Source organism: Erythrolamprus reginae, chromosome 4 (genome assembly GCF_031021105.1).
Source record: "Erythrolamprus reginae isolate rEryReg1 chromosome 4, rEryReg1.hap1, whole genome shotgun sequence".
Lineage (NCBI taxonomy): Eukaryota > Metazoa > Chordata > Lepidosauria > Squamata > Dipsadidae > Erythrolamprus > Erythrolamprus reginae.
Genome location: NC_091953.1, coordinates 123,865,693 through 124,009,871, shown reverse-complemented (window position 1 = coordinate 124,009,871; position 144,179 = coordinate 123,865,693).

Here is a 144,179-nt window from a genome sequence, read left to right as displayed (position 1 = left end):
AACCAGATGGGATCCTGATTGGAACATGTGACTGATTGGAGAAGGGAGAAAATCTTTACTTTTAATTAGTAGGTGAAAACCACAGCAACATTCAGAGTCAGTTTTCACCAGCCTGTGCCAATATGTCCAATGAAGGGCTGCAAAACATTTTTACTACCACAGTAATAATCAGTGACTTATTTTGTGGGTGTGGCATGCCAGCAATGTGACCACGTGGGAGTGACTTGATGGTCATGTGACTGGGGTGGCTTAAAAGTTTTGTGACTGGCTTAAAGGTGGCCAACTTGACATCACTCATGTCAAGGGTTTGGGTTAGGGTGTCTGGCCTCTTCTCGCCTCAAAGAGATACAATTTCCCTATCTACTTACTATTACTGAATATCCAAATATAGTATTTAATTCTATATATATATGTATATGTATATGTGTGTGTGTGTGTGTGTGTGTGTGTGTGTATATATATATATATATATATATATATATATATATATATATATATATATATGTAGATTGTTTTGAGTTCGGGTTTTGCCCTGTGTAATATTTTGCATGTCTATGCGATGTTTCGGCGAAATCACATTCACCATCATCAGGCTGAAGTTCCAATCTTTGTGTTGTTGTAAATGGATATATACATATATATATATGTACATATACCCGTGAAAATTTATGAAAACAAATATATATATATATATATATATATATATATATTTGTTTTCGTAAATTTTCACGGGTATATGTATGTAGATTGTTCTGAGTTCGGGTTTTGCCCTGTGTAATGTTTTGCATGTCTATGCGACGTTTCGGTGAAATCACATTCACCATCATCAGGCTGGAGTTCCAATCTTTGTGTTTTTGCAAATGAATATTAGCTAATATTGCTAATATTCATTTGCAAAAACACAAAGATTGGAACTCCAGCCTGATGATGGTGAATGTGATTTCACCGAAACGTCGCATAGACATGCAAAACATTACACAGGGCAAAACCCGAACTCAGAACAATCTACATATATATATATATATATATATATATATATATATATATATATATATATATATATATATATATATATATATATATTACACAAAGGCACACATAAATATACATTATTAGACTTTCAATCCTGGGCCTAGAAAGTTTAGAACTAAGACGCCTTTAAAAAAGATCTAAGTATTGCCCACAAGATCATATGCTGCAATGTCCTGCCTGTCGGCAACTACTTCAACTTCAACCACAACAACACAAGAGCACAGATTTAAACTTAATATTAACCGCTCCAAACTTGACTGTTAACACTTTACCCTTAGATTATCTACGGCTGACCTATCCAAATTCCTAAGAGGTCAGTAAGGGGCGAGTACAAGTGCACTAGAGTGCCTTCCGTCCCCTGTCCTATTGCTCTCCTATATCTCCTATACCTTTCTTCTATTCCTATATCTCTTCTTCCATTCTTTCAGTGATATGTTCTATTACTATATCTTCTTTTCTATTCTTTCTTAGATATATTTTACTATGAGTATCTCCTCTATAACCTTCATCATGTATTTTACTATGTGTATATAGATATATGCCCACTAAAACCCTCATTGTGTATTGGACAAAATAAATAGATAGATAGATAGATAGATAGATAGATAGATAGATAGATAGATAAATAAATAAATGTATTATATAAACTGTATGTGTATGTACATACACATATGGATGGACAGCTGTTCTAAAAGTATACACATTCAACCTCATTTACTGCGATAGGAAAAACATGCCCAGAGCCCAGAAGGGAAAAAAGGAAAAAAATTCAAAAATTTTATACCAGTTCTATGTACCTGACCATACCTGTAGGAGCCCCTCACTGGATATGAATAATAAATCTATTCTTTGCCTCGGAGTTCTGTTTGCTGTAGACATTACTCTGAGCTCTGACACTTTGACCACTGTCTTTGCTACAGAAACTGGTGCACCCAATGGGAATTGAACTTCAAAAATTATGGAGAATAGCACGGAATCTTATGATTCTTAGGCAGGAAACATTTTATAGGAAGTCAAAAGTTAAATTAGCAGATGGATTATACTTAGAATTAGGTACCCCAAATGACAGAATTAAGGTCTTTCTGGAAGAAGAAAACATAGGGTGATTTTTGTTTTATCAATTGGATTTCGTCATAGGACTGAGTTACAAGAAAGAAAGAAAGAAAGAAAGAAAGAAAGAAAGAAAGAAAGAAAGAAAGAAAGAAAGAAAGAAAGGAAAGAAGGAAGGAAGGAAGGAAGGATGGAAGGAAGGAAGGAAGGAAGCAGAAAGGCAGAAAGAAAGAAAGAAAGAAAGGAAAGAATGAAAGAAAGAATGAAAGAAAAGAGAAGGAAGGAAGGAAGACAGAAAGATGAAAGGAAGACAGAAGGATGAAAGAAAGAAAGAAAGAAAAGAAAGAATGAAAGAAACGAGAAGGAAGGAAGGAAGACAGAAAGATGAAAGGAAGACAGAAGGATGAAAGAAAGAAAGAGAGAGAGAGAGAGAGAGAGAGAGGGAGGGAGGGAGGAAAGGAGAGAGAGAGAGAGCCTTATGACCACAATTGAGCCCAAACTTTTGGCTGCTAAGCAAAAGTATTATTAAGTGACTTTCACCACATTTTACAAGTTGGCCATACCTACTCAGTCACCTGACCACCAAGCCATACCCACCTAAAGGCCGTAGGGGTGAGGGGTATTGAGAGTGAGTTTGTAGCACCAAGTGGGCAATGGACTGAAAAGGTTTGGGAACCACTGTAACTAAATGCAAATAAGTCTCTTTGAAGGATGGAGATGGAATATTTTTTATTGAATAGTCCAGCAAAACAGGCAGAATGTACAGCTTATTCCAGTAATAAGGTTTGTGGGAGTCACAACACTCAAATGATGTGTTTACTGTAACATTTGAAATGCCTTCCTTTTATGGCTGTATCAAAGGATCATTGCATAGGAAAACCTAGAATTTTTCTGCTTTCTACTTTTCAAAATTACTGATGTGTATTTAGTTTAGATTTACAAATTAATGCCTAAGTTGTGATAGCCAATAGCTAGGTGGCAGCAGAGGTCTAAATGAGACTAGGTCTGACTTAAACATACAGTATATGGCTGTAAATCGCAGATCCCCAGACACCAACTCCTATTCAACAAGCCACTTCCTTACCTGAAAGTTCACGGAAGCTAACTCATTACAGTATATCAATTTGTGTATTGCAGGCAAGAAGGAAACCACTGATACACAGAGCATTTGTCTACACAAAAAGGAGGGGGGGAACAGTATGTGTCTGTACTCCATGGCTAAATTCTAGGATCTTTCGTTTAGAAACATAGAAACATAGAAGATTGACGGCAGAAAAAGACCTCACGGTCCATCTAGTCTGCCCTTATACTATTCCCTGTATTTTATCTTAGGATGGATAGATGTTTATCCCCGGCATGTTTAAATTCAGTGACTGTGGATTTACCAACCATGTCTGCTGGGAGTTTGTTCCAAGCATCTACTACTCTTTCAGTAAAATAATATTTTCTCACGTTGCTTCTAGTTTTCCCTACAACTAACCTCAGATTGTGCCCCCTTGTTCTTGGGTTCACTTTCCTATTAAAAACACTTCCCTCCTGAACTTTATTTAACCCTTTGACATATTTAAATGTTTCGATCATGTCCCCCCTTTCCCTTCTGTCCTCCAGACTATACAGATTCAGTTCATTAAGTCTTTTCTGATAAGTTTTATGCTTAAGACCTTCCACCATTCTTGTAGCCTGTCTTTGGACCGGTTCAATTTTGTCAATGTCTTTTTGTAGGTGAGGTCTCCAGAACTGAACACAGTATTCCAAATGGGGTCTCACCAGCGCTCTATATAGCGGGATCACAATCTCCCTCTTCCTGCTTGTTATACCTCTAGCTATGCAGCCAAGCATCTTTCTTTCTTTCTTTCTTTCTTTCTTTCTTTGTTTGATTGATTGATTGATTGATTTATATGCCGCCCCTCTCCCAAAACTCGCTTTCCCTACCGCCCGACCACACTGTTCACCCATTTTGAGACTGTCAGAAATCACTACCCCTAAATCCTTCTCTTCTGAAGTTTTTGCTAACACAGAACTGCCAATACAATACTCAGATTGGGGATTCCTTTTCCCCAAGTGCATTATTTTACATTTGGAAACATTAAACTGCAGTTTCCATTGCTTTGACCATTTATCTAATAAAGCTAAATCATTTACCATATTACAGGTGCCCTCATGGTGTGCTGCAACTTTCAGGATTCCGAGCTTGCCTGTCAACAAGCTGCACCCCAAGCCCACTTGGAGTACCAAGTCATCAAAGCTGCATTAAATAGAATAATGTAATTAGGTTTCCTAACACAGTAACATTGTGTAATTAGAGGAATCAAATGATCAGCAGAAGCAAATCATTGTTGGTCATTTCTATACCAAGAAAGCTCTTTTGCTACATAGCAAGAAGATCACCCTATTGTGACTGCACGGAAAAAGTTTGCCTGGTGTAGCTGCCTGTTGTCTCTTCTCTCTTTGCATCCAACCCAGGACATCAGTGAAATGTCAGCTTGTGTGAGTGGCCTTTGCCACTCATCGTCTTCCATGTTCTGGGACAAAGATAGCACAGCAGCCCCACGTTTCTGCTCCATGGATCGATTTGCCTTCGTGTCTGATATTAACTTACATTGATGGGGCCAGGATAGATGTGAAAAGCATGAGTCTGAGTAATGTTTACTCACTGAACCTTGAGGTACAACTTAATGAATGGCTCGGTTGCTTTGAGTCAATGAAAAGAGTCAAAGACAGAAGTTTGGGCTTCCTTCCTTCCTTCTTTTCATTCTTCCTTCCTTTCTTTCTTTTTCTTTCCTTCCTTCCTTCTCTTCTTCCTTCCTTTTTCTTTTTTCTTTATTTTTACTTCCCTCCCTTCTTCCTTCCTCCTACACTCCTCCCCTCCCTTTTCTTTCTTTCTTCTTTTCTTCCTTCTTCCTTCCTTTTTCTTTTTTCTTTATTTTTACTTCCCTCCCTTCTTCCTTCCTCCCACACTCCTCCCCCCTTTTCTTTCTTTCTTTCTTTCTTTCTTCTTTCCTTCCTTCTTACTTCCTTTTTCCTTCTCTTCCTCTCTTTTTACCTCCCTCCTTCCTTTCTCCCATCTCCCCTCCAATTTCTTTCTTTCTCTTTCCATTCTTCCTTCCTTCCTTCTTCCTTCCTTCCTTCTTCCTTCCTTCCTTCCTTCCTTTTTCTTTTTCTTTCTTTATTTTTATCTCCTTCCTTCCTTCTACACTCCCTCCCCTTTCTTTCTTTCTTTCTTTCTTTTTTCTTTCTCCCTTCCTTTTTCTTTCTTTCCTTCTCTTCTGCCTTTCTTCTTCCTTCCTTCCTTTTTCTTTTTCTTTCTTTCTTTTTACCTCCCTCCCTCCCTCCTTCCTTCCTCCCACCTCCCCTCCAATTTCTTTCTTTCTTTCTTTCTTTTTTCCTTCCTTCCTTCCTTCCTTCCTTCCTTCTGAGTGATGAGAGCAGATCTCCCAGGACCTGACTGTCTGAGTGATCTAAACCCAGGGCAGCCAAGCTGAAGCAGATGTGTATTCTAAGCGTTTGTGCTGAATAGCCTCGATAAATAATTTACAGCAATGACTGCTAGCTATTATTACGAAAATATGGGATTGCATTTTGACACTTGCAACTCACTTGTAAGTCAATGGACACATTCTTCCCAACAGATGCAGACTACAGTCAAAGGCATCCAACCATGTGTGTTTTGTAGCAATGCAATCTATCATCCCAAAACAACATTTCTAGATTAGAGATGGATTGCAGTAAGTTATTTGATACTAGAAGACCTATTTCTTAGCTAGAAGAGGCTTAATTTTCCTCTTGTTAAACATTTGTATTTAAAGTGCTGCAATATTTTATTTAATAACCTCAGTTTGCTAGCACAAAGGTTTCTTTTGAATCATAAATTATTTGTGGGTACTCTTTATATCATTTGAAATAAATAGACTACTAATCAAAGGAAGGTGGAACATAGAATAACAGTGTTGGAAGGGACCTTGGAGGTCATCTAGTCCAACATACGTACTGTATTTTTTTGGAGCATAAGACACCTTAGTTTTGGGGGAGGAAAACAAGGAATAATGGCCCCTGCCTCCCAGCAATTTGCCAAACAACAAGCAGCAAAGATGATATACACTGTTTGCTGTGTATTTCTATATGTGTGTGCCTGACCCATAGAAACAGCAAAGAATTGGAGACATGTATATTAGGCAGTAGATTAATGCCATAAATGTAGTGACACTAACTCCTCCCAATTATTTAAATAGATCTGCTCCAAACATGACAAAGTCAAGGTTTAACTCAGCTGCCTTATCTTAATACTGAACAGGACACTGTTACATTTCAGATTATACTTTTACAGATCTTTAGATTTGATGTGGTTTTCTGGAAGTATATTTATTCTCTGCTATTTAAAAGAAGATACAATACCACTGGGCTTCTTCAGATCAAGCATTTATTTTACAAAGCTTATTCATTTTGTTGTCTAGAACCATAATAAAGCAATCTTTAAAACATAAGTCTAATAATGTGAACATTCTACAGACATTTATAGTTATCGACTTACATCCTTGCATTCAATTCATCAGAAAATAAAAATCTGCATCTCTCGCCCAGCAGTTTGCCTCCTTGCAACTAGTTTCACTTTCAGTTTAGCCTCAAATCAGCTGATGGTCCGGAAGATGATAATCAGTTGCTTGGCTTAAAAGGCTCTGTTCTGTTTACTGCAAGGAGGCAAATTGCTGGGAGGCAGAGGCCAAAGGGTGGAGGTGGCTGGATGGTGCTACATTCGGTGTATAAGACAAACCCAAGTTTTCACACTCTTTTTTGGGGGGGGGGGTAAAAAGGTGTGTCCTATACTCCAAAAAATACAGTAGATAAATAGATAAAACATGTGGCTTTTTTTAAAAAATTCAAGTTTATGTCAACCAATGACAGTTATTGTGATATGATGGTTGAAGGATCCAGGCCATTCTAAAATGAAGCTGTTGACTCTATGATTAAATGGAGAAGAGGACTATGCTAAATCCCCAGAAAAATGCAAGCTGATATCTATGCTTGGAAAGGTAAACTTTCACTTCCCTTCAATGAGCATAAAACTTCTGCACATAGACTCTTGTTCCAGCCTGTTCTCTATTGATTTCAAGCAAAGTTGTAGGGTACTCTTTGATTAGGCACATTTATAGGCGACCAGGGACTACATGTATATTTAATAAGAGTTTCCATTATCAGAACACATGCTGGGGGGAATACAATAACACTGTTTCCCACTTCTCAATACTCATACTAACAGTAATAATGTTGTAAGGCTTAAGTGATATCTTTATTGGAAGAATAAAGTAGGATTAAGGTTGCATGTACCGAAATAAAATAAACCAGATTTCCCCCCCAAAACTATGGTGTGTATTATTGGCAACTCAGGACTTTCTTGATATTAAAGATGGCTTTCCCTAGAGTAATGAATTATTATTAGCATCGTAAGTGATCCGAGGACATTATGTGTCAGGGGTTTCAGAAAACTCAGGTTAAAACTAAAGATCTGATTAAAGTCTGAAAGCCTAACTGTAGGTTGAAAAATATTTGCAGAAAGAAACCACTATAATAGATCACGTAGATCCAGATGCTTATTTATTTATTTTATTTATTTTATTAGATTTGTATGCCGCCCCTCTCCGTAGACTCGGGGCTGCTCACAATAGCAATAGAACAATTCATAACAAATCTAATAATTTTAAAACATTTTTAAAAACCCCATTATTAATCAAACATACATACAAACATACCATACCATACATAAATTGTATAGGCCCAGGGGAGATATCTCAATTCCCCCAGGCCTGGTGGCAAAGGTGGGTTTTAAGGAGTTTACAGAAGGCAAGGAGGGTGGGGACAGTTCTAATCTCTGGGGGGAGCTGGTTCCAGAGAGTTGGGGCCACCACAGAGAAGGCTCTTCCCCTGGGACCCGCCAAACGACATTGTTTAGTCGACAGGACCCGGAGAAGGCCAACTCTGCGGGACCTAACCGGTCGCTGGGATTCATGCGGCAGAAGGCGGTCCCGGAGGTATTCTGGTCCGATGCCATGAAGGGCTTTATAGGTCATAACCAACACTTTGAATTGTGATGGGAAATTGATTGGCAACCAATGCAGACTGCGGAGTGTTGGTGTGACATGGGCATACCTGGGGAAGCCCATGATTGCTCTCGCAGCTGCATTCTGCATGAACACTTTTCAAAGGTAGCCCCATGTAGAGAGTGTTACAGTAGTCGAGCCTCAAGGTGATGAGGGCATGAGTGACTGTGAGCAGTGAGTCCCGGTCCAGATAGGGCCGCAACTGGTGCACCAGGCGAACCTGGGCAAACGACCCCCTCGCCGCAGCTGAAAGATGGTTCTCTAATGTGAGCTATGGAGGATGCCCAAATTGTGGACACTCTCTGAGGGGGTCAATAATCCCCCCCCCAGGGTTATGGACGGACAGATGGGATTGTTCTTGGAAGGCAGATTGTTCATCAAATCATTGTGGTGTGATCGCAATCTACCAAAATATCGAGAAAATTGCTACAATGATCATGTAGGATTCAATAAAATCTTTCAATAATGATAATATAAATGAAGAGGAGTAGAACTTTCACAGTACTAGATCATGAACTCTTATAATAAAGCTGAATTACAGAAGATGTCAAATAAAATTTAAAACAAATCATGAAAGAATCTATGAGCCATGTTGGCTGCAATGGTTAGAATAGAACATTGCAGGCTAACTCTGTTGATCTCTAACAGTTTGATCATGATCCTAGCTCAAAATTCACTTAGTCCTCAACCTTCCGAGATGAATAAAATGAGGGCAATATGCTGACTCTGTGAACCACTTTGAACGGGCTGTAAAAGCACTGTGAAGAGGTTTATAAATCTAAGTGCTATTGTTATTTGGGATATTGACTATTGGCATTAAGGAGTCCTGAGATGCAACTCAGATACTAGTTGTGAAAGGAACATGATCGAAACATTTAAATATGTTAAAGGGTTAAATAAGTTTCAGGAGGGAAGTGTTTTTAATAGGAAAGTGAACACAAGAACAAGGGGACACAATCTGAAGTTAGTTGGGGGAAAGATCAAAAGCAACGTGAGAAAATATTATTTCACTGAAAGAGTAGTAGATCCTTGGAACAAACTTCCAGCAGACGTGGTTGGTAAATCCACAGTAACTGAATTTAAACATGCCTGGGATAAAAATATCCATTGTAAGATAAAATACAGGAAATGGTATAGGGGCAGACGAGATAGACCATGAGGTCCTTTTCTGCCGTCAGTCTTCTATGTTTCTATGTTTCTAACATCAGCTCATGTTTGACTTGTTGATTCTCTCATATAACAGATTAGTTGATGAACTACAGTGATACCTCTACTTACAAACTTAATTCGTTCCATGACCAGGTTCATAATTAGAAACGTTTGTAAGAAGAAGCAATTTTTCCCATAGGAAAATGTAAAATCAAATAATGTGAGCAATTGGGGAAACCACAGGGAGGGTGGAGGCCCTGTTTCCTCCCAGGAGATTCCTAGAGAGCCCCCACAGAGGCTTCTCCCCACCTTTTCCGGCCCTGTTTCCTCCCAGGAGATTCCAAGAGAGGCCCCATGGAGGTTTCTCCCCAGCTTTTCCAGCCCTCTTTCCTCCCAGGAGATTCCTAGAGAGGCCCCATGGAGGCTTCTCCCCGCCTTTTCCAGCCCTGTTTCCTTCCAGGAGATTCCTAGAGAGGCCCCAAGGAGGCTTCTCCCTACTTTTTCCAGTTACAGTTTCAGAGGCTTGGGTTTATAAGTGGAAAATGGTTCTTGAGAAGAGGCAAAAAAAATCTTGAACACCCGGTTCTTATCTAGAAAAGTTCATAAGTAGAGGTGTTCTTAGGTAGAGGTACCACTGTAGTTGGATGTTGGATAGGATTTTGCAGTGATATATAGAACATATTCATGTATGTTCTTCTGAATACCTTCCCCATCATAGGTTCTTCCAGTAATGTTTTCTTGTTTCATGGTCCTCTTTAGCAGAATTTGGTCTTTTTTTCTTCTTCTTTCTCAATGCATCCATGAAACACGTCATCTCTTACAGTGCTACACAGTTGAAAAAAGAGATGAAGGAAAGACGGTATTGATACATTTTTGAGGTATGCATCAAAAGGAATATACACATTGACCTTTATTTGTTCCTGCCTAAATCCAGTAGATTTTCGTAACCTACAAAAAGTAGGACTCTAAAAAGGAAATCATGTTATTGTGTTTGTTCTTTGGAAGTACCATTAAGTCAGCGTCTTTTATGAGTCCTGAATGAGAAAGGATCAGCCTTTCATTTCACGATAGATAACCAATGGCAGCATGTTCATTCATTATTGGCCTTTAAAGGAAAACAATTTCAATCACCGCCTAGAGCAGAGCTTACAGTGGCACGAAAGGAAGTGACAGCAAATAATCCAATCCGGTCCGTAATCTACTTTGTGAGCCTGCCAATTTCAACTAAGAAAATAAATAAATAGAGTGGTACCTCTACTTACGAACTTAATTCGTTCTGTGACCAGGTTCCTAAGTAGAAAAGTTTGTAAGAAGAAGAAAATTTCCCCATAGGAATCAGTGTAAAAGCAAATAATGTGTGCGATTGGGGAAACCAAAGGGAGGTGGAAGCCCTGTTTCCTCCCAGGAGATTCCTAGAGAGGCCCCACGGAGGCTTCTCCCTGCCTTTTCCGGCCATGTTTCCTCCCAGGAGATTCCTAGAGAGGCCCCACGGAGGCTTCTCCCTGCCTTTTCCGGCCATGTTTTCTCCCAGGAGATTCCTAGAGAGGCCTCACTGAGGCTTCTCCCTGCCTTTTCCGGTTACAGTTTTGGCGACTCAGGTTTGTAAGTGGAAAACAGTTCTTGAGAACACCTGGTTCTTATCTAGAAAAGTTCATAAGTAGAGGCGTTTGTAGGTAGAGGTACGATGGTAGCTCAAAAGGTGAACTTTTAGCAAAATATCACCAACATAAAAAGGAGAGGGGAAGAGGGGAGGGGAGAGGAGATATGAGAAGGGAAGGGAAGGGAAGGGAAGAGAAGAGAAGAAATTGAAAGGATCCTCAGAGATCTTCTATCCCGGCCCCCTGCTCAAGCAGAAGAACCTAAACCAGTGATGGCTAACTTTTTTGTCATTGCATGCTGAAAGCACGCACATGAGCCCAGTGAAGGGCTACCCAAATCTTTACTACTGCACTGTGGGCCTGGCTTATGCAGGACGCCCTGCATTTTCTTTTGACATCTTTCAGTGCAAATTGGGTGGTCTGGGGTGGAGCTCCATTTTCGCTACCCCACTGCGTTCCCCCCGTCCAGGCAGCAGCCCACCCCTGCATGCGCCCAGACCCATCATACAATGTGCATGCGATCCCCTGTGTGCCCTGCCTCCCATGCATGTGCGTCTGACATCCCCGTACTACCCTTCACTCCTCATGCATGCATGCGTGAACCCCCATGCTCCCTCAACCCACCCCACTGTGCATGCATGCACAACCCCCTGCAACTGCCATGCATGCACGCATGACCCACACACTCTCCCCTATGCATTCACAGGCAAAACCCAGTGGTTAATATACAATTTATCTAGTCCTGAAGATTTAAATTCATTCATATCCCATAGACCAGTGATGGTGAACCTTTTTTTCCTCAGGTGTCGAAAGAGCGTGCGTGCACGCTATCACACATGCGTGAACAGCCACAACCATAATTCAATGCCTCAGGAGGGCGAAAACACCTTCGCCCAATCCCCGGAGGCCTTCTGAAGGCTAGAAACGGCCTGTTTCCCAACTTCTAGTGGGCCCAGTATTATTATTATTATTATTATTTATTATTTATTGGATTTGTATGCCGCCCCTCTCCACATGTTTCACCATCCTAAGGCTCCAAAGGCTTCCCTGGAGTTGAAGGAGGGTAGAAACACCCTCATCAACACCCCCAGAGGCTCTCTGGAAGCCAAAATTGCCCTTCCAGAGCCTCGGTGTGAGCTAAAAATCAGCTGGCCGACACACATGCACATTGGAGCTGAGCTAGGGCAACAGCTCATGTGCCAGCAGATATGGCTCCGCATTCCACCTGTGGCACCCATGCCATAGGTTCACCATTACTGCCATAGACCTTTTGTGACTATGTTTCTGTCAACCAGGCTTCAGTTCTGCATTGGCTACTGATCTGTTTCCGGTCACAATTCAAAATGTTGCTTATGACCTATAAAGCCCTACATGACACAGGACCAGACTATCTCCGAGACCGCCTTCTGCCGCATGAATCCCAGTGACCAGTGAGGTCCCACAGAGTTGGTCTCCTTAGGGTCCCGTCAACCAAACAATGTCAGATGGCGGGACCTAGGGGAAGAGTCTTCTTTGTGGGGGCCCCAGCCTTCTGGAATCAGCTCCCCCTGGAGATTCACACTGCCCCCACCCTCCCTGTCTTCCGAAAGAGTTTAAAAACTCATCTAAAAACTAAAATATTTTCAATACACTCGCCCACCTTCTTTTGTTGTTGTTGTTGTTTGTTATTTGTTCTGTTTGTTTGTTTGTTTGTTTTCTCATTTTTGTTTGTTTTGTTTTATTCTGTTTTGTCTTCTGTCTATGGTCAAATGCATATTGCCTAAAATTTGATACGCAATCTTTGTTTTTTCCAGTGACTTATTTTCCTTTTGTATCTCTACATGCTTATATTGTTGTTTGTACCTAAATGTATTCACTGTATATATCCTTGTAAATAAAACTTTATAAAAAATTATTTTTTAAAAAACCTCATCTTTGCTGCCAGGCCTGGGATTCCTTAGATCTTCCCCCTGACCAATGAATGCTTTAGTTTGACTGTTGAATGAATGATATTGATATTTTTTACATTAGAATTTTAAGATTGTTTTTTAATGTACTAATTGGATTGTTATTTTTGTTTCTTGTTTTTCTGTACATGCTGCGAGCCGCCCTGAGTCCTTGGAGAGGGGCGGCATACAAATCCAATTAAATCAGATCAAATCAAACCTTCTTTCTGCTCTTTAATTGCCATCAAATACATGACTTCCTGTTGGAGAAGGATGAGTCACAATGCAAATTGTGTAGTTTTACTTTTTCTTTGCTACTTAGAACTTGGTTGATCTTCTCTCCATAGTTGGCATACTGATTTTATCCTCTTCTTTTTACTTTGAATATTTCTTCTGCTGTTCTTTACCAAATTCAATTTCTTCTGAGTTTCAGACAATATTTATTATTCTATCTTCCGCAACAAGCATTTTACAGCTCCTTTCTATCTTTTCTTATTACTTTTCCTGCCAAGGTGTGTTACTTACCACTGCTGTAGGTTTATCTGAATTTTTGACGTGTGAGAGATATATTAAGGCAACACTCAGCTTAAATTTCCTTTAAAACCAGGAGTTCCAGCATTGCATAGTCCTGTAACTTCACTACATTATTTCCTCAGTTACGTGTTGGCAATTGTCTAATAATAGCTAGTCAAAAAACAGCTAATCTTCTTTTGTCTGTAGAGATTTTCAATCATCCAGGTCATGGTTATCCCAAATGTGCTTTTTTTTCCAAAAGGCAACTGGACTTTTGGGTTTTTCTTTGAAGATGTTAAGCTTCTTGTTGTGATTCAGTCTGAGGCTCCTCAGGGAACGGCTGGAAATCTGCCGGCTCCATGCTCAGAGGGGGAGGACGAGGAACAGGAGGAGGAGGCAGGAGGCAGGAACAGGAGGAGGAGGCAGACGGGGAAGAGGAATGTCAGGACGAGGAGGAGGGAGAACAGCCTGAGACCCCCGGGGGGGAGCTCTCCCCAGCGAGTAGCCTGGAATCCTTAGATGAGAACGCACAAGCCATCATCGATATGAGGCAGAGAAGGGCCTCCCAATGAAGGGGACAATTAGCCAGGTATTTCCATCCCTAATAGGCAACAGCTGGGTTTGGGTGTGGTTCTCCTCAGAAAGGTTGAAAAGGCAGGCCCGCCCTTCCTGTATTGTGGAGAGTTATCTTTTGGGAGTTCTGTGACCTTGCTTCGATCCTTGGCGTTTCTGATTCTGGTTTGTGGCCTCGAAGGCTGAAAACTTGGGGGAGGCGTGGGTTTTATTATCTACAGTGGTGTGTGTGCCAGCAAGAAGCCTGTTGTATTGTCTGGCCGTCATGACTGTTCTGTGAAGCCTCATAGCATTCCAGTTTGTAAGAACAGTTTTTGTTCTCTGTGTTTGTTTGCAAAGATATAAAGTGACTTTGCTTTTTACCAGCGTGTCTGGCTGCTTTTTTCAGTTGGTGTTGAAGTCTGGGGGCACCCAGACAGAACACTTCTCATCCAAGAAATGGATATAATTGTTGGATATGTTCACCACCTTGAGTTGTGGTGGCACCATGGTTAAAATGCTGGTTAGAATGCAACATTGCAGGCGGACTCTGCTCACTGCCAGAAGTTCGATCCTGACCAGCTCAAGGTTGACTCACCCTTCCATCCTTCCAAGGTTGGTAAAATTATTGGTGGAAGAGGCAATATGCTGTCATTGTAAACCACAAAGAGAGGGCTGTGAAGCAGCATATAAGTCTGTTATTGCTATTGAGTTATTTGTGAAAATAATAATAAAGGCAATATACAAATACATAAATCAAATATTGAAAGAAGATCTTTAAATGAATTCAAGTTGTTGAACTATCAAGTGATATGGAAGAAAACAAGAAAAGTGTAACAGAACATATCCATAGTAGACTTCAGCATTTTAATTTGGAAACTTGCATGGGGATCAAAAAAAATGACAAAGTCATGGAGGTCACATCTCAATGCAGGTATTTTGTATGTGCATCACATTAATATGCAACAGGTACAACGCAATCGTCATGATGCCACATCCATATCTTGACTTTTATACTCTCGCCCAAAGAATATGTTAGGATGTTATTGCTATGTTGCATGGGATGAACTGTCAGGATTAGCAATCCTGGGTGATATTTCATTGATTATCTTATAAGGTAAAAGGTAGATTGTAAGCATGTTAATGCTGAGTCATATGATGTGAAATGCAACCTGATTGAGCCACAGCATTATGAGCTGCAAATCAACTTCACCGGTTCATTCTATCTGATGTTGTTTGCTGTTGATGGTGGTCTTTGTTAATTGGCTGGCTGGAGCAGTTTGAGCGTGAGTTAAATAGTAGAGTTGAGTAGAGTAGTAATAGTGATACGAAGAAACCTGGATTGGTTTAGTATGTACTAGAAACCTGGATTGGTTTAGTGTGTACTACAAACCTGGATTGGTTTAATATCTTCTTGTAACCTGGATTGGTTGAGTATCTACTTGTAAGTAAACTGAATATAGCTAATGTAAAGCTAATATATAGAAGACTGAAGCAAAAGATATTTTGCACTGAAAAGTAAAACTATCCTGGGTCTAGAAAGCTTAGAACTACGACGCCTTAAACATGATCTAAGTATTGCCCACAAAATCATATGCTGCAACATCCTGCCTGTCAACAACTACTTCAGCTTCAACCGCAATAACACAAGAGCACGCAACAGGTTCAAACTTAATATCAACCGCTCCAAACTTGACTGTAAAAAATATGACTTTAGCAATCGAGTTGTTGAAGCATGGAACTCATTACCAGACTTCGTGGTGTCAACCCCCAACCCCCAACATTTTTCCCTTAGACTTTCCACGGTTGACTTCTCCAGATTCCTTAGAGGTCAGTAAGGGGCGAGCATAAGTGCAATAGTGTGCCTTCCGTCCCCTGTCCAATTGTCTCTCCTATATTTTATATATCTTTTCTCCCATTCCTATATCCTTCCTCTACTCTTCATTGATGTATTCTATTCTCATATCTCTTCTTCTATCCCTTCCCTGATATTTACTACTACACATTTTTATTCTCCTTAACTTTCAATTTGTATTGGATTAGATAGATAGATAGATAGATAGATAGATAGATAGATAGATAGATAGATAGATAGATAGATAGATAAAAATAAAAATATTGTTTTCTACAAACGTGTCTTCATCATTTATCGGGTTCCTTAATTGCCACAATATATTCTGGTATCTTTTCTAGTCCTCCTGCATTACTCTGCATATATCCAAGGTTTAATCTGACATTTAATTTCTGACCAGGATCCAAATATATCCAATTTTTATAACCCAATGTCTCCTTCATTGAGTTTTAAATGGAAATTCAATCATTCAGTATTGTCAAAAATAATATAGTGAGGAAATGCAAAAATTATCTTGCATTAACAGTGAAGGCAAAAAAAAATGACTTTTTAATCAATGTTCCTGACTCATCTTGCATGGTTTTGCAATAATAGTTCAGTTTGCTTTGATTTAGGTGGTAATCTTCCCTGCACGGTGACATTCCTCCAAAAATTATTTCTGGAGGCAGATTTTATATTTTATACTTCTTCTTCTTTTTAAAGTAAAAAGATCTACTTGGCAACATTTTTGTGGTGCCATTGTCTGGCTTCATTCACAGAATTTTAAACAGCATCCAGAACATATCTCACCTTTTACTGTTCCGTTTTAAAAAAATAATCTATTACTGGAGTTAGCTGCAGAAGTTGCACAACACCGACATCTTATAAATAATTTGTGGTTTGTTTAATGTATTCATCTCTGGTGTGACCTGCATTATCCATTTCTATGGGGGGTGGGTGGGTTTAATACAATAAATGCTAGCTAATTCAAAATATCATTAGGTGTGTCATTCAAAATTGTCCATTATTTCTAGAGGTCAAGGACGTAATATAATCCAGCAGATGGAAATCTTTGCACAACGCTTAGCATGTACATACATACATACAATAGTCACATAAAGCCCTATATGGCATCGGACCAGAATACCTTTGGGACCACCTTCTGCTGCACAAATCCCAGTGACTGATTAAGTCCCACAGAGTTGGCCTTCTCCGGGTTCCGTCCACAAAACAATGTCATCTGGCGGGACCCAGGGGAAGAGCCTTCTCTGTGGCAGCCCCAGCCCTCTGGAATCAACTTCTCCCGGAGATTAGGACTGCCCCCACCCTCCTTGCCTTTTGTAAACTCCTGAAAACCCACCTATGCCACTAGGCATGGGGAAATTGATACACCCCTTGGCTGTTTCGTTTTATGTATGGTTTGTTTGGGGTCGCATGATTGTTTTTAATGAGGGTTTTAAAACTGTTTTTAATATTGGATTTGTATTTTGTATTGCTTGTTGTGAGCTCCTTGGAGTCCTCGGAGAGGGGCAGCATACAAATCTAATAAATTATTACTATTATTATTATTATTATACATACATACATACATACATACATACATACATACATACATACATACATGGGGGTTTTTTCTGCCCGGGTTCAAATCCTAGTAAGGGTATGGCTAGCTGATGAGAGATAAATAGCTTGAAATAGATCTATACTATCTCCTTTCATTTTCATTAACAGCAAAAATACGTTACGTACACACATACATACCATAGATACATACAATCATTAAGTGTTGTACCTTATGATTCTTGATGAATGTATCTATTCTTTTGTGGACTTTGAGAGCATAAGCACCAAGACAAATTCCTTGTGTGTCCAATCACGCTTGGTTAATAAATTCTGTTCTGATCTATTCTATTCTGTTTTAGAATCCCTCCTTAAGGTTATTATCAAGAAAGCTCCTATTCCAAATACACCAATTAAGACCAAACTCCCTGATATACCATTAGGTGTAAGTTGAGTCTGTCAACTTTTGAAAACATTTCTTAACATTGCTGTGAAATTCTCCCAGAAAGAGCTCATTTTAATCATCAGTCAGCATTTTTATTATGGGAACATCGTTAATTGATTGACGTTTAATCACAGCCTTTGTATTTTACTATCCCGTGTCTCATAAGAGACAATTTTCTCTTTACCGTAGTTTAACAGCTGATGAAAAAGATTTAAGGAAACCTATAAACTTAAGATTGGTTAATGGTCCCTTATAAAAGAATATTACACTTCTAGGATCCATTGCACAGATGCGGTGCTCAATTGCAGAGATGTGCATGGGGTTTATTAAATTACCGCACAAATCTTCAGCCTCCTGAATTATTGTTCATGTTGGTATTGTTAGGCAAATGGGGAGAAACATTATCGCTTCCAGTTGTTCGCATTACAGTGGTATAATATAGGCAGAGACAGCTGGCTGGGTTGCTTGCAGGCAAATGTGGAGTTACAGCAGCTGCAGAATTCTGGGCCCCTTGTGAAAGTCCATCACTGCTGACTCAGGACCGGGCAGTTCATCAAAAGAAGTCCAGAAATTAAACATAATTAGTGCATTGCAAGTGAAGTGCCAGTAGTTTGTTTAGCTCCTCGATCCAACCTGTCTCGTTGTGGGAAGGATCAATGCATAAAAGAAGAAATTGTACATGTCAGAATGCAAAAGGCAGGGAACCAGTGGCTGATGTATGATTTGCTGTTTCATTACCCGAGCCGTGATAAACTTAGCACAAATAAAGACTGACTTCCATTTAAAAATCCGTCACACAAGAACTGTGCGCCAAGACAGAGCACAGAGTAATATATTAGCTGGAAAGTGTGTTTTGAATCCCCAAAAAATAAATAAATAAACCAAAACATTGATTTCTTGCTTTCTTTTTTCCATATGGAATATTTCCCAATTGAGCACTGGTGGTAATCATATAAGATACAGGATGTCCCCAGGCTCCTGAAAAGCTTATATTGCTTCAGTAGATGCAGATTTTTCATTTTATTTAATTAAAATGTTGCACCCTGGTTTTTTTTTAACTATAAAAACTCAAGCAGCAATCACTGTAATCAAAAGCAGAAATAAAACAACAGCTCAGATTTTTTTTTTTAACCAAAGAAAAAACAGTTTATACATTGGAAATACAATAGTCACATTGGGGCAGGTTGGGGAAAAATATTTATTTGATCGGTTGGTTGGTTGGTTGGTTGGTTGTCTTTCTTTAGGAGCTTAAAACGTGTGTCTCCTAGTGTCTTTGTCTTGTTTTTCTCCATAAAAATCTATTTTGTGTAGAAGGTTGGGCCGTGAAATAAAAATTTCTCTATATTCACCCAATAAACTCTCACATCAGAGCATAGACTTCAATCTTCCTGTGTAGTTGAACACCTTAAACACACACTACAGTGGTACCTCTACTTATGAATGCCTTTACTTATGAACTTTCCTAGATAAGAACCGGGTGTTCAAGATTTTTTTGCCTCTTCTCAAGAACCATTTTCCACTTACAAACCCAAGCCTCCGAAACTGTAACCAGAAAAGGTAGGGAGAAGCCTCCGTGGGGCCTCTCTAGGAATCTCCTGGGAGGAAACAGGGCCTCCACCCTCCCTGTGGTTTACCCAATCGCACACATTATTTGCTTTTACACTGATTCCTATGGGAAAAATTGCTTCTTCTTACAAATGTTTCTACTTATGAACCTGGTCATGGTGAGATGGATGGCAAACAGATTTCAATGAATGAATGAATGAATGAATGAATGAATGAATGAATGAATGAATGAACGAACGAATGAATGAAAAAGAATTCACTATCATGGGCCAGTAACTTGGTCCTTTAACTGAACCAGACAAAACATTGTTTTTAGTTACTTAATAGTTTTTTTATTGTCCTTCCTTCTCTAATCCCTTAGTATGATCCTTAATTACTTTTAAAATATAAATAATTAAATAGTATGTTTTTACCCATAAATGCTTTAATTCTTTCAATAATTATCTATTATTATTATTATTATTATTATTATTATTATTATTATGTATTAGATTTGTATCTAGAACTGAACTTTTATAGCAATTAAAGAAAATTGAGCTACTTGCCTAATCTGTTATCATACTGAACCTTGTGGGTTCAGTACAAAACCTTAAAATGTTTTTGTGCTCCTCAACAAACAATGCTGTCTATTATTTGTCCTTTTTGTGGCTATTCAAATAATGTGACTTAATCAACTGAAAAAGAGTCCAAGCACCTATCTGAAAACTTACCTTGGTCGGTAAGTCACTCCCACTCAGTCACATGACCTTTAACCCCCCTCTGGTCACATGATTGTCAAGCCACCTATCTCATGGTCGGTAAACTACTCCTACCCAGTCACATGACCATCAAACTACACCCACAAAATAAGCCACGCCCACTGTTTTGCGGGACCTGACTTATGGCTAGGCCAGTCCTTTCTTCAGGAATGGAAAAACAGTTATGCATGGATTGTTTCCACTTAATGCCAAAGAAAAGTAAAACACATATGAATTTTTTTCCACCTCAGCTCCCAAATACTTTGGATATTTGCATCTACTGCTCTTTCATAGTACTCAGAATCAGCTGACAAGGTGCCACTTCACCTCAACTTATAGGGCTGGTTATGATTAAGGTGGGTGCTGGGAGACCAGAGGTGGGTTACTCCCAGTTCAGTCCAGTTTACCTGAACTAGTCGCAATCCGCTGGTGACATCACAATGATGTCACAGAAACGGTTCAGTCGGTAACAGTCCATTGATGCCACCATCTCTTTTTTTGAATTTTTTTGGAATTTTTAAAACAATTGTTTGAATTTTTTAAAACAATTGTTTGAATTTTTTAAAACAATTGTTTGAATTTTTTAAAACAATTGTTTGAAGTTTTTAAAACAATTGTTTGAATTTTTTTTTAAATGTTTGAATTATTTTAAAAAAATGTTTGAATTTTTTAAAAAAATTGACTGAATTTTTATTTTTTTTTTAATTTGGGGGGAGGGGTGTTAAATGTTTTTTTCCAGAAATTCTGGAGGCCAAATTTTCAGCACACACATGTCACCATTTTGTTTTTGGGGCTTTAAAAAAAAAATTCCACAGCTTTTTTTTTCTTGAGCATGCACAGAAGCTGACTTTTTTTTCCTTTAGCTTTTAAAAAAAGATTGGCAATGCGCATGCAAAGTGTGCCCATGCCCACAAAACATGGCCACATGGTGCGAGAGGAAGTGAACCGACAGGGAGGTAAGTTTTAGAACCCACCCCTGTGGGAGTCCATGAAAGTTCTATTACTCTGTCCTTGAAAAAGATTTCCTAAAATTAAAATGCATGAGTTGTATGAATAAATCATAACAGGAAAGAGGGGACGTAACAGACTGAGGATTGCTCCGTCCTTTCTGTTTTGCTTTCTCCTAAGGCTCCTTCTTGATATTTGCTCCTTTGTGTCTGAGACATCTATCTGCAAATATTGATCCACTGGGTTACCTTCTCCCCTCCCCCACCATTCCCATTTGGTATATTAGTCTTCTTGAATGCTAGAACTATTAAATATATTTCAGTTTGAAAAGATAGGGCATATTCTTCGGATCTGCGACTTTCCCTTCTAGTTAGTAATTCTGAGCAGTTTGCTTTTACTCAAACGGCTCGGAAGGAACCTGGCAGTTTAATAATAATAATAATAATAATAATAATAATAATAATAATAATAATAATAATAATAATCCAAAGTGCAGACTCTGTAAAGAAACAGATGAAACAATCAATCACATACTCATCTGCTGCAAAAAGATCGCACAGACTGACTACAAGCATAGACATGATGCTGTGGCACAGATGATCCACTGGAACTTGTGCTAGAACTACCATTTACCAGTGGCAAAGAACTGGTGGGATCATAAGCCTGAAAAAGTGGTCGAAAATGAGCAAGCAAAACTACTGTGGGACTTCTGACTTCAGACTGACCGAATTCTGAAGCATAACACACCAGACATTGTGATCGTGGAGAAAAAGAAAGTATGGATCATCGACATCGCAATCCCAGGAGACAGCAGAATTGAGGAGAAGCAGCTAGAGAAATTAGTGAAATACGGAGATCTAAAAATCGAGCTGCAACGACTCTGGCATAAGCCAGTGAAAGTGGTCCCAGTGGTACTTGGCACGCTGGACGCAGTGCCAAAGGATCTCAGCGGACATTTGAAAACCATCGGAATTGACAAAATCTCCATCTGTCAATTGCAAAAGGCCGCTTTAGTGGGATCGACAAACATAATTCGCCACTACATCACGCAGTCCTAGGTGCTTGGGAAGCGCCTGACTGGTGATGAAATACAAAATCCAGCATAGTGATCTCATTTGCTGTGTTGTACTGATATAATAATAATAATAATAATAATAATAATAATAATAATAATAATAATAATAATTATTATTATTATTATTATTATTATTATTATTATTATTATTATTAATTAGATTTGTATGCCGCCCCTCTCCGGAGAAATCAGTTGTTACTGATTTCAATCAGCATAAAGTTGGAAGAGGCCTTGGAGGTCTTCTAGTCCAATCCCCTGCTCAAGAAGGAGACCCTACACCAGTGAAGGTGAAACCTATGTCATGCGTGCCGCATGAGGACCCATATTGGAGGGCATGTGAGGCATTGCCCTATGTCAAGAGTAGGCAAAGTTGGCTCTTCTATGACTTGTGGACTTCAACTCCCAGAATTCCTGAGACAATCATGCTAGCCATATGTCATAGAAGAGCCAGCTTTGCCTATCCCTGCCCTATGTCATCTCCAGCTAATTTTTGGCCTTGGGGCTGACCGTTTCACTGTCTGGAGGCTTCAGGGAAGCTTCCGAAAGCCCCAGAGTGCAAAAAATGTTTTTCTGAATTTCCAGTTTGCCCATTTGGCCCCTTTTTTTCACCATCCCAGGCTTCAGTGATGTGCACATGAGCAAGGGGGCAGCATGGGGTGTGCATGTGTGGGGAGGGAATTGGTGTCGGTATGTGCGTGCTAGCATGCGTACATACAGTACCTCCTTTTGACATGTGAACCAAAAAAGGTTTGTTATCACTGCCTTATACCAGGGGTAGGCAAAGTTGACTCTTCTATGACTTGTGGACTTCAACTCCCAGAATTCCTGAGGCAATTATGCTAGCTCAGGAATTCTGGGAGTTGAAGTCCACATGTCATAGAAGAGCCAACTTTGCCTACCCCTGGCCTATACCCTTTCAGACAAGTGGCTGTCCAGTCTCTTCTTAAGATTACTTGTGGGACCGCCTCCTGGTTAGGTCTCACAGAATCGGCCTTCTCCAGGTCCCGTCAACTAGACAATGTTGTTTGGTGGAACCTAGGGGAAGACCATTCTCTGTGGGGGACCCAGCCCTCTGGAATAAGCTCCCCCCAAGAGATTCGTACTGCCTCCACCCTCCTTGCCTTTTGTAAGAGTCTGAAGACTCACTCATGCCGCCAGGCCAGGGGTCATTGGCTACTACACCCTATTCAACGAATGTACTGTGAGCTTGCTGGTTGAATGGGTATGAGAATATTTTAATTGGTTTTTCAGGTTTTTAGATTATTATCATTAATTAATTGGATTTGGATATATATTGTTCCTTATATTCAGAATATTTCCGGGACCGCCTTCTGCCGCACGAATCCCAGCGACCGGTTCGGTCCCACAGAGTTGGCCTTCTCCGGGTCCCGTCGACTAAACAATGCCGTCTGGCGGGACCCAGGGGAAAAGCCTTCTCTGTGGCGGCTCCGACCCTCTGGAACCAGCTCCTCCCTGAGATTAGGATTGCCCCCACCCTCCTTGCCTTTCGCAAACTCCTTAAAACCCACCTCTGCCGTCAGGCATGGGAGAACTGAAACATCTCCCCCTTGCCCAAGATTGTGTGCTTGTTTTTTAATATTCTGGGGTTGTTTTTTATGATTTTTTTAGCTTAAATTGTAATTGGATTGGTGGGTATTGGATTTGTTATTATGTATTGTTTTTACCTTGTTGTGAGCCACCCCGAGTTTGCGGAGAGGGGCGGCATATAAATCCAATAAATCAAATCAATCAATTAAATCAATATGTTGTAAGCCACCCCAAGTCCTTGGAGAGGAGTGGTACATTAATCTGATAAATAAATAAACAAACAAACAAACAAACAAACAAACAAATAAATAAACAAACAAATAAATCATAATATAAATCATAAATCATGTATTTTTTTCTTTTATGTACGCTGAGAGTAAATACACCAAGACAAATTCCTTGTGTGTCCAATCACATTTGATCTATTCTATTCTATTCCATTCCATTCATAAAAACATCCAGTGATTGAGTACTCACAACTGCTAAAGGCAAACTGTTCCACTGGTTAATTTTTCTGACTGTTAGGAACTTCATGGTCTTGTCTATCCTGAACGAAAATGTTTGTGGTGGCCAAGGAGTTTGTTTATACTTTATACATGGTCCCATTCCAGGAAGTACGTATTAAATTGCCTTTCCTTAACACCAGGAGTGAGATAGCTAATTGTATGCAAATATATGGAACTTGTCACTTGAAACTTGAATGGCATTGCTTTCCATCCCTTTGGGGAATGTATCTCTTCCTTCCTATCCAAAAGCAACGGTTCTACCACTTGAACTTGAAGACTGTTTTGTTCAGCTAACATACGAAGTACTTAGCAAATATCCCGTTTCCACTAGAGGAGAAAAGCATTATAGTCCCTTAGTGATTTAGAAGCAGCATAATTATTGGGTTCTTCATTTTCCCCTTTTCATTTATTTTTAATTTTATGTGTCTCGGTTTCAATAAAATACGGAAATTTTTTTTGCATTGTTTCTCTTCTTTTCTATAACTTCCTCAAAATAAAGACTCGAGAAAGTGAGAAGAATGTTCTTTAGAAACATTTGGGGTTTTTAAATATAATTTTATTATTAGATTTGTTCCATTGTTTTACTGTTTTTATTGTTGTTGTGAGCCGCCCCGATTCTTCGGAGAGGGGCGGCATACAAATCTAATAAATTGAATTGAATTGAATTTGAGGGAGATTGATCCTGTCAAATTTAAATTCAACATAATGAAAGCCCAAGCAATAGAACAAAGTCAAATTAGTGTTTTAGACTTTAAGGGTTAGACGTGGTAGATAAATCCACAGTAACTGAATTTAAACATGCCTGGTATAAACATATATCCATCCTAAGATAAAATACAGAAAATAGTATAAGGGCAGACTAGATGGACCATGAAGTCTTTTTCTGCCGTCAGACTTCTATGTTTCTATGTTTCTAAGCTTGGAAAAGTCTGAAAAGGGATATTATAAAATCTAGCACAATACCACTGAAAAAGGAAAACAATCCCGGAAGAAAACCAGCATGGTTGCATAAAGAACTCTTTGATCAATTGAAAGACAAAAAGGACAAAGTAAAAAAGGGGAAAGAGGAACAGGTAACTAAGGTAGAATATCAGCACAAAACCCAAATCTGCAAGGATAAAGTCAAGAAAGCTAAGGCTCAGAATGAACTAAGACATGCAACAAACGTCAAAAATATTTTTTTAAAGTTTCTTTCAGCGTCGAAAAAACAATTTAAAAAAGTCCAGGAAACAATTGGTCCACTGATGGGAGAAGATGGCAAAGAGGTGATGGGCAGCAGGGAGAAAGCAGAACTACTAAATTCATTCTTTGCATCAGTCTTTATACGAAAGGAAAAAAAACAGTCCAATATATCTATCATTTATCATGTCTCTCTCTCTGTCTAATTGTCTATTTACAATCTCTCTCTCTTCCTCTCTCTCTCTATCTATCATCTACCTTTCTATCATCTCTCTAGATCTACAATATATACAGTATATCTGTCTGTCTATCATCTATCAACCATCTATCAGGTATCTTTCTATTTCTATCTACAATCTCTCTATATCTATCTATCTATCTATCTATCTATCTATCTATCTATCATCTATCTATCTATCTATCTATCTATCTATCTATCTATCTATCTATCATCTATCTATAATCTATCTATCTATCATCTATCTATCTATCTATCTATCTATCTATCTATCTATCTATCTATCATCTATCTATCTACTATCTATCTATCTATCTATCTATCTATCATCTATCTATCTATCTATCTATCTATCATTTATCTATCTATCTATCTATCTATCTATCATCTATCTATCTATCGATCTATCTATCTATCTATCTATCTATCATCTATCTATCTATCTATCTATCATCTATCTATCTATCTATCATCTATCTATCTATCTATCTATCTATCATTTATCTATCTATCATCTATCTATCTATCTATCATCTATCTATCATCTATCTATCTATCTATCTATCTATCTATCTATCTATCTATCTATCTATCTATATCTAAATGTCTCTATTTAGCCAAAATTGTATCCCCTGATATGATAAAGAGGATACATACAGGTAGTGACAAACATGAATGGATATTAAGAATATTGCTAAAATGATGGCACATATAATTTACCCAATTGCCTCTGAAATTTGTGGTTACGTTTTAATTGATATACATAAGGAAGATATTGATCTTACTTGGGGGGCAACTCTTTTTTCACAGCTGCAGTATGAGTAAAGCATGATACACCATCTATTCATAGCCATGGGCAAAATTAATTAGGCCAGTGGGATATTCATCAAACTTCAGAGTTATACAAAACTGACTTTCAGAAGCCTTTAAAATGATTGAATAATTAGGTAAAGCAGCACAATTAATCTATCATTGATTGATTGATTATGTGTCACCACGTCGATGTTGACTTTTAGCGACCACATAGGTAGGCCTTCTCCAGGATTATCTGTCCCCAACCTGCAAGGGGAAATTAATTGTGAATGGCTGAATATAGACACCGACTGGGTTTGTATGTTAATTTATTTATTTATTCGATTTTTATGCCACCCAACTCCCTAGGGACTCTGGGCAGCTTGAGAATTGAGAAACAAATCCAGAAATGCAGAATTAGACCATAGATCCACTGAGTCCAGCAACCTACTAGCTACAATAGCCAACTCGATAAGCATATGTAAAAATGAAATATGTATAAATAAATAAACAAGCAAACAGAAGGTCTGTGCCTTGCCCTTAAGCTATGGTAACATCTACCGCTCAAGTTCCAGCATTTTTTATACTGGTTTTATTCCGCAATTCTGATGTTTCAGCATGTTAATTTACATCCATTATTATTCCAGCTAGAAAGTTCCCATAATGTTATTCTATTTATTTCTGGTATTTCAAAACCACTAAGGAAAGATTACATATAGAAGTACAGGGGGTGAACAAAACAATGGAAACACCTTGCAGCTCTTCCGTGGAATTCAGATTTGTGAAGCTCCCTTTGAACAGTTTTTGTGGAAACTGGGATCTGTACGTGTCTATTGAGCTCTGCAGTGATTTTAGGAGCTGCGGTCTTGCAATCCCTTCTAACACTTCGCTTTAGAGTCCAATGGTCTCTCTCAGACAACTTCGACTTTCAACCAGAGCTGTGCTTGGCTGAGGATGTTTTCCCTTCTCTTTCAAAAGCAGTCATTACTTTTGAGACATTACCTCTTGAAACGCCAAACATTCGGGCACTTCCTGTTACACTAACGCCTGCCATTCGAGCACCAACAATTTGGCCTCTTTGAAAGTCTGAGAGGTCTGCCATTTCTAGAAGGTTATAACCAATTCCCTTAAATTTCTGTCGTACTTTAAAAAACCATGTCAAATAACAAAATTAAAATATGTCAAGTTTTGATTGATTTGAACATGTGCAAACATTATGATACCAAAAAGTCAAGTGTTTCCATTTTTTGTCCACCCCCTGTAAATCCCTGTGATCACAGTAGAATTTGCATCTGAGTAAGTATGAACAGACTTTCACTGAGCTATGAATATACTATAAGTCAATGCAATTTGGCTAATGATATAATTGACTCCTAATTAAAACTCCTACCTACTTGAACCCCTATCCCATGCTAGGATTCATTGTCAGAAATGAAGAAATGCAAAGGTGAGTTGCTGCTGTTTAAGACCAATTCTTTAGAACTGGTAGTGGAAATTTGGTGCCGCTCACCAAATCACCAATCCACACTCCTGAACTGGTCTTCCAATCGCCTGCTGATTGAAAAAAAAACCACTTTGCACATGTGCAAAGGCTTCTGGGCATGTACAGAGGGTTATTTCTGGGAAGTGATACACATGCATCACTTCCCGGAAATGTAAAGTGTAAGTCGAATCCACCCCTGATCTAATTGCCAATAAATCACCTGACTGTCATAACGTATTGACGAGTCTACGGAGAGGGGTGGCATACAAATCTAATAAATAATAATAGTAATAGTAATGGTAATGGTAATGGTAATGGAAATAATAATAATAATAATAATAATGTGTATGGACCAATAATAATAATAATAATAATAATAATAATAATAATAATAATAATAATAATAACAACAACAACAACAATGCAGAATGCAGCTGCGAGAGCAATCATGGGCTTTCCCAAATATGCCCATGTTACACCAACACTCCGCAATCTGCATTGGTTGCCGATCAGTTTCCGGTCACAATTCAAAGTGTTGGTTATGACCTATAAAGCCCTTCATGGCACCGGACCAGATTATCTCAGGGACCGCCTTCTGCTGCACGAATCCCAGCGACCAGTTAGGTCCCACAGAGTGGGTCTTCTCCGGGTCCCGTCAACTAAACAATGCCGCTTGGTGGGACCCAGGGGAAGAGCCCTCTCTGTGGCGGCCCCGGCCCTCTGGAACCAACTCCCCCCAGAAATTAGAATTGCCCCCACCCTCCTTGCCTTTCGTAAGCTACTTAAAACCAACCTCTGCCGCCAGGCATGGGGGAATTGAGATACTCTTTCCCCCTAGGCCTTTACAATTTTATGCATGATATGTCTGCATGTATGTTTGGTTTTTATATTAATGGGGTTTTAATCGTTTTTATTATTGGATTATTATTGTACGCTGTCTTATTTTTGCTGTTAGCCACCCCGAGTCTCCGGAGAGGGGCGGCATACAAATCCAATAAATAGAATAGAATAGAATAGAATAGAATAATAATAATAATAATAATAATAATAATAATAATAATAATAATAATAATAATAATTGTCCCAATCGTTCCAAAGGTGCTTTTTCAAGAGGCCACTTCTGGCTTTCTGGTTGTTCTTTGAAGACAATTTCACTTCTCATCCAAGAAACTTCTTCAGCTCTGAATGGATGGTGGGGAATGGAAAGATTTATACTCCTTGTAGACAGCTGGATATTTGCATTATTTTAGCCAGTTGTTAATGTTCATCTGTGCTATTTGCCCCTGAGTGGTGCAAATGGATGTGCAGAACATAGAACAGGGAAGACAAGTAGAACCCATCCCTGCTTCATAGGTTTCTTTTATGATTCTTGCTTTCTTTTTTTTGAGAGTAAAAGCTACTCTTAAAGCTACTTTTACAATGCAATGCTGTACTTAGATGTAAGATATATGCACATATACACATACATAGAGTATATGCAGTTATATTTAGATATATGTCTTCAAGTTGGATTTACTGCTACTAAGAGGATAGAAGAGAGTGGCTTTAAAGTTGTCAGGAATGTAATGAGATCCTTCAAGGAAATGAAGATTTAAATCACAGATAAATGCTAGTTTTCTTCCTTTGGGCTGACAGGCTTCAATCAGTGCAGAAGTTATGCCACCTTCTGGACAGATAGAGGTAATCCCTGCTTCTTAGGTTTCTTTTAACCAAATATTGTAAAAACCTGTATATATGTTGTTACTAAATCATTGAAACAAAGATGTTTTAATTGATAGCAGTTTGAGAATTATATAGAATTATATAGAATCCTAAAGCCTGCAGGAATGCATTTTTTAAAATAAGACTTTAGGAAAACCTGCTGCAATGGGGAAAAAGTAGGAAAACATTTTTTTATGAGACTCAATCCTCATTTATTCAATTTTGGGGACTCTGTGAATTCAAATATAGGGTTTAAAAATCTAACCCTCTGTGGGTTTTTAAAATCACTTCAATCTAAATAGGAATACGGTGCATTTATTGGACCCTAGTTGATTTTGAACGATTTTCTCAAAGGTTACTTAAATATTAACTTCCAAAAGTCATATAATGTATGCAAAAATTTAAGTAGATCTCAGTAATTTAATGTTCTTTTCCTAAGGGGCTTTTAATAGGCAGTATTCCATGAATATGTTTTAATGGCTCCTTGTAATGCTTATTTTTGCTTCAAGGGAGACTGATTGACTAACAGACAGACAGACAGACTGAGTGAGCAAGCAAGCAAGCAAATGAGTGAGTGAGTACTGACAAGCTCCAAGGTCAGTAAAATGAGGGCTCAGATTGTTGGGGGCAAGATGATGATTCTGTAAACTAGATGTTGGTTCTTTACAGCTTAGAGAAGGCTGTAAACACTACGAAGCAGTATATAAGTCTAAAGTGCTATTGCTATGTTAGCTAAACTTTTAAGAGACAATATTTTATTTATTTTATTTTATTTGTTTATTTTGTCAAGTACGTATTGGCGGTATACAAAGATATAATAATATTCATATACATGATACTAATATAAAAGAAACATTAGGACAGGGGACGGAAGGCACGCTGGTGCACTTATTACTGACCTCTTATGAATCGGGAGAGGTCAACAGTGGAGAATCTAAGGGTAAAGCTTTGGGGGTTGGTGATGATACTACAGAGTCTGATAATGAGTTCCATGCATCAACTACTCGGTTACTAAAGTCTTATTTCCTGCAGTCGAGTTTAGAGCGGTTTACAGATAAGTTTGTATCTGTTGTGGGCTCATGTGTTGTTGTTGTTGAAGCTGAAGTAGTCGTTGACAGGAAGGACATCGTAGCAGATTATTTTATGGGCTATGCTTAGATCATGTTTAAGGCAACGTAGTTCTAAGCTTTCTAAACCTAGGATTGTAAGGATATGTTTTCACGGCTCCTTTAAACCTCATTTTGTTTCAAGGAATTTTCTAAATCTTACTCTGTTTCAAAGCATAAATACACATACACAAAGAGAGAGTGCTACACAAATAATCTAAGCTTTCAAAAGGCTGATGTCCCTGAGCTCATGAATCTATGGGGTAAAGATCCTTGTCTTTTGACATATAACAAGGCTACCGGTGCTCGATGAGAGAGAGGGAAAGAGTCAGAGAGGGAGAGAGATGGAGAGATGAGAGAGAGAGAGTCAGAGAGTGAAAAAGAAAACAGAGGGAGGAGAGAGATAACACACCGAGAGAGAGAGAGAGAGAGAGAATGTTTCCAAGAAATGAAAATACCGACAGCCACAGAACCTGGGTATGTATGGCTGGGAGGGTCATATAACTGGGTGGGAGTGAGTGATGTCGAGTTGGCCATGTCCACCCAGGTTTTGTGGTTCCCGGTGTTTTCTTTTCTTTGGGAAATGGGTCCAAATGGCTGTTTGAGTATTTCAGGTTGCAGACCCCTGGTCATCAGAACTATTGTTTTCCTATAGCTGCTAATCTGTAAAGGTTACCCTTGGCTTTGGATGATTTTGAAAACACAGAATTGCTCCTGTAAATGCTTTACTATATGACAAACATTTGGCAAACCTATTGAAAACCAGGATGAACCTTTTAGAAGTCCTAATGAATCAGAAGTTAGCATAGTTTCCTTCAAATAAGGTTTGAGATGGAAATTTATTGGCCACTTATATAGATAAGTGGTTAGTTATTATCTGCTTCTAGGATTTTTTTTTTTCAATTTCCAATCAAAATAATGCACTACCAATCCTTTAATATGACCCATGGAAATATACATACATAATCCTTCCTTCCTTCCTTCTTTTTTTCCTTCCTTCCTTCCTTGCTTCCTTCCTTCTCACACTCACAAATACACAAACACTCAAACTCCATGTTCAGTAAAAAAAGTATCCTAATTTAGACTTGCTGCAAATTTAGTATTTCAAGTATTGAAATAGAACTTGTTTTAAAAAAAACTTTAATCAAAACTGCTTTGCTAAACACACTGGATTTTTTACACTTGTATTCTGCAATACATAATCATATGTCTACAATTATTAAATCTTTCAAGAGAGCATTACTGGTTACCGGTTAATATATGTGTATACACTTTTTAAAAAAAGTTGGGAGGGGGAATAAAATAAAAGTTTCAGAGGTTCTTTGTCCAGTTAATTAAAGTAATTCAAACAGCACCTTTATAAAGAGTATCACTTCTAGATAAATCTTACAGAAGCTCTTTAAAGATTACTTCAGTAAACTTCAAAATCAATGATTTTACTATAAGAGTAGATGTGTTGATTTAAGGCATTTCTTTGTGCTGATCTATCATTTTTCCCTCCTTAATATAAGCTTTTCTCTTTTTTTCAGAGAGAAACTAATTAGTAATTATGCCCTGGAGAAAACTATCTATTGATTACTTCTTTTTGCAATAAGGGTGTTGTGGGGAATAAATAGCTTGCACTTTTTAATAGGAACTCTCAAACCATTTATTCTTGAGGAATTGGACTCTTTGAGATGATGCTAGATTAGCAACGGTGGTAACAACTTTTTAATTGTGCGAAGGCAAGTTTTTTAAAAATACACAAGGTCATATCTGATCTCTTTGAAACATGCTGGCATCTGTTTGAATCATGTGCTAAAGAACATGAATTGCATCAATTTAATCAGTGTGCTGCTACACTTGAGAAGATAGTGTGGTTTGGAATACCTTTTGTATGGCAGCAAAAGTCCTCTTCTGACTTTAGGAATGGCTGGGTGACTATGGGCCAATCACCAGGAGATTGTGAATTCTGATCCCGCCTTAGACATGAAAGACAGTTGGATGACTTTGGACCAATCACAAAGAGACTGAATTCTAATCCTGCCTTAGACATGAAAGCCAGTTGGGTGACTTTGGGCCAATCACCAGGAGTCTTTGAGTTCTAGCCCCACCTAGATATCAGTTGACTGGTGATTTTGGGCCAAAGACCAGGAGACCACTGAAGGGCTACAAAAAATTTTACTACCAAACTGTGGGCATTGCTTTTTTTGTGGGTGTGGTGGCTTGCCAGTCTTCTGATCAGGTGGGAGTGGCTTGACGATCATGTGACCAGGAGGGTGGCTTAAAGGTCATGTGACTGGCTTAAAGGTGACCAACTTGACATCACTCACATCAAGGGTTAGGGTTAGGGCGTCTGGCCTCTTCTTGCCTCAAAGAGATACAATTTCCCTATCTATTTACTATTACTGAACATGCAAAATATACTATTTAATTCTATGTATATATGCCATAGGTGTACAAACATATTACTCACAGGCACACAAAAATATACATTATCTACTACCGTGTTTCCCCGATAGTAAGACACCCCCGATTGTAAGACGTATCGGGGGTTTCAGGGGGGTCGGCTAATATAAGCCGTACCCCGAAAGTAAGACATATGTCTTACTTTCGGGGAAACATGGGGGTATTGTGGGGGGGGAGCCCGATGACGTCGGGAAGACCCAGGGAAGGTTTCTTCGGCCTCCCAGCAGCTGATCTGCTCGGCAGCGCGGCAGCAGCCCTGGCGGCGGTTCCCTCGGCAGTGTGGTGGCAGGGAGAGGCTTGCGGCCGCCGAGCAAGTGGGAGAGCTCGGCGGCAAGACACAAAGGATTTCCCTCGGTGTGGGTCGGTTGCTGGGACGAGCGCCTTCGCTGCAAGCCGCCGCCCGCTCGGCTCGCTTCAGACCAGCGCCGTCCTTTGCCTCACCGCGGTGCCACCACCTCTTCCCCGGCTTGGCAAAGCAAAGGACGGCGCTGGTCCGAAGCGAGCCGAGCGGGTGGCCGGAGCTGCGCCCTCCTTCGCCCGCCTCCTTTCCGGCAGGCAGGTGGGGCTGCCCAACTGGGCAGAGCGGCTCCTCCCCTCCAGACGCGTGTCGGGGAAGCGGGTCGGTTGCTGGGACGAGCGCCTTCGCTGCAAGCCGCCGCCCGCACGGCTCGCTTCGGACCAGCGCCGTCCTTCGCTTTGCCAAGCTGGAGAAGAGGCAGTGGCGCCGCGGCGAGGCGAAGGACGGCGCTGGTCCGAAGCGAGCCGAGCGGAGGGGAGTGCCGTCCTCCGCCTCGCCGCCACTGCCTCTTCCCCGGCTTGGCAAAGTGAAGGATGGCGCTGGTCCGAAACGCCACAACCCCTTCAGCGGAAGATGGAGAATTCTCGCTTGTAGGAAAAACAATACAGGCTCGCCAACCCGGAAATGCGAGGCGAAGGACGGCGCTGGTCCGAAGTTGTAGAACTTCAGTTTTTCCGAGTGACCCCGCATTTCCGGGTTGGCGAGCCAGCTGGCACCAGGCTGCGTAAGGGAGATTCTCCTGGGCGCGCAGCTCCCTCGCCAGCGCCGCGAACTGCTCCGCCGTTTTGACCAGGGCCGCCGCCTCGCCCGCCGGGTGGCCCAAGCTGGCGGTGGCGCGCTGCGCCCAGAGCTTGGGCCACCCGGCGGGCAAGGTGGCAGCCCTCGCCGAAGCGGCGGAGCAGTTCGCGGCGCTGGCGAGGGAGCTGCGCACCCAGGAGAGTCTCCCTTATGCAGTGCGCCACCGCCAGCTGGCACCAGGCTGCGTAAGGGAGATTCTCCTGGGCGCGCAGCTTCCTCGCCAGTGCTGCGAACTGCTCCGCCGCTTCGACCAGGGCCGCCGCCTCGCCCGCCGGGTGGCCCAAGCTGGCGGTGGCGTGCTGCGCCCAGAGCTTGGGCCACCCGGCGGGCAAGGTGGCAGCCCTCGCCGAAGCGGCGGAGCAGTTCGCGGCGCTGGCGAGGGAGCTGCGCACCCAGGAGAGTCTCCCTTATGCAGTGCGCCACCGCCAGCTGGCACCAGGCTGCGTAAGGGAGATTCTCCTGGGCGCGCAGCTTCCTCGCCAGTGCCGCGAACTGCTCCGCCGCTTCGGCCAGGGCCGCCGCCTCGCCTGCCGGGTAGCCCAAGCTGGCGGTGGCGCGCTGCGCCCAGAGCTTGGGCCACCCGGCGTGCGAGGCGGCGGCCCTGGCCGAAGCGGCGGAGCAGTTCGCGGCACTGGCAAGGGAGCTTCGCGCCCAGGAGAGTCTCCCTTACGCAGCGCGCCACCGCCAGCTGGCACCAGGCTGCGTAAGGGAGACTCTCCTGGGCGCGCAGCTCCCTCGCCAGCGCCGCGAACTGCTCCGCCGCTTCAGCCAGGGCCGCCGCCTCGCCCGCCGGGTGGCCCAAGCTCTGGGCGCAGTGCGCCACCGCCAGCTGGCACCAGGCTGTGTAAGGGAGACTCTCCTGGGCGCGCAGCTCCCTTGCCAGCGCCACGAACTGCTCCAACGCTTCGGCCAGGGCCGCCGCCTTGCCTGCCGGGTGGCCCAAGCTCTGGGCGCAGCGGAGCTTAGACAACACCAGCCGGTAGCGCGTCAGGAAGTCGCCACTGGCTCCGGCGCCCGAAGAGGCCTCGCCCGGGCCGAAGCCCGAAGACGAGCCGGCCCAGGTGCCCAGGACAATATAAGACATACCCCGAAAGTAAGACATAGTGGGGCTTTTGGGGATAAAAAGAAAGTAAGACACTGTCTTATTTTCGGGGAAACACGGTATATAAACTGTATGTGTATGTAAACACAAACACACAGCTCTTCTAAAATTATACACATTCAACCTCATTTACTGTGATAGGAAAAACATAACCAGAGCCCAGAAGGGGGAAAAATGAAAAAAAATCATTTTTTTTCTACCGCTTTTGCGTACCTGACCGTACCTGTAGAAGCCCATCACTGCAGGAGACATTAAGTTCTAGCTCCATCTTTGACATGAAAGCTGGCTGGTTGACTTTGGGCCAATCCCTCTCTCTCAACAAAACTCACCTTAGAAGTTGTTGTTATGGGGAAAATTGGATGTGAAAAGAATGTTGGTATTTTTTCTGCCTTGGGTTCTGTATGAAAAAAAAAGGCAGGATATAAATATAAAAAAAATTGGCAATGAATTTTATGGGTAACATTAGTGAACTTAATTGCACATATTTGATCTCCCTGTAGATCTAAATAGTAACAACCTGGAAGGATAAAGGTAACACACATAAGCTGCAAATGTACTTATATTTGAGCTGTATAGTCATTTTTAATTTAAGAGTGTTATATATTTTTATGTTTTAGATTTCCCCACAGAATTATAGAGGCAAAATTTCACTATTTAGTGGCATTAATACGGCAAGCTCAACATCTAAATGGTCAGACAACTTTCAAGGTTAAATGTTAGAAGGACTGTGCCTTGTCCTCAGTCATTTACTAACAATGGGTTAGTAGTTACTTGAAGATTACAGAATGATAGAGTTGGAAGGGACCTTCACAATCTTCTGGTACAACTCCCTGCTCAAGCAGGAGACCATTCCAGACATGTTCTTCTGTCCAGTCTCTTCTTAAAAGCCTCTAGTGATAGAACACGCACAACTTCTGGAAGCAAGCTGTTCCACTGGTTAATTTTTCTCACTATTAAGAAATGGAATACCACTATCATGTCACCCCTAATCCTCCTTTTCAATGCACTAGAAAAACTAGCTTAACAAAATACATTACATTCTCTAGTGGTTCTCAACCTGGGGGTCGGGACCCCTTTGGGGGTTGAATGACTCTTTCACAGAAGTCACCTAAGACCATGGGAAAAGACAAATTTCCCATGGTGTTAGGAACTAAAGCTTCTATTCTGGCACCTTGGAACATATTTTTACAATCCGACCAATCGGGCGTTTACAGTGGGGGTGTCCCTCTGACCTTCCTTCCAATCAGCTTAAAGCTCTGTTGGAAGAATTGGCACTAGACTTATGGTTGGGGGTCACCACAACATGAGGAACTGTATTAAGGGGTCGTGGCATTAGAAAGGTTGAGAACCACTGCCTTAGATAGATACAATTTCTCTTACTATTACTGAACATCCGAAATATACTATTTAATTCTATGTATATATGCAATATGTGTACATACATATTACACCCAGGCACACAAAAATATACATAGAAACATAGAAACATAGAAGACTGACGGCAGAAAAAGACCTCATGGTCCATCTAGTCTGCCCTTTTACTATTTCCTGTATTTTATCTTGCAATGGATATATGTTTATTCCAGGCATGTTTAAATTCAGTTACTGTGGATTTCCCAACCACGTCTGCTGGAAGTTTGTTCCAAGGATCTACTACTCTTTCAGTAAAATAATATTTTCTCAAGTTGCCTTTGATCTTTCCCCCAACTAACTTCAGATTGTGTCCCCTTGTTCTTGTGTTCACTTTCCTGTTAAAAACACTTCCCTCCTGAACCCTATTTAACCCTTTAACATATTTAAATGTTTCGATTATGTCCCCCCTTTTCCTTCTGTCTTCCAGACTATACAGATTGAGTTCATGAAGTCTTTCCTGATACGTTTTATGCTTAAGACCTTCCACCATTCTTGTAGCCCGTCTTTGGACCCGTTCAATTTTGTCAATATCTTTTTGTAGGTGAGGTCTCCAGAACTGAACACAGTATTCCAAATGTGGTCTCACCAGCGCTCTATATAAGGGGATCACAATCTCCCTCTTCCTGCTTGTTATACCTCTAGCTATGCAGCCAAGCATCCTACTTGCCTTTCCTACCGCCCGACCACACTGCTCACCCATTTTGAGACTGTCAGAAATCACTACCCCTAAATCCTTCTCTTCTGAAGTTTTTGCTAACACAGAACAAATCTACTATATAAAGTGTATGTACACACACACACACACACACACACATACACACACACACAGGCACAGCTCAAATTCTAAAATTATACACATTTAACCTCATTTACTGCGATAGGAAAAACATACCCAGAGCCCAGAAGGGGGGGGGAAGAGGGGGGGGAATCTTTTTTCCCCCCTACCGGTTCTACGTACCTGACCAAAATTTTTCTACCGGTTCTACGTACCCGACCGTACCTTCCAACCTAAAACTATTACCGCTTGGGCGCTTTCTATAGCTGCCTCTTTAATTTCTCTAGACTCGCCCATGTCCCTCCTCTTTATTAGTAGTGCCATCTCCTTTGTAATCACCCATTTGATATTCAGCATCCTATTAATCTCATCTTGAATCTCTTTCCAAAATTTCTGTACTACCGGACACTCCCAAAATATATGCAGCAGTGTTTCCAACCTTGACAAGTTGAAGTTCACACATCTTTTATGTATGGTTTTTATGTATGGTTTGTTTGGGTTGTATGAATGTTTTTAAATCAAGGGTTTTAACTGTTTTCTTGTTTTATTCATTGGGTTTGTATTTTGTATTCTTGTTGTTGTTCTCTCTGGGTCACTCCGGAAGCTATAACCAACCCAAAAAGATAAGCCAGACACACCGGAAAAATTCAAATACAGTTTTATAATGTTCAAGGAAAACGAAGCTAACAGAAAATGTCCTTACAAAGCAGGAAAACACTGGAACTCCAAATATATACACGAAGGTAATTGTCCATGCATCAATATAGGATGCTTGCTGCCAAGACGAGGCTGTAGATAACAGACATTCACCTCCCACGGTTCTTCAAGACTGCAGGGCCACAAGCCAGGAACAGAGACGCCGAGAAACAATGCAGGTTACAGGAACTCCAAACTGATAACACTCCACATGGCTTCAATAGCTTGCCTACCTTATAAACCCTTCCCTGCTAATGAGGACCACACCCAAGCCCTGGTGTTCCTCATTCAATGCTGATAATATTTCCTCAATTGCTCCTTTCTTTGATCTAAACGTCTCTTTCGCATGTCAATGACAGCTTGTGCCTCGTCAGATAATGACTCCAAGCTACTGGCAGGGGAGAGCCCCTCCCCGGGGCTCCCATGCTGTTCTTCCTCGTCACATTCCTGACTGGACCCTCCCCGTCCAACTGCTCAGCCCCCTCCTCTTCGCTGTCAGCCTCCTCCGGGCATGGAGCCAGGAGACGCAGCTGGCCTTTGATCTGCCTCAGGCTGAACCACAACAGTTGTGAGCCTCTCCGAGTCCTCAGAGAGGGGCGGCATACAAATCTGATAAATAATCATAATCATAATAATAATCTTCAAGTTGCCAAGGTTGTGGAACACCAGTTGAAGACATCTAAAGTTCTGTGAAGAGAAGAGCTTGACAAAGTTCTTCTTATGCTATGTTCCTAAAAAGTTGTCTTTTGTGATCTTTCTGAAAGTCTACCCCTGACCAACATGGTTAGAATGAGAAGGTAGTAGAGATAGAGGTTAACTCTTGCAAGCATCCACTTTCCGTCCTTTCCTTCCCATCTGTCAGGACCTGGACTATCTTCTTTCAGTTCTCTTATACCAGCCATGTCCAACTGCCCCGTTCTGTTATTGGCAGTGGTGTCGCCCTCACTGACAGTCTTTAAACAACAACAACAACAAAATCCATCTGGCTCCTTAAATACCATCGTGTCTCCTTTGTTTCTTTCCAAGTCTCCAGCGAGAAGATGTTTCTCATTTAATTGCTGCCGTGGATCACAGATGATGGTTTATAGGTTTAGGCAAATTGCAGGCAGCCCTTTGTTAACGAACGGAAGCACAGAATGATACTTCATAATTATCCTATAGAGCTCAATTGGCCCTTAACAGCACCTGCATGTACAACATCAGGGAGCCTTGTTTCAGTGCAAAAGCTCCTTCTTGTTAATTAACCTGTGTGCACTTGCTACAAATGAAACCTATTTGTTTCCACTTAATATATTTTCGGCTAGTTTAAATATTCATTTATTACTCTGCTTGTTAGCTGGGCAAGGAAGGAGAAATTGGACTCTTCCTATTATTGAGTTTTAAAGAGGCAAACAAACTAATATATCTGCAGAATGGCTTTCTGCTCCCTTCCTCAAATTAGGGGAACGGAAATGGTTAACGAACAAATGCCTCGGGGATCTGAGTCTGGAAGGAGACATTCCATCAAATGGAAGAAAGACTGTCAGCATTCCAAACTGGGCCTAGACCCAAAGATAGAAATACTGTATTTGAACCAGGGTACATGTGGTCGTGATGGTTGTTCACTCAATAATACAAGCCAACATATAGCAAAGGTATTATTTATACCGCCCCTTTCCGAGTCTTCGGAAAGGGGCGGCATACAAATCTAATAAATTATTATTATTATTATTATTATTATTATTATTATTATTATTATTATTGCATGATATATAATATATTCATGATATTACACAGTAATTATAATACAGTTCATAATAGAATAGAATAGCATAGCATAGCATAGAATAGAATAGAAATGAATAGAATAGAATAGAATAGAATAGAATAGAATAGAATAGAATAGAATTTTATTGGCCAAGTGTGATTGGACACACAAGGAATTTGTCTCGGTGCATATGCTCTCAGCGTAGATAAAATCAAATATACATTTGTCAAGAATCATGTGGTACAACACTTAGTGATTGTCATTGGGGTCAAATAAGCAATGAAGAAACAATCAATATTAATAAAAATCTTAGGATACAAGCAACAAGTTACAGTCATACAGTGGGAGGAAAAGGGTGATAGGAATGATGAGAAAAACTAGTAGAAATAGAAGTGTGGATTTAGTAAAAAGTCTGAAAGTGTTGAGAGAATAATTTGTTTAGTAGAGTGATGGCGTTTGGGCAAAAACTACTAATACATCTCTTATTTGCACACAGCAGGTACATATAGTATTACATATATCAGTGATGACACCCATAATTCAATGCCTGTGGAGGGCAAAAACAGTTTCCCACACACACCCCCGGAGGCCCTCTGTTTCCCAACTTCTGATGGGCCCAGTAGGCTTGTATTTCGCCCTCCCCAGGCTCCAAAGGCTTCTCTGGAGCTGGGGGTGGGTAAAAACACCCTCTCCCATCCACACGGAGGCTCCCTGGAAGCCAAAAACTCCCTCCCAGAGCTTCTATGTGAGCCAAAAATCAGCTGGCCAGCACACACATCCACACTGGAACTGAGGTAGAGCAACATTGACTTGCTAATATGAAAGTTATTGGCTACATAGGTATGTTGTTTTTAATGAAAAAAGTTATAATACAATATAATATATATATAATACAATACCAGAGACAAACTCTTCGTGTGTCCAAACACATGTAGCCAATAAAGAATTCTATTCTATTGTTGTCTCTCACAGTGCTACTACAATGGGCTGATTCTGCACTAAATCTCACCGGAATTTTAATTTTACACCGATTTGATTTAAGAAGCAAAGATCAAGACTATAATTTCCCTTTCAGAATGTCATTATTTGTTGTGCCAGATGTGATATTAACACATTAATTCCATTGCAAATTAGTTATTGCCACAGTGGGTTGATTGCTTTGGAAATACACTCATCTATCGATGCAAGTAACAATCCCATAGAAACTAATCAATGACTTTAATTCTTCTGCTTTAAAATTGGCCCAATATTGTATTTCAGAACAGGTCAATACTGCCTGCTACATGGAATAGTATGTCTAATTTGTTTCAATTTATCATGATCATGTACCTTAGACAAGCATATTTAACATTTCGACCTGCCACTGGGAATTAACCATGCACAACAATCTTCATTTTCCTTTGACATATTTTCAAAGGAACCTAGGGAAGTAAAGTGACAATTCCAGGCTCACTTCCTGGGGAATAGATTCCTTCCAGTTCCATTGAAAAGTTACTTATGAATAAACATGAATCAAACTTGGCTGTTAATTTTTCAATGTTGTGTTTATGTTCAGAGAATAGATTTACAGTTGGCCAAATAGATAATAATCGAATAGAGATTTATTTGTAAGACAAATTTACGACAGACTAGTAGCCAGTTGCCTTTATGTTCAAATCTCTTTTTAAATCGATAAATACACTTTGAGAAGGATGCAAAAACATGAATTGCCCAGTAATAAGAGAATGAAATGGTTTCAAACGTACCAGCATATGATGGGACACATCTTCATAGGGTGAATCCCCACTATTTGGCCAGTGGTCAATATTTATTTCTTTAGTAATATATGTGGCTGCCTACCTTAAATAAATAATTCTGAGCAGCTAACAACCAGCCTACCAGAAGAAAATAATGGAAAAATAGAATTGTAAAAAAGGCAAAAGGTACACATTAAAAGTATTCTTCTTGAATGGTTATTGTGAGTAATGGAGAGTGGAATTCCTAGTGCACTACGAGGGCTGGTTAAAATATCAGACAAGGCAAAACTTAGTTTAGGGTTATAGTTTTGTGATCAAGCATTTGGTAAATTACCATGGTCCTTCTTTCCTCCCTCCCTCTTCCTCCCTCCCTCCCTTCCCCTTCCTTCCCCTTCCTTCCTTCCTTCCTTCCTTCCTTCCTTCCTTCCTTCTATTTTGATTTAAATTGCTAATTGATGGAGATTCATTTTTTAATATATCTACTACACTGATAATATTTTGTTTATGCATTTTATATATATAACAATCTACATACATATACCCGTGAAAATCTACGAAAACAAATATGTGTGTGTGTTTTCGTAGATTTTCACGGGTATAGGTATGACGGTCTTGGCATATTCGGGTTTCTTCCCGTGTAGGATTTGGAAATTTCTGGCGACGTTTCGACGAGGTCCCACTCATCATCTTCAGGCTGGTGTTTCTGTCCTTGTTCTAGGGCGAACACAGCGAGACCTGAGCTGCCTTCCTTCTATAAATACTGGTGGCTGGGTGTGGTTTGATGGCTCAGCAATTGCCTGCTGTGTAGAAACTTCCTGGTGAGTCAGTGGGGTAACACCTGGGGTCGTTGATGTAGCTGAGGTATGCTGATTAGTTAAGGATTGTGGATTAGGCCTCCTCCAGATCCCATCGGCCAAACAATGCCAGCTGGCGGGATCACAAGGGAGAGCCTTTTCTGTCGTGGCCCCGGTCCTCTGAAATCAACTCCCCCCAGAGATTCATGACGCCCCCACCCGCCTCGCCTTCTGAAAAGCATTAAAAACACACTTTTGTCAGCAGGCCAGTGATTGTTCTCCACTCCGGTAACTAGCATGTATGGGTGATGACTGTGCTGTTTTATTGGGTTTTAACTTTTCTATCTGTTTTTATATTATGTACTGGGCTGATTTAATTTTTGTAATGATTTTATTGTTGTAAACCACCCTGAATCCATCAGGGTAAATTTAAATAAATAAAATAAATAAAGAACAATGACAGTCCACAATCAATGTCATTATAGTTAGGTTGCATGGAAAGCAGGGGAACAAAGAATAGATTGCCAATCTCTGTAAATCCCTGAAAGAAATTAAGATACTCATCTGTTCTGTCGGACTCTCTGGTAGACTCCTCCCAAAAATTCACAGGTACAAATATCAGACACACACACGTTTGAAAATTCAAAACAATGTTCTTTATACCGAAAATGCAAATAAACTAAGCACTCTTTTTGTATAGCAAAGAGCACTCGTCTCCAAACAAACTGGTAATTTGTACAAGTCCCTTATCAGTTCTGTGATACTTAGCCTGCAGCTGTGAGGCAATTCACAGTCCTTCATCTTTCACAAGGTGAAACACACTTTGCTCTGGTTTAGTTTCAAAGCGGGGAAAAATCAGCACACAAAAGGTCAAAGTCAGTAAAGCAGGCACGAAACACAATGATCAGATAACCCTCCACAATGGCCAAACCCACACGCTGCTATTTATAGCAGCCTCACTAATTACCACAGCCCCACCCAACCACAGGTGGCCTCATTTTCTTTGATAATAATCTCTCAGTTGTTGTTGCCTATGCATCGCTCTCCGCATGCGTGGCTGTATCATTAACTCTTGTTCTGAATCCAAGGAGGAGCTAGATAATTGATCTCCTTCTGAGCTGTCTGCCCCACTCTCCTCCTCCCTGTCACTCATGTCTTCTTGGTCAGAGGAGCCTTCATCAGCAGATTCCACCGGAGGCAAAACAGGCCTGCAGCATGTGGATGTCTCCCCCACATCCACAGTCCTTGGAGCAGGAGCTGGGCCAGAGCTAACCACAACACTCATCAGGGGGGAAATCTTGCCCAAATTAGTTTCCCTCTTTCTCTCAGACTTTCCCACCCGGTAACCTCCAGATTTAGAAGACTATGGATTATGTTACGTAGGAATTTTGGGTTTACACTTTGACTCAAATCTGAGTCTAATCTAATAAAACTTGGGGAAGGCTCGTCTAAAAACTTTCAGAGAATCCGAACTGATTTAGTCTTTGTCTTATTAATAATTAAGTCTCGTGATCTGTCTGATTTATTATTCCTCCCCATTGATCACGTTTCTTTGCACGTGGTCCTTCTTGAAAATAAATATTTGATACTGAAGCAGGAGGTGATAAATCCAAATTAATTCTTTGGCTGCGTTTATCCCCTTCTTTTAGAATGCTACGTATTATTTATTTTTATTTTTATTTGTTCATTTGTCCAATACACAAATACATAGGAAGAAAAATAGACATGTGGTAATATAAATGAGGGAAAAAGTAAACTTAGAGGAGAGGACAGGTGAAAGAAAGAAAATATATATGATAGGTGAAAGAAAGGAAAGACAATTGGACAGGGGACGAAAGGCACATCAGTGCACTTATGTACGCCCCTTACTGGCCTCTTAGGAACCTGGAGAGGTCAATCGTGGAGAGTCTAAGGGAGAAATGTTGGGGATTAGGGGTTGACACAATTGAGTCCGGTAATGAGTTCCACGCTTCGATAACTCGATTGTTGAAATCATATTTTTTACAGTCAAGTTTGGAGTGGTTCGTATTAAGTTTGAATCTGTTGCGTGCTCTTGTGTTGTTGCGGTTGAAGCTGAAGTAGTCATTGACCGGTAGGACGTTGCAGCATATGATCTTGTGGGCAATACTCAAATCGTGTTTTAGGTGCCGTAGTTCTAGGCTTTCTAGGCCCAGGATTGTTAGTCTATTATCGTAGGATATTCTGTTTCGAGTGGAGGGGTGAAGGGCTCTTCTGGTGAAATATCTTTGGACATTTTCAAGGGTGTTGATGTCTGAGATGTGGTATGGGTTCCAGACAGATGATCCCTTATGGATTGTGTTTTACTCTTTTCTGTATCAGACTAAGAAAATTTATACACGGACTCACAAAAAGGGAGGTGTTTTTTTTAAAAAAAACAACCCTGATATTCCTTCTCCTTCCGCTGAAACTGTCCAACCATAAAATGTTACAATCCAATTTATCATCCATATTAATAGCACCATTCCTCCTTATTCTTTCAAATTTAATAAAATCGTCAGCTTTACTATATATTTCTGGATAAATCAAATCAGTGGTGGTCTTCAAAAATTTTTACTGCCACGCTGTGGGCGTGGCTTATTTTGTGGGTGTGGCTTGCTGGCCGTGTGACCAGGTAAGAGTGGCTTGACAATCATGTGGCCAGGGCTGGCTTAAAGGTCATGTGACTGGGTGGGAGTGGCTTTGTGGGTTCAGTACAAAACCTTAAAATGTCCTCAACAAATAATGCTGCTCCTCAACAAATAATGCTGTCTATCATTTGTCCTTTTTGTAGCTATTCAAATAATGTGACTTAATCAACTGAAAAAGAGTTCAAGGACCTATTTGAAAACTTATCTTGGTCGGTAAGCTACTCCCACCCAGTCACATGACCTTTAAGCCACCCCCCGGTCACCTCAAGGCTCGACTACTGTAATGCTCTCTACATGGGGCTACCTTTGAAAAGTGTTCGGAAACTTCAGGTCGTGCAGAATGCAGCTGCGAGAGCAGTCATGGGCTTTCCTAAATATGCCCATGTTACACCAACACTCCGCAGTCTGCATTGGTTGCCGATCAGTTTCCGGTCACAATTCAAAGTGTTGGCTGTGACCTGTAAAGCCCTTCATGGCACCGGACCAGAATATCTCCGGGACCGCCTTCTGCCACACGAATCCCAGCGACCAGTTAGGTCTCATAGAGTTGGCCTTCTCCGGGTCCCATCAACTAAACAATGTCATTTGGCGGGACCCAGGGGAAGAGCCTTCTCTGTGGCGGCCCCGACCCTTTGGAACCAACTCCCCCCAGATATCAGAGTTGCCCCCACCCTCCTTGCCTTTCGTAAGCTCCTTAAAACCCACCTCTGTCATCAGGCATGGGGGAATTGAGACTTTCCCTTCCCCCTAGGCTTATAAAATTTATGCATGGCATGTCAGTATGTATGATTGGGTTCTTAAATTGGGGTGTTTTAGATTAACTTAAATATTAGATTTGTTTACATTGTATTATTATTGTTGTTAGCCGGCCCAAGTCTACGGAGAGGGGCGGCATACAAATCTGATTAATAAAAAAAATTATAAAAAATAAAATTATTGTGAAGCCACTCTCACCTAGTCACATGGCTGGCAAGTCACTCCTACCCGATCACATGACCATCAAACCACACCCACCGTGTTGTAGTAAAAATATTTGCCTCAGAACTTGCTTTCCTTTTGTTGCTCTCAGTTCTTGTCTAGTAAAGGTACTCATCTCTATCAACATGGAGTTGAGGTTTTTCTTTCCTGGACTTCGAATGGGAGCGTGCCTGACACCCGTCACTGATTGGAAGTGATTTCAAATAGTTATCAACACTCTGGGTAACATAAAAAGTAGTCAGCAATTATAGACATTCAACCATATCAATTTCAGCCTATGTGGCCATATCTATGTGTCTCGTGTTTGAAGGACAATCTTTTATTATAGAAGTGGGCCATTTTTTTATGACTAGTGGCTGCACTTCAACAACAAGAACAATAAAGTCACAAATCTCTCAACATCACCATTGTGAGTTCTCTGGGAGCTACTGGGAGTTAAATGTTACTACGGATTGCCTACCCTTGCTCTATTGGAACAGCTCGTTGTTCCAAAATTGCCTTAACGATAAGTTACAATACACAACTCATTAATTACTTAACAACAGAAAACTTGTGGGCATCTGACATCTATGCTCTGAACACAGTTTCCCCCCACTCTAGTAAGAGATTTGCATTTAAATTATGATAACCATTTGTTATTTATCTTAGAATGTCTAGATATGTCTTTCATCTAGATCAGTGTTTCCCAACCTTAGCAACTTGAAGATATCTGGACTTCAACTCCCAGAGTTCCCCAGCCAGCATCCGCTGGCTGGGGAATTCTGGGAGTTGAAGTCCAAATATCTTCAAGTTGTTAAGGTTGGGAAACACTGATCTAGATAAATGATCTAAAGCAAGTAGGAAATCTGGAGCTCTCATAATTTCCTGTTCTTAACACCCATAATGTAGAACAGACAAAGAAGAGAAGAACAAACGAAGCAAAGATTGTCATTCCGTATGTTGCAGGAATATCTGAAAAGTTTAGGAGGGTTTTCAACCAACACATACACACTTTAAACCCCCAAAATACTCTTTTCCATCTCAAGGATAAAATACCCAGCCACAAATTGAGCAATGTGATACATGCAGATCTTTACATTGGGGAAACAAAACAACCTCTTCATAAATGAATGGCACAACATAGAACAGTGATGGGGAACCTTTTTTTCCTCGGATACCAAAAGAGCATGTGCACACACTGTCATGCATGCGCGAGTGCACACACCCAGTCTTCGGAGAGGGGCGGCATACAAATCTAATAAATAATAATAATAATAATAATAATAATAATAATAATAATAATAATAAATAATCCAATGCTTGGGGAGGGCGAAAGCAGCTTTTCCTGCCCGCGGAGGCTGGAAATGGACTGTTTCCCAACATCTGGTGGGCCCAGTAGGCTCGTGTTTCGCCCTCCCCAGGCTCCAAAGGCTTCCCTGGAGCTGGGAGAAGGTAAATATGGCCTCCTCCCCCCCAGAAGTCCCCTGGAAGCCAAAAACGCCCTCCCAGAGCCTTTGTGCGAGCCAAAAATCAGATGGTCAGCACACACATGTACATAGAAACATAGAAACATAGAAACAACATAGAAACAACATAGAAACATAGAAACATAGAAACATAGAAACATAGAAACATAGAAACATAGAAACATAGAAACATAGAAACATAGAAACATAGAAACATAGAAACATAGAAACATAGAAACATAGAAACATAGAAACAGAAACAAAGAAACATAGAAACATAGAAACAAACATAGAAACAAACATAGAAACAAACATAGAAACAAACATAGAAACAAACATAGAAACAAACATAGAAACAAACATAGAAACAAACATAGAAACATAGAAACATAGAAGATTGAAGGCAGAAAAAGACCTCATGGTCCATCTAGTCTGCCCTTATACTATTTCCTGTGTTTTATCTTAGGATGGATATATGTTTATCCCAGGCATGTTTAAGTTCAGTTACTGCGGATTTACCAACCACATCTGCTGGAAGTTTGTTCCAAGGATCTACTACTCTTTCAGTAAAGTAATATTTTCTCATGTTGCTTTTGATCTTTCTCCCAACTAACCTCAGATTGTGTCCCCTTGTTCTTGTGTTCACTCGTCTTGTGTTCACTTGTGTTCACATTGGGCAACAGCTCGTGTGCCAGCATATATGGTTCCGCATGACACCTGTGGCACCCATGCCATTGGTTCGTCATCACTGACATAGAAGAAGAAACCCATCAGGGCAAAATTCAGCAGTCCATATGCATTTGAAAGGCAAAGGTTACTTTTTTTGGAGACAGCAACATCCACATTCTTTGTTTCTTTGATTGTTTTATTTATCAAGCATTTATTTGTTTGTTTGTTGATTTGATTTGATTTGATTTGATTTGATTTGATTTGACTTGACTTGACTTGATTTGATTTGTATGCCGCCCCTCTCTCTAGACTAGGGGCAGCTCATTTAGATAGCAGATATAGGTAAAGCATGGTTATTATTACATGAAATGAAAATGAATAAAAGGGGACATTAGGACATTTCCGAACTTCCAGTTTGCCCATTGGGCCATTTTTTACACTCCGGGACTTCAGGAAACTCCCCTGAAGCCTTCCGAGATCAAAGCGGCTTTTCCCAAGGCCGAAAATCAGCTGGAACTGACATAGAACAACACTTAGCATACCGTCTGGTAGGGCTCCGCGTGCCACCTGTGCGGTGATGGGCTCTTACGGGTACGGTCAGGTATGCAGAACCGGTAGAAAATTTTGAATTTTTTCTTTTTTTTCTTCTGGTCTCTGGGTATGTTTTTCCTATCGCAGTGAATGAGATTAAATGTATATAATTTTATAAGAGCTGTACGTGTGTGTGTGTATATACACATACAGTTTATATAGTAGATAATGCATATTTTTGTGTGCCTGTGTGTAACATGTATGTAACATGTATGCACACATATGGCATATATACATAGAATTAAATAGTATATTTACATTGTCAAGTTGGCCACAAATGATAGACAGCATTATTTGTTGAGGAGCACAGTAGCATTTTCAGGTTTTGTACTGAACCCACAAGCCACTCCCACCCAGTCACATGACCGTCAAGCCACTCCCGCCTGGTCACACGGCCAGCCAACCACACCCACAAAATAAGCCACGCCCATAGAGTGGTAGGCCACAAATGATAGACAGCATTATTTGTTGAAGAGCACAGTAACATTTTAAGGATTGTACTGAACCCACAAGCCACTCCCACCCAGTCACATGACCTTCAAGCCACCCCTTGGTCACATGATCATCAAGCCACTCCCACCTGTTCACATGGCCAGCAAACCACACCCACAAAATAAGCCACACCCACAGAGTGGTAGTAAAAAAAATTGCAGCCCTTCGCTGCACGTGTGGCATGCATGCCATAGGTTCGCCATCTTTAGATATATGTGGATTCAGCATATACAATCTCACTTAGCTGACTGAGATATAAATGGCCAGAGAGAGGCGGCTGCTTTCTCATTCAGCTGTCACATGGTCAATTGAACACTCGTAAACCCTTTACAATGGCAGGTTCATCTTCCTCGATTGGTTAAGTGGCTAATTACAAAGGTTTATAAAAGATGTGACATGGGGGAAAGGCGAAGTGGCATTCGTGTCAGGGGCCCCAGGAGGAACAAGTGTCATTTGTGAAAATAAAGCACAAAATTAAACTGTGTCTCTACAGTAATGAGCTTCGAGGAACTGGTGGTTAATGGGTGGAAAAGGCACACCCTTCCCCGCAGAAACAAAATCACTCTAAATAGTTCTTTTTTTAACGTGTGTCAACCCACCCCTTATGTAACCCTTCATGAATACCAAATCTGTTGTTAAGATAACATTCGCAAGCAAGACTGTTACGCTAACAAGCTAAATAAAGGGTCTCCCGTTTATTTGATCATTACGATTTTCAGTTTCCATTCCATGCCCCGTCAAGAATATCTGTAAAAATCCCTGCCAGCTGTCTGGGAGGCCTTCTTTCTTTCCAGATTAAAAGGCTTTCAAGGATGCCTCAGGACCTATCACTAGAACATACGCTGTGTTTTATTTCAGGTCAAATGGAATCAGTTTCTCAACAAATCTGTAATCTTGCTCGCCGGTCCTCCAATCCCTGCCTTGGAACTGCAAAATATCATACGTAAGCTTCCATCCATCATTCGACTTTAAAGATGAATTTGCAGCAGGCACAGAACCTGTTTATATTGGATTGCATCTTTTAATAAGAGGAGGAGGGGAAAACAGAAGAAGAATCTCTACTTTATTGCATCGTTTTCCTTTTTTTTAATCAGAACCCTGGTTTGCTTCATTATGTAAGGCATCTGCAAATATATATAATTTATTTCCCAGTGGGAAAACTCCATCCCCTTTAATGTATTCATGAAAGGTGAATGCATAGTGTTTTATGTATGACAAAGGCATCATAATATGTAGTGTATACATTTGTGACATGTGTGTGTGTGTGTTGTGTGTGTAGTTAGCTTTCCCTAATATGGCATGTTTCATGAATTTGTAAGTGAACAAAAGCAGACATCTTTAAGTGGGACCAAATCAGATGCGGTATTTTTCAGTAAATGCGAATGAACAATTGCAAGATACATCTTTAAAGTTTTAGAATAGTAAGAAAGACCGATGCAAACGTATGGACGTTCTTTCAATCAGGACTTCAGAATATCTCCTTTGGAGAAAAATAACAGCTTCCAAATATTTCCTGTAACCAGCTAAGAGTCTTTCTATGCTTCATTTTGATTTTTTTCCCCATAGTCTTCCTTGCCAAATTCTGTGTCCTCAGAAATCTTACTACCGTGTTCCCCCAAAAATAAGACACTGTCTTATATTAATTTTTGCTCCAAAAGTTGTGCTACGTCTTATTTTCGGGGGGTGCCTTATATTTCTCAAATAAGACAAATTCACAGGCAGAAAAGCTGACACCCCCAAAGAAAGTGTACTGTACGGTACACTGATTACGGTACGGTACCTGTCAGTATGGCACCCACCCACACAAACGACGGCACTTATATGGTACAACAGTATACTCCCGCTATTGCAGCTTCCAGCCACCAGAGGAACTACAGTCTACGCACTGTAGTGGAGACTGTAATGGCGTGAGACAGCAGCAGACTGTGTCTGCTGTACTGGATGGTACAAAGCGATGGAAGGGGCCAGCAGGGGACGCCACATTATTACGGTACCGCTATGAACAGCTTTGAATGGTACCGTATGTTTTTCCACCGTACCGTATGTAAACTTGACTACGCCTTATTTTCGGAGGGTGCCTTATATTAGCAAATTCTGCAAAACCTCTGACATGCCTTACTTTTGGGGTACATCTTATTTTCGGGGAAACAGGGTAAGTAAGACCATACATGGGTGGAATAGAGGGATTGACTCAAGATCCTGTGCACATGAGATTCGGCTTCTGCACCACCAGTGGCAAGAAATCCTCCAGGAAAGAGAGCAGCTTATTGGGGAGACTCTGGCAGGTGGGTGAAGCAGGAGTGACATCATCTCCCTGACAAGATGCTCTCCTTCCTGGTGGGTTTTTTCTCCTGTTGGTTCCCAGGTGGGACTGCTTCTTGGCACAATTCTGTACATGCGCAGGAAATTGAAGGGGTGCACGGGCACACTCCTCCCAAGAGCGTTCCAGTAGGGCCATAAATGGCTGCCCTTTACTGGTTACAAGGATTGGGTATGTCTACTACTAAATTAGACAAACAGATTCATACGTCATACATCCTACATTCATTCATTGGCTGGGGCAAGATATCAAAGTTTCAATGGCCCCAAGCTTGCCAGCAGAGGTAAGTCTTCAGAGCTTTACAGAAGGTAGGGAGAGTGGGGGGCAGCTCGTTCCATAGGGCTGGGGCAGCCACAGAGAAGGCTCTTCCCTTTGGCCCTGCTAGGTGACATTTTCTGGCTGAAAAGACCTGGAGAAGGCTGACTCTGTGGGACCTGATGGCCACTGGGATGTATGAGGCAGTAGACGGTCTCGTAAGCAATCTAGCCATGCCAAGAAGTTTCTTTTAAAAACAGACTGGACAGACACTCGTCTGGAACGATAGATGGTCTCCTCTTCAAAGAGGAGGTTGGACTAAAAGACCTCCAAGATCCCTTCCTACTCTTTTATTCTTTGTTCTATGGCTGAGATCTTTCCCAGCATTCAGTAATATCCAAGGCTGGGAAGGCCATTTTTTTTGGTTAATAATCTTTATTAATTATATACATTAAAAATGAAACAGAGATAAATATGATACATGGCATAACAATCATATATATTGTACTATGATAGAAATAGAATAAAAGAGGGAAGGAAGGAAGGAAGGAAGGTAGAAGATAGGAAAGATATAATGAGAAAGGGAGATTAGGGAAAAGAGAGAAGTAAAGGGGATTTTTAAAAAAGAGGGTATTGTATACAACCTCTAATTTAGGTGTGTAATTGGTGTAGGTTTCCCTTGATTTTTTATTAGTTCATTGTGTAGTGTTAGTTGGATTTTTGTAGATAATGCTGGTATTTATCTGACGAGCAAGTTTTTGTCTATGCAGTCAATATTTTAGGGTTTTGTTCATAGTGATTGTTGCATGTCTAAAGGTTGCATCGATCAATGTCTTTTGTGAGTTATGTGAAAAGGTTGTTTTCATTTCATGGTGTGTTGCCGGGACATGAGATCGTTGTTGAAGAGTCTTCTTTTTTAATAATATTTAGATTCCCCCCCCCCCTAGGCAATGGTACCATTTCTCCCAGGCCTTTAGTAGTCAGTTTCATCCCAATTTTGTATCTCCATTGTTATTGAAGGCCTTCGTGTTTTATTCCTGTCAATAGTGTCTATCTGATTTGGAAGTATATTTGAGACTGATGCTTTTACATTTTTTAAAGATTTTGTTTATTCTTATATGTTTACTGACCATTTAAAGTTACAATGGCACAAAAAAGTTATAACTGACAAAAGTGGACAGGACTATTTTTCACACTTACGACCAATTGCAACAGACCCTTGGTCACATGATCCAAATTCGGATGCTTTGGTAATAGTTTCACTATTTAAGACCGTTGCTGCGTCCTAAGGTCATGTGATCACCTTTGGAAAACTTCTGACAGGCAAAGTCAATGGAGAAGCCATGATCACTTAACAACCGGGCTATTGGCCTATCAATTGCAGTGATTCACTCAACAACTGTGGCAAGAATAGAATAGAATAGAATAGAATAGAATAATTTGATGGCCAAGTGTGATTGGACACACAGGGAAATTCATCAAAAGGGGATTGTCTCACTTAGCAATAAAAAAATTGGGCTCAATTGTGGTCATAGGTCGAGGACTATTTATAGAAACATAGAAACATAGAAGAATGACGGCAGAAAAAGACCTCATGGTCCATCTAGTCTGCCCTTATACTATTTCCTGTATTTTATCTTAGGATGGATATATGTTTATCCCAGGCATGTTTAAATTCAGTTACTGTGGATTTACCAACCACGTCTGCTGGACGTTTGTTCCAAGGATCTACTACTCTTTCAGTCAAATAATATTTTCTCATGTTGCTTTTGATCTTTCCCCCAACTAACCTCAGATTGTGTCCCCTTGTTCTTGTGTTCACTTTCCTATTAAAAACACTTCCCTCCTGAACCTTATTTAACCCTTTGACATATTTAAATGTTTCGATCATGTCCCCCCCCTTTTCCTTCTGTCCTCCAGACTATACAGATTGAGTTCATTAAGTCTTTCCTGATACGTTTTATGCTCAAGACCTTCCACCATTCTTGTAGCCCGTCTTTGGACCCGTTCAATTTTGTCAATACCTTTTTGTAGGTGAGGTCTCCAGAACTGAACACAGCATTCCAAATGTGGTCTCTCTCTTATACAAACAAAAAGGGAAATACTGTAGTTCAAGAATGGGGAATTCATAGACTGCATCTCCATATGATGAGGAGACAAGCAGAAATGGTAGGCATTATTATCCTCCGGAGGACACCGTTAATGCCAGATGTAAAATAAAAATTGTCTGAGGATTTCTTTCTTTTTCCTTTACACATCTGGTTAAGTACATATACCACATCTATTGGTGGAGGAGGCAATTGCCCCTCTATCTAAAACTTCAGCAATGCATTCTTGGGTCTCAGGTGACGAGAACATTTGGGGTATCTATTTACCCACAAAGATTTTTTTTCTCACGAGCAGGATAAAATGGCCAAATTAATAAATCTTTCATTAAAAATGAATACTGAATATTCTCGAGACTGCTTTATAACCCAGTGCTAATGTCTTTTTTAAACCGCCGTTGCCTAGCTGGCCTATTCATTTTAAATTTTAAGCATTCCACTCTACGGTACCTCCCCACCACCCCAGCCCCAGATCCGAACCACGCTGTTATTAAAGAATGGAAGTTTTCTGGTGAATGAAGTAGTCCAACTGCTTTTCATGACAAAGCTGGTAATTAGAAGACCAATTTAATGGCGAATCAGGCAGAAATATTCAAACCATGACAAATGACTTTAATAATGCAGCTTGCAAAGCTTCAACAGAAATAAATTTCACTCCCCAAACTCCTTTTCCTGTTTCTTTATTTCCCCCCCTCCCTGACTGCCTGGAAGATAAAAATATCTAGGAGGGGTTTCATTTCCTTATACAGTAACCCTTTTGCACATTTTAAGTGGGCTAAATAGCTTGAAAATGCAAAGGGATCCTTCGAGGGTTTTTTTCCCCCCACTTCCCTTGAAGATACACTGGGTTTAAGACCCCACCCCAAGAGGAAAAAAAATGATTTATTTTCCTTTGACATTCTGCAGCGCTACCACAAGACGGTTTTATCATTATAACTGTGCCTTGCAATAGGCAGAGGCTACAGCAGCCCGAGAAATGAAAGGTAATTTCAAGTGTTTGTCATAAGTTGGTTAAACCGCATGCATTCCCCGGTCCTGAAAAATTTGGCGATTCTGCCCATGCCGAGGCTGCGTAATTGGATAGTAAGCATGTTCAAAGACTAATTTAGTGAATCACACAATATTTTAAATGGAATTATGCAGGTTTATGAGTCCTCAGAGGGTTGAGCTAGCAGCCTCTAGAGAACAGCGGTTTATCAGTAAATGATATTAGCAGCTCACACCTATCTTTTGTCTTCATTAAATTGTGGCTCTTCCGATCCTAGGTCACATCTGAGGCCTGCTTTGATAATTTGTCATTATTGTCTTTGTACTGGAGCACAAAGTTGATACAACAAAGGTTTCCCACTTTATACACTATATTAAAAGGGAAGGGATCCTTTCTATACTGTTGTTATTATTACCATGATTAGCCATCCCTATTCAACTTTATATAAGAAGTGTCTAGTCTACTAAATAAAAAGAGATAGCCGCTGCAAAACTCAGGCAAACTCAGAGATTATTATAGACTTTTCATCCCTTCATCACGGTGGCACCAAAGATAGGTTTGCGAATTCCAGTCATCACTCCCTTGTACAGTGGTACCTCTACCTATGAACGCCTCTACTTACGAACGTTTCTAGGTGTAGAAAGCTTAGAATTACGGCACCTAAAACACGATTTAAGTATTGCCCACAAGATCATATGTTGCAATGTCCTACCAGTCAATGACTACTTCAGCTTCAACCGCAACAACACAAGAGCACGCAACAGATTCAAACTTAATATTAATCGCTCCAAACTTGACTGTAAAAAATATGACTTTAACAATCGAGTTGTCGAAGCATGGAACTCATTACCGGACTCAATAGTGTCAACCCCTAACCCCCAACATTTCTCCCTTAGACTCTCCACGATTGACCTCTCCAGGTTCCTAAGAGGTCAGTAAGGGGTGTACATAAGTGCACTAGTGTGCCTTTCATCCCCTGTCCAATTGTCTTTACTTTATCTCATATATCATATATATTTTCTTCCTTTCATATATCTTCTCCTCTATTTTTACATATTATCTTTATATATATATTACTTCATGTCTATTCTCTTCCATGTGTATTGTGTATTGGACAAATAGATAGATAGATAGATAGATAGATAGATAGATAGATAGATAGATAGATAGATAGATAGATAATAACCAGGTGTTCAAGATTTTTTTTGCCTCTTCTCAAGAACCACTTACAAACCCGAGCCTCCAAAACTGTAACTAGAAAAGGCAGGGAGAAGCCTCCGTGGAGGTATCTCCTGGGAGGAAACAGAGCCGGAAAAGGCGGGGAGAAGCCTCCGTGGAGCCTCTCTAGGAATCTCCTGAGAGGAAACAGGGCCTCCGCCTCCCTGCGGTTTCCCCAATCACACGCATTATTTGCTTTTACGTTGATTCCTATGGGAAAAATTGCTTCTTCTTACAAACTTTTCTACTTAAGAACCTGGTCACGGAATGAATTAAGTTCCTAAGTAGAGGTACCACTGTTGTACAGTAAAACCTTGGTGTGCTCCCAAATATTTTTAAATTAAAAATTACAAAAATGGTTAATGTTATGAGACTGTGACAATTTATTTTATTTTATTTTTATTTATTCTTTGTCCAATATACAATACATATGGAAGAGAATAGACATTAAGTAATATATATAAAGATAGAAAGTAAAAAAGAAGAGAAGTAGATGGGAGGGAGAGAATATATATGATATAAGAGATAAGGAGAGAATATATAAGTATATATGATATATGTGTGTGTGTGTGTGTGTGTATGTAGATTGTTCTGAGTTCGGGTTTTCTACAAAAACATATATATATATATAAGGAGAGAATATATATGATATATGAGATAAGGAAAGACAAGGGACTGGGGACGATAGGCACATCAGTGCACTTATATACGCCCCTTACTGGCCTCTTAGGAACCTGGAGAGGTCAATTGTGGAGAGTCTAAGGGAGAAATGTTGGGGGTTGACACTATTGAGTCCGGTAATGAGTTCCACACTTCAACAACTCGATTGTTAAAGTCATATTTTTTACAGTCAAGTTTGGAGCAGTTAGTCTGCGGAGAGGGGTGGCATACAAATCTAAATAAATAAATAAATAAATGAATGAATGAATGAATGAATGAATGAATGAATGAATGAATGAATGAATAAATAAATAAATAAATAAATAAATAAGTTTGAATCTGTTGTGTGCTCTTGTGTTGTTGCGGTTTAAGCTGAAGTAGTCATTGACCGGAAGGACGTTGCAGCATATGATCTTGTGTGCAATACTTAAATCATGTTTTAGGCGCCGCAGTTCTAAGCTTTCAAGATCCAGGATAGTTAGTCTATTTTCGTAGGGTATTCTGTTTCGAGTGGAGGAGTGGAGGGCTCTTCTGGTGAAATATCTTTGGATGTTTTCAAGAGTGTTGATGTCTGAGATGTGGTGTTGGTTCCAGACAGATGAGCTGTATTCGAGAATGGATCTGGCATAGGTTTTGTAGGCTCTAGTCAGTAGTGTGAGATTGCCAGAGCAGAAGCTATAGGAACAGGAATGGCCCATTGTGAAATAGATCTGAGACCACAGTTTATTTGTTTTTAAAATGTGCATTTTTTTTCATGACAAGTGTAAATGAAACGATGATAAAAACTGCAAAAGCAGATTGCATAGCAAGGACAGTTGTATACAATCCCTGTTGCAAGAGACTCTCATCTGCACAACCTTGCTTAGTAAAATTGGACAATTTATCACTCTGGTGCCTGCAGCAGTATGCACTTCACACAAGTGATTAGTTTCCAGCTCTGATGTATTTCAAGAAAGTACTACTTGCAATAAGAAGGTCAGCCCAGAGCTTAAACTACCTCGTGTAGTCAGCAAGTCTTGAAGGATTAATAATGGGATGGTGTAGCCTGTGTATTTCAGTGTTCCAGCACTTGGGCGCTGTTTGCACTGGGCTGATGTTGGCTCATCAATGGGAGTTAGAAGAGTGATATCAATGAGGTTTCTAACGGAAAAGAAAAAATGTTCCATCAAGGCATTCAGAAGACCACTGAAATCTGATTATAACAATAGCAATAGCAACAAGACTTAGACATTCATTCATTCATTCATTCATTCATTCATTCATTCATTCATTCATTCATTCATTCATTCATTCATAGAATATAGAAACATAGAAGTCTGACGGCAGAAAAAAACCTCATGGTCCATCTAGTCTGCCCTTATACTATTTCCTGTATTTTATCTTAGGATGGATATATGTTTATCCCAGGCATGTTTAAATTCAGTTACTGTGGATTTATCTTCCAACCACGTCTGCTGGAAGTTTGTTCCAAGGATCTACTACTCTTTCAGTCAAATAATATTTTCTCATGTTACTTTTGATCTTTCCCCCAACTAACTTCAGATTGTGTCCCCTTGCTCTTGTGTTCACTTTCCTATTAAAAACACTTCCCTCCTGGACCTTAGTTAACCCTGTTAACATATTTAAATGTTTCGATCATGTCCCCCCTTTTCCGTCTGTCCTCCAGACTATATCATTTATTTATTTATATGCCACTTAGTCCAAAGCGGACTCAGAGCAGCTAGAAAGTGGAATAAATACAACAGCATTAAAATACAATCAAAATTGCATAATAAAATCAGTAATATAATAACAACAAAATAATATCTTAAAAAGAGCCATACACACACAGCAGTCAATCTAATTCCAGACCTGCTGGAAAAGCCAGGTTTTAATGGCTTTCCGGGAGACCGGTGGGGAGGAGATAGTGTGTATTTCTGGGGGCAGTTGATTCCCTAGGGTCGGAGCCACCACAGAGAAGGCTCTTCCCCTAGGTCCCGCCAACTGGCATTGCTTGGCGGACAGGACCTGGAGAAGTGGACTCCTTGTCCACTTTTCTAACAGAAAAGAAAAAATATTCCATCAAAGCATTCAGAAGACCCCTGAAATCTGATTATAACAATAGCAATAGCAACAGGACTTAGACATTCATTCATTCATTCATTCATTCATTCATTCATTCATTCATTCATTCATTCATTTATATGCCACTTAGTCCAAAGCAGACTCAGAGCAGCTAGAAAGTGGAATAAATACAATAGCATTAAAATACAATCAAAATTGCATAATAAAATCAGCAATATAATAACAATAAAATAATATCTTAAAAAGAGCCATACACACACAGCAGTCAATCTAATTCCAGGCCTGATGGAAAAGCCAGGTTTTAATGGCTTTGCAGAAGACTGGTAGGGAGAAGATAGTGTGAATCTCTGGGGGCAGTTGATTTCATAGGGTTGGAGCCACCAGAGAAAGCTCTTCCCCTAGGTCCCACCAACTGGCATTGCTTGACGGACAGGATCTGGAGAAGTGGACTCCTTGTAGGACAACATACATTGTGCTTTAAAACATACTCTACATGATATCAAATGGCAGTTACCAGAACATCTTAAGAAATCACTGAGATCTTTTTTTACACTATTTGCTATCATTATTATTAAATGCTTATATTTACTAATAGAGAACTAAAAGTACCCAGTATTGCATTATGTTTCATTTTTAATTTCAGGTTACATTATATAATCCTGTAAAACAATAATTCCATATTGATTGTTTCCTCATTGCTTATTTGACCCCATAACAGTCGTTAAATGTTATACCTCATGATTCTTGACAAATGTATCTTTTCTTTTATGTACACCAATGACAAATTCCTTGTATGTCCCATCACACTTGGCCGATAAACTATTCTATTCTATTCTATTCTATTCTAAATAGAATAGAATCACACGCATCTTATCACTGTTTCATGATTAAGGAAAATGAGTAGTTTTTATGGCTTCTCTAGAATCTAATGGACCCCTGCGTTAACAAACATCAAGTGCATTCGAAGACTCTGGGTATCTAATTAAAAGCTTTATATAGCTAGATCACAATGCTACTCCAATATATAGAATAGAATAGAATAGAATAGAATAGAAAATATGCAATATTGTAAAATCATATTACTGGAGTAGCAGTATGTTTCTATGTTTCTAAATACAGTATCTTCTGCAAATCTTGAATGCACAGTTTACTATTCATGTGACATTGCTTATGGATTCGGAACAAGAGAACTAAAATAAAGCAAGAGCAGCAACCGTCCAGTTGATCGAGTGGTTGATTATTAAGTGCAAAGTTGTTAATAATGCCCTAAAGGCAATGGACCTAATAGGTCTTCTATGCAATTAGTCAGTGAGGATAATTTGCCAATGAATCCAACCTTTTAGGATGTGATTATCATTCTGACTATTTTCAACAGCCGTGGGCTCTTCTGGGCGACCATCAAAGGGTTTGAAAGAAAGACAATCACTGTTAGCGGAAGTATGTCACCTAGATAGACATTTTAATAATAATAATAGACATTTTAATAATAAGACAACATTTCATGGAAGACAAAAAAAAAACCTGCCAAAATTATCCCATAACTGGCCAGAAAACTGTTTTCAGATATAAAATCTATTTATTAAAAAATATTTAAGAATTTCAATATTTGTTTGTAACCAACCAAATGACCAACTGGTCATGCTGGCACACAAGACATTTATAAGCTAAGCAGAATATACTGGAATACTTCCAAGGTCCCTTTCAACTCTATTATTCTGTTATCCTATTTTGCCAGACCCATCCTAGACTACTGCTCATCTGTCTGGAACCCATACCACATCTCAGACAACAACACCCTTGAAAATGTCCTAAGATATTTCACCAGAAGAGCCCTTCACTCCTCCATTCGAAACAGAATATCCTAAGAAAATAGTCTAACAATCCTGGGCCTAGAAAGCCTAGAACTATGGCGCCTAAAACACGATTTGAGTATTGCCCACAAGATCATATGCTGCAATGTTCTACCGGTCAATGACTACTTCAGCTTCAACCACAACAACACAAGAGCATGCAACAGATTCAAAGTTAATACGAACCGCTCCAAACTTGACTGTAAAAAATATGATTTCAACAATCAAGTTATCGAAGCGTGGAACTCATTACCGGACTCAATATGTGTCAACCCCTAACCCCCAACATTTCTCCCTTAGAGTCTCCACGATTGACCTCTCCAGGTTCCTAAGAGGTCAGTAAGGGGCGTACATAAGTGCACTGGTGTGCCTTTTGTCCCCTGTCCAATTGTCTTTCCTTTCTTTCACCTATCATATATATTCTCTTACTTTCATATATCCTCTCCTCTAAGTTCACTTTTACCCTTATATATATATTACCACATGTCTATTTTTCTTCCTGTGTATTTGTGTAGTGGATGAATGAATGAATGAATGAATGAATGAATGAATGAATGAATGAATAAGATAGACTACGCCATGGTATTCCCTGTTAGTTTTCAACATTTCAGTATTAATATAGTGAAGACGATCTCACAGCAGCCTTCAGAATGGAATAAACACCATTCTCCATGGTTCTCAACCTGGAGGTTGGGATCCCTTTGGGGATTGAATGACTGTTTCACAGGGGTCACCTAAGACAAATTTCCCATGGTGTTAGGAACTAAAGCTTCTATTCTGGTGCCTTGGAAACATAGAAACATAGAGGATTGACGGATCTACTACTCTTTCAGTAAAATAATATTTTCTCATGTTGCTTTTGATCTTTCCACAAGTAACCTCAGATTGTGTCTCCTTGTTCTTGTGTTCACTTTTCTATTAAAAAGACTTCCCTCCTGAACCTTATTTAAATGTTCTGATCAAGTCCCCCCTTTTCCTTCTGTCCTCCAGACTATACAGATTGAGTTCATTAATTCTTTCCTGATAAGTTTTATGCTTAAGACCTTCCACCATTCTTATAGCCCGTCTTTGGACTTGTTCAATTGGAATATATTTTTACAATCCGACCAATCAGGCGTTTACAGTGGGGGTGTCCCTCTGACCTTCTTGCCAATCAGCTTAAAGCTCTGTTGGGAGAATTGGCACTAGACTTATGGTTGGGGGTCACCACAATACGAGGAACATGTATTAAGGGGTCGCAGCATTAGAAAAGTTGAGAACCACTGGAATAGAGGGATTGGAAGTAGAAGCAATGTTGTGTACCCTCCATTGTTTTTACTGTAAAAAGAAAGTCCCTATTTAATTTCCTATGGGAAGCAGTTTCTGTTGAATTTTCCCCTTCTCAAATTTTTTTTATCCTCTCAAATATCTAATAAATTGTAAGACCAAAACCAATTTATGATCTTCCATGTATCTCCAGTAAAGAAAATTATCCCTGCAGGTAGACTTAGTACATCTAAAATCCAAAGTTATTAGAGACAGCTTTGTGAAAAGGATCATTAATTATGACACATGAAAGTTTAATGGGTGGCTTATTTCTGCGGGAGTCAAGATCAAAGAATTGCCATCTGTTAAACTAGCAGATATGTTAAAGGGGGGCTGAACCATTCTATAGGGTAGCTATTCACTTCCATTCCTCTTTGTAAGATTAGGTTTACTGGTTAATTTGTTTTAGAAAAATCTCTGTCTTCCTTGCATGCATTTTACTTACTGTTCTTTATAGTTTGATATCAAAGAACACGCATCTTCTAACCTTTGTATTGCCGCGACCCCTTAATAAAGTTCCTCATGTTGTGGTGACCTCCAACCATAAGTCTAGCACCAATTCTCCAAACAGAGCTTTAAGCTGATTGGCAGAAAGGTCAGAGGGACACCCCCACTCTAAACGCCTGATTGGTCGGATTGTAAAAATATGTTCCAATGCTCCAGAATAGACGCTTTAGTTCCTAACACCATGGGGAATTTGCCTTTTATCGTGGTCTTGGGCGAACCCTGTAAAATGGACATTTGACCCACCAAAGGGGTCCCAACCTCCAGGTTGAGAACCACTGCTCTAGCAAGGCTAGGTTCAATTACTGTAATGCTCTCTACATGGGGCTACCTTTGAAAAGTGTTCGGAAACTTCAAATCAGGCAAAATGCAGCTGCGAGAGCAATCATGGGCTTCTCTAGGTACGCCCATGTCACACCATAGAAACATAGAAGACTGATGGCAGAAAAAGACCTCATGATCCGCAGTCTGCATTGGTTGCTGATCAGTTTCCAGTCACAATTCAAAGTGTTGGTTATCACCTATAAAGCCCTTTATGGCATTGGACCAGAATATCTCTGAGACCACCTTCTGCCACACGAATCCCAGCGACGGGTTAGGTCCCACAGAGTTGGCCTTCTCCAGGTCCCGTCGACTAAACAATGCCATTTGGCGGGACCCAGGGGAAGAGCCTTCTCTGTGGTGGCCCTGACCCTCTGGAACCAGCTCACCCCAGAGATTAAGTTTCAAAATAAATCCAGTTATTTATTAGGAGCAACATGTCAGCACATACCCAATGGAGTCAGCTCTTCCCAACGTCCCAACTATGACCCTATTTCCCCTCTCCTCCCTATGATGGTGTGTGTCTCATAAATCGCATTCTCCAAGGAAGCACTTTCATGGGCTGTGGAGACCACGCCTCTCCGACTGGCTCTGTAACCTAGGCTGTGTTCTGCCTGACGGGCTGGTTGAGCAGCAAGTAAAGACAAAAACACACAGAGAGACTGGATGTTTCCGAAACACAAAATATATTGCTTTACAAATTGGCTGAGAGTCTGCAATGATGGCAGAGGAATGTCTGTTTATGATCAAAAGGTCAGGATTATCACCCATGCCAATTACGAATGTCTCAAACTCCCCAAGGTTTGTAAAGAATGCCTCCAAACTGGGCCTGCAGCAAAGGTATTCACTCTGTTGCTCAAGAGCTACAGTCTTTCAAAACTGGGCTGTTTTCCAAGGATGCAAGATGTTGGTTTAGAGATGGAACTCCAGATCTGTTTCGTTGCCTCTGTTAAACTACAAACGATAACTCCTGCAAAGAGCTCTCTCACAAAACCACTCCTTTTAAGCCTGCTGCAGGATTCCCTAATTATTCCAAGCTGTGATTAAGATCTTCTGTGTCTGCGCAGCTGCTCCTGTCATCCCATAATCCTGTGCAACTCGGACATTGAGAATGGGGTCATTAATCACCTCCTCTTCATCCAACCCAGACATGCCTCTAACTGGGGGTTCCACAGGCATTGCAGGGGCCTCCACCTCTACCTCTCCAGCATCTTCAGCTTCCATCTCTCCTTCCCCTTCACTGTCTGAACCCTCCGAGAGCCACACGGGTCTCCGATGCTCCGACAGACCCGGCTCATCCAGTTCAAAATCTGGTACCAGAGGAGCTTGCTTGCTTGCTTGCTTGCTTGCTTGCTTGCTTGCTTGCTTGCTTGCTTGCTTGCTTGCTTGCTTGCTTGCTTGCTTGCTTGCTTGCTTGCTTGCTTGCTTGCTTGCTTGCTTGCTTGCTTGCTTGCTTATTTATTTATTTATTCATTCATTCATTCATTCATTCATTCATTCATTTATTTATTCATTTATTTATTTATTCATGTATTTATTTATTAAATCTGTATGCCGGCCCTCTCTGTAGACTCGGGGAGGCTCACAACAACAACAATAAAACAATATACAACAAATCTAATAATTTAAAAGTCACTAAAAAAACCCTTATAAAAAAGCAAAAACATACACACAAACATAACCATGCATAAACTGTATAGGCCCGGGGCAGGTGTCTCAGTTCCCCCATGCCTGACGGCAGAGGTGGGTTTTAAGGAGTTTACGAAAGGCAAGGAGGGTGGGGGCAGTTCTAATCTCTGGGGGGAGCTGGTTCCAGAGGGTCGGGGCTGCCACAGAGAAGGCTCTCCCCCTGGGCCCCGCCAAACAACATTGTTTAGTTGACGGGACCCGGAGAAGGCCAACTCTGTGGGACCTAACCAATCGCTGAGATTCGTGCGGGCCGTCCCGGAAATATTCTGGCCATGAGCCAAGCACAACAGGCTGCAACCTTAAGAAAGGTATGCGTGGAATGTGCTTCTAGTTGCTGCTGCGTTGGTCCATCAGCTTTCCCCCCCTCCTGCCTATGCAACTCAAGAGCAGGCCATGAATGCTTGACGAGTTGACGCATGACCTGGATGACCGAGAGTCTCCATAGACATCAATACTGTTAAGATTTTTTTAAATTTATTTATTCATTTGTCCAATACATAAATACATAGGAAGAAAAATAGACATGTGATAATATAAAAGAGGGTGAAGGTGAACTTAGAGGAGAGGATATATGAAAGGAAGAGAATATATAAGATAGGTGAAAGAAAGGAAAGACAATTGGATAGGGGACGAAAGGCACACCAGTGCACTTATGTACGCTCCTTACTGGCCTCTTAGGAACCTGGAGAGGTCGATCATGGAGAGTCTAAGGGAGAAGTGTTGGGGGTTACGGGTTGACACAATTGAGTCCGGTAGTGAGTTCCACGCTTCGATAACTCGATTGTTGAAATCATATTTTTTACAGTCAAGTTTGGCGCGGTTCGTATTAAGTTTGAATCTGTTGCGTGCTCTTGTGTTATTGCGGTTGAAGCTGAAGTAGTCATTGACTGGTAAGACATTGCAACATATGATCTTGTGGGCAATGCTCAGATCGTGTTTTAGGCGTCGTAGTTCTAGGCTTTCTAGGCCTAGGATTGTTAGTCTATTTTCGTAGGATATTCTGTTTCGAGTGGAGGAGTGAAGGGCTCTTCTGGTGAAATATCTTTGGACATTTTCAAGGGTGTTGATGTCTGAGATGTGGTATGGGTTCCAGACAGATGAGCAGTAGTCTAGGATGGGTCTGGCAAAAGTTTTGTAGGCTCTTGTGAGTAGGGTGAGGTTGCCTGAGCAGAAGCTGCGTAGGATCAGGTTGACAACTCTAGAGGCTTTTTTGGCGATATTGTTGCAGTGGGCTTTAGCACTTAGGTCATTCGATATTAGTATTCCAAGGTCCTTTTGGCAGTGAGAGATTGTTTATTCAGTTTGTATGTGCGGTTAGGATTCTTTTTGCCAATGTGGAGGGTAGAGCATTTGTTGGTTGATATTTGAAGTTGCCAGGTGTTAGACCAGTCTGAGACAAAGTCCAGGTCTTTTTGGAGAGTAAGTGTGTTATCAGTGGTGCTGAAAAGAATTAAAAGAGCCTGTCGGAGAAATAACGTGAAGTTTTAACCCAGCTTTGCCGTTACTTCAGGGTCCTCCATCAGGTTTCTGATTCCATTTCGGCATGCGGAATTCAACCTTTAACACCCATCAGTGACCTTCCACCACTTCCCACCGTCCTTCGCATTTACCAATTTGATTTGTTCTAAGTTTCAAAACAAAACAAAAAAATAGGGAACGTTTCAGTCTAATTCCTACAAGGGACTGGCCCAGCAACCCGTCTCTATTCCTCTCGCTCATAATATGATTTACTTTATGCCATACGGCTATTCCTCCTAGCACTTTGTGTTGTGAGCAAAAATTATGGGTCAGCGGTAGGGCGAGTCTGAGAGCAATCCTGGCGTCTGTAGTTATAAGGTTCAGGTACCAGGGGAGAGGAAAGCTTTATGTGAGAGATCCCAGAGAATCACTGTCAATCAGAACAGATAACACCGGGTTTGCCTAAAGTTGCCGTGTAATAGAGAATATTCCATTTTCTGTTAGAAATAATTTCACCGAACTGATTCGCGTAGAACTGGGAGTTCATCTAACTTTGAATGCAATGTTGTTAGCTGTCACTCATTTTTTGTTTGTTTGTGTCAAGGTATGCACACTTAACAGGCAGCTGAACGGAGAAAAGTATATAGAAGCATAGAAACATAGAAGATTGACGACAGAAAAAGACCTCATGGTCCATCTAGTCTGCACTTATACTATTTCCTGTATTTTATCTTAGGATGGATATATGTTTATCCCAGGCATAAAAGCCTAAAACTCATCAAGAAAGACTTTCATGGACTCAATCTGCATAGTCTGGAGGACAGAAGGAAAAGGTGGGACATGATCGAAATATTTAAATATATTAAAGGGTTAAAAAAGGTTCAGGAGGGGAGTGTTTTTAATGGGAAAGTGAACCCAAGAACAAGGGGGCACAATCTGAGGTTAATTGGGGGAAAGGTCATGAGAAAATATTATTTTACTGAAAGAGTAGTAGATGCTTGGAACAAACTTCCAGCAGACGTGATTGGTAAATCCACAGTAACTGAATTTAAACATGCCTGGGATAAACATATATCCATCCTAAGATAAAATACAGAAAATAGTATAAGGGCAGACTAGATGGATCATGAGGTCTTTTTCTGCCGTCAGTCGCCTATGTTTCTATATCCATTCTAATATCTTACCCTTCCGTATATATTGCTTAACTTTTGTTACCTCCTTTTCTAATTTCATCATCTGGATAAACAAATTATCTTTTTATTAAATTTACCGTTAAAATTTCCTTCATCTGCTAAGAAATATATCTCTATTTTTTTTAATCTAATCCCTAGTGCCTCCTTCTCATCCCTATTCACCAATAATTTAGGGTATTTAAGTGTACATACTAGAAGATTTGTCACATATTTGTTGTCTTTTTAAAAATGTGTTTTATCAATAATTCATTCATTCATTCATTCATTCATTCATTCATTCATTCATTTATTTGATTTGTATGCCGCCCCTCTCCGTAGACTCGGGGCGGCTCACAGCAACAATAAAACAATGTACAACAAATCTAATAATTTAAAAAAACACTAAAAAAACCCATTATTAAAAGCAAACATACACACAAACATACCATGCATAAACTATATAGTCCCGGGGGAGATGTCTCAATTCCCCCATGCCTGACGGCAGAGGTGGGTTTTAAGGAGTTTACGAAAGGCAAGGCAGTTTTAATCTCCGGGGGGAGTTGGTTTCAGAGAGTCGGGGCCGCCACAGAGAAGGCTCTTCCCCCGGGTCCCGCCAAACGACATTGTTTAGTCGACGGGACCCGGAGAAGGCCAACTCTGTGGGACCTAACCGGTCGCTGGGATTCGTGCGGCAGAAGGCGGTCCCGGAGATATATGTTGTTGGGAGCAACATGCCAACATTTTAAACTGGACAACGAATGTTGTAAAACACTGTAGAGTGGTATATAAGTGCTATTGCCTAGTGTCAGCTCCCAATAAACTATCCCCTTTTTGAAACGATGTGATTTCTCAGTCTTTCCATATGCATTGCAAATTGTTCCCCTGTCTGAAAAAGAAAACCCCCTTACCATTTGATTCACCAGTAGTTCTGCTGAGGTTATCACTAATTTCATTCCCCTGAGCATTGTTTATCTCCCTCCAAATGGAATAATTAGGACTCCTCGGACCAATACGAAAAATAGGTTGCTCTTAGCAGTCTTCAGATTTTGCAGTACCACAAATGACCCATTTTATGTTCCCCCCCTCCCTCCCTCTCCCCATACACTTTGCTCTGCTTCCCTGCCCCCACTTCCTGCGTTCTCTTCTCGTGAACTTTTGACATTCATTAAAGTTAGCCTAAAGTCATTCTTATTGGTCTTTGCATCTATATATGGATGCGTGCAGGCATTCTCAGGACTGCTTAATGAGGATTGTTGACTTCTCATTCTATTTGATTACTCTTTAATTTAATGAGAGGTGATAGGGAAGAAAGATTTACTCTTTTTTGCACATTTTTTTGTGGGCAGAATGCTTGAGATTTTTGATGAATGAAAGGAGCCTCACAATGTTAAGTTAAACCCAACCTAAAATGCAACACCGTTAACATTCTGTTTTCTACTTCTCCGCTTTTTGTTGTGAAAATGCACAAAAAGGTATAATTTGTATCATAATATGATGACAGTGTCACAGTCTCCATGTATGAGAGAAAATATCTATCTATCTATCTATCTATCTATCTATCTATCTATCCATCCATCCATCCATCTATCTATTTATCTATCTATCTACTCTATCTACTCTATCTATCTATCTATCTATCTATCTATCCATCCATCCATCTATCTATTTATCTATCTACTCTATCTATCTATCGATCGATCGATCTATCTATCTATCTATCTATCTATCTATCTATCTATCTATCTATCTATCTATCTATCTATCTATCCATCCATCCATCCATCTATCTATTTATCTATCTACTCTATCTATCTATCTATCTATCTATCTATCTATCGATCTATCGATCTATCTATCTATCTATTCTATCTATTTATCTATCTACTCTATCTACTCTGTCTAGTTGTATTTGCTCTTATGGAGATGATTGTGCAGCCACATTTTTGTATGAATAGCTGAGTGGAACTCAGTGGAAAGGAACCAAAGGTAAATATATAAATGGGAGGGCGAGGAAGGGACAAATGTAAAATTCAAAGCGAAATTAGCATGAGCTCCAGAAATACTTATTAAGCCATCGGTGGGAACCGAGCTGATGGTGTCACAGCGAAGTTCAGAAAAGAAGATGCGTGCATACTTGGAGAGGATCCAGTTGGTGCCGTAGATTTATGCCGTTAATTTTGTCCCTTGACTGCATTCAGATGAGGACTGCTCCTTGACATAAACCATGAAAACTGCTGCATTATGGCTGTGTTAATGGTAATCAGCATGCTAATGAACAGCAGAAGGTTGCTACGGAAAAGGGAGGTTGAAAGGCATGTAACCTAGAGCAGAAAAAGGAGAGGAATTCACCAGGGACCAAAAAGTGTCTTGTTTGCAGGTCATAGATTATTTGTTTTGGTCACTGATGAGCAGAGGAGGCTTAATTTAAGGGCAGAGAGGAAGCCTCGTGAAAGCATCTTTATTTAATTATTATAGAGGCAGAGAAGGGAAATACACAGAGGCAGCCTGAATCCTGTTGTAGCAGGAACGGATGTTGGATGTGCCAAATTTGACAGCTTTTCTTCATACATGCTCATGTACATTGGTACCTCTACTTACGAACTTAATTCGTTCCGTCACCAGGTTCTTAAGTACAAAAGTTTGTAAGAAGAAGCTATTTTCCCCATAGAAATCAATGTAAAAGCAAATAATGTGTGCGATTGGGGAAACCACAGGGAGGGTGAAGGCCCTGTTTTCTCCCAGGAGATTCCTAGAGAGGCCCCACGGAGGCTTCTCCCTGCCTTTTCTGGCCCTGTTTCCTCCTAGGAGATTCCTAGAAAGGCCCCACAGAGGCTTCTCCCCACCTTTTCCGGCCCAGTTTCCTCCCAGGATATTCCTAGAGAGGCCCCACAGAGGCTTCTCCCCACCTTTTCCGGCCCAGTTTCCTCCCAGGATATTCCTAGAGAGGCCCCAAAGAGGCTTCTCCCCACCTTTTCCATTTACAGTTTTGGAGGCTCAGGTTGGAAAATGGTTCCTGAGAAGAGGCAAAACAATCTTGAACACCCGGTTCTTATCTAGAAAAGTGTGTAAGTAGAGGCGTTCTTAGGTAGAGGTGCCACTGTTTATCGGCATACAGTATATGCCTACATGGCATTGGGCCAGATTACTTACAGGACCGCCTTCTGCTGTATGAGTCCCAGCGGCCAATTAGGTCCCACAGAGGCAACCTTCTCCAGGTCCCATCAGCCAGACAATGTCGCTTGGTGGGGCCTAGAGGAAGAGCCTTATCTGTGGGGGACCCACCCCTCTGGAATCAGCTCTCCCCAGAAATTCACACTGCCCCCACCCTCCAGAGCTTCTTCTCTGGCAATGTTAATCTACTAACCATTTGCTAGACCAGTGTTTTTCAACCAGTGTGCCGTGGCCCGCTAGTGTGCCGCGAGACATGGTCAGGTGTGCCGCGAAGCTCAGAGAGAGAAAGAAAGCAAGAGAGAGAAAGAAAGAGAGAGAGAGAGAAAGAAAGCAAGAAAGAGAAAAAGAAAGAGAATGAGAGAGAGAGAGAGAGAGAGAGGGAAGGTGAGAGAGAGAAAGGGATGGAGAGAGAGAAAAAAGAAAGGGAGAGAAAGAGGGAGGGAGAGGGAAATAGAGTGAAAGAGACGAAGAGAAAGAGAATTTTTTTGTCCAAACTTTTTTTACTCCCCCCCTCCCTCAATGTGCCCCATGGTTTTGTAAATGTAAAAAATGTGCCGCGGCTCAAAAAAGGTTGAAAATCACTGTGCTAGACCAATTCTTGAATACAGCTCACATATCTGGAACCTGCACTGCATATCAGATATCAATACAATAGAGAGAGTCCAAAAATATTTCACAAGAAGTGTTGAATATGCATTGAAGCAATGTAAATAAGTTGAATGTGGATTAAGCATTCTGATTGGTTGAAACAATGACAGTTGAGTTTAGGCGGGAAAGTAAAAGTATATAAGGAGCGTTCTGACACTGTTACAGTCAGTCGCGTTCTGAGCTGAAGTCACTTTCCAAAAAGAGCTTTCTCCTGCTGAGCCAAATAAAGAATTTAAAGAACCGACTGCCTCAGTCTTCTTCACTGGCGACGAAGAACGATCGAACCTACGATCCTTCACCATGGACAGCCTACCTATCGGATGAGCTCCCGATCCCTTCGACCCAGAAAAGTCCACTTGGGACGACTACATAGTAAAATTTGAGATCTTCCTTGAAGCTGCGGGAATGAAAGACGCTGACAGCGGCAGAAAAAGAGCCATTTTTCTCAATTATTGCGGCTCCGAAGTCTACGACTTAGCCCAGACACTGACAGACCCGCTGCCGGCAAACTCCGTGACATGGAACACCTTGATGTCCAAACTCGCCTCCCACTTCAAGCCAACCAAACCGGCTATCGTATACCGGCACCAGTTCTCCTGAATGAGTCAGATCGAGGAAGAATCGATCAACCAGTACGCGACCTGCCTTTGCACCATCATGTCAAAGTGCAAGTTTGACAATCCTGAAGCACGGCTGATTGATGCCTTAATCTTCGGCATGAAGAATGCAGCCGTACAGAACAAACTCCTCACTAAAGATGAGCCATCCCTACAGACGGTGATTAAGACAGCTCAAACTGCTGAGGTCTATGAAGCTGCCGCTGCAGAGCTGAAACAAAATGACAAGCGGGAAGTGGTCTCCAAAATCGAGAACCAGCCAACCCAGTCCGACTCCTCAGAAGAACCATGTCTACCAGTTCTCCACTCCTCTGCTCACAACAGAATACCTTATTCCACCAGACTTGAAATTTTGGCTTTAGATAACGTAGAACTGCATCGCCTTCGATCTGACTTAAATGTAGTTAACAAAATCATTTACCACAATCTCCTTCCTGTCAATGACTTTGTCAGCTTCAACCGCAACAATACACGAGCACACAATCGATTCAAACTTAATGTAAACCACTCCAGACTCGACTGCAGAAAGTATGACTTCAGCAACAGTGTGATCAATGCCTGGAATGCACTACCTGACTCTGTGGTTTCTTCCCCAAACCCCAAAAATGTTAATGTTAGACTATCTACAGTCGACCTCACCCCATTCCTAAGAGGTCTCTAAGGGGTCTGCATAAGAGTACTATTGTGCCTACCATTGTCCTACTGCCCTGTTGCCTAATTTACCTGTACCTACATGTTTATGTTTATACCAATTCCTACTAGATTAGATTAGATTAGATTTATTGGATTTATATGCCGCCCCTTTCTGTAGACTCGGGGTGGCTCACAACAATGGTAAACAATACATAGAAACAAATCTAATATTTAGCAATCTAAATTACAGTTTTAAGTTAAAAAATCCAAAAGAACCCCAATATATAAAAAACAAGCACACAGTTGAATCATACACAGACACTACATGGGCAAGGGGGAGATGTTTCAATTCCCCCATGCCTGATGGCAGAGGTGGGTTTTAAGGAGTTTCCGAAAGGGAAGGGGGGTGGGGGCAATCCTAATCTCTGGGGGGAGCTGGTTGCAGAGGGTCGGAGCCACCACAGAGAAGGCTCTACCCCTGGGTCCCGCCAGACGACATTGTTTAGTCGATGGGACCCGGAGAAGGCTAACTCTGTGGGACCTAACCGGTCGCTGGGATTCGTGCGGCAGAAGGCGGTCCCGGAGATATTCTGGCCTGATGCCATGAAGGGATTTATAGGTCATAACCAACACTTTGAATTGTGACCGGAAACTGATCGGCAACCAATGCAGACTGCGGAGTGTTGGAGTAACATGGGCATATTTAGAGAAGCCCATGATTGCTCTCGCAGCTGCATTCTGCACGATCTGAAGTACTACCTTGTACATGTTTGACAAAATAAATAAATAAAAATAAATATATGATCTATGATGATCTATCATCTATCATCTATTATCTATCATCTATCACCTATCATCTATCTCTCTCTATTATCTATCTCTCTATCTGTCTTTCTGTCTGTCTATCATCTTTCTAACATTTATTCAATAAGAGCTTTCTCAGTGCTACAAAAAAACAGGACTCCATATATCTATACTTTTCAGAGGGGGTAACTGGGGTGAGAAATCTTGTGGAAATCACACTTCAGTTACAGAATCAACTTTTTGGGAGAAAGTCATATTGGATCATTTACAGCTATCAAATTATTTAGGTCATGCCATGTGCATCGCTACCGAAAGCTTTATATATAGATAAAAGGTTTGTTGAGCCCTTTCTGGATCACAACCTTCTAATTTACCTGTTAGATGTAACCCAACCTGAACTTTGCAAGTCACGCAGGAATGAAAAAAATAACCCGTTTGAGAGCTCTAGAAAACGGAACAGCACTTCATAGCAGGATTCTGCAGCTAAACTTCAAACAACGTCGTTGGCATTTTTTCATCTTCCTGAATGAACAGAGATCATTACCTCTTGAAGAAAATGTTTTGCCCTATAAATTCTCCCAGCGTGTGAAATAAAGCATCATCATGAGAGAAAATGCTTTCTGAAACACCTCAATAAAGCCTATTATTTTAAAATAAACTTTATCTAGCCTTTGAGCATAGAAGGCAACAATCTTGAGAATGAAGAGTCGTAAATTATTTGTGTTGGTGGGGTGGGGTGGAGTAGGGGAACAAATACAGAGAAATAGGGAGAACAGAAAAGTGGCTGGCTGCTGCTGAATTTTTGTGTGGTAGGTTTGTATCAGTGGTAGGTTTGTAGATAGGTTTGTATCAGTGGTAGGTTCCTACTGGTGAGGTCCAGAGCACCAGTAGGAACCCACTGATGATGCAATTTTCTGCAATTTTCCCCCCAGCATCTCCATGTGGGAAGAAGCTTCCCACCTGCCCTCCTCTTAATGTAAGGTTTATTTATTTATTTATTTATTTTGTCCAATACACAATGAGAGTTTTAGTGGGTATATATATACAGTGGAACCCCGACATAAGAGCTGCTCTACTTAAGAGCAACTCGAGATAAGAGCTGGGAGGGGAGAGATATTTTTGTTCTACTTACAAGCCCAAATTCGAGATACAAGCGCCAAGGAGCTGTCTCCTGAAGCCAAACGCTAACTTCCGCGTTCGGCTTCAGGAGACAGCTGCGAAGTGGCGCGCGTGTTTTAAAAGGTTGCAGCCGGCCTGGGGGGCTCGGGGGGGGGGTGCTTGCAGCTTTCTTTCTTGCTCTTTTTCTTTCTCTCTTTTACCTTCCCTTCCTCTATTTCTTCTTTTCTTTCTCCTTCCCACCTTCTTCCCTCCCTCCCTCCCTTCACTCATTCCTCTCTTACTCTCCCCTTTCATAAGTTTCCTTGCTTCCTTCCTCTGTTCCTGTCCCTTCCCCCTTTCTTTCTTTCTTTCTTGCTTTCTTTCTTGCTCTTTTTCTTTCTCTCTTTTACCTTCCCTTCCTCTATTTCTTCTTTTCTTTCTCCTTCCCACCTTCTTCCCTCCCTCCCTCCCTTCACTCATTCCTCTCTTACTCTCCCCTTTCATAAGTTTCCTTGCTTCCTTCCTCTGTTCCTGTCCCTTCCCTCTTTCCTTCCTTCCTTCCCACCCTCCGTCCATTCATTCACCCATTCCTCTCTTGATCGCTTAAAGCCGGTCCCTGGTGCAAAAAGGGTTGGGGACCTCTGTCCTACAGGATTGGGTGGCAGAGAAGTTGAACATATGTAAATTTAAAAGTTTAAGAAAGTTTACAAGTTAAGTGAAAGAAACTTCATTATTCATTTATATGTACATGTACATTTCTTCATTAAAAACATGTCTTTCTGCATAATTTAGACTAACTTTGTGAGTTTTTTGAGGGCTGGAACCAATTAAAATTATTTACATTAATTCCTATGGGGAAAAGTCGTTCGAGATAAGAACTGCTCGACTTAAGAGCCCAGGTCCGGAACGAATTAAACTCGTATCTCGAGGTACCACTGTATAGTAAAATACATGATGAAGGTTATAGAGGAGATACTCATAGTAAAATATATCTATGAAAGAATAGAAAAGAAGATATAGTAATAGAACATATCAATGAAAGAATAGAAGAAGAGATATAGGAATAGAATAAAGGTATAGGAGATATAGGAGAGCAATAGGACAGGGGACAGAAGGCACTCTAGTGCATTTGTACTCACCCCTTACTGACCTCTTAGGAATCTGGATAGGTCAACTGTAGATAATCTAAGGGTAAAGTGTTGGGGGTTTGGGGATGACACTAATTCGGTTACTGAAGTCGTATTTTTTACAGTCAAGTTTGGAGCAGTTAATATTAAGTTTAAATCTGTTGTGTGCTCTTGTGTTGTTGTGGTTGAAGCTGAAGTAGTTGCCGACAGGCAGGACGTTGCAGCATATGATCTTGTGGGCAATACTTAGATCTTGTTTAAGGCGTCTTAGTTCTAGGCTTTCAAGGCCCAGGATTGAAAATCTAGTCTCATAGAGTATTCTATTTCGAGTGGAGGAGTGAACGGTTCTTCTGGTGAAGTATCTTTGGACATTTTCAAGGGTGTTAGTGTCTGAGATGTGATATGGGTTCCAAACAGATGAGCTGTATTCAAGGATGGGTCTGGCAAAAGTTTTGTAAGCTCTGGTAAGCAGTGTGAGATTGCCAGAGCAGAAGCTACGTAGGATTAGGTTTACAACTCTTGAAGCCTTCTTGGCTATGTTGTTGCAGTGGGCTTTGGCACTTAAATCTTTTGTTATTAGTATACCGAGGTCTTTAACCGAGTGGGGTTATCTGTGATAATTTGATTATTCAGTTCGTATTTGGAATTCAGATTCTTCTTCCCAATGTGTAGGACAGAGCATTTGTTAGTTGACTTTTGGAATTGCCATGTGTTAGACCACTCAGAAACAGAGTTTTACATCGTCGGCGAAGAGGACACAGTTGCTTGTGATGTAATCGCAAAGGTCATTGTGATTACAGAGAATGAAGAGTGTTGGTCCCAGCACACTACCTTGGGGAACACCGCTTTTAACTGGGACGGGGGTGGATATGGTGCTTCCTAATTTGACCAGACCTCCCGCTTTCTGCGGGACAGTCACACTTTTTTATAATCTGTCCCGCATCCCGCGCTTTTTCAGAAATGTCCCGATTTTCTTCCTTCCTCTCTCCCTCTGCCTCTCTCTCTCTCTCTCCTCTATGGTGATGGTAGAAGGAAACGGCAAAACGTCTTGGGGTCATCCTGGGTAGGTTGTACTTCCTGTGTCTCCGAGCTCAGGGTAGGCCTCACACTCGCAATGAGCTCTTTGAAGAATTCTTCTTCGGAATCGAGTGAGGGGCTCTGGCTGCAGCAACCCATTACTGAGGCCATGCTCGCAGGACATGGCCTGGGCACCAGCAGCCTGTACATTGCCGAGAGGGGAGGGCATCCCCCAGAGAGAAAGGGAGGGAGAATGAAAGAGAAAAATAAAGAGAATTTTTTTTGCCTCCCCCCCATCAATGGTGTCCCTGAAGAACTCCAATCAGATACTCTTCCACAATGGCCAAACCCGCACGCTGCTATTTATAGCAGCAGCCCTAATTACTGGAGCCCCCCACACACACATAGGTGGCCTCTCTTATCTCCAGTAATATGTCCTTACTTGGTCTCTTCTATGCATAATTCTGCGCTTGCGTGGGTCCAAGATGTCTTCCTCCGAATCAATGGAAGATAATGGAGGTTGACTGCCTGGGCTGTGTGCCAAGCCCCCCTCTTCCAAGTCACTCCCATCTTCTTCTTCATCCAAGGAAACTAAACTCTGAACTGACTCTGTCGGAAATAACACATGCCTATGACATGTTGAAGTTTCCCCTGCATCCACCTCCACATTCCCTGGGGCAGAAGCTGGGCCAGAGCCAACCACAACACCTACTATATAAAGTGTATGTACACACACACACGCACGCACAGCTCTTCTAAAATTATACACATTCAACCTCATTTACTGCAATAGGAAAAACATATCCAGAGCCCAGAAGGGAAAAAAAAATTCAAATTTTTTCTCCATACCTGACCATATCCTTAGGAGCCCATCACTGCTTCTAAAGCTTTGGAGAATAGCATCTCCTCTATGTTATTGGAACATTGCTATCATGCCACCCCTAGTCTTTCCTTTCCCTGCAGTGTTTTCATATAATTCAAACACCAACAAGGATTGCAATATAATTTTGATGTACATATAGGCCAGACCATTGGAGAGGATGTGAATTAACTGGGCTATTTAGGATGCATCCTCATTTTTTTAAAAAACATGCTCATTTAAAAGGGAGAAAAAACTATTTGCATTGAGGCAATGAATGGTACTATTTCTATATATTCACAAAGGAGAACAAGATACCCTAGATTACTAAAAACCAAAATGATGAACTGTGACCAGGGGCATTTTTCCTCCTTTTTATTCCACTTTTCTGCAATCTTAGGTTTCTTCCACTATATATGCAGATGTGAAAAAAAAAAGAGTGTTGAATTGCGCAAGTTCAGAGACCAGTTAAATTAAAATGGTGACAGATAATTTGTTGTTTCTTTTTTTTTTTGCAAAGTTTATATATACTAGAAGCAGCAGTCCAAATAAAATATTTTACATAATATGATTCAATGCAATATTGTTCGAGTCGCATAGAAATTCTATAGAAAGAAGTATATTGGATCCAACGTTGCTCATGGGACAGTTTTAATTCTGAAATATCTTGCTAAGAGGGCTTATTTAAATAAGGTCATCAAGAGATGAACATTTGAGAAAGGGAGAAAAAAAATCTCACAAGATGATTTATAGAAAAATTATATGAAATGCACGAAGGACAGAAATTTTTTATTAGAAAAGACTCCCACTTCTGCAAAATATAAATTACACCTTTTTAGAGACTATATTGCATTTTATTAATATTCTGTGTAGACAGCCTGAAGGGTTAATCTCCATCCAAACCTACCGTATATACTTTCATTATTATGTACAACCTGTATTTATCCTTTCACCAAAGAGTTTCAAAGATTTTGTGGCAGCCCAGTGTACAACCAAGACACTGCTAATGATTCTCTTTATGTGCAATATGCATATATATTGCAAATAATGTAGGTGTGTGTGTGTGTCAATATAATATTGAAATTGGTGGAAAATATTTGCAATCCGGTTGCTTGAAGTGTTGTTTTGAGTGATTTAGCTTTTTTTTTCCCTGCTACTTTTCTTGCTACACAGAACTCAAGGTGCTCTGCTAGATTTGCTATCTGTCCCAAAGCACACATGGGGCAGAGTGAAAACTGACCTCCAGTCTTCTTTTTTTTAAAATGGGCCCCATGGGAAATGGGTTTCAGAACAGAAAACTGTGGACCTCAAAAAGTTTGTGCTCTGCAACTCAGAACCCATGTCAGCCTTGTATTTGTTGTTGTTACTATTATTATTATTATTATTATTATTATTATTATTATTATTTTGTCTTACCATGTAACATCTGAAAAGTGGCTGATTTATGACTGGTCAACACCTTCATTTTTTTATTAGACAATCAAAATGGAATAGAATGGGAGTGGAATTAATAGAGTAGAGTAGAATAGAATAGAATAGAATAGAATAGAATTTTATTGACCAAGCGTGATTGGACACATAAGGAATTTGTCTTTGGTGCAGTGAATGAAGAATGGAATGGAATGGAAGAATGGAATGGAATAGAATAGAATAGAATAGAATGAAGAATGGAATTGAATGGAATGGAAGAATGGAATAGAATAGAATAGAATAGAATAGAATAGAATAGAATGAAGAATGGAATGGAATGGAAGAATGGAATGGAATAGAATAGAATGAAGAATGGAATTGAATGGAATGGAAGAATGGAATAGAATAGAATAGAATAGAATAGAATAGAATGAAGAATGGAATGGAATGGAAGAATGGAATGGAATAGAATAGAATAGAATGAAGAATGGAATGGAAGAATGGAATGGAAGAATGGAATGGAATAGAATAGAATAGAATAGAATTTTATTGACCAAGCGTGATTGGACACATAAGGAATTTGTCTTTGGTGCAGTGAATGAAGAATGGAATGGAATGGAAGAATGGAATGGAATAGAATAGAATAGAATGAAGAATGGAATTGAATGGAATGGAAGAATGGAATAGAATAGAATAGAATAGAATAGAATGAAGAATGGAATGGAATGGAAGAATGGAATGGAATAGAATAGAATAGAATGAAGAATGGAATTGAATGGAATGGAAGAATGGAATAGAATAGAATAGAATAGAATAGAATGAAGAATGGAATGGAATGGAAGAATGGAATGGAATAGAATAGAATAGAATGAAGAATGGAATTGAATGGAATGGAAGAATGGAATGGAAGAATGGAATGGAATAGAATAGAATAGAATAGAATTTTATTGACCAAGTGTGATTGGACACATAAGGAATTTGTCTTTGGTGCAGTGAATGAAGAATAGAATAGAATGAAGAATGGAATGGAATGGAAGAATGGAATGGAATAGAATAGAATAGAATAGAATGAAGAATGGAATTGAATGGAATGGAATAGAATAGAATAGAATAGAAATTTTATTGTCACTTAAAATAAACACTAATCAGCATGCATTAAAATGAAATTTCATTGCAATTATCTCTGAAAAGATAACCATTGTGGATATACCACTTACCCACACATATCTGACATAGAGAAACATCACAGTCTAGTTAAAATGTGTACTTATACATGGCAAAATAAAAATTAAAAAATGGGTAAAATTATGAAAGCCCATATTGTGAAGCCCAAAACAAGCTCTCGACATTTACCTCCAATTGGAAAGGGCCACCCTGTTCTCACTGTGTATGTGAGTACACTTCTCAAAATACGTGAACATGGGCTATCAAGAGACAACAGTTCCCAAAAACCATGTTAAGAATCTAGAATGAAGATCCCAAGCAGATGTATTTGCACAAGTTGCCGAGATTGGCTGCTACCAATACAAGAGAATATTTGTAGCTCAGCATTGAAATGAGGAATTCTTGATGCTTTCTAAGCTTGGTTGTTTTCATTGCGCAAACTAGGTAACTCAGACATCTCATTACCCATACTAGATAACATCATCAGTGCTGATGATGTTACCTAGTTTGGATAAGGAAACATCTGCAAGAAACCAGCCAAGCTCAGATAGCCCCAAGAACCCCTCTTGATTGGTTGGACTGAACCAGTGATGAAATCCAATCTTTTTTTCTACTGGTTCTGTGTCTTGGTGGGCGTGGCTTGGTGGACGTGGCTTGGTGGGCATGACAGGGGAAGGATACTGCAAAATAGCCATTCCCACCCTACTCTGGGGCCAGCCAGAGGTAGTATTTGCCGTTTCTCCTAATTACAGTGGTGCCTCTACTTAAGAACGCCTCTACTTACGAACTTTTCCAAATAAGAACCGGGTGTTCAAGATTTTTTTTGCCTCTTCTCAAGAACCATTTTCAACTTATAAACCCGAGCCTCTGAAACTGTAACTGGGAAAGGCAGGGAGAAGCCTCCATGGGGCCTCTCTAGGAATCTCCTGGGAGGAAACTGGGCCGGAAAACGTGGGGCCTCTCTAGGAATCTCCTGGGAGGAAACCCTGTGGTTTCCCCAATCGCATGCATTATTTGCTTTTACATTGATTCCTATGGGGAAAATTGCTTCTTCTTACAAACCTTTCTTCTTAAGAACATGGTCACTGAACAAATTAAGTTCATAAGTAGAGGTACCACTGTACTCAAATTTTCCACTACCAGTTCTTCAGAATCTGTCAGAACCTGCTGGATTTCGCCCCTAGAATGAACCCTTGGAGAAAAAACCCAAGAACTTTAGTTAATAAATTGTAGTCCTGTCTCCTGAATTAATTCAGCAATTAAATAATAGTGTTGTGTGTTTCTTTGGATTTTATTAACTCTGTCTCTTCCATGTTCAACTAACCAAAATTTCCATTCTTGGACATTTAAATCCTACTATTTCACAAAGAAAATCTTTCACGAGAAAACAAATGATGTTTCTCCCATTTCAAGAGCTTGGTATAAATCCACAAGGCATAAACCAGTTAGAGCGAAGCCAGGCTGTGAAAATTCATTTCTGCCTGGTGACAATTTTTTTTAAAAAAAAATCAACTAAGATCTCTTTGGGAGATTCCAACTATTTCCCTACAGTTTTGGTTAAGCAGTTCTTATTAACTGCACATTTTTCCTTAATAGAGCTCCTGAGGTCATTTTCATTCTGGGAGGGGTGGGAATTATATATACTTACTATAACTCTTAAAGCTGTTTAAAAGTTGCCGTTATTACACAAGAATGGAATTTATGTTATAAAAGGAATGGCTAGCCTGAGTTTTAGAAGCTACAAAAAATAATGTGCATAGAAAGTTTCAGTTTGCTGATGGTCAGAGGTATAAGAACTGAGGGACATTGGTCATTCAAAACCTTCAGAACAAGGCAACTGTTCCACAGGTTAATTATTTTCATTCTCTGGAAATTTCTCTTTAATTCTAGATTGCATTTCTTCTTAGTTTCTGTCCACTGCTTCTTGCCCTGCTGCTTTGGAAAATAAGTTGATCCCCTCCCTCTTTTTTATGTCAATCCCTCAAATATCGTAACATTGCAATCATGTCATCCCTAGTCCTTCTTTTCACTAGACCAGACATACCCAATTTATGCAACTATTTGTTCTGTCAGGCTCTCTGGTAGAATCCTCCCGAAAATTCACAGATACAAATTTCAGACACACACACCTTTGAAAATTCAAAACAATGTTCTTTATACCGAAAATTCAGATAAACTAAGCACTCTTTTTGTATAGCAAAGAGCACTCGTCTCCAAACAAACTGGTAATTTGTACAAGTTCGTTATCAGTTCTGTGATACTTAGCTTGCCGCTGTGAGGCAATTCACAGTCCTTCTTCTTTCACAAAGTGAAACGCACTTTGCTCTGGTTTAGTTTCAAAGCGGGGGAAAATCAGCACACAAAGGTCGAAGTCAGCAAGGCAGGCACGAAACACAACAATCAGATAATCCTCCACAATGGCCAAACCCACAGGCTGCTATTTATAGCAGCCTCACTAATTACCACATCCCCAACCAACCACAGCTGGCCTCATTTTCTTTGATAATAATCTCTCAGTTGTTGCTGCCTATGCATCGCTCTCTGCATGCGTAGCTGTATCATTAACTCTTGTTCCAAATCCAAAGAGGAGCTAGATAATTGATCTCCTTCTGAGCTGTCTGCCACACTCTCCTCCTCCCTGTCACTCATGTCTTCTTGGTCAAAGGAGCCTTCATCAGCAGATTCCACCGGGAGCGAAACAGGCCTGTGGCATGTGGATGTCTCCCCCACATCCACAGTCCTTGGGGCAGGAGCTGGGCCACAGCTAACCAAAACACTATTCTTCACCTGTTTTAGGCTCCAGCCCCCCCAATCATCTTTGTTTCTCTACACTTCTTTCCGGGATCTCAATATGTTTTTATATTGTGGTGACCAAAACTGAATACAATATATCCAGGGGTGGGTTCTAATTAATCTTGCTACCGGTTTACTTCCTCCCGTGCTATATTGGTACTCCCAGTGAAGGGTTACCAAAATGTTTACTACCGCACTGTGGGCATGGCTTATGCAGGACACCCTGCATTTTCTTTCAACATCTTTCAGTGAAAGTTGGGTGCTCCTGCCATCTGCCCCAAACCTCATGGAGCGCCCATGGAAGAGCCTGTAAGATCCCTCCCCATGTCCCGCTTTACCAATATTAAAATCTGGTCACCTTATGCATAAGCCATGCTCACAGTGTGGTAGTAAATTTTTTTATAATCCTTCACTGAGTCCACCCCAGTCCTTCACTGTTCCCAGGTGCCCCGATGGGCCAGATCTAAGCACCCCATGGTGTTGTGGTTGACTCTGATGTCTTCACAGCTACTTGTTAATTGCTTTGTGTTTGTTTATTGTTTTTCACCGCATTCAAGTCTGTTACTTTGAAGGTTAGCCCTTTGACTACGAAAAGGGTGTTTTGCTTCTACTTTGCTTTGGATAAAGACAGTGTTCTTGCCTTTTCACGTGTCTGGTTTGTCTACCTTTGCAATTAATTGGGGGCTCGTGCCGGAAGCCGGCAGAACACATGGACTGGATCCGATCCACACGGGCCTTCAGTTTGACACTCCTTGTTTTAGAGGGTAAATTATTTTATCTGCGTTAGAAATTGTTTTACCTTTTCTTTGCATTTACTACTAAGAAAACCCTTCCTCTTTTATCTATGAGAACATTTTTTAAAATAATAATAATAATAATAATCCAGAGAAGGGCTAATCAGAATAAAAGGCATCCTGAATTCTAAGCCTATTTCTTGAAACAGAAAGAGATTTTTGCAAACAGCTCCTGACTTTGTAAAGAGCGAGGCTGAACTGCAGCAACAGAGTTCCTCCTCTCCCCATGGCTGATATGGCTGATTTACGAGCAACACGAAGCTGACTTATGTGTGAAACTCTTTGGTGGGCTATATTTTAAAACATTGCTTGGACTCATTAAACTGCCTTGTTCAGGAACTCTCTTTTGCGATACATTCATTCCATTCGGGCACAAGGGGAGGGAGGGGAAAAAAGGAAGCAGAAAATAGCCTCTAGGGGTTGCTGCAATACAAATAATAAAGAGAGCTATTAACCATGCAGGCATCACAACCTCTAAGGCTGCAATTCTGTTCACTCCGCAGAGGAAGGGAAGGCTGCCGGCTGCTCCAACCTCAATTCGACTCACTTCTGAGTAGATACGTATTTGATCGCACAGAAAGCCTCACAGATTTAGATATATTTACATCACGAACAGGGCCGGATTTGTGTGCGTGTAGGTGTGCGTGCGTGCATGTGCGTCGCCAGCGTGGTTTTACTTTTGCACATGTACAGGAAGCAAAAACATGCAGAAATCTTGTAAGGAGACGCATGTGAGACAGTGATTTCGGCAATACCACAAAGTATTTTTTAATTAATATTTTTGAAAAACCGTGGTATAGACTTTTCGCGAAGTTCGGACCCGCGAAAATCGAGGGAACACTGTACTAGAAGATTTGCCACATATTTGTTGTTTCTTTTTTGTTGTCTTTTTAAAAATGTGTGTTTTATCAATAATTTTTTTAAAAAAAAACTTGTGGGAGCTTCGCCACTTGAAACTTTCAAGACGAGACTGGACAGCCATCTGTCAGAAATGGTGTAGATTTATTTATTTATTATTATTTATTTATTAATTCTACTTCTAGGCCACCCAATCCCAAAGGACTCAGGGTGGCTTAAAACAATATAAAATACAAGACAATAAAAAGAAGTCAAATATAAATATGACCTACAAGGTCCCTTCCAACTTTGTTAATCTGAATAAATGACTCACTAATGACTGACTCACTAAGTTTAGTTTTGATGTTTGTGAGTGATGTATTTCTTGAAATATAAAAACAGAATAATGTAATTATCCACAGTAACTGAATTTAAACATGCCTGGGATAAACATATATCCATCCTAAGATAAAATACAGAAAATAGTATAAGGGCAGACTAGATGGACCTTGAGGTCTTTTTCTGCCGTCAGACTTCTATGTTTCTATGTTTCTAATTGGAAGAGACTTAGTGGTCTTCTAGTCCAAACCCTTCCTCAAGCAGGAAATCCTATAACTTTTCAGACAAAGGTTGTCCAATCTCTTCTTAAAAACTTCCAGCTGTTGCTGCACCCACAACTTCTGGAGGCAACTGGTTCCATTGATTGATTGTTTTGTCAGGAAATTTCTCCTTCGTTCTAAGTTGCTTCTCTCCTTGGATTAGTTTTCATCTATTGCTTTTGCCTTAAGGCTATTGCCTTAAGGTGCTTTGGAGAATAGATTTATACCCCGACTCCCTTTGTATCACCAACTGTACGATATTTTATTTTTTAAGTGGATGTATATTGAAATATTTCAGCACCACATATAAATCTAAGCAAAGTTAAAATGGCTTTGTTTTATCTGTGGACATTCCCATCTTCTCTCCAACACAGACAAATACACAAAGCTGAAATATTCCACAAACCTGTAACATTCCCCTTTTAAAAGGATGCAAAAAATAAAAATTAAACCTTTCCTTTTTCTTGTTAGAAACATCAGAGATCAAACTGAACTGCTGTTTCCACCGGTCTGGACAGAGCTTTTGAGTTTGTCCAACTTGTTTCTCTGATTGCCCTTCCAGCAAAATATAGTTCACTTCCCCCACTTTCAACTCAATGTCTTCTATATTTTATTTCACGTGTCCATTGAGGCAATGGAAGATAAAGCTATCCGCTTTCTCTGGTAGCAGAGAACTGTATGGAACCAGTTCACCTGTCTGTCATTCCTCATTAAATTCTTACCCTCTTCATTCATATTCTGATCTTTGCAAATGAACGTTTGCTTAATAAATGTTTCCAAGACTAACACTGCAGAGTGAAGATCCCACACAGCAGTAAATTATTAAGTCAGTCACAGGAGGGGCGCCATATATGACTTTTCAGAATGAGTTATTATGTGGATCATCATGTAATTATGAATTTTTCAAGCCATGATCGAGGAAAATGGAATATTTAATATTTCATGGACATATTCTGTACTGAGGATATCTTTCAAAATTTTATGATAATTTGGAAGTCAGTGAAAAGCGGAACAAAAGTTACAAAATAATTACAACATTGGAATATTTAATCATCACAGCCTGGGTTGGCCATTTCTCAAACTGTACAGCAGAATTAAGGTTATGAACTTTTAAGCATCAGCTAGTCAAATGCCTGGGAGGTATATAATCTGTGCATTAAAATTATAAGGATGTGTGGAGTATTTAAGAAGCTGGCATTTATTTAACGGTACAAAGTCAGATCTACACAATTTGTGTGTGTACATTTATGATTATGGGATTTTTTTTGTTGGTCCCTCCTTTTTTTAGCTCACTTGGGATGAACTACTTCCAGAAAAACAAGTTGCAATATATCGAACAACCAAAACAATAAAATAAAGAATCTAATAAGAAACTTTATTTTTTGCATGGTGTTGAAACAACAGTAAAATTGCAATTAATTCATGCATTTATTTATTTATTCATGCATTCATCAATCAATCATACTTCTAAATGTCTTGAAAAGAGAAGCTCTTTAATATACTGTTTCTTAGTCCTAATATATAGTAATGGGCAGCCAAAAATTTTACTGCCACACTGTGGGTGTGGCTTATTTTGTGGATGTGGCTTGATGGTCATATGATTGGGTAGGAGTAGCTTGCCGGTCATGTGACCAGGTGGGAGTGGCTTGAACTATCATCACCGTTCAAGTGAACTGTTAAGTCCTCGACTTACAACCTCATCAGTGTCACTCTCTGGGGTGACAATTTGATTCGCGTTTCCTGTGCTCTCCTTCCTGGGTCACCCCCCCTGCCTCAGGCTGAGTATCTAGACGAACGGGTGCCGATCAGTGATTGAGAAAGAAGAGGGAGGAAATGGGTCCCCTGCAACACCTGTTGGTGCTGGTCTCCCTGCCGCTTTCCGAGGAGGAGGTGGAGGATGGGAGGGGGGATGGTTAGCTAAAGCTGGGCACACAGCTTCATTTCCGCTGGTGGAACTGTGTTCCCCCCCTTCCTGCCTGCTGCTCACCCCTGCTAATATGGCTATGAATGTCTCTAATATCTTTCGACATTTCAAGACAGCCTGTCTGTCAACTGATGTCATTGATCATTCAATAACAGAGGTAATTTATGCAAGAGCAGCCTTATATTTTTTTCAAAGCCTCCTTCCTTCTTGTTGTGGTTAGCTCTGGCTCAGCTCCTGCCCCAAGAAATGTGGAGGTGGGTGTGGGGGAGACATCCACATGCCGCAGGCCTGTTTTGCCTCTAGTAGAATCTGTCTCCTCTGACCATGGAAGCGTGAGTGACAGGGAAGAGGGTAGTTTGGCAGACAGCCCAGGAGGAGATCAATCATCGGTATCATCCCTGGATTCTGAACAAGAATTAATGACACACCCACGCATGTGTAGAGTGATTCATAGGAGACAACAACTGAAGGATTATTACAAGAGAAAATGAGGCCACCTGTGGTTGGGTGGGGCTGCTGTAATTAGTGCTACAGATAAAAGTGCAGCCTGGTGTGTTAGCCTCATGGCAGTTTATCTGATTCATTGTTTCGTCAAGATCGTGTTTTTTTGCTGTTCAGGATTGTGTGTGTGGACTCTCTGGACTTTAGAATTGGACTCAATTTCCCAGTTATTGGGTTGCAATTGGATTGCATTTCACCTGTGCCTTGTGTGTACCAGAAAATCCCTTTGACATTTAAAAAGGGAGCAGTTTCTGTTTTTCTGTTTATAAAAACTTTTGGGTTTTCTTTTTATCGTGTGGTGTGTGTCTTCCTGGAATAATTACCCTGTAATTACAGGCGGTTGAAACACACCGGCAGAACACTTCTCCCCCAGGGGTGAAATTCAGCAGGTTCCAAAAGGTTCTGGAGAACCTGTAATAGAAAATTTGAGTAGTTCAGAGAACCAGTAGCAGAAATTTTGAATAGTTCAGAGAATCGGCAAATACCAACTCTAACTGGCCGCAGAGTGAAGTGGGAATGAGGATTGTCCTTCCCCCAGGAGTGCAGAGGAAATGAGGATTTTGCAGTATCCTTCTCCTGCCATGCCCACCAAGCCACACTATGCCCACCAAGCCATGCCCACAGAACCAGTAGTAAAACATTTTGAATTTCACCATTGTTCTCCCCTGCTCCATATTCCTTTTTTTTCTCATGAATCTATTAAATTATAATCTTGATATAGTCAGGAATTTGCATTTCTTGAGAATTATTGCTTCTCTCAGCTGGCTGAAATGCATGCTCTGCAGTGTATTCAGGATACATTATAATTACTTACATACATATTGTCTGGAATATTCAACTTATTTCCCACGGATATATTTCAGCTCCAAGTCTCCAATCCTCATAAATGGGGATGGAAGCAGAGATTGAATCAACCAGATGTATGTATTGTTTCCTCGCAAGATGGATAATTTACCTTTGCCCATTGAGTACCCGTTGCATGCACAGTGTGGATTATGCACATGTAATTTAAATTGATTAATTTGTTTAAAAAATATGATTAATTTGGCATACACTCATTTTCAAGCCTCCTTAATGATTCAGAAGCACAATTCTTATTAAGCTGAAGTTATCAAAATGCATCGGATGGCAGTACATATTGCAAAGCATTACTAGTCCTGGTTTCCCTTGTTGTTAATAGTGTTAAGATATTCATGAATTGGGTGAACCAATGGTAAAAAGGTCAGCCAATGAATAGGTATAGCAACTAAGTCATCCAATGGGAGCTAACCCCTTCTAAGTCTGTGCAGAGAATTGAAACTAAAAACTTAATTTTAAGGCTGGGCATGGCTCTGTACTGTGTACTCTTCCACTCTGAACTCTGCTGAAATGAAACTAACTGTTCTCTGCTGCCTGTAACTGATTGAAGAAGAATTCTACTTGTGGTATGGCAAAAATACATATTATTACATTTATAAAGAAGTTTATGAATCCACCTGAATCAGTGTGTGCTTCTGGTTTTGATATTGCAACAAACTTTAATAACAGGATAACTCTTAAAAGCTTAAAATAAATCAGTTGTGCATGACACACTTGTAGCTTTATTCTCCAGGAAGTAATACTTTACAATAATAAAGTATATTCCCCTGCTCCTCAATCAGCATTGATGTTTGCACAGTGGTACCTCTACCTACAAACACCTTTACTTGCTAACTTTTCTAGATAAGAACCAGGTGTTCAAGATTTTGTTTGCCTCTTTTCAAGAACCATTTTCCACTTACAAACCCGTGCCTCTGAAACTATAACCAGAAAAGGCAGTTAGAAGCCTCCGTGGGGCCTCTCTAGGAATCTCCTGGGAGAAAACAAGGCCAGAAACAACTGAAGGATTATTACAGGAGATAAGTGAGGTCACCTGTGGTTGGGTGGGGATGCTGTAATTAGTGCTACAGATAAAAAGAGCAGTGTGCTGGTTTAGCCTTGTGGAAGTTTATCTGATTCATAGTTTCATCAAGAACATGGTTTTGCTGTTTCCCTGTTCAAGACTGTGTGTGGACTTTCTGGACTTTGGAATTGGACTCAATTTCCCAGTTACTGGGTGAGAAATTGGATTGCATTTAACCTGTGCCTTGTGTGTACCAGAAAATCCCTTTGACATTTAAAAAGGGAGTTTTTTCTGCTTTTCTGTTGATAAAGATTTTTGGTTTTCTTTCTATCGTGTGGTGTGTGTCTTTTTGGACTAATTACCCTGTAATTACGGGCGGTTGGGACACGCCAGCAGAACAGGTGTATTTTAATCTCTTTTCAAAAGGCTAGGAGAGTACGGGCAGTATGAATCTCTGGGGGGAGTTGCTTCCAGAGGACTGGGGCCAGGACCACAACAGAGAAGTTTGGCCCCTGTCAGCTGGCATTGTTTAGCTGATGAGACCTGGAGGAGGCTGACGCTGTGTGATCTAATTGGTCACTGGGATATGCGAGGTAGAAGACAGTCCTGTAAATAATCTGGTCCTAAGCCATGTAGGTCCTAAGCCATGTAGGGCATTATAGGGCTTTATACTGTTCTGTCGAGCTCTCTGGTAGAATCCTCCCGAAAATGCACAGATACAATTTCAGACACACACACATTTGAAAATTCAAAACAATGTTCTTTATACCGAAAATGCAAATAAACGAAGCACTCTTTTTGTATAGCAAAGAGCACTCGTCTCCAAACAAACTGGTAATTTGTACAAGTCCCTTATCAGTTCTGAGATACTTAGCTTGCAACTGTGAGGCAATTCACAGTCCTTCTTCTTTCACAAAGTGAAACACACTTTCTCTGGTTTAGTTTCAAAGCGGGGAAAAAGCAACACACAAAGGTCGAAGTCAGCAAGGCAGGCATGAAACACAACGATCAGATAATCCTCCACAATGGCCAAACCCACAGGCTGCTATTTATAGCAGCCTCACTAATTACCATAGCCCCACCCAACCACAGGTGGCCTCATTTTCTTTGATAATAATCTCTCAGTTGTTGCTGCCTATGTATCGCTCTCCGCATGCATGGCTGTATCATTAACTCTTGTTCCGAATCCAAGGAGGAGCTAGATAATTGATCTCCTTCTGAGCTATCTGCCACACTCTCCTCCTCCCTGTCACTCATGTCTTCTTGGTCAGAGGAGCCTTCATCAGCAGATTCCACCAGGAGCAAAACAGGCCTGCAGCATGTGGATGTCTCCCCCACATCCACAGTCCTTGGGGCAGGAGCTGGGCCAGAGCTAACCACAACATATACCAACACCTTGAATTGCGTTTGAAGACCAATCAGAATCCATAGTAAGTGCCCTTATCTCAACTCATCTTCAGAAAATGAGTTTCCTATAAAGATTCACCCATCATGCCAAGCAACTGAAAATAATATTTGAACCTTGGAGCTTTGATTAAGCTATCGATAAGCAATTTGTCTAATTTGGATATGGGCTGTTTTATATTTTATTTTTCAATATGTTTTTGATTATTCATTAGAGGGAAAAGCACTGGCTCTTTAAGATGCAGAACTGGGTTTTTTCAAGTAGCTAACTAAATTGAAGAGGTCTCCGAAGGAAAGAAGGAAAGGCTAGGAATATGATAAGAAGACAGTAAACCACTTAGTGTTCCAGGTTTCCAGAATGCATTACTTTAATGAACGGTTTGGTTGCCAGCAACCGTACTGCAACCCAGACTCCAATTTCAGAATCTGTGGGAATTTGTAACATATGTTGTTCATAATATCAAATATGGGGGAAAGAACATGACTATCCCGGAAGTGCTATAAAGATGCACTTCGTTAAGATCATCCAGAATTGCATGGTGTGTTTAAGAGTGCAAGAAAATTGAAGGAAGATCTAACAACCAAAAAAAAAAGTATTTGGATAGTCCAGGGCAACTAGATTGTTACGGGAACCTCCATTGCAGAATGTGAAGTTAGGACTTCTATCAAGGATTTCACATTGAAAATAATATGTAACTTGTACGACTCATATCCATTGATAGCTTCATCCTCCAGGTATCGCCTTTTATTTATGATTTATGAAGATGATAATGATAGATGATGATATATGGATACATGAATGGGTGGGTGGGAGGATGGAGAGAGAGAGAGAGAGAGATGGACTGCTGCTTACACAGTCCAGTGCTCTGTCCCGGTAGGAAATTCTGGGATGTGCACACAGCTTCATATCCCCAATGTGCATATGTGCATGCCCGCATGGGATTTGGCTTCTGTACATGTGTAACAAGCAAAATCTCGCACAAGGACACTTGTGCAAGCAGGATTTTGGTGATTTTCACCAAATATATCAGCGAAATCACTGCATCCTCACACATGATTCTGCTTGCTGCTCATGTGCAGAAGCCAAATCAAATGGTGATGGGTATGTGCATGCCTGCGACAGCCTCAGAGGGCACACCAATAGCGCCAAAGATGAACAGCTATTCACTAGATAGATAGATAGATAGATAGATAGAGAGAGAGAGAGAGAGAGAGAGAGAGAGAGAGAGAGAGAGAGATAGAGAGAGAGATGCAGGTAGGTAGGTAGGTAGGTAGGTGGGTGGGTAGGTAGGTAGGTAGCAGGGATGGGCTCCTATGGGAACAGTCAGGAACCCAGTTCCGGTAGCAAAATTTGGAGCTCCACCCCAGAGCACCCACTTTGCACTGAAAGATGTTGAAACAAAACGCATAAGCCACGCCCACGGTGTGGTAGTAAAACTTTTGGTAGCTCATCACTGGTAGGTAGGTAGATAACACCAACAACAACAACAGAGTTAAAAGGAACCTTGGAGGTCTTCTCGTCCAACCCCCTGCTTAGGCAAGACACCCTACACCACTTCAGACAGATGGTTATCCAACATCTGCTTAAAAACTTCCTGTATTTGGGCATTCACAACTTCTGGAGACAAGCTGTTCTACTGATCAACTATTCTGACTGTCAGGAAATATCTCCTTAGTTCTTAGTTACTTCTCTCCTTGTTTAGTTTCCACCCATTGCTTCTTGTTCTACCCTCAAGTGCTTTGGAGAATAGGTTGACTCCTTCTTTGTGGCAAGATAGATAGATAGATAGATAGATAGATAGATGATAGATAGATAGATAGATAGATAGATAGATAGATAGATAGATAGATAGATAATCATCCAGCTACCTAGTTATCATCTAGCTAGCTTGTTCACTCACTCTTGTTCTTGTTTCAGAAGCATCATGGTTAAAGGATTAGCTGGCTGCTCAGGAGAGGCGCATTTGAAAAGTCCTTTCATGACCCCGTTAAATTGCCCACTGAAGTTTACCCATCTATCACATTTAATGCAACAGATTAATATCTTTCTAAATGAGACATCTCCAACAAACCTACAACATTATTCAGAGAAATATATTCCTTAAATGAAACTCAGATGATGCCCAAGGAAATGATGATACATGCTTTATCAATAGTTAATATTGAGGCCCAAATTCTAATGCCACTTAGGAGATGGATGCAGAACACCTATACGAAAATCACCATGAAACAAATAAGAATGTTATAGGTAAATCACCTTAAATGACTTACTTTCTTATATATACATTCTTTCTTATGATTAATAGCGATACCTCACTTGTCATGCCACAAAATAATAATAATAATTAATAATAATAATAATAATAATAATAATAATAATAATAATAATAATTTATTAGATTTGTATGCCGTCCCTCTCCGAAGACTCGGGGCGGCTCACAACAACGATAAAAAACAATATTATAATGGCACAAATCTAATATTAAAAAAACTAAAAACCCTATCATAATTAAAAACCAAACAGCACAATTATAATAAGCCTGGGGGAAAGATGTCTCAAATCCCCCATGCCTGGCGGTATAGGTGGGTCTTAAGTAGTTTATGGGAGACAAGGAGGGTGGGAGCAGTTCTAATCTCCAGGGGGAGTTGGTTCCAGAGGGCCGGGGCCGTCACAGAGAAGGCTCTTCCCCTGGGGCCCGCCAGACGACATTGTTTAGTCAACAGGACCCGGAGAAGGCCAACTCTGTGGGACCTTATCGGCTGCTGGGATTCGTGCGGTAGCAGGCGGTTCTGGAGGTACTCTGGTCCAATGCCATGTAGGGCTTTAAAGGTCATCACCAACACTTTGAATTGTGACCGGAAACTGATCGGCAGCCAATGCAGGCCACGGAGTGTTGTAGATACGTGGGTGAATTCAACTCAAATGTGAAAATTAGTCCTGTTAAATCAGAAGATTTAGTTCAATTAAAAAAATCACTGGTATCAGTCTCAGTGTCAAAAAGGCTATCAAGCATATTTTAAATTTCATGTTGGTTAGCCTTTTTTTTTTACTATAAGAGAAATATTAATATGTAGAAGTACAGGTATATTAACACAAGGTCCCCAGATAGCACTAATCTATTTATTAATTTGAGACATCAGGAAGTTTTCTGTTTTAAGACTGTCAATTACTATATTCCCTTCCCTTATGGGTAAGAAAAATGATAATAGCTACCAGTTTGATAGGGTAGATAAAGCGACTTTTATTCCTCTCCCTGGTCTCATTTACCCGCACATCTATGCATCTCCTCACTATATTTCATATTGTAGAGAAAAACTGGTATTTTCCATCCTTTGATCAGTGAAGAGATTCAATTTTTTTTTACTACAGGTTCTGTGGGTGTGGCTCGATGGATGTAGCTGGTGAAGAATAATATAAAATCTCCATTCCCACCTCACTCCAGGGGAAGGATACTGCAAAATCTCAATTTCCTCCTCATTCCAGGGAAGGATACTGTGGGGGCAGTTCTAATCTCCGGGGGGGGGGAGCTGGTTCCAGAGGGTCGGGACCGCCACAGAGAAGGCTCTTCTCCTGGGTCGCGCCAAACGACATTGTTTAGTCAACGGGACCCGGAGAAGGCCAACTCTGTGGGACCTAACCGGTCGCTGGGATTTGTGCGGCAGAAGGCGGTCCCGGAGGTATTCTGGTCCGATGCCATGAAGGGCTTTATAGGTCATAACCAACACTTTGAATTGTGACCGGAAATTGATCGGCAACCAATGCAGACTGCGCAGTGTTGGTGTAACATGGGCATACCTTGGGAAGCCCATGATTGCTCTCACAGCTGCATTCTGCACGATCTGAAGTTTCCGAACACTTTTCAAAGGTAGCCCCATGTAGAGAGCGTTACTGGATGGAAGCTAAACCTACTTTATATATCCATCCCAGATCTCCATTTCTACCAGAATACAACAGATTATGTACAGATTACAACACACTGTCCCAGCTAGCTAACATTTTGTACAAAGGTAAATGCATTAATCATTGCAATAGCATTACCTTTGTTAATTCGCTAATGTTGCTCTTATAAGATTAGCTTGTAAGATTCTCATTGGGTAATTTCCGAGTTGATTCCAATATACAGTTTATTACCAAATACTAATTAGTTGCACAATGTGAGCAGAAGGCATCAAATGCTACCCCCTTCTGAACTACCTATTTTCAGTTCACAAATCAGACAGAAACAAATGTTTGGCCCCAGCTGGGTAACATGTCCCATTTAGAATTCTTCCTCCCTTCTTTGTTCTTCGATGCTCTGCAAATGAGTTTTAGAACTCCACTCTTCGCACAATTCAATTTTACAAGCCCATTATCCCAGATATAATGTGGAGGTTAAATATATCAGGGCAGCCATTATGTGAAAATAATTAACAGTAATGAATAATGCACTAATTCCACTGATGAGGGATGATTCTATGTGTAATGAAGTGTTGGAGCAGCCCTGACAAATGAAATTAAAATATTTAAACATGGTTTTATGATATTACTTGGGTCATATAATTTCCTTTACCTACAATGCGTCCCTTCGATTATCGTCATTATCTCGACAGTTCAGAAGGATGAAATAGTGGAGGTTAATGCGACAGCGATTAGTCACAAGGAAAATCCATCAGCGAGACCAGAACAAGAGTAAGGGAAAAGGTCTCAAGACTTTCTGTTCCAAACATGAGAAGAATGATATCATCAACATCGCTTCAATATTAAACGGCTGGAATTATATTGTCACTCATTTACAGCCTCTAAAGAACTACTTATTTGTACCTGTGAAAGAAAGGTCAGCCATTCTTAATCACCCATTAAAAACAAGCTGATGGATTCCAGCTATAAATAATACGGACAAGGAGGCCCACCAGGTGTTGTGGTTAGCTCTGGCCCAGCTCCTGCCCCAAGGACTGTGGATGTGGGGGAGACATCCACATGCTGCAGGCCTGTTTTGCCCCCCCGGTGGAATCTGATGATGAAGGCTCCTCTGACCAAGAAGACAGGGAGGAGGAGAGTGGGGCAGACAGCTCAGAAGGAGATCAATTATCTAGCTCCTCCTTGGATTCGGAACAAGAGTTAATGATACAGCCACGCATGCGGAGAGCGATGCATAGGCAACAACAACTGAGAGATTATTATCAAAGAAAATGAGGCCACCTGTGGTTGGGTGGGGCTGTGGTAATTAGTGAGGCTGCTATAAATAGCAGCCTGTGGGTTTGGCCATTGTGGAGGATTATCTGATCGTTGTGTTTCGTGCCTGCTTTACTGACTTTGACTTTTTGTGTGTGCTGATTTTTCCCCGCTTTGAAACTAAAGCAGAGCAAAGTGTGTTTCACTTTGTGAAAGAAGAAGGACTGTGAATTGCCTCACAGCTGCAAGCTAAATATCACAGAACTGATAAGGGACTTGTACAAATTACCAGTTTGTTTGGAGACGAGTGCTCTTTGCTATACCAAAAGAGGGCTTAGTTTAAGTGAATTTTCATTATAAAGAACATTGTTTTGAATTTTCAAACGTGTGTGTGTCTGAAATTTGGACCTGTGAATTTTTGGGAGGATTCTACCAGAGAGCCCGACAGAACACCAGGGAACCAAAAAGATGTTGAGAATCTAGAAAGAGTGCACAGAAGAGCAACAAAGATGATCAGGAGACTGGAAGTTAAAATATAGGAAGGCTGCAGGAATTGGGTATGTCCGGTCTGGTGAAAAGAAGGACTAAGGTGAGGTGATAGCAGTATTCCAATATCTTAGGAGCTGCCACAAAGAAGAGGGGGTCAACTTATTCTCCAAAGCATCTGAAGGAAGGACAAGAAGCAATGGATGGAAACTAATTAAGGAGAGAAGCAACGGAGAACCGAGGAGAAATTTCCTGACAGAATCAGTGAAGCAGCTTACCACCGGAAGTTGTAAATGCTCCAACACTGGGTGTTTTTAAGAAGATGTTGGACAACCATTTGTCTGAAGTGATGTAGGGTTTCCTGCCTAAGTAAAGGGTTGGACTAGAAGACCTCCAAGGTCCCATCCAACTCTGTTATTCTATTCAGTTATTCTATTCTATCCAATGGAATGTAGTTTCAGGACATGTTCCTTAGCACAGGAGCTTCTCTGGATGTAGTCAAACTCAAGTAAATCTAATGAAAGGAGAAATTTTCTTAGTATAGTTTCTGAAGTAATACAGTGCTGAATGTAATAATACATGTACGAATATAGTCCTTTTGTGAAATATCCTCACTTGCATGTTTGAAACAAATACTTCAAATCCTAGATGTTCATCTCTTTTTTTTGAGCAGATGTTATATATTAACCTTCATACTGTAATATGAACAATTGTGACTATCCTTTTCCCTAACCTGTATGACTATATAACTGTATGTTTTGCATATTAAATATATACTATGTGTTGTGGTTGGTTCTAGGCCAGCTCCTGCAATGGGGAATTTGGATGTTGGCTTAGGAGAGTCCTCAGGTTCCCAGAGACTTGTCTTACTGCCATCAGCTTCGGACAGTGAGGATTCCTTGCCAAGGTCAGACGCTGGGGAAGAAGAAGAATCAGATATAGAGATGGATGCAGCCAGCCCATTAGTTAATGACCCCATTAGTGGGTCATCGGAGGAGGAGGAGGGGGATTGGTGGATAGATGCCAAAATGCGCAGGCTCATGGCTAGAAGGGACCAACTGCGCAGGTATCATCAGAGATAAGGGAGAACACCTGTGGCTGAGGCAATTAGGCTAATGGGGTTGCTGATAAGTTACCAGCGTTGCAGAGAGTGCATGTGGGAGTTTATCCATTTGGAGAAGGATACCTTGTGATTGCTTTGTTCCTGGACGTTCACAGACTTTTGGGGATTTCACACCTAAGTAAATCTTGTGGACTCACTCGAAGAGGTGTGGCTGTGATGCTCTCACAGCTGCTCTTATCTGCTGTTTGTTTTTGTCTCTCACAGCTTTCAAGGACTGTTATATGTGTGTGAGCTAATTTGCTCAGTTTAAAGTCCGTGTGCACAGCTTTCTTTTGGATAAACTGCGTTTCTGTTTACTTTATAACAGCGTGTGTGTTTGAATTTACATTTCTGACTTAATTGGGGCTCGTAATGTGAAGCCCGGCATAACACTATATGGCAAAATGTTGAAGCACTTGATAGTTACCTGCAGTTGGAAATAATGAAATATACAAGGAGAGGTAGGGGCAGAACCTGGGGATGGGGTTAAAAGAGGAATCAGCCTGGAATCCTTACATAGCCACAACTAAATTCAAATCAACCACCCTTGATTTCTGTTAACTATTATCTAAGCCTAAGCAAGTGGTAACCATTAGTTTAGAAAATTCCTCTTCATAGGTATGTGGAGCAATCAGTTTAATTCTACCTTTAGCTCCTATGAATATGGCCAGGTACGCAGAATCAGTAGAAAAATTTATAATTTTTTTCTTTTTTTCCCTTCTGGGCTCTGGGTATGTTTTTCCTATCAAAGTAAATGAGGTTGAGTGTGTATAATTTTAGAAGAGCTGTGTGTGTGTGTGTGTGTGTGTACACAGTTTATATAGTGGATAATGTATATTTTTGTGTGTCTGTATTTAATATGTATGTATGTATGTGTATATGGCATATATACATAGAATTAAATAGCATATTTTGGATGTTCAGTAATAGTAAATAGATAGGGAAATTTTATCTCTTTGAGGTGAGGAGAGGCCAGGCACCCTAACCCTAACCTAAACCCTTGAGTGACATCAAGTTGGCCACCTTTAAGCCAGTCACATGACCTTTAAGCCATCCTGTGGTCACATGATCGTCAAGCCACTCCCACCTGACCACATGGTTGGCAAGCCACACCCACAAATAAGCCACACGCACATTTTGCAGCCCTTAACTGGCCTTCATGTGTAGAAACCTCAGACTGCCCAAGGAGCTGTTGATTCAGTTCTACAAAGGAATTGTTTAGTCTGTCATCTACACCTCTATAACTGAAAGCTCAGAACAGTAAACCACTAGATCCAGTGATTGACCAAGATTAAAATTTGCAACATTATCCTGGGAAAGGTATATTGGCCTTCATTTGTGAGCATTAGATAAAACCACATGATGATTTATTTCCTTCCATCATGGCATAGAAATCTAAAAAAAAAGTATGCAGAAAAAGATATAAATACTTCTCTATCCTTTTCTGTCATCATCATCAATCATAGGACTTTCTCAACCAGACTTCAGTCGAACTGGATTAAAAGAAAATCAGACAAATGAAATGGGGAAGGAATTCTCCCAGGCTTTTCTGGAGGTAGAAGACGACAGAAACCTACATTAGCTATTTTCATATGCCAAATCACAAAAATAAATGGAAAATTGGACTCATTCAGCTACTAGCCAACTGTTGTCTGGTCTCCTTGCCAGGTAAAGATCAATTAAGAAACAGGCACGTCTGCTAGATTAGTGAACTACATTACATTCCCAGAGTTGCTCAGCTTGCACCATAGGACTTAACTAATAGCAGTTTTTACTCTGCTACAAATGCATAAGAAAGTCTCAAATACATCTACCGCCCGCCATTCAAAATTGGCTTGTTTGAACTATAAGTGCATCTGTAAAATATAACTGACCCAGGCTGAGCCCGAGGGAGAAATCAAATGTGTCACCACCAGTCATGATGCCTTTGCATCCACAATAGACCAGCCTATTGTGAATTCTTTATCTACCACCTAAATGATTTGCCTGTTAGTAGTTAAGATTCTTGTAGAGAACTTGCAAGCTTACAATAAAACTGTATTCCCATTTGAACTGCCTGGATCTCCAGATTTTCCTGGCACTTGACAATAAGACACACACAGTTTAAACGCAATAGCATAATTGCACTGTATAACCACAGCAGTGATTGTTGTGGCCCAACAGCAGCCAGAAGAGCTGGCAACAGAGTCAGTGAGGAGGTTGGGGAGGGACATGGAGTGAGTCTGGGGAAGGTTCTGATGAGTGCTTTGCATCAGAGACAGAGATGGGGCCAGGGCTGTCTGACAGTTATCAACTACCTTCGGAGTTGGAGATAAGTGGGACTGAAAAACAGCTGGAGCTGTTCCTGATGTGCGCATTCGTACTGCTGTCAGAAGAAGGGAACAATTAAGGAACAGAGGTCAACTCAGGAGTAAAGACACAAGGGCCTTTTGGTGGTTCTTATATACAATAATATCATGGTATTTTCCTCTGGAAAATATTTCAATTACCCATATGAATAGAACTGATTGTTGACTCGTATTAGTCTATCCAACCAGTGAGCATCTAGATTGACCTTTAAATCTGCAATCATTTCATACTTCCTTAAGTACCAATGATTGGAATGTAGTTTCTGGAAACAGTAAGGTAGAAAATTGCATTATATGTTATTAAGTTGAATGCCTATCAAGGTCATTCACATAAAATATCTGAGAATTTTTTCTATTTTTTCCTAACTCTTTAAAATTGTTAGTGAATATGAATAAATACACTTTTCTTCACTTTGCTTGTAATAAATTGAATGCCTCGTAATAAATCCTTACATTTAAAAATCATTTCTGACAAATTACTCCAATAAAATCAATGAGTGTCAGGCTCAGCTGGAGCAACAAATAAATTACAAACTATTGATGGGTTGGGGTAGATGTAATTGTCATTAAGACAGAAAATGAAACGTAGCTATTTAGGCTAAAGAAGAAATAGAAAGCCAGAACATCTGAAAATAAAGACATGACTTTTCTTTAACTTGAGAGCAGTCATTTGTGTATAGCTTGTACTTTTCCCTTAATGTATTTTATATATAAATCTGATTTGTATCCAATAGTTGGTTAACATTTAGTACATTTCTTATATTCCAATACTTCCCAAGTTTCTCCAATTAAAATAAAAGGCTTTTGAGCAGACTAGACACGAATGCTTAAAGCAGGGGAGAAGGCACAGAACAGGCTGTACTTCCTGAAAATGCTCAGGAAGATAAATCTATCTCAGCATTTATTGCTGTCCTATTATCGCAGCACCATTGAGAGTGTCCTGACATACGACATTCTTGCATGGTATGTGTTATTCCGGGCTTCACGTTACGAGCCCCAATTACGTCCGAAGTGTAAATTCAAACACATACACTGTTGTAAAGTAAACAAAGAGTCGGTTTATCAACAGAAAAATATTGTACACATGCACTTTACTCAGCCAAAATGCTCTCCCACAAACCACAAGCCTGAAATGCTGTGAAAAGCAAAAAGAAAAGCAGAGGAGATAAAGGCAGCTGTGAAGACATCACAACCACCCCCCTTCAAGAGTCCTCAAGCTGTACTTAACTGTGAATTATTCCAAAAGTCCTGGTAAATCCTGGAGCAGTTCAAAAGCAAACAGCACTCGTCTCTCACCAAACAGATAATCTCCCACGCACGGTCTCAACAACACTGGCAATTTATCAGAAGCCCCATTAGCCTAATTGCCCCAGCCACAGGTTTTCTCCCTTATTTTCTATAATACTTGTGCAGTTGTTCCCTCCTTGTCATAAACCTGCGCCTGCGAGCATCTAGTTTAATGATGAAGACTCACTAATGGGGTAATTAGCTAATGGGCTGCCTGTAACTATCTCATCATTCGATTCTGCTTCACTCCCGGAACCTGCCCTTGACACAGAATTCTCACTGTCTGAAACTGTTGGCAGCAAAACAGGTCTCTGATAACGTGAGGATTCTCCCAAACCAACACCCATAGACCTCGGAGCAGGAACTGGCCCAGAGCCAACCACAACAGGTACGGGTTCAATTCTGTAGCAGACAAAAATGCTCTACAGAATACCTCAGGGACCGCCTTCTGCCGCACGAATCCCAGCGACCGGTTCGGTCCCACAGAGTTGGCCTTCTCCGGGTCCCATCGACTAAAACCCACCTCTGCCATCAGGCATGGGGGAACTGAAACATCTCCCCCTTGCCCATGTTGTTTTGGTGTTAGATTGACTGTATGCGTGTTTTTAATATTCTGGGGTTGTTTTTTATGAATTTTTTAGTTTAAAAATTGTAATTGGATTGGTGGGTATTGGATTTGTTATTATGTATTGTTTTTACCTTGTTGTGAGCTGCCTCGAGTTTGCGGAGAGGGGCGGCATATAAATCCAATAAATCTAATCTAATGTAATCTAATCTAATCTAATCATTGGGCTCCAGCTACCAGCCCTGGGTGACATTATTTATTTTATTTATTCAATTTTTTTTTTAAAAAAAATATGTTTATTTTGAATTTTCAAAAGTGTTACAAACATACTTAAGAACACATAATAACAATAAGAGGAACACATTTAACAAGAAAACAAAAAGAAAGAAAGAAAACAGTACAGTATAATACAGGTAATACAAGTTACGTACAAAGAATAAGAAGCATGTTACGTTATTATTAAGATTTTACTAATATTTTCTTTCTTGTCATGAGTGTAATATTAATGTTCATGGGTTTATTTTTTTTTCCTTTTTCAAGCCATGTATACAGTATGGAGAAACCTGTTGAGCAGGGGTCCCCAAACCTGGGCACTTTATGACTTGTGGATTTCAACTCCCAGAATTTTCCAGCCAACTATGGTAATTGGGAATTAAGTAGTGATATGGTATCAATCAATGCAAGGGGACTTTCTTTGCAATATTCATCATCATCATCAATGAAAAATATGACTTAACTTTTGGCGCTATAATAAGGTTACCATGAGATTGCATGATCCTAAGAAGTCTATCCTGTAAATCAGAGTGCTTCAAACTTGGCAACGTTAAGACTTGTAGACTTCAACTCCCAGAATTCTGGATGTTGATGTCCACAAGTCTTAAAATTGCCAAGTTTGAGGAGCCCTGCTCTTGAAAGTCCCTTGGACTGCAAGGAGATCAGATTAGTCAATCCTAAAGCAAATCAACTCTGATTGACCTTTGGAAGGACGGATACTGAAGCTGAAGCTCAAGTATTTTGGCCACCAAATGAGAAGAGAGGATTCCTTGGGAAAAAAAGTACTTCGATGTTGGGAAAGATGGAAGGCAAAAGGAAAATGGCAGAGAAGAAGTTGGTTAGATAATGTTATCGGTACAATGAACATGAACTTAGGCAAACTCCATGAGTAAGTAAAGGATGGGGGAGGGGACTGGCGTGCTTTATTTATTTATTTATTTATTTATTTTGTCCAATACATAATACACATTGAAGAGAAAGATATGTAATAATATAAGTAAAGAAAAGAATAGAAGAAAAGATATAAAAGTATAGGTGAACATATTTGAAAGGAAGAAAAGATAAATGAGATAAGGAGAGATAATTGGACAGGGGATAGAAGGCACACTGGTGCACTTATGTACGCCCCTTACTGACCTCTAAGGAACCTGGAGAGGTCAATCGTGGATAGTCTAAGGGAAAAATGTTGGGGGCTAGGGGTTGACACTACTGAGTCAGGTAATGAGTTCCACGCTTCGACAACTCGGTTGCTGAAGTCATATTTTTTACAGTCAGGTTTGGAGCGGTTAATATTAAGTTTGAATCTGTTGCGTGCTCTTGTGTTGTTGCGATTGAAGCTGAAATAGTCATTGACAGGTAGAACGTTGCAGCATATGATCTTGTGGGCAATACTTAGATCGTGTTTTAGGCAATACTTAGATTGTGTTGCACTGTGTGAGACTGAACAACGGAGTTGAAAAATATCTGCTTGGAAAAAATATATAACTTTTTCAGATAAGTAGACTAGTGTTTGGCCCCTTTCAAAGTTCGTTATGAAGACTGCAATGGATGCCTCTAATGACATTTTCATTAGTTGGCAGCTTTAAGATGTTGTGGGGACTTCATTTCCCAAAATTCCCCAGAAATTATTTCTGCCCAAGGATTTCTGGGAATTGGAGTTCATACATCTTAAAGGTGCCTACTTTCAAAAGGACTAAACTGGAAACGAAGGAATGTGCCTGAGTTTCTTGGCCTCTTGAAGGTAAATTTTCTCAGAAAACTTTCCTGCAGAAGTAGGAAAAGGAAAGAAGCTCAAATGAAATAATCTTCTACTGAGTTTATGGGGTTGAGTAGCCTCCTGTTGAGCGATTCTTCTTCAAACTTGTTGAATCAACTAGCTAGCCCTCACAGTGCAGCACAATTACTAAAAATTCAATAAAGGTTGTCTTTATTTAATACAATTTCATGCTCAACAAATACTACAAGAGAGGTATTATGAAGAAATGATTATTATTGATTCCCTACCTTCAGCTAAACAAATGTTTTCCAATATAACTAATTCATATTACTGGTCTGATTTCTCAGGAGTAACACTAAGTGTTTATTACCATGAAGTGGAAGGTAAGTTGGGTGGAAACCAAAACGACAACTTCTAAAAGCAGGCATTACTGATTCCAGAGAGACCAAAGTAATAATAATAATAATAATAAAAAGACTGTGTGGTTAAACGCCAAACTATGTATACAAAGAACAGTTTTCCAGGAGCACATAAAAATGTTCTCTTGGAAAAGTGTTCTTTGTAGACATAGTTTGCATAAAACCACTTCTCCCTCTTTCTCCCTTACTCTCTAATTCTCTCTTCCAATAACTAAATGTGACTTTTCATTAGAGCCGCCGTTTCGATGTGTTTCCACCCCCAGCTTGAAAGATGGTGAAAATAGCAAGCCGCCCAGAAAAACCTGCTGCTACCATTACCTTGATTAAGGCACAAAACGTTAAAAGCAAATTACTGCAAAAGTATGAAACAATTTGCCCTTAATGTTTCAAGTCATATCTGTAAAAAATATGACTTAAATATAGTTTTATTAATAATACATATTTTAATTAAACGGCTAGAGGTGCATCTAGCGGTGGAAAAAATTGAATCTTTACCAGGTTTCACATGCTAGCATGATTCATGGGCTGTAAATATGCAAAGCATTATGCCCATAAGGCAATCAAATTGAAGAGCTGATATGCAAGTTTTTCGCCAAAAGAATGAATTTGGAGAGGATAAAAAATAAAGACGGACGGATTAGGAAATGCTTCACATTTTCCTCTTCCAATTTAGAGGGTGCCTTCTTTTCCAGTAGGTAAGAATTGTTCCCGATAATCTTTGGAAGCTATTGAGTAAGCATTTATTATTGCTTTCTATTCTCTCGCTGCAGAAGGCTCTCCGGTGCCTGTACATATGTAAAAGGACAATATCACAGAAGTGAGTCATAAAACCCTAGGACAAGAATTATCATGTCACCATTGCTTAGCGTGAAGTGCTTTTGCTGCAGGAGTCAGAGGGAGTGTGACGCTTTGGATCTGCCGATTTGGTAACAGAATTTGTGTTTGGTTTCTGGGAAGCATTGGGGAAGAAGGGAGGCAGGGAGAGAAGAAGGAAGGAAGGGAGAGAGGGAGAGAGGGAGAGAGGGAGGAAGGAAGGAGAAGGAAGGAAGTAGGGATGGAAGGAAGGAAGGAGGGATGGAGGGAGGAAGGAAGGGAGGGAGGGAGGGAGGAGAAGGAAGGAAGGAAGTTAGGCAGGAAGGAAGTTAGCATGGAAGGAAGGAAGGAGGAAGGAAGGGAGAGAGGAAGGGAGGAAGGAGAAGGAAGGAAGTTAGGATGGAAGGAATGAAGGAGGGAGGGAGAGAGGGAGGGAGGAGAAGGAAGGAAGTAGGGATGGAAGGAAGGAGGGATGGAGGGAGGAAGGGAGGGATGGAGGGAGGAAGGGAGGGAGGAGAAGGAAGGAAGGAAGTTAGGCAGGAAGGAAGTTAGGATGGAAGGAGGGAGGAAGGAAGGGAGAGAGGAAGGGAGGAAGGAGAAGGAAGGAAGTTAGGATGGAAGGAAGGAAGGAGGAAGGGAGGGAGAGAGGAAGGAAGGGAGAAGGAAGGAAGCTAGGATGGAAGGAAGGAAGGAGGAAGGAAGGGAGAGAGGAAGGGAGGAAGGAGAAGGAAGGAAGTTAGGATGGAAGGAAGGAGGAAGGAAGGGAGAGGGGAAGGGAGGAAGGAGAAGGAAGGAAGTTAGGATGGAAGGAAGGAAGGAAGGAGGGAGGGAGAGAGGGAGGGAGGAGAAGGAAGGAAGGAGGGATGGAAGGAAGGAGGGATGGAGGCAGGAAGGAAGTTAGGATGGAAGGAAGGAGGAAGGAAGGGAGAGAGGAAGGGAGGAAGGAGAAGGAAGGAAGTTAGGATGGAAGGAAGGAAGGAGGAAGGAAGGGAGAGAGGAAGGGAGGGAGAAGGAAGGAAGTTAGGATGGAAGGAAGGAAGGAGGAAGGGAGAGAGGAAGGGAGGAAGGAGAAGGAAGGAAGTTAGGATGGAAGGAAGGAAGGAGGAAGGAAGGGAGAGAGGAAGGGAGGAAGGAGAAGGAAGGAAGTTAGGATGGAAGGAAGGAAGGAGGGAGGGAGGAGAAGGAAGGAAGAAAGGAGGTTAGGATGGAAGGAAGGAAGGAAGGAGGGAGGGAGGGGATAGACATTGAATTCATGGGAGTTGCTGGGAAAGAAGGTTTAATGGAGGACAAGAGCACATGGCATGAGCTCCTGAACAGAAAAGATGACTCACATGCTTCCAGATGTTGGGTGAAGAGAAAAAAAGAGGGGAGATGCTGTGAGTTCCTTGTTTTATGCCCTCTCTTGGGGCCTTCTGCTCCTGTGCAAGAAATGCACTCGGATTGGCTCTGACTCCCATAGGACCATGCAGGGGCAACTCTGTAGATTGTGTTTTTGAGTTCAAGTTTGGCTGAGCCTTGATGGGTGATGGTGTAATGAAAGGGCTTTGGGTAATTCCTAATATGGCTCTGTCTGAAGGAGGTAGATCTTTGTTATATAGAATAGACTGGTCCAGGCTATTAAACTCCTAATGTCAGTAATAGCACACAACACAATGTCATCTGGCAGGACATAGCAGAAGAGCCTTCTCTGTGGCGGCCCCGACCCTCTATAACAAACTTCCTTGTACCATCCCCTCCCTCTTGGTCTTTCATAAAGCTCTGAAGACCTACCTCTGCTGCCGGGCATGGGGACCGTGAGAGATGAGATTGTCTCCGGCCGATGTTGTGAATGATTGAATTGAATGAATGTGAATATGTTTTTTTTTACAATTTTATTAATAATTCTTTTTAAACGATAGATTTCTTCACACATATTGTTTTCATTATGTTGTACGTCACCCTAAGTGGCTTCAAGAAGGGGGCATAGAAGTCTAATTAATAAATAAAATAAAATAAACACTCCATGAATTCAGTGTTTGTTCCTGACAAATGCTTCCAAGATTTGCCCACGTTTCTTCAACACTCCGTGGCCTGCATTGGCTGCCGATCAGTTTCTGGTCACAATTCAAAGTGTTGGTCATGACCTTTAAAGCCCTACATGGCATTGGACCAGATTACCTCCGGAACCGCCTGCTACCGCACGAATCCCAGCGACCGATTTGGTCCCACAGAGTTGGCCTTCTCCGGGTCCCGTTGACTAAACAATGTCGTTTGGCAGGCCCCAGAGGAAGAGCCTTCTCTGCGGTGGCCCCAGCCCTCTGGAACCAACTCCCCCCGGAGATTAGAACTGCCCCCACCCTCCCTGTCTTTCGTAAACTACTCAAGACTCACTTATACTGCCAGGCATGGGGGAGTTGAGATATTCCTTCCCCCTAGGCCATTACAAATTATGCATGGTATGTTTGTGTGTATGTTTGGTTTTATAATAAGGGTTTTTAGTTGTTTTATTATTGGATTGTTACATGCTGTTTTTATCATTGTTGTTAGCCGCCCCGAGTCTACGGAGAGGGGCGGCATACAAATCCAATAAATAATAAATAAATAAATGCACCTCCTCACCGCAACTCCTTAAATATCAGTCCCCAGAGTTGCTTTGTGAAGAGGGGCAGGGCACTCTCCTCCCGAGTTGTCGGGTCTACCTCTGCTTTTCCTGCCTTCTCTCCACTCTCTGTGCTCGGGGATCTGGAGGGGGTGGTCCTTGCTCATCACCTGAACTATGTCACTCCTCGTGTTCACTGCTTGTCCTCTCTTGATCATCCTGTCCCAGTTCCTCCCTGCCGACAAGCTGTCCCAATCACTGAAGGGCTGCAAATAATTTTACTACCACACTGTGGGTGTGGCTTATTTTGTGGATGTGTCTTGCTGGCCATGTGACCAGGTGGGAGTGGCTTGACGATCATGTGACCGAGAGTGACTTAAAGGTTATGTGACTGGCTTAAAGGTGGCCAACTTGACGTCATTCAAGTCAAGGGTTTGGGTTAGGGTGCCTGGCCTCTCCTCACCTTAAAGAGATACAATTTCCCTATCTATTTATTATTACTGAACATCCAAAATATACTGTTTTATGTACAGGGGTGGACAAAGAAATGGAAACACCTTGCAGCTCTTCCGTGGAATCCAGATTTGTGAAGCTCCCTTCGAACAGTTTTTGTGGAAACTGGGTTCTGTACGTGTCTATTGAGCTCTGCAGAGATTTTAGGAGCTGTGGTCTTGCGATCCCCAACCCCCAACATTTTTCCCTTAGACTTTCCACGGTTGACTTCTCCAGATTCCTTAGAGGTCAGTAAGGGGCGAGCATAAGTGCACTAGTGTGCCTTCCGTCCCCTGTCCAATTGTCTCTCCTATATTTTATATATCTTTTCTCCCATTCATATATCCTTTCCTCTACTCTTCATTGATGTATTCTATTCTCATATCTCTTCTTCTATCCCTTCCCTGATATTTACTACTACATGTTTTTATTCTCCTTAACTTTCAATTTGTATTGGACAAAATAAATAAATAAAAATAAAATCTTTCACTACAAATTGGGTGTTCTGGGGTGGAGCTCCATTTTTGCTACCCCCACTGCATTGCTCCCCATCCAGGCAGTTGTAGCCCACCTCTGGGCATGCTTCTTTTCAACATATTACTCCCAATTTTGTGCCTGAGTACAAAACTGGGGTTCTGGGTATGCCCTTTGGGGAAATTTAGTGCAAATCAATAGCTCCTTCAGCAGAAACCAGCCGAGTATTATATCGCAATCATCAAATTTACAGCAAGTTTACAGGCAGGTTATTAGCTACCCAAATCAAGTGCATGTTTTAAATAATGCATAGCAATCTGATTGAGATGAGCAGGTTTGCGAATAGACGCCATTTGTTTGTGTCATAGAAAAACTGGGTTCCATCAACTAAATGTCTTTTTCCCCCATTTAAATTTAATATGTGTTTAATTTCAGAGTGAATTGTGATCAATGTACCCAAATGAGTTTTAAATGTTTAGATATGGCTTTTTCTTGGGCCGGAGAAAGAGGAGCAGCCTGAAATATCTTTACTTTTAAAACATACCCTTTAAGTCTAAATATAAAATACTAAAAGTTGACTATAATATTCAATATGTAGATTTTGATGAGAAGCTACATGAGATTGGGAATGTACTTATATTAATCCTCACCTATAATTTCTGCTTTGCATTTTCCCTATTGAATGAATTTCTGTCTCAATAGATAGTTTAGATTTTTTAATATAGTTACATCGCGAGATAAACACTTTGGTACATATTGGAGAGTAATAAATTGTGTTGAGCATTGATAAACTAACGCAATTACCCGCGAGGTCACAGAGTCAGCTAATTTAGAAATATCAGTACCAAGATTTTGAGTGGTTCCCTGGAGAACAGAGTCCACTTTATTAAAGCAGGAGGGTGAGGAGAAAATGCTACATTAGGATTGATCTTTTGATCTAATTGTGCAACTCTACCATGCCTTCTATGGCCAGAAAACGCTTTGTAAGCAAAGGAACTGCAGCTCAGCTAATGGAGGAGCATCCCTTACGTGCTAAAGGGATTCTGGGAAGCAAACGGGACTGGTGATTTTGCACATTTTGATGTTATTTGTTACCGATGGGAGGAATTAGCGCTGCACAATTCATCTTCCTATTCACGTTGGTCCAGTTGACTCTCTGTGAACCATCTCAAATAACTTAATTTTGTCGTGGCATTTAGGCTGACTTTTAAAAGCTTAGAACCTCCACAACCCCCCCAAAATTTTTTACCAACTTTGATATAGCTGGTTAGAAATATTTCAGGACTGTGATTGTGAATTTATAATTGTGATATTAAGAAAAAAGGAAACATGTTTATCTACACATATGTAAAGTGTGTATTTATATAAACCATTATAAAAAATATTATACCGTGTTTCCCCGAAAGTAAGACAGTGTCTTACTTTATTTTTATCCCCAAAAGCCCCACTATGTCTTACTTTCGGGGTATGTCTTATATTGGAAAAAAATTGTCGAATTTTTTGTTTTAACCATAAAATTAACATTTAGACGCGGTGACGTATGGAGGGGGGCGGCGCGGAAGTGGGCAGGAGGCGGCGCTCATTAAGATCAGAGGGAGGTGGCAGACGCGGCGACGTATGGAGAGGAGGACGGTGCGGACGTGGGCAGGAGGCAGCGCGCAGCTAGATGAGAGGGAGGCGGCAATACCCCCGTGTTTCCCCGAAAGTAAGACATATGTCTTACTTTCGGGGTACGGCTTATATTAGCCGAAACCCCTGAAACCCCCGATACGTCTTACAATCGGGGGTGTCTTACTATCGGGGAAACAGGGTACTGATGTCAAAGAAGTGAATATTATTTTCTTTTATGGACACTGAGAGCATATGCACCAAGACAAATTCCTTGTGTGTCCAATCACACTTGCCCAAAAAAGAATTCTATTCTATTCTATATTAGTGAATTGCAAATAATACCGTTATATGCTTTTTAAAACATTATTCGTATCACCTTCGTTTCTGCGTTTCTTTTTTTTTTTCTGTTGTATGTATTTATTTTACTGTTTTTGTTCTTAATGTATGTTTGTAAAATTTTTGAAAAGCCAAATAAAAACATTTTGAAAAAAAGAAAAAAAGAAATAGAGCTTATCATAGAGGAGCTTTTTGGAGATGTGATGGTTTGGCATCCGTTCAACATAGCCTGCCCAGCATGTCTGGGCTTTCATAATTTGCACTATGAATGTACGAGAGTCGCTTAGAAAGTAATGCACCACATTTTTTTTTCTCAGCCTACAGTAATGGTACAAATGCAAAACTTTAGATATGAATTGTCAGGAGTGCATGTATAAATTTTGCATTTCTTCTGACAGATAGTGTAGCTGCAGCAGTGTTTTCAAATGGCATCTGTAAGTGATATACGTTACAAGCAGCGTGTCATCATTGCATTTCTCACTGCAGAGAAAGAAACTGTTGGGAACATTCACAAACATTTGTGTACAGTTCATGGAGAATCTGCAGTCGACAGAAGTACGGTTAGTCGCTGGGCACAGCTGAGAATGACATGATTTGCATAGTGCAGAAATGGATTCAAGACCAGAACAAGGAGTGGTACTGACACGGCATACACACCCTTGTGTCTCCCTGGAGGAAGGCCATAGAACGGGACGGAGATTATGTGAAAAAATAGAGAGCGTAGAAGAAACATCATTCTTTCTTGTGTGAAAGTTTCATTGTGTCCAATAAATAATTGTTGAAGAAAAAAAATGTGGTGCATTACTTTCTGGGTGACCCGCGTACCTATGAAATAATGAAAAATATCTACTGCTTAAGTCCCAATAAAATTTAATGACAATATTATAATAATATATGAAGTCCAAAACAGCTGTGCGAGCTACTCTCACAATACTTTGACAGAACAGTTTGGACACAGGTGGCTGTTAGTGTCAGAAGACACCCATATACAAACTCTGAACCAGCATTCTAGAGATTACTTACTTAAAGTATTCTATATTTAGGGTTGCAAAACTCTAAATGATCACAGCCTGGTAAGTTAAAAAAAAATACAGAGGCTTTAACTCATTTGTTTAAATCATTAAAGAGCATTAAACACTTTAAGGATAAAATAGTAAGTACAAAAACATTAAAAAAGTGCAATTAACTTTAATTAAAGTAGCAGATAAGCCTCGTTCGCATGTAGACGATTAAAGAATTAAATTAGATTATAAATTACTTCAATGGTTTCTTTTATTTCCCCTTTCCTGCCTTGCTTTCATCTTTATTGCGTTGCATTTGACATCACCTTCAAATAACTTCCAGGAACATACTGTTTCTATCGCACTTGCTCTATAGCTGTACGGGTATCAGCTACAGATCTGTTCACAAGGACAGTAAAATCCACAGGAGGACTTGACCACTGAGGATGGATAGAAGGAAGAATTGAGACTCGGGAACTAAATGGCTTTTGCTTGAGTGGAAAAGAGCTATGAAGGGCAACAAGTTCTAAATGGGAGTATGCAATATACCCATGATGGTGAACCCATGGCATGTGGGCCAGAGGTGTCACACAGAACCAGAGCAGATTATTATTATTATTATTATTATTATTATTATTATTATTATTATTATTATTATTATTATTACAACACAGCAAACGAGATCACTATGCTGGATTTCATATTTCATCACCAGTCGGGTGCTTCCCAAGCACCTAAGACTGCGTGATGTAACGGCGAATTATGTTTGCCAATCCCAGTAAAGCGGCCTTTTGCAATTGACAGATGGAGATTTTGTCAATTCCGATGGTTTTCAAATGTCTGCTGAGATTCTTTGGCACTGCGCCCAGCGTGCCAAGTACCACTGGGACCACTTTCACTGGCTTATGCCAGAGTCGTTGCAGCTCGATTTTTAGATCTTCGTATTTCGCTAATTTCTCTAGCTGCTTCTCCTCAATTCTGCTGTCCCCTGGGATTGCGATGTCAATGATCCATACTTTCTTTTTCTCCATGATCACGATGTCTGGTGTGTTATGCTTCGGAATTCGGTCAATCTGAAGTCGGAAGTCCCACAGTAGTTTTGCTTGCTCATTTTCGACCACTTTTTCAGGATTATGATCCCACCAGTTCTTTGCCACTGGGAAATGGTAGCTTCGGCACAAGTTCCAGTGGATCATCTGTGCCACAGCATCATGTCTATGCTTGTAGTCAGTCTGTGCGATCTTTTTGCAGCAGCTGAGTATGTGATCAACTTTGGATCGTCTGTTGATTTTTCAATTCTGGCTTTGACAGCATTTGTTCTTGTGCCGCCAGTATCAGTCCTTCTGTCTCCTTTTTGAATGTTCCACTTGTAAGCCATGACCAAGTCTTTTCTTTATCCACTTTATCCAATAATAATAATAATAATAATAATAATAATAATAATAATAATAATATTATTATTATTATTAAATTAGATTTGTATGCCGCCCCTCTCCATAGACTCGGGGCGGCTCACAACAATAATAAAACAGTATATAATAAACAAATCTAATATTTAAAAAGTATCTAAAAACCCATTAATTTAAAACCATTCAATGCAAGCTTCTTCTCTAGAAACACCAATCTACTAACTAGAGCATACAAAACATTTGTCAGACCAATTCTTGAATACAGCTCACCTGTATGGAATCATCTCACCACATAACAGACATTAATACAATTGAAGGAGTCCAGAAATACTTCACAAGAAGAGTCCTCCACTCCGCTTCACACAACAAATTATCTTACTCCTCCAGACTTCAATTACTACATTTAGAAAATTTACAGCTATGCCGCCTCCGAACTGATTTAACTGTTGTTCATAAAATCATACATCACAATGTACTCCCTGTTAGCGACTACTTTACTACACTGCAGAAAATACAATTTCAGCAATAGAGTGGTCAACGCCTGGAATTCACCACCAGCCTCTGTTGTTTCCTCCCCCAATCCCAAAACCTTCAACCTTACATTATCTACAATAGACCTCTCCCCTTTTCTAAGAGGTCTGTAAGGGGCGTGCATAAGTGCACCTTTGTGCCTACCGTCCCTGTCCTAATGTCTTTTTGTCTTTTCTATCTCTACTTTATACTTATATTATGTTAAACATACTAAAATACTATATTTGTATGATAAATAAATAAACAGAGCCGTCTCTGTGATCATGTCCACTATAGCCAGCTGCTCTTCTGGTTTCCGATGTGTGTCAAGGATTAGCTCATTCCTAGGTGATATTCCATTATGTTGCCATATAAGGAAAAAGAAGGTTGTAAGCATGTTAAACAGTAATGAATGCTGAGTTAAACTGTAACTGGATTGGGTCAGAGCATTATAAAATGTAAAGCACCTTTACAATGGGTATGGTGTTTTAGGTAGTTGTTAGTTAGAGTTGTTACAGTTGTTAACCGAATCCTACGTAGCTTCTGCTCCGGTAATCTTACACTACCAACCAGAGCATACAAAACTTTTGCCAGACCAATCCTTGAATACAGCTCAACTGTCTGGAACCTGCATGACATTTCAGACATCAACACTCTAGAAAATGTCCAGAGATACTTTACTAGAAGAGCCCTCCACTCCTCCACTCACAACAGAATACCCTACGCAACTACTTAAAATCCTTGGTTTAGAAAGCTTAGAACTATGTCGTCTTTTACACAACCTATGCATAGTCCATAAAATCATCTGCTACAATGTTCTTCCTACTTCAGCGTCAACCACAACAACACAAGAGCACACAACAGATACAAACTTAAACAGCTCTAAACTCAACTGCAGGAAATACGACTTTAGTAACTGAGTAGTTGATGCATGAAACTCACTACTAGACTCTGTAGTATCATCACCTAACTCCCAAAACTTTACTCTTAGACTATCCACTGCTGACCTCTCCTGATTCCTAAGAGGTCAGTAAGGGGCATGCATAGGAGTACCAGCGTGCCTTCCGTCCCCTGTCCTTATGTTTCTCTCTTACTAGTACCATGTATATAAATATTATATCTTTGTATAAGAGCCAGGGGTGGTGCAGCAGGTAGAGTGCTGTACTGCAGGCCACTGAAGCTGACTTGTAGATCTGAAGGTCAGCGGTTCAAATCTCATCACTGGCTCAAGGTTGACTCAGCCTTCCATCCTTCCGAGGTGAGTAAAATGAGGACCCGGATTGTGGGGGCAATACACTGGCTCTGTTAAAAAAGTGCTATTGCTAACATGTTGTAAGCCGCCCTGAGTCTAAGGAGAAGGGCGGCATAAAAATTGAATGAATGAATGAATGAATGAATGAATGAATGAATGAATGAATAGAAACATAGAAACATAGAAGTCTGACGGCAGAAAAAGACCTCACGGTCCATCTAGTCTGCCCTTATACTATTTTCTGTATTTTATCTTAGGATGGATATATGTTTATCCCAGGCATGTTTAAATTCAGTTACTGTGGATTTATCTACCACGTCTGCTGGAAGTTTGTTCCAAGGATCTACTACTCTTTCAGTAAAATAATATTTTCTCATGTTGCTTTTGAATAAATAAATAAATTCCACAATATGTACACGACAAAACAAAGAAATAAAAAATAAAAATAAATAAATTGTTGTTTGGCTTAGGGGCAAGGAAACTGGGACTGGTTTCTGCCTCCCTTAATATTTTATTTTTATTTCTCCTTTAAGGGAAATGTTTTATCCTGACTTTTTAATATTTCCCAAAATGTTTCATTCTTTGAGTGAGGGGTGGGAGACTTCCTACAAGAGAGACAGAGAGAGAGAGAACTAGAAATTGCGATGTTATGACACGTGTTTCCACCAGAACAGCCTCCCTTCTGCTTCTTCGATAAATACTTTTTTGTTGTTACAAAATTTTGAAATAAAGCCTCCATTTACATGTGCTAATTAGAATGATTTATTCTAAATGAGTTAATTATAACTGCATTTGCATTTTAAATGATTAGTCTTACAAGATTTGCCGACTTCCCATTGTAGATGCTGTTAGTCTCATTAGGATTTCAAGCATTCTCCCATATGGGCATGGCAATTAATCTGTTAAACCCCACTGGCTCATCCAGTTTAGATTATTTTATACACGGCTTATATGCTCCAGCATGCATGCATCTTTCTACCCCACCAACTAGTGTTGTTCGTTCCTGTAATTTAATAACTAGGGGTATCTTCCTATAGTAAAGTGACCAGGTTTTAAGATTGGGAAAGAGGGACACCATTGAGCGGGGGGGAGGGGGGGTTAAAAAAAAGTTTAGCCAAAAAATATTAGCAAAAAAAAATTCTCTCTCTCTCTCTTCCTCCCTCTTTCTTTTTCTCTCCCTCCTTCCCTCCCACCCTCTCTCTCTCTCTCTCCCTTTCTTTCTTTCTGTTTCTCTCTTCCTCCCTCTTTCTTTCTCTCTCCCTCCTTCCCTCCCACCCTCTCTCTTTCTCTCTCTCTCTCTCTCTCCCTTTCTTTCTGAAGGTCAGCGGTTCAAGTCTCATCACCGGCTCAAGGTTGACTCAGCCTTCCATCCTTCTGAGGTGGGTAAAATGAGGACCCGGATTGTGGGGGCAATAGGCTGTCTCTGTTAAAAAATGCTATTGTTAACATGTCGTAAGCCGCCCTGAGTCTAAGGAGAAGGGCGGCATAAAAATAAAATTAAATAAATAAATAAACGGGTGTACCAAAATACGCGCATATTACTCCAACTTTCCACACACTGTATTGGTTGCCAGTCAGTCTCCAAATGTAATTCAAGGTGTTCCTTTCTCTCTCCTTCTCTCTCTCTCTCACTCACTCTCTATATCTCCCTCTTCCTCTCTCTCTCTCTCTCTGTCCCTCTCTCTTTCTCTTTCGCTGCGCGGGAGGTTGTTTTTCGCGGTGAGTGGACGGGAGATTCGGGAGCTTATTGTGTATATGTAAAATTTCAAGCGCTGCCGCAGGCTGGAGAGATGACCTCAGCGGGCCGCATGTGTCCCGCGGGCCGTAGTTTGGGGACCGCTGCTATAGAGCCTTCCCTGGCATGTGTAAACTAAGAGACGCAAAGATCTAATTTACAAGAGGCTGAACTCATATTGCAGAGGACCCTGCTCAGGTGTGAGAGGCCTTCAGCTTGACCTAACTTTTATCACCTTTAGTCCCTAGTTCAGAATTCAATAATCCAGTTTTCTCATTTGCTTTTCCTGTGGGACATCCCAAGATATATTTCTGTCCAACATAGAGCAGCAAAAATAATCTCACCACCATCGACTCTAGTAACTTATTACACCAGGTCAACCAAATTCATTTCTTGTTGACATATAATCAACCTCCAGTTCTTTCACGCATAGGGGAATGCCATCATGACTTAACAACTTGCTGCTTGTCGAAACAGGACTCAATTGTCTCACTCAGTCTAATGTTGACCCATCTTGAACTCCATTATGAATTTCCTGTTGCTTTTATTAGGACTCCTATATCAAGGTTGCAGGTAAATGGTTCTATATTTCTTCCTTGCCATTGAATTGTCATCTGAATTTTTGCATCTCTAATGTGGGAGCCCTCATAGTATTAAAATGGTGTCTATAATCTGCTTGTAAACATCCAGAGTAACGGTGTCAAATTAATAATAATAATAATAATAATAATAATAATAATAATAATAATAATAACAACAACAATAACAACAACGGTAATGGTAATCATAAGCATAACTATAACCACAACTGCAACCACAACAGAGTTGGAAGGGACCTTGGAAGTCTTCTAGTCCAACCCCCTGCTTAGGCAGGAAACCCTACACTATTTCAGACAAATGGTTGTCCAACATCTTCTTAAAAACTTCCAGTGTTTCCAGTCCCCTAATCCTCTTTGTTGCTCTTCTCTGCACTCTTGCTAGAGTCTCAACATCCTTTTTGCATCGTGGTGACCAAAACTGACTGCAGTATTCCAAGTGTGGCCTTATCAAGACCTTATAAAGTGGTATTAAAACTTCACGTGATTAGTGATGGGCGAACCCAAAGGTGTTCGGGTTTGGCAAATTCGGATGAACTTTACACAAAATTCGGCCGAACCCGAACCCGAACTCAAACTTGAACCTGAACGGGGTATCCCTCTCACGAAGAGATTCCAGGGGCGGAGCTTTGACATCACCGGCAGGTTGCTAAGGACACCAAGGTGATCACTTCCTGGATTCCATGGAATCCAGGAAGTGATCACCTTGGCGTCCTTAGCAACCTGCCGGTGTCGTCAAAGCTCCAAACAGCGAACATGACCCCGAACTTTGCCCGAAGTTTGAAAACATTTTGGGTTTGTGTTCAGAATACCGAACACTGCAAAATTCGGTACGGACCCGAATTGTGCGGGTTAGGTTCGCCCATCACTACACGTGATCTTGATTCTATCCCTGTTAATGCAGCCTACAACTGTGTTGGCTTTTTTTGGCAGTTGCTGTACACTGCTGGCTCATATTTAAACGGTTGTTCACTAGGACACCAAGATCCCTCTCACAGTTACTACTGTTGAGCAATGTACCACATATACTGTACCTGTGCATTTTGTTTTTCTTGCCTAAATGTAGAACCTTACTTTTTTCACCATTGAATTTCATTTTGTTAGATTTTGAGCTAAATATTTAAAAGAAAAAGTATCATCTCATACATGGTAAAATACGGTAATCGCTTCTGTTCAGGCAACAATTTTGCCATAAGAAAAGAACCAATCCTAAAGACGAATGCAGGAGAAGTCATCCAAGCAGGTGACCCTAACCACGTATCAGGCGATCCAAATTTATACACTATTATTAAGGGTGGAAACTATTATCATTTTTAAAGGTTAATAAAAACAGAGCCTGCTGTTCTGAACTATTTGCACCCCGTTAATTAACTCTGTTTTGAAGGCTGTGGGGAGCTAATTAATGGAGAAGGAAGAAAAAAAGCAAAGATGCAAAGAATTTGCAAAGCTGGGCAGCTGATGTTTGTCTTGTGAAATAATTGGGGGGGTTTTCCCCTTCCTCCTATATTTGTTTTATTTTAACAAATGAAAATATTATAGTTTTTAAATGGAAAAGAAACACAGGGATTCTCTATACTCTCATATTTTTCTGCAAAAAAAGTATTGAAGGGCCTGACGAAATAATGTTCATTTGTCCTCAAAATTCCCATGGAAAAATGTGGGTTCTTACAAAAACAGACAACCCTTTTGCTGCTCTCTTTTCAGCTCCAAGATTTCCTCTTAGCAAGCTGTCCTTTTGCATTAAAGTGTTGCCTGCAGGGAAGGGTTTAGAAGGAGAAAGAGGAAGTATTTTATTTTATTTTATTTTATCTATCTATCTATCTATCTATCTATCTATCTATCTATCTATCTATTTATTTATTTTGTCCAATACATAATACACATTGAAGAGAAAGATATGTAATAATATAAGTAAAGAAAAGAATAGAAGAAAAGATATAAAAGTATAGGTGAACATATTTAAAAGGAAGAAAAAATAAATGAGATAAGGAGAGACAATTGGACAGGGGACGGAAGGCACACTGGTGCACTTATGCACACCCCTTACTGACCTCTAAGGAACCTGGAGAGGTCAATCGTGGATAGTCTAAGGGGAAAATATTTGGGGTTAGGGGTTGACACTACTGAGTCAGGTAATGAGTTCCATGCTTCGACAACTCGGTTGCTGAAGTCATATTTTTTACAGTCAAGTTTGGAGCCGCTAATATTAAGTTTGAATCTGTTGCGTGCTCTTGTGTTGTTGCGATTGAAATGAAGGGAAGGAGGGAAGGAGGAGAGGAAAGGAGGAATGAAGAGAAAAGGAGTAAGAAGATAGACAGAGGAGAAGGAGATAGAGAGAGGGGAGTGTGGAGAAAATAAAGAAACAGACTGATCCATAATAGTAAGATTAGGTGTTAAAATAGGTTATTGAATGTTTATGCTATTGATATATTCTTAAGGTATATGTATTGAATTATATATGAAAATTGTGAGAAAAAATAAAACGGTGTGTGTCTGTAACATATCTTTACTCATAAATGAAAAGGAATATGTAGTATAATGTGAGCTGCCCCGAGTCTACGGAGAGGGGCGGCATACAAATCTAATAAATAAATAATAATAATAATAATAATAATAATAATAATAATAATAATACATGATCGAAACATTTAAATATATTAAAGGGTTAAATACGTTTCATTAGGGAAGTGTTTTAATAGGAAAGTGAACACAAGAACAATCTGAAGTTAGTTGGGGGAAAGATCAAAAGCAACATGAGAAAATATTATTTTACTGAAAGAGTAGTAGATCCTTGGAACAAACTTCCAGAAGACGTGGTTGGTAAATCCACAGTAACTGAATTTAAACATGCCTGGGATAAACATATATCCATTGTAAGATAAAATACAGGAAATAGTATAAGGGCAGACTAGATGGACCATGAGGTCTTTTTCTGCCGTCAGTCTTCTATGTTTCTATGTTTCTATAATACATATATATTTATGCTTTACAATGATACCTTGTCTTACGAACTTAATTGGTTCCGGGACGAGGTTAGTAAGGTGAAAAGTTCGTAAGACGAAACAATGTTTCCCATAGGAATCAATGGAAAAGCGATTAATGCGTGCAAGCCCAAAATTCACCCCTTTTGCCAGCCGAAGCGCCCATTTTTGTGCTGCTGGGATTCCCCTGAGGCTCCCCTCCATGGGAAACCCCAACTCCAGACTTCTGCATTTTTGCGATGCAGCAGGGGAATCCAAGCATCACAAAAATGGGCACTTCGCTGGCAACGGAAATCCAGAGGTGGGGTTTCCCAGCGAGGGAAGCCTAAGCAAAACCGCAGCATCACAAAAACACCGAAGTCCTTGAAACCCCACCTCCAGACTTCCGTAGCCTATGATATTAGTTGAATATGAGACTAGTGTCACCATCTTACCACATAGCTTTATTTTTTTTATTCCTCCAAATCACATACCAGCGATGGCGAACCTTTGGCACGGGTGCCACAGATGGCACGCGGAGCCATATCTGCTGGCATGGCAGCGTTTGCCCAAGCTCAGCTCCAACATGCATGTATGTGCTGGCCAGCTGATTTTTTGCTTGCACAGAGGCTCTGGGAAGGCGTTTTTTGCTTCCAGAGAGCCTCCAGGGGGATGGGGGAGATTGTTTTTACCCTCCGACTCCAGGGAAACCTTTGGAGCCTGGGGAGGGTGAACACGAGCCTACTGGGCCCACCAGAAGTTGGGAAACAGGCCATTTCTGGCCTCCAGAGGGCCTCTGGTGGCCAAGGGAAGCTGTTTTTGCCTCCCCTGGGCATTGAGTTATGGGTGTAGGCACTCACACATGCGCGATAGCATGCACACATGCTCTTTAGGCACTCAAGAAAAAAAAAGCTTTGTCATCACTGTCATATAGATTGGATGTTTGGTTGTCTCATGAAATTTGGCAAGGATTATTTTGTAACTGCTGATATATTTTGTCCTAGTCTCCCTTAATTTTCAAATTCAGCAAAAAAAAACATGTGACATATATATATATATATATATATAAAGTTTTTATTTACAAGAATAAATACAATGAATACATTTAAATGCAAATAACAGTATAAACATGTTGAGATACAGAGAAAAAAAGAAAAAAAGAATTGGGTAATTGAGAAACAAAGATTGTGTATCAAATTATGGCCTAGACCAGTGATTTTCAACCTTTTTTGAGCCGCGGCACATTTTTTACATTTACAAAATCCTGGGGCACGTCACCAACCAAAATGATACAAAATGACACTCTAAGACACTCTCCTCTCTTTTTCCATCCCTGTCTCCTCCCCCCTTGTGTGTGTGTGTGTGTGTGTGTGTGTGTGTATACACACTCTTGAAACAAGTGAGGGCTGGGGGATTTTCTCTTATTCTTTGGGTTCTTTTTATCATATGCTTTAAATCAAGTCACTTCTCTCTCTTTTGTTTCTCTCTCTTTCCTCTCATTCTATGTCTCAATCATTTTCTCATTTCTCTTTTTTCCTCCCCTTTTTTCTCTCATTTCTCTCTCTCTCTCTCTCCCTTCCTCTCCTTTTCTCTCTCTCTCTCTTGCTTTCTTTCTCTTTTTCTTTCTTTCTCTCTTTTTCTCTCCCTCTTGCTTTCTTTCTCTCTCCCTCTTGCTTTCTCTCTCTTCCTCTCTTTTCTTTCTTTCTCTTGCTTTCTCTCTCTCTCTCTCTCTCTCTTGCTTTCTTTCTCTCTCTCTCTCACTCACTCTCACACTCTCTCTCTCAGCAAAAAGTTGCGAGACCGGAACCTGAGCTTCCTTCTTCGCGGCACACCTGACCATGTCTCGCGGCACACTAGTGTGCCACGGCACACTGGTTGAAAAACAATGGCCTAGACAATATGCATTTAACAGTAAACAAGAACAAAACAAAACAAACAAACAAACAGACAAACAAAAAAAAGAAAAAGAGAAAAGAAAGAAAAAAGAAAAAAAGAAAGGAAAAGGCAGACGGGTGTACGGTAGATCTGTATTGGAATTATAAACTAGAAATATTCTCAGTAGCTCATTATATTATATCTAATTTTTTAAATTATAAATAAGAGAAAGTGTTGAATACTGTATATCAAGATAAGGAGATTTTTAAGGAAGCCAGTCTAATTTTAACATATATTAATGTCTCATACATCCATTTAGAAGAAAAAGGGTAGATTTGACATCAGATATGTATCTATTTAAATATATAGGGTTCTTAACATTTGTTAGGCAAATTGTTCTTTTTTTTCTAACCAGCAATAGAAGGGATCCCAGCAGTTATTTTTACTTTTTACTGCTGATATATTTTGGTACAAATCATCCTCTAGCTCAGTGTTTCTCAACCTTTGCAACTTGAAGATATTTGGACTTCAACTCCCAGAATTCCCCAGCCAGCGAATGCTGGCTGGGGAATTCTGGGAGTTGAAGTCCAGATATCTTCAAGTTGCCAAGGTTGGGAAATACTGCTCTAGCTGATGATAGGAAATAGGCTGCTGAGTTCATTAAACAATAAAGAATGAAGTAAAAGAAATGCACAGGAAGGGGAGCCCCATGATTTAATTTAGAATTAATTCTCATCATTATTTGCTTGGTGATTTTTAAAGTGTTAGAAATTGCTGCCTGGAGAGAGCTTGGGTTGGGTTAATCATTTCATATATATATTTTCCCTCTTGAGGGAATTTGGAATTACAATTATTTCAATCCATATTTCTGCTGTTTGCGTAGAATTGTAAATAATAATACAATATTTAAAATTGTATTCTATTGCATTCCTAGCAAACTGATTGATACAGAGACTGTGTTTAGTTCTTTGTCTCTCCCATGAAATATTTAAGTACAGTGATTCAAAGTTTAAGGAATACGTAGAGTATAACAAACTTCAGGTATTTTGTTTTTGAAAATATAGTTTGATCCAGCAATATTAAACTTGGTCTTCTTGGTGAGTCAATAATTGCATCACACTTGTATCAGGGACTTATTTCATATTCTTATTTGAGCTGGATCAAAGGATGTCAGTCACTCATGCCCTCATCATCTCGAGGTTCGATTACTGCAACACTCTCTACATGGGGCTACCTTTGAAAAGTGTTCAGAAACTTCAGATCGTGCAGAATGCGGCTGCGAGAGCCATTGTGGGGCTCCCTAGATTCGCCCACGTTTCTGCAACACTCCGTGGCCTGCACTGGTTGCCGATCGGTTTCCGGTCACAATTCAAAGTGTTGGTAATGACCTTTAAAGCCCTACATGGCATTGGGCCAGAATACATCCGGAACCGCCTTCTACCGCACGAATCCCAGCGGCCGATAAGGTCCCACAGAGTTGGCCTTCTCCGGGTCCCGTCGACCAAACAATGTCGTTTGGCGGGCCCCAGGGGAAGAGCCTGCTCTGTGGCGGCCCCGGCCCTCTGGAATCAACTCCCCCCAGAGATTAGAATGGCTCCCACCCTCCTTGTCTTTCGCAAATTACTCAAGACCCACTTTTATCGCCAGGCATGGGGGAGTTAAGATATTCCTTCCCGTAGGCCATTACAAGTTATGCATGGTATGTTTGTGTGTATGTTTGGTTTTTATAATAAGGGTTTTTAGTTGTTTTATTAATTGGATTGTTCAATGCTGTTTTTATCATTGTTGTTAACTGCCCCGAGTCTACGAAGAGGGGCGGCATACAAATCCAATTAATAATAATAATAATAATAATAATAATAATAATAATAACAACAACAACAACAACAACAATGTGAGCCTACCCCATCCCACATCAGTACCTGGGTCTTAAACACAGGCTTGCTAACCTCCACTTAGTGTCGTAACCACGCGAGCTATCATGCTCCTAACCAAAAATGTTGCCACAAGAGATGTAACCTCATCCATTGCTGTGTTTTCTTATTAATTACTTGAAGAAAAAACTTTCATTAGAAGAAATTATAACAATGAAGAATTTAAAATAAACTTAAGTACATTTCCTAGCAACTTACTCTATTGCATTCATTAACTTTACAATGCTATTACTATAATCCAAAATGATTAAATCCTTTGCGGATTCAAAAAAAAATCTATATTTACTGTGACTACGAACCATACAGCTTAAGGCTGCCTGGTTTGCAGTCCACTTCAAGAGATCCATGCAGAATGAAGTAAAGATACCCACAAGTCAAGTATGACTTAAAGACAAAAGCAATGGGAAACCACTTCCATCTTGCTGTTAAGACTTAGTTGAATATGATGAACATATCTTTTCTTTTATGTACACTGAGAGCATATGCACCAAAGACAAATTTATTTTTTGATTTGATTTGATTTGATCTGTATGCCGCCCCTCTCCGTAGACTCGGGGCGGCTCACAGCAATAATAAAGACAATGTAAAAACAAATCTAATAATTTAAAAAACACTAAAACCCCCATTATTGAAAGCAAATATACACACAAACATACCATGTATAAACTGTATAGACCTAGGGGAGATGTCTCAGTTCCCCCATGCCTGACGGCAGAGGTGGGTCTTAAGACGTTTACGAAAGGCAAGGAGGGTGGGGGCAGTTTTAATCTCCGGGGGGAGCTGGTTCCAGAGGGTTGGGGCCGCCACAGAGAAGGCTCTTCCCCTGGGTCCTGGAAAACGACATTGTTTAGTCGACAGGACCTGGAGAAGGCCAACTCTGTGGGACCTAACCGGTCGCTGGGATTCGTGCGGCAGAAGGCAATCCCGGAGATATTCTGGTCCAATGCCATGAAGGGCTTTATAGGTCATAACCAACACTTTGAATTGTGACCGGAAACTGATCGGCAACCAGTGTTGGTGTAACATGGGCATACCTGAGGAAGCCCATGATTGCTCTCGCAGCTGCATTCTGCACGATCTGAAGTTTCCGAACACTTCCTCATGTGTCTAATCATATTTAGCCAATAAAAATCTATTCTATTCTATTCTATCTAATTTTTTTACAAGACAGGGCATGCCCCTCTAAAGAAAAGAAGTCCCAGTTTTCCAACCGCCGTTGGTGTAAATGGACTAATGTTAATCCTAGCACTATCCTTTACGTGTATCACAGTAAACACTAAACTAAATCAATGAGATGTATGGAAGTAATGAAAAGATAGCCTCGTTCTCCCCGGGGAAGTTCCCATCGTGTAGCCACTGGGATGTTCTTAGGCTTAAATTTCATATAGGAATTGATTGGGAAGGAAATTTTAAAATTACCAATTGATTTTAATCACTTTAACTGAGTTTTTATGAATATGTATGGTTACGAGGCGTGAAAATGCCAGTTTCGGAATAATGCTATCAATGGTAACTCAGTTTTTCATCTGTGATACAAGGATGGGAGTATTTCACTTATTGCTGTGGAATTTAGGGGAAATGCAATCTCAGTTTGGCCCAGTTTGAAATCGGGTTGGGTCTTTCCGCCATCGCTTCCCTCACAAATATTCTCGCCCATGCAAAGGAGAAGATGTGCTGGGCTGTCAGGATTCCAAATAATAGACCAATACCAAGCAAAACTCCAAGGCAGATGAATTCCTCAAAGAATTTATGGTACACTAGCTGAATACCCATGTTCCGCTATGAAACTATTTGACTCGGCTTGATAAATCACCAGATTATCTCTCGGACCGCCTTCTGCCGCACGAATCTCAGCGACTAGTTAGGTCCCACAGAGTGGGCCTTCTCCAGGTCCCGTCAACTAAACAATGTCGTTTGGCGGGACCCAGGGGAAGAGCCTTCTCTGTGGCAGCCCCGGCCCTCTGGAACCAGCTCCCTCCAGAGATTAGAATAGCCTCCACCCTCCTTACCTTTCGTAAGCTCCTTAAAACCCACCTCTGCCATCAGGCATGGGGGAATTGAGATATTCTTTCCCCCTAGGCTTCTACAAATTATGTATGGTATGTTTGTCTATATGATTGGTTTTATAATAAGGGTTTTTAGCTGTTTTAGTATTGGATTGTCACATGTTGTTTTTACCACTGTTGTTAGCCACCCCGAGTCTAAGGAGAGGGGTGGCATACATATCCAATAAATAAATAAATAAATAAAATCGACACTTCCCAGCAGCCAATTAGGTTGACGAATCCCAGCGGCCGATTAGGTCCCACAGATTTGGCCTTCTCCGGGTCCTGTCGACAAAAACAATGTGGGTTGGCGGGACCCAGGGGAAGAGCCTTCTCTGTGGCTGCCCTGGCCCTTTGGAATCAATTCCCCCTGGAGATTCGAACTGCCCCCACCCTCCCCATCTTCCGCAAGATGTTGAACACCAATTTATGATGCCAGGCATGGGGGGAGTAACCATGGAATCCAGGAAGTGATCACCTTGGCGTCCTTAACAGCCTGCTGGTGATGTCAAAGCTCCACCCCCGGAATCCCTTCATGGGAGGGATTCCCCGTTCGGATTTGAGTTCGGGTTCGGCTGAATTTTGTGTAAAATTCAGCTGAACTTGCCGAACCCGAACACCCTTGTGTTCGCCCATCACTAGATCTAAGTATTACCCACAAGATTATATGCTGCAACGTCCTGCCTGTCGGCGACTACTTCAGCTTCAACCACAACAACACAAGAGCACACAACAGGTTTAAACTTGATATTAACCGCTCCAAACTTGACTGTAAAAATATGACTTCAGTAACCGAGTTGTCAAAGCGTGGAACTCATTACCGGACTCCATAGTGTCATCCCCAAACCCCCAACACTTTACCCTTAGATTATCCACGGCTGACCTCTCCAGATTCCTAATAGGTCAGTAAGGGGCGAGTACAAGTGCACTAGATGCCTTCCGTCCCCTGCCCTATTGCTCTCCTATATCTCTTATACCTTTCTTCTTTTCCTATATCTCTTCTTCTATTCTTTCATTGATATGTTTTATTCCTATATGTTCTCTTCTCTTCTTTCTTAGATATATTTTAATATGAGTATCTCCTCTATAACCTCCATCATGTATTTTACTATGTGTATACCCACTAAAACCCTCATTGCGTAATGGACTAAATAGATAGATAGATAGATAGATAGATAGATAGATAGATAGATAGATAGATAGATAGATAGATAGATAGATAAACAAATCTTTTTAGGGAAGGATTCTTCCCTCTACATATTGTAGGTGTGTGTGTGTGTGCTCATATATATGTGTGGTATGTACAGATGTTTGCTTTGTCTGTTCAATATCATTTTTAATAAAATTATTAATGGAAAAAAGAAATTAGCGGTAGCAAATCACAGATGTCAGTAGGATACTCCACACTGTTATCTCAGCCAGCCTTGGCTCTCTAGCAGATATGAATTTAATGTCAAATACTCTTTCATAATAAAACTCCCTAGGGGATCCTAATATCATTGCTTATTACTCTCTCACATAAAGATAAAAGTAGCCAAGTTCTTATTTGCCTCTTCAAGCTTCTTCAACAAAAACAAAAACCAGGGAGGAAGATATCCGGTTAGAGAGATCAGATGGCAAGTCTTGTGCAAAATCTTAATCAATCAATCAATCAATCAATCAATCAATCAATCAATCAATCGGAATAGACCTGGAAGGGACTTTGGGGGTCTTCTAGTCCAATGTTTCCCAACCTTGGCAACTTGAAGATATCTGGACTTCAACTTCCAGAATTCCCCAGCCAGCATTCTGGGAGTTGAAGTCCAAATATCTTCAAGTTGCCAAGGTGGGGAAACACTGTTCAAGTCCAACCCCCCTTCTCAAAATGGAGACCTTAAATCAGTGATGGTGAACCTGTTTTGGTTTATGTGCCAAAAGGGAGTGTGTGCCTGTGCTAGCATGCTCACACGTGCCAAAATACGAGCAAGTATTAATATTAACATCTTTTTAATATTGACTTCTTTTATTATTGAATTTTACTGTGACTTGTTGTAAGGCACCCTGAGTCTAAGGGATTGGGCAACATAGAAGTCAAAGTTAATGAAATGAAATTAAATGAAATTAAGTGAAATTAGATTAAATTAGATTAAATTAGATTAAATTAAATTAAAAATTAAATCAAAAATTAAATCAAAAATTAAATCAAAAAAATTAATTAAATTAAGTTAAATCAAATCAAATCAAATCAAATCAAATCAAATCAAATCAAATCAAATCAAATCAAATCAAATCAAATCAAATCAAATCAAATCAAATTAAATAATTCCTAGTTATTCCTAGTCCTTCAACCCTTCTTAGATGTTAGTCTCCAGGCCTTTAACCATCCTAGTTGCTCTTCTCATTTATATTTGTCCTTTTTATAGCCAGATAATCCAAGACTTGAAAACAGTCTCAAATTCCTACTTTTTCCTCCTCAATAGCATTAAGGGGGGGGGAGTATGAGAGCCATTTTCCCCCTTAATTTGCAAGAGCTGCTGCAACAGGGATATATGAAAAACATACTCCTCCCCTGTTCCTCTTGCATTCAAGAGTTAAGTTATTCTTGAGTATGGCAGGGCAGTTGGGGGAGGTGGTGATTCAGTCAGACAAATTAAATATATTGGAGGGGACAAATTGAGGAGATTTTTTTTTTTCCTTGAGCCAACTTTCAGCCCAATGGGATTAGAAATAGCTGCGATATTAAAGCTCGAAAAGGGGGTTTATAATACAAACGCTGACAGAACTTTAATTATAGCCAGTAGCAGTACGGCGTATTTTAATGTACCATGTTTTCATAAGGGCATATTCCAAAACTAGAAGAGAGAGTGAGATTAAATTGCTTTTAAAACTAACTTCATGCCATTAGACTAACTCAAAATAAGTCCTAAATACCTGCATTTTGGGATTCTTTCTAAGCAGAAAAGCACGGAAATCTTTCTTTTTATTTGTGGACAAAGTTGAGTAAGAAGATGACTTCTCTGATATTGAACTACCAGAGGTCTTCAAACTTGGCAACTTTAAGGCTTGTGGACTTCATTAGCGTCAGTCTTCTCCAGCATAGCTGGCTGAAAAATACTGGGAGTTGAAGTCCACAGCCTTAAAGTTGCCAATTTTGAGAACCCCCTGAACTACTCAGTGAGTTTTATCACTTTGCAAATAGGAATGCTTGAAACATAATTTCTTTAGGCAGCTTTACTTAGGGGGAGCAAGAGAAATAGGATTTTGTGGTAGGACTGTCTTTGAGATAGTTTATTTATTTATTTATTTATTTATTTATTTATTTATTTATTTATTTATTTACTGTTTATTTATTTATTATTTATTTATTTATTCGTTTGTCCAATACACAAATACATAGGAAGAAAAATAGACATGTAGTAATATATATAATGAAGTAGACCCCGAGACAGGGTTTGAGCAATCGGTACTTTTATTCAGCTCAGAGAATAAGTGACAGCTCAGCAAGGTAAAGTGACGATTCAGCGAGTACCGACTGGCTCTGCAGGGAGAAGCCGCTTCTTTTATACTTTTGCGGTTCCCGCCAAAGCGAGAGCCGGCCGCGTCTGAGCCAATCAGGAGCGACTTCCTGCTTGGGCTCAGACAGCGCTGGAAAAGAGGAACAAACTATTTACAGCGTTACAAGGTAGCCATTTCAGGATACAACACCCCTCCCCTCATAGTTGGACCCATCCATCAAGAAAGCCACGTGACGAAGTCGTCCAATCGGTGAGGCCTTCGAGACTCTCGCGCTGACCTGCGCAGTCCATTTTCTCCTTCGCCACTGACTGTGGAGGATGGCTCGCCGCTGTTCTCCCGGTGCGGCGGACTAGGCCTGGCGGGCCCAACGAAGGCCTCGGAGGACGAGGATGGCTCGGCGTCGCTGGATGGTTCCCCCTGGCCCGATAAGTCTCTCTGCGTGTTTCTTAGTTCGGGCAATGTATAAAAGTCTGTTGAGGGGGGAGAGTCCGAGTCAGCGGGTTGTTGTAATTGGTTTTCAGTTCGTTTCCGAATGTGGTCTATGTGTCGTTTCCACAAACGACCATCCTCCAGTTTAACAATATAAGTCTTGGGTGCATTTTGCTTAACAATAATTCCCTTCATCCAGTTTACATTTCCATCAAAGCATTTTACATATACATTTTGACCCAAATACATTTCTCTTTCTGGTTTTATGCACATTTGGTTATTATTCAAACAGAACCTTGGGTTTAACCTGTCTAGTGGTGACCTCAACTTTCTCCCCATCAATAACTCTGCAGGGCTTACATGTGTGTGCGAGTTAGGGGTAATGTGCTGGGTTAATAAGAATTGGTCCAAGTTCTGTTGCACATCTCCAGGGCCTGACCTGTGCAATGCCTCTTTTGCCACCCTTACGTAACGTTCTGCCAACCCGTTAGCCCAGGGCGAGTAAGGCGAGATGAGGGCATGTCTGACCCCCAGGCCATCTAGGAATAATTCGAATTGCCTGGCTGTTAGTTGTGGTCCATTGTCAGACACCAATAGATCAGGGCAACCATGGGATGCAAACAGTCTGCTCAATACCTTGATAGTGGCACTTGTGGTTATGTTGTTCATTGCTATTATTTCCAACCATTTGGAGAAAGCATCAACCACTATTAGGAAATACTGAGACCCCACTGGGCCAGCAAAATCAATGTGGATCCTAGACCAAGGGCCAGCAGGCTGTTCCCACTCAGCCGGAGTTGTTTTGGGGGGATTGGGCCTAGACTCTTGGCACGGGTCACACTTTGAAACCCAACTTTCAATATCCGCATCAAGCCCTGGCCACCATAAATGCCCCCTTGCTAGGCTCTTCATCCTGACAATCCCAGGATGGCCCACGTGTAACATTCTGAGTACCTTTTCCCTTAGGCGTTTGGGGATGATCACTCTATCCCCCCACAGCAAACAACCTTTTACATATGACAATTCAAGCCTTTTGTTCTTAAAATCACACAATTCAGGTTTAACAATATCATTTTGCCATCCCTTTAGAACACAGTTCACTACTTGTTTCAGGATTTGGTCTTGCTGCGTGTGTGCAGCTACCTCTTTTGCTGTGGTTAGTGGGTTTTCCTCGAGTTCTATCATTAGCACGTCTGTGGTTGGAACAGGGTCTTCTACCAAGTCTGCTATGGGGCATCTGCTGAGGCCGTCTGCATGATTGATTTCCTTCCCCCCCTTGTGGGTGAGCTCATACTGATACCCAGAGAGGAAAAGGGCCCATCTGATTAGTCTTGGAGACATAAAAGGTGGAGTGGGCTTGTTGGGGGCTAGCAGGCCTAGTAGGGGTTTGTGGTCAGTGACTAGCTCAAAATTTCTTCCAAAAATGTAATTGTGAAACTTCTTTACCCCTGCCACTAATGCCAGAGCCTCCTTGTCTAACTGGCTATAATTTCTCTCCGTGCTGGTCATGGTTCTTGAAAAAAATGCTATTGGGGCCTCTGTCTGATTAGGTAGAACGTGAGCTAGGACTCCTCCTATGCCGTACGGCGAAGCGTCGCACGTGAGCCTAATGGGTAGTGAGGCACTATATTGGACTACTACACTTTTAGAAGTTAGTAAATTTTTTATTTGAGCAAAGGCTTCACGTTCAATTTTCCCCCATGTCCAGCGGGCTTCCTTCTGGAGTAAACGATGGAGAGGCTCTGCTACTGTTGCCTTCTGCTTTAAAAAAACGGAATAAAAATTAAGGAGGCCCAAAAATGCTTGCAACTCACTCTTATCTCGTGGCTCTGGGGCTTCTCTAATTGCTCTCAGCTTCTCAGTTGTGGGGTGGATACCTTCCTTATCTATTTTATATCCTAGGAATTCAATACTGTTAGTTCCCCAGACACATTTATCAGGCTTGATTCGTAACCCTTTGTCCTGTAGCCTCTTAAGTACTTCCCTTATTCTTTTGTTCACTTGTTCCTGGTTTTCCCCTGCAATTAAGATGTCATCAAAATATGGGATGGCCCCATTTACCCCTGACAATAGGCGTTCCATGATGCTCTGGAATATCCCTGGGGCTATGCTCACCCCAAACTGTAACCTCGTGCATTTGAAAGCCCCCCTGTGCGTTACAATTGTTTGAGCGTTTGCTGTTTGTTCATCGACCGGAAGTTGCTGGTAAGCCTGCGCCAGGTCGATCTTTGCGAACCTTTTCCCCTCCCCCAGGGAGTGTAAGAGTTGTTGCACAACCGGAATGGGGTAGGGGTGGTGTTGGAGTGCCTTATTCAGGGTTGATTTGTAATCAGCGCAAACTCTTAAGGAGCCATCTGGCTTCAGGGGTGTCACTATGGGAGTTTCCCATGGCCCCTGTTCCACAGGGACCAAGATACCTTGACTAATGAGTTTGTCCAGCTGTAAGTCTAGCTTGGGGAGAAGCGGGAGGGGAACCCTGCGAGGTTTCAGTCTAACTGGTGGGACCTTGGGGTCAATAGAGAAAGATATGGGGGTTCCCTTATACAATCCTAAGGTGGGGCTGAACACTTCAGGGAATTCTTTCACAAAGTTAGGCATAATATCACAGTTTACATTACACACACCCGAAATTTCAATCCCCAACGGTTCCATCCATGCTAGCCCTAGCAGGGAGTGTTTGGCCCCCGTCACAATAAGCATGGGAAGGGTACATTTGACATTCTTAAATACAATAGGTACATTTGCAGTTCCCAGGACCGAGATTACCCCCCCTTGGAAGTCTCTGATCACCAAAGAGGTTTGAATTAGGTCAGCCTCAGACACATTAGGCATATATAGCTTAAATTTTTCCCAGGGCATGATGGTATATCTCGAACCCGTATCTAGCTCCATTGAGCAAGGCTGGTTATTTAGCAACAACGAGATAACAATTTTAGCCCCCTTTTTGGTTGCCGTGTTATTCACGGAATATTGAGAGTTACCTCTATTGTAGTCTCGGTTAGCGGTGGGGTAATTCCTTTGACCCGAGTTGCGGAACGGTCTCCTTTCTCGCGATTGGGGGGGGTGGTTTTGGGGTCGCTGGTATTGTTGTGTGGCAAAAGTTTCTTCTGGTGCCGTTGCCCTGCATGCGATGGCGATGTGGCCTCTCCGGTTGCAACGGCGGCAAGTGGTGTCGCGGAACGGGCATCGATGGCGCTGGTGATTTCCCCGGCAGCCCGCGCAGGGGGCTGGATGAGTAGCTCTAGGGTGTCTCGGTTGGTCTTGCAGGAGGAGGCAGTCGTCCCCGTTGCTAGTTAGCTGGCCGCGGACGTCTGTTCCCATGGCGCTGGGAGACTCGGCGTCGATTTTGGCAATGGTTTCTCGCCTTCCGTGCTCTTTTAATTCTCTTGCCGCTGCGTCGGCTGCTTCCGCGGTTTGCGCTAATTTGATTACGGTTTGTAGAGTCGGCTCATCTTCGGTGAGGAGTTTACTTCTCACTGTGTGGTTCTTCATGCCGAAAATCAAGGCGTCGGTGAGGCGAGCTTCCGGATCTTGAAACTTGCATTGAGCGAGTACCGTTCGAAGCCGCGTTGTGAATTGGCTTATCGACTCGGTTTCTCTCTGAGCCATCATGTGAAATTGATGCCGGTAAACCACGGCTGGTCTGGTTGGTTTAAAATGGCTCGCTAGTTTCTGTTGAAGGACGTCCCACGCTGTGGCTCTTGCTTGTTCTGGTTCGGTGAGAGTTTGGGCAAGTCTACGGATCTCTGCGCCGCAGTAGTTTAGAAAAATAGCCCGTCTGCGATCGGCTCCGGCGTCCTGCATTCCCGCCGCCTCGAGGAATATCTCGAAGGTGGCCATGTACTCGTCCCAAGTCATTTTCTCGGCATCGAAAAGTTCTGGAGCCTGGCCGATCTGGATTTTGTCCATGTTGCACGCGAAGTTCTTCCGTTCGTTCGTCGCCAGTGAAGTAGACCCCGAGACAGGGTTTGAGCAATCGGTACTTTTATTCAGCTCAGAGAATAAGTGACAGCTCAGCAAGGTAAAGTGACGATTCAGCGAGTACCGACTGGCTCTGCAGGGAGAAGCCGCTTCTTTTATACTTTTGCGGTTCCCGCCAAAGCGAGAGCCGGCCGCGTCTGAGCCAATCAGGAGCGACTTCCTGCTTGGGCTCAGACAGCGCTGGAAAAGAGGAACAAACTATTTACAGCGTTACAAGGTAGCCATTTCAGGATACAACATATAAGGGTAAAGTGAACTTAGAGGAGAGGATATATGAAAGAAAGAAAATATATATGATAAGTGAGAGAAAGGAAAAACAATTGGACAGGAGACGAAAGGCACACCAGTACACTTATGTACGCCCCTTACTGACCTCTTAGGAACCTGGAGAGGTCAATCGTGGAGAGTCTAAGGGAGAAATGTTGGGGGTTAGGGGTTGACACAATTGAGTCCGGCAATGAGTTCCACGCTTCGATAACTCGATTGTTGAAATCATATTTTTTACAGTCAAGTTTGGAGCGGTTCGTATTAAGTTTGAATCTGTTGCGTGCTCTTGTGTTGGTGCGGTTGAAGCTGAAGTAGTAATTGACCGGTAGAGTGTTGCAGCGTATGATCTTGTGGGCAATGCTTAACAAGAGACTGTTGGATATTGTGTAGACCAGTGTTGCAACTTGGCAACTTGAAGCCACGTGGACTTCAACTCTCAATTCTCCAGACAGCATATGCAGAGTTGCCAAGTGTGAAAAACACACATGTGGACTATTTTAAAACCACAGCCTATTTTACACACTGCATAAGAAACCTAAAAATTCAGACTATATTTTTAAAAGAAAACAGTGTTGCATAAGAAGGAAATAGTGTTTTTTTCTCAGGCTAATCTCTTGCATGTAGGGGATAGAATTGGGAATTGAGAGTAGAGTTTTCCACAGGATATGGTTAACCAAAAAACCCCCAAGATGGCAGCCATGATAGTGTTATCAAGTATTCCAAAGTGCTGGTTATCACCTAAAAAGACCTTTAGGGATTGGTTATTGGGGAACTGTCTGTCTCCAGTTGTTTTTGTTCATCTGGTGAGATCAGAGTGGACATAACTGTGGATCCAGTTGATTAAATCTGTCCTCTTGTATGATATCCCTCAGAGATCTGGACAGCTCCCATTCTGGTGATGTTTAAGAAGCTAATGAAGACTTTAGGAGCAAGCTGATACCTGGGCACCTAAATGACACTGATTTATGCATTTCTCCTTGGGCAGTTCATGATTCCTATTTTATCCATCCATCCATTCATCCATCCATCCATCCATTTAAAACACAAATTCCTTGGGTGTCCAATCATACTTGGCCAATAAATTATTCTATTCTATTCTATTCTATTCTATTCCATTCCATTCCACTCCATTCCACTCCACTCCATTCTATTCTATTCTTTTAATTTCTGCTACTTTTTAATTGTAACCAGTGAAGGGCTATCAAAATTTTTACTACCACACTGTGGGCGTGGCTTATGCAAGACTTCCTGCATTTTCTTTCAACATCTTTCAGTGCAAATTGGGTGCTCTGGGGTGGAGCTTCATTTTCGCTACCACACTACATTCCATTCCGTCCGAGCAGCAGCCCACCACGGATTGTAACCCTGCCAGAGTCATTGGGAGTTGGCCATGGCTTGTAAACGCTATGTTTTTCTCCTAATTTGGTTGTGTCCAATTCTTGGAGATTGCTTAGCGAAGCATCTGCAATTTTCTTGGCAAGGTTTTTTCAGAAGTGGTTTGTGCCATTGTCTCCTTCCTAAGGCTGAGAAAAAGTGATCGGCTTACCCAGTTGGCTTTGTGCCTAAGAAATAGAACTCACGTCTGATGCCTCAACTTCTAGAGCAGTGATTTTCAACCTTTTTTGAGCCGCGGCACATTTTTTACATTTACGAAACCCTGGGGCACATTGAGTGGGGGGGGGGCTAAAAAAAGTTTGAACAAAAAAAATTCTCTCTCTTCCTCCCCTTCGCTCTATTTCTTTCTCCCTCCTTCTTTCTCTCCCTTCCTTCCTCTTTCTTTCTCTCTCTCTCTCCATCCCTCTTTCTTTCTCTTCCTTCCTTCCTCTCTTTTTTGCTCTCTTTCTCTCTCCCTCCCTACGTCCCTCTATGTCTTTCTCTCTCCTTCCCTCCCTCTCTTTCTCTCTCTCTCTCTCTTTCTCTTGTTCTTTCTCTCTCTCTTGCTTTCTTTCTCTCTAGTTCTTTCTCTCTCTCTCTCGCTCTTCCTCTCTCTTGCTTTCTTTCTCTCTTGCTTTCTCTCTCTCTTGCTTTCTTTCTCTCTGAGCTTTGCGGCACACCTGACCATGTCTCGCGGCACACTAGTGTGCCACGGCACACTGGTTGAAAAACACTGTTCTAGAGCAATATTTCTCAAATAGTGGGGTGCCACCGCCCACCCGGGGAGGGGGGCACAGAGTGATGCCACGGGGCATGTGACCCCAGGGAATGTGCTTTTTTTGCTGCAGGGAGTAGGGGGTTTTGCACCGAATAATAGCATACAGCACAGAGTAGGAGATATGAAGTGCATATAACATACCCTGAAGAGACACCATGGAAAAATATTTAACAGGGATGGAAAGAAAGGAGGAGAGAGATGGAGATAATAAGACAAACATGTCTCCCAAAAGCTAAGATGAGGAAATATGACAATGCCTATGTAGTGCTTGGCTTCACTGTGACTATGGTGGGAATTGAGGAAAGACCGGTATGTTTACTGTGTCTAAAAATGTTGGCAGGGGATAACATGAAGCCAAATAATTTAAGGCATCACTTAGAAACATAGAAACATAGAAGTCTGACGGCAGAAAAAGACCTCATGGTCCATCTAGTCTGCCCTTATACTATTTCCTGTATTTTATCTTACAATGGATATATGTTTATCCCAGGCATGTTTAAATTCAGTTACTGTGGATTTATCTACCATGTCTGCTGGAAGTTTGTTCCAAGGATCTACTACTCTTTCAGTAAAATAATATTTTCTCATGTTGATTTTGATCTTTCCCCCAACTAACTTCAGATTGTGTCCCCTTGTTCTTGTGTTCACTTTCCTATTAAAAACACTTCCCTCCTGGACCTTATTTAACCCGTTAACATATTTAAATGTTTCAATCATGTCCCCCCTTTTCCTTCTGTCCTCCAGACTATACAGATTGAGTTCATTAAGTCTTTCCTGATACGTTTTATGCTTAAGACCTTCCACCATTCTTGTAGCCCGTCTTTGGACCCGTTCAATTTTGTCAATATCTTTTTGTAGGTGAGGTCTCCAGAACTGAACACAGTATTCCAAATGTGGTCTCACCAGCACTCTATATAGCGGGATCATAATCTCCCTCTTCCTGCTTGTTATACCTCTAGCTATGCAGCCAAGCATCCTACTTGCTTTCCCTACCGCCTGACTGCACTGTTTATTCATTTTGAGACTGTCTGAAATCCCTACCCCTAATTCCTTTTCTTCTGAAGTTTTTGCTAACACAGAACTGCCAATGCAATACTCAGATTGAGGATTCCTTTTCCCCAAGTGCATTATTTTACATTTGGAAACATTAAACTGCAGTTTCCATTGCTTTGACCATTTATCTAGTAAAGCTAAATCATTTACCATATTACAGACGCCTCCAGGAATATCAACCCTATTGCACACTTTAGAGTCATCGGCACCTTAAATACATTATACCCCAATCACACTGATAAGTTGCTTGAGTTTTTTTCAGCAAAAACATGCTGAATATTGCAAACAATTGCCCTGGTGGAGATTTGAGGGTGTGTGTGCGAAATGCTTACTTCTTCCTGGTGGGGGCCTAACAGAAAATTATTTCAAAACACTGCTCTAGAGAAAACTGGCTCATCACACCAAGTTGCTCTTGTGAAATGAAGATCACAATCATCTCTCAATCAATTCTTTGTTAGGCAGCTATAAATGTTCAATGTTGGGGTTTCTGATCTTCATGCTTATAATTCTTCCTTTGTAACGCAGATCTGGTTAATCCTTCAAAACAGAAACTGTCCATGGTCTGTCCTTCTGATGGAAAACCATTCTCTAGAAAACCGAAAATTGGACCATATTAGCTGAAAGACAAATCCAATCCATCAGCCAGACGTCTGTATCAATGGAACAAATCAGTTGAAAGTGACTAACTGAATGACAGGATGATAACTCGGTAAGCAAAGATAGTTTACAAGACGTTTAAAAGTTGTTGTAAGTTTGTCATGTGAAACAAAAGGAATGTATTTATTTTCACTATACGATTTTTATAGATTGCAATCAGTAGCCACCAACCAGCAGCCCACTCCGATTAGAGCACACAGCTTAAAGCACTAAAACCTGCTCTTAATTTCCATTGATTCGCTTTGCATATATCAAAGAACATTTTACGACACGACGTTATGCTGATGTAGGTACAAGAAAGGCACTAAGCATAATGTATAGGGTACAGCAAGTGATTTATTGAACCAACTGGTAAGTATTAAAAAAAACAAGGAAAGGGCTAATCTGATTTATGGTTCTAATTTTATTTGGTCACAGTTGTTACTTGCCGTTTTTTGTAGAATGGAGGAATTATCATGAACAATAAACTTCAAGGAATCATTACCTCTGGCATTTGTAAGTGTGCTTAAGTTGCATACTTAATTACAAAAAACAAAGATGTATTATTTTCACCCATTTTTATCCTTCCACTGAAGATCAGACAATCACAAGGTGTTTAAATATCCATTATTTAAAGGATAATATACAAAATTGCAATGTTTAGTCAATTAATCAGTTGTGTTAAATGATTGAGATTGCAATTCTTATCAGAATTTTTTCTACTGCTAAGTAGGGGAGTCCAGTTTGGGAAAGATGGAAGGAAGGAAGGAAGGAGGGAAGGAAGGAAGGAAGGAAGGAGGAAGGAAGGATGACTAGGCGACAAATTTAGGCAGATGGCCCTGCTAAACCATTCATGATTGACATAGTCAAACCCAGTAGGAAGATCAGAGTAAACATCATAAAAAACTTTCTGATTAATTGAATTAGGTGCAGATCAGAGGTGGGATTCAGCAGGTTCTGACCAGTTCTGGAGAACCGGTAGAGGACATTTTGAGTAGTTCGGAGAACTGGTAAATATCACCTCTGATTGGCCCACCCCCATCTATTCTCTGCCTCCTGAGTCCCAGCTAGTTGTGGTTAGCTCTGGCCCAGCTCCTGCCCCAAGGACTGTGGATGTGGGGGAGACATCCACATGCTGCAGGCCTGTTTTGCCCTCCCCCCCGGTGGAATCTGATGATGAAGGCTCCTCTGACCAAGAAGACATGAGTGACAGGGAGGAGGAGAGTGTGGCAGAGAGCTCAGAAGGAGATCAATTATCTAGCTCCTCCTTGGATTCAGAACAAGAATTAATGATACAGCCACGCATGCGGGGAGGGATGCATAGGCAACAGCAACTGAGAGATTATTATCAAAGAAAATGAGGCCACCTGTGGTTGGGTGGGGCTGTGGTAATTAGTGAGGCTGCTATAAATAGCATCCTGTGGGTTTGGCCATTGTGGAGGATTATCTGATCATTGTGTTTCGTGACTGCTTTACTGACTTTGACCTTTTGTGTGCTGATTTTTCCCCGCTTTGAAACTAAACCAGAGCAGAGTGTGTTTCACTTTGTGAAAGAAGAAGGACTGTGAATTGCCTCACAGCTGCAAGCTAAGTATCACAGAACTGATAAGGGACTTGTACAAATTCCCAGTTTGTTTGGAGACGAGTGCTCTTTGCTATACCAAAAGAGGGCTTGGTTTAAGTGAATTTTCATTATAAAGAACATTGTTTTGAATTTTCAAATGTGTGTGTGTCTGAAATTTGTACCTGTGAATTTTTGGGAGGAGTCTACCAGAGAGCCCGACAGAACACAGCTGATTGGGAGGAAAGGGGGATTTTGCAGTAACCTTCCCCTGGAGCGTGGTGGGAAGGGAGATTTTACATTATTATTATTATTATTATTATTATTATTATTATTATTATTATTATTATTATTATTATTATTATTAATTGGATTTGTATGCCGCCCCTCTCCGCAGATTCGGGGCGGCTAACAACAGTGGTAAAAACAACATGAACAATCCAATTAATAAAAACAACTAAAAAACCCTTATTATAAGAAAAACCCAAACATACTCACAAACATACTATGCACAACTTGTAGTAGCCTAGGGGGAAAGGATAACTTAACTCCCCCATGCCTGGCGACAAAGGTGGGTTTTAAGTAATTTGCGAAAGACAAGGAGGGTGGGGGCCATTCTAATCTCTGGGGGAGTTGGTTCCAGAGGGCCGGGGCCGCCACAGAGAAGGCTCTTCCCCTGGGGCCCGCCAAACGACATTGTTTAGTCGATGGGACCCTTCACCTGCCACACCCACCAAGCCATACCCACCAAGTCAAGACCCACCCAGCCCACTAAGCCCCACCCACCAAGCCATGCCAGGCCAACCAAGCCACACCCACCAAAGCCAAGCCACACCCACAGAACTGGTAGTAAAAAAACCTGAATCCCACCACTGTTTCCAACCGTGCCTTTATTTTCACAACGGCTTAGAAATCCTACTTTTTAAACATGCTGAATTGCCTAACCCGATGTTCTTTCTCTCTCTAAGGAAATGGGAAATCAGGAAAACTGATACCTTATATCTGCCCTGAAGAAATAATATCCTTTCCCTCCGAAGGATAAAACGAAGAAGAAAGAAACCCCTGAAAAACTGCTCTCAATTTACTCTGGGCTATTTATCATCTATAGTGTTTTCTTTGTAGTGCGTTGAAATGCAAACTCATTCGGTAAATTAGCAATATTTTTTTTTGCCTCCTACATTTGTTTACTGTGAGAATTGGATGTTTGTAGACATGGGGTGGTGGAACGCTATTTAAAAACGAATCTGGCACCCCAGCAGAAGTTTATATTGTATATTTCATCCTTTTATGGTTCAGCTAGGCCCCTTTAGAGTCTTTTGAGGGTAGGGGGGGGGGGGTTGCCTTTCATTGTCTCAATTCATCTCTGATAGAATTACAGCTGCTTATTGACAGCCATCTGGAGAGAACCTTTAGAAGTTGTGTTCCCCCCCCCCCTCACAATTGCACTCTTTTCATTGCGAGGTTTTAAAGGATTTTCTAGGGGTTTTTTTTTTAAAGAAAAGTTGGATGTCTAAGATTGGATCAAGTTGCCTTTCTAAGTAAATAAGGCTTATTGGTGTAACAATAAGACGGAGGATAAAATGCAATCAAACAACCTCAGGATGAAATAAAAATAATAATACGGGTAATCCAGTGGCTCTCCTGCTTACACACACACACACACACACACACACACACACACACACACACACACAATGTAAGGAGTCTTTATTAATCCAAGCCTGAATTGATATCTCCCAGCAATTCCCTGTGCCAGCACCAACTCAACCCCAGTTCCACAGGGATTGAATTCCACAAGCAAAGGCAAGTCACAAGACAAAAAACTGGCAAGGCGAGGTGAAGCGAAGCAGGGCGGGGAAGGGCAAGGAAAGGGCAGGGCAGGGCACGGCAAATCAAGGCAAGGCAAGGCAGGGCAGGGCAAGGGCAGGGCAAGGAAAGGGCAGGGCAAGGGCAATGGCAAGGGCAGGGCAAGGAAAGGGCAAATCAAGACAAGGGCAAGGAAAGGGCAAGGGCAGGGCAAATCAAGGCAAGGGCAGGGCAAGGGCAAGGGCAAGGAAAGGGCAGGGCAAATCAAGGCAAATCAAGGCAAGGCAGGGCAAGGGCGGGGCAAGGGCAAGGAAAGGGCAAGGCAAGGGCAGGGCAAATCAAGGCAAGGCAGGCAAGGGCAAGGAAAGGGCAAGGGCAGGGCAAGGGCAGGGCAGGGCAAATCAAGGCAAGGCAGGCAAGGGCAAGGGCAGGGCAAGGGCAGGGCAAGGGCAGGGCAAGGGCAGGGCAGGGCAAATCAAGGCAAGGGCAGGGCAGGGCAAATCAAGGCAAGGCAGGCAAGGGCAAGGAAAGGGCAAGGGCAGGGCAAATCAAGGCAAGGGCAGGGCAAGGGCAAGGAAAGGGCAGGGCAAATCAAGGCAAGGCAGGGCAAGGGTGGGGCAAGGGCAAGGCAAGGGCAAGGCAAGGGCAGGTCAGGGCAAATCAAGGCAAGGCAGGCAAGGGCAAGGCAAGGGCAAGGGCAGGGCAAGGGCAGGGCAGGGCAGGGCAAATCAAGGCAAGGGCAGGGCAAGGGCAAGGAAAGGGCAGGGCAAATCAAGGCAAATCAAGGCAAGGCAGGGCAAGGGCGGGGCAAGGGCAAGGAAAGGGCAAGGCAAGGGCAGGGCAGGGCAAATCAAGGCAAGGCAGGCAAGGGCAGGGCAAGGGCAGGGCAGGGCAAATCAAGGCAAGGGCAGGGCAAGGGCAAGGAAAGGGCAAGGGCAGGGCAAGGGCAGGGCAGGGCAAATCAAGGCAAGGGCAGGGCAAGGGCAAGGAAAGGGCAGGGCAGGGCAAATCAAGGCAAGGCAGGGCAAGGGTGGGGCAAGGGCAAGGCAAGGGCAGGGCAGGGCAAATCAAGGCAAGGCAGGCAAGGGCAAGGCAAGGGCAAGGGCAGGGCAAGGGCAGGGCAGGGCAAATCAAGGCAAGGGCAGGGCAAGGGCAAGGAAAGGGCAGGGCAAATCAAGGCAAATCAAGGCAAGGCAGGGCAAGGGCAGGGCAAGGGCAAGGAAAGGGCAAGGAAAGGGCAGGGCAGGGCAGGGCAAATCAAGGCAAGGCAGGGCAAGGGCGGGGCAAGGGCAAGGAAAGGGCAGGGCAAGGGCAGGGCAGGGCAAATCAAGGCAAGGCAAGGGCAGGGCAAGGGCAAGGAAAGGGCAGGGCAAATCAAGGCAAATCAAGGCAAGGCAGGGCAAGGGCGGGGCAAGGGCAAGGCAAGGGCAGGGCAGGGCAAATCAAGGCAAGGCAGGCAAGGGCAAGGGCAAGGAAAGGGCAAGGGCAGGGCAAGGGCAGGGCAGGACAAGAGCAGGGCAGGGCAAATCAAGGCAAGGCAAGGCAGGGCAAGGGTGGGGCAAGGGCAAGGAAAGGGCAAGGAAAGGGCAAGGGAAAGACAGGGCAGGGCAAATCAAGGCAAGGCAGGCAAGGGCAAGGAAAGGGCAAGGGCAGGGCAAATCAAGGCAAGGGCAGGGCAAGGGCAAGGAAAGGGCAGGGCAAATCAAGGCAAGGCAGGGCAAGGGTGGGGCAAGGGCAAGGCAAGGGCAAGGCAAGGGCAGGTCAGGGCAAATCAAGGCAAGGCAGGCAAGGGCAAGGCAAGGGCAAGGGCAGGGCAAGGGCAGGGCAGGGCAGGGCAAATCAAGGCAAGGGCAGGGCAAGGGCAAGGAAAGGGCAGGGCAAATCAAGGCAAATCAAGGCAAGGCAGGGCAAGGGCGGGGCAAGGGCAAGGAAAGGGCAAGGCAAGGGCAGGGCAGGGCAAATCAAGGCAAGGCAGGCAAGGGCAGGGCAAGGGCAGGGCAGGGCAAATCAAGGCAAGGGCAGGGCAAGGGCAAGGAAAGGGCAAGGGCAGGGCAAGGGCAGGGCAGGGCAAATCAAGGCAAGGGCAGGGCAAGGGCAAGGAAAGGGCAGGGCAGGGCAAATCAAGGCAAGGCAGGGCAAGGGTGGGGCAAGGGCAAGGCAAGGGCAGGGCAGGGCAAATCAAGGCAAGGCAGGCAAGGGCAAGGCAAGGGCAAGGGCAGGGCAAGGGCAGGGCAGGGCAAATCAAGGCAAGGGCAGGGCAAGGGCAAGGAAAGGGCAGGGCAAATCAAGGCAAATCAAGGCAAGGCAGGGCAAGGGCAGGGCAAGGGCAAGGAAAGGGCAAGGCAAGGGCAGGGCAGGGCAGGGCAAATCAAGGCAAGGCAGGGCAAGGGCGGGGCAAGGGCAAGGAAAGGGCAGGGCAAGGGCAGGGCAGGGCAAATCAAGGCAAGGCAAGGGCAGGGCAAGGGCAAGGAAAGGGCAGGGCAAATCAAGGCAAATCAAGGCAAGGCAGGGCAAGGGCGGGGCAAGGGCAAGGCAAGGGCAGGGCAGGGCAAATCAAGGCAAGGCAGGCAAGGGCAAGGGCAAGGAAAGGGCAAGGGCAGGGCAGGACAAGAGCAGGGCAGGGCAAATCAAGGCAAGGCAAGGCAGGGCAAGGGTGGGGCAAGGGCAAGGAAAGGGCAAGGAAAGGGCAAGGGAAAGACAGGGCAGGGCAAATCAAGGCAAGGCAGGGCAAAGGCAAGGGCAAGGGCAATGGCCATGGCAAGGGCAATGGTAAGGGCAGGGCAAGGGCAGGGCAAGGGCAAGGACAGGGCAAGGAAAGGGCAAGGAAAGGGCAAGGGCAGGACAGGGCAAGGCAAATTAAGGCAATGCAAATTAAGGCAAGGGCAAGGGCAAGGCAAGGCGAAATCCACAGGGCAAGGGCAAGGTCACAAGGCAAGGCAGTGCAAGGCTGCAGTTGAAGACTGCGAGTCCAAGAGTCCAAAGAAAAAGGCAAATGAGGGTCTAACACCCCCCCTCCCAAATTCCATTACAGAAAAAAATCTAGATGAATAGTTCTCCCATTACCTTAGATCAAAATTAGATGTCACCTTTAAATTAAGTAGGGGATATCCCTTATTTTTAATTCGGAAAGAATTGCACATATATAGGGGTACAGTGGCTTAGTGGTTAAAGGCATTGAACTTGTCAGCTGGAGAACTGGCAGCCTGGGATCGATTTGAGACTCGAGCTCTGTGCAATAGGGTGAGTTCCCATTCATTTCACCAGCACTTTAAAAGTATGCAAAGGTGAGTAGATAAATAGGTACCAATTCGATGGGAAGGTAACTACATGGCCCTGAAAAATGTCTACGGACAACACTGGTCCCAAGAAATAGAGATAGGCCCCAACCATAAAGTGGACGGAG